The following is a 134,076-nucleotide window of genomic DNA, read 5'->3' on the forward strand; positions in this document are numbered from 1 at the left end:
TCATTTCCTGTGCCTCTGCTTCCTGCTGACATTCTTGTCTTCTGTTAGACTTGAGTGTGACTCAATTTAGGAGTAATGTATCACGAGACCCATCTGGACCTTGGATTTACTAGGGCTTCCTTGCTCTTTGGAATCCATCATTCCCATCTTTTAGATTAAGAAGCTGTCACAGAACTGGTCAATCGCAAAAGTGGGACCTGATCCTCAAACTCTATCTCCTAGGTAGTGAGGGATGATCTGTGTGCATTTCTGTGCCTTTCTCTTCACCCACATTCACTCTGAAGGTGATTCTCAGGTGGCCATTCTATTGCATTGCTTTTTCAGTTTTGCCACCCAAGGGTGAGCCTGTGAGTCAGGGGTTAGAAATAAGAAAATGGAAGCCCAAAGAGGAAACCTGGGAACAGATTTGAGTAGCTAATTCTGGCGCATCTAGTAAGATTTAAAAATTAAATACCATTTAACTACTCGAAGACATTTAAATAACAGGGTCCTGCAAAGTTAGTTACCTTCATTATGGGCTCCACTGAGTTTGGCTGTATTTTCACATTGTAAGAGTTTCACAAAGTTTTCATTTTAGTAGTGTAAATTTTTTCAGTTGTGATAGGAATATAACTTTGCAGTTATTTAGTTAGGTACATGGAAGTAAAACCCAGTTCCTCCTCTCTTATGATTTTAAGTGGAGTAAAGGCAATGGGAACTAACATTTCATGGCTGTTCTGGCCAGGTTCTGAGTTGGACTGATAGCACCTATGAGGTGTAGCTATTATCATTTCCATTTTATATGTGGGAAAACCAAAGTCCAGAGAAGTTCAGGAACTTGATCCAGGTCATGTAGAGGTGAGATGCTGTACCAGATGTGAATGCACATCTGTCTGACCACAAAGCTATACAACTGTGAAGCCAAATCTTAGCCCCACGCAAAAAGTCTCTGTCCATTCTGTCACCTGTCCAAACTGTCATCTGTTTCAAATTAATTTCTACTTGTACTTTTCATTTGTCTGCATTCAGTCTCCCTTCTCTTAGCCCTGACCCCAGGGCTGGTCAGAGTAACAGCCATATCTCAGGATACACATTCTGCCTTTATCCTTTCTATCATCTTCCCTGTTTCTTTCTGAGAACCTGCATTTTTTCACAGGCTTTTATGAGGTGTTAGCCTAAAAGAAAATCTTCATTTGGCCCTCTCTTTTGCTAAGATATTTGTTGGTTTTGTCTAGAGAATTAGGCATTATGATTTCTGTAGCTCTAAGAGAGATACCTTTGCCTGACTGTATGCAGGATGCTGGCTTCATTTTACTTTCATCTTCTAATTACCATCTTTCTTCTGTTCATTCATGGCTGTTCACAGCATCTCTTAGACGCGAGTAGAGGAGAGAGATTCTTGGTTGAACAGAAAACCAGAACTACTATGAGCTCACATCTCTGAAGTTTAAATTGTCTTCCCAAAATGTTAGTTTGAGAGCAAATTCAGTCAGTGTGCTTGATCAGTAAATCCATATTAAATGCTCACTGTGTCATTGTACATCGTATTGCATTAGGCGTGGCAAGGGACACCCAGGGGCAGTGCGGACCTTGCCTTCAAGGGGTAGTTTGTAAACTAGAGACATATGAAGTATTGCTGCTATCCTTACTAATGGCTACAGACATGATACAAGTTTAGAAGAAGTAGTATTTGGGCTGGTGTGTTTGTGGACAGAGAGGAAGTGCATCTGATCGACAGCAGACGAGAGGAGAAAGGAGCAGGTAGACTTTGAGCTAAGCTCGGTTATCTTACATGGGCCCTATCACTAATCCTTACTCAGTGAGGTGGAGGGTTGGACCCATGGTAGACATGAGGACATGAAGGTGTGGGAAAGCCAGTGGACTTGCTCAAGGTTACATGGGCAACACGTGGTGGAAAATCCATTTTTATCTGACTCCAAAGTGGGAGTGAGGCCTGGACAGAGCCAGGCTGATGAGATGGGCTTGTGTATGTGTGTGGGGTGTGGGCTGAGGGCACCCCAACACCAAGCCACTTCCCCTGACTTCTTACCACACAGACTGCGGAAGACTTTCGGGTTGTAAGATACCTTCAGGATTCTTGGGTCCCACCCAGACCTTATGAATTAGAATCTTTGATGAATCTGCATTTCAAAAGCCCTCCAAGGGAGTCTTATGCATGCTGCAGGGTAAGAAGCACTGCTCTGTGAAGCTGCTCTATCACTGCCCTGGCAAGAGGCCATTGGAAGGGCTCTTTGGTCTAGAAAGCTGGAGTCCATCCTGACACAGCTTCCTTAGTCAGACTTGCCTTTAGATGATGATGATCCTGCATCTGTTTCCATGGCAGTGACCTGAGTGGTTAAGCTAATGAGAGTGTACTTAAGACCTGGTATCTGGAGTCATGCAGACCCAGGGTCACATGTGAACTCGGCTATACTTGGGCAAGTGACCTAATCTTCTCTAGGTCTGTTTCTTCATCTATAAAATGGGGTCAGTGATAATAAACACCTTGTAGAGCAGTGGCAAGAATTCAGCGTGTTACATGTCAGGTGTTAGAATATTGCCTTCTACATAGAAGGAGCCCAAACGCCTTCCCCTCCCCCTCCTTCTCCTGCTACTATTACTACTCCTCCCCATCTTCCACCACTTCTTCCCCTTCCTCGTCATCGTGATGATGATGATGATATTATCACCCACATCCTGTCTCTGGGTCTTAACACAGCGGTGCTCACTTCCCACCGCTGTCCACACCTCTTGCTCAGTTCCTACGGTGATGATGCCGGGTCATCCTGTGACCTCTAGGCTCCCCCCATGTGACACGGATCCACTTGCATGGGGAATTGGGCCTGTACCATCGTCTGCTTATCTCACTTATTGTTCTTTAGCGCTGCTGCCTGTGAGTGGTGTTCTTTGAGCGTCGTAACTGGGAAGCAGTTGGTAGTTTTGCACACCTGGCTGCCGTGGTTTGTGAAGCTCCTACGTCGTGCCAGCATTTTACATCGTCGCTGAGCCTCAGCACAGCCTCAGGATGTAGAGTCTGTGATACACATTCTACAGCTGTGTAAACTGACGCGCAGAGGTTTACCTGCTGGGAAGAACCATAGGAGATTGCTATTTTTGTAGATCGAAATAGTATAATGGCCATTTCGAATGGTTTAACCTAATACTTTCATCATACCGCATAAATGTTTTTCACACACTAAAAAAATGGTCCTGGGAGTTCCCTGGCGGTCCAGCGCTTAGGACTTGGCGCTTTCACTGCCGAGGGCCCGGGTTCAATTCCTGATGGGGAACTAAGCTCCTACCAGCCATGCGGCTCGGCCAAAAAGGATATTTTCTTATTTCTTCTAACCAGAATATTACCTGAAAGGACACATTAAAAAAATTGTGGTCATGCACTTTTCCAAGCATTTCACAATGTAACTCAGTCCTCACAACAGCCTTATGAGGTGGGTGCTGTTATCGGCACCCTCATTTTACAGATGCGGAGCTGAGGCACAGAGACATTAAGGAGCTTGTCCAAGGCCACACGCCAAGAGGTGGCAGAGACACAACATGGGCACAGGCAGTCTGGGCCCGGAGCCTGGGCTCTAAGCCTCCTGAATCTTGGGGTAAGGGGCTTTTTCTCAAGTAAGCAGCATTTTTGCTGCTGTGGACTTTGGACAAGTGGGGGCAGGAAGGGCACGGGCCTCTGTGAGCGCCTCCGTGAACCTGTGTTAGGTGCTCTGTGTACCCTCTCTAACTTTAGCAGGAGACTTGTGATGTTTTCCTCACCTCCCATTTTACAGGTGAGGAAAACCAGCTGGATTTCAAGCCTCCTGGTGTCTGACTGCAGAGCTCTTTCTGTCCTTATGCTGGGTGCTGCTTCCCTCTCCTTTCACTCCTCCTGTGGCGGAATTACCGCTGTGACCGTTGTCAGGAATCCGGTTTCTCAACCTCCTGCTCTTTGCTCTGTTGAGACCCAGCCCTGGCCACTGCACTGCTCTTAACTCTCAGACTGGGATTCGGGTCGCCAATGGGGTCTTCTTTAAATGATTGGATCATCATGGTAGGGCACAAAAGTGCCTTGTTGGGATTTTATACGGATTTGGGTTCATTTACACGGGTGAAAATGAATAGAATCAGACGGGGCCCTTGGACGTGCCCTTCTAATCCCCATTAACATTGGATAAAGCCTGCAAATTCCCAGAGAGATTTCTCACGTGGAGACAATGGTAAGAAGCAGCAGTGCGTCTTCTCCAGCCTGTGGCCACGCTCGAATGTCTTACTAACAAAGCAGGCGGTCTGGACAAGAGCTTTTTCTCCTGCTCAGGTAGCAGTGTTATGGCAACTTGCTAGCAAGACTATCTTTTGAAAAATGCTGAGAGATATTATTTATTTTTAATTAACATTTTAATTTTGAGGTATTTATAGATTCACATGCAGTTGTAAGAAATAATACAGAGCTCTCATGTGCCTTCTACTCAGTTTCTCCCAAGGGTAACATCTTGAAACTCTATAGTACGATATCACAACACTGATACAGTCAAGATACAGAATTGTTCCATCGCCAAAACCATCCCTCATGCTGCTTTTTCGGAGACATGGCTGCTTCCCTTTCACTCCTGCCATCCCCTATCCCTGTCCCCTGGCAATCACTGCTCTGTCCTCTAGTTCTATAATTTTGTTGATTCAAGGATGTTATATAAAGAGAATTATATAGAATGTGATCTCCTGAGATTGTCCCTCCCCACACCCCACCCCAGCATAATTCCCTAGAGATTCATCTAAGTTCTTTTGAGTATTAATAATTCATTTCTTTTAAATTGGTGCAATCACTATGGAAAACAGTATGGAGGGTCCTCAGAAAAGCTAAAAATAGAGCTGCCGTGTGAGCCAGCAATCCCACTTCTGGGCATATACCTGGACAAAGCTACAATTCAAAAAGATACATGTGCCTCTATGTTCACAGCAGCACTATTCACATTAGCCAAAACACGGGAACAACCTAAATGCCCGTCAGCAGATGACTGGATAAAGAAGATGTGGTACTTATATACAATGGAATACTACTCGGCCATAAAAAAGCATGAAATAATGCCATTTGCATCAACATGCATGGATGGACCTAGAGATTATCATACTAAGTGAAGTAAGTCAGAAAGAGAAAGACAAATACCATGTGATATTACTTATATGTGGAATCTAAAATATGACACAAATGAATCTATGAAACAGACTCACAGACATAGAGAACAGACTTGTGATTGCCAAGGGGAAGGGGGGTGGGGGAGGGATGGACTGGGAGTTTGGGATTAGTTGATGCAAATTATTATATATAGAATGGATAAACAACAAGGTGTCCTACTATATAACACAGGGAACTATATTCAATATCCTGTGATAAACCATAAGGGAAAAGAATATGAAAAAGAATGTATATATATGTATAACTAAATCACTTTGCTGTACAGCAGAAATTAACATTGTAAATTAACCATTCTTGAATAAAATAAATTAAAAAAAATAACTTATTCCTTTTTATTGTTGAGCTGTATTCCAAGCTGTGGCTGGGCCACAGTGTAACCATTAACCTGTTGAAGAATATCAAAATTGTTTCTGGTTTTTGACTATTATGAATAAAGCTGGTGTTGACATTTGTGTACAGGGTTTTGTGTAAACATAAGTTTTAATTCCTATAGTATAAATATCCAGGAGTGCAATGGCTGGGTCTTATGGTAGTTGAATGTCTAATTTTATAAGAACCTGCAAAACAGTTTTCCAGAGTATCTGTACCATTTTACACTCCTACCAGCAATTCATGAAGATCCAGTTTCTCTGCATTCTTGACAACATTTGGTATTGTCACTATTTTCTCTTTTAGACATTCTGATGGATGTATAGTGATATCTCATGGTGGGTTTAATTTGTATTTTCCTATTGGGCTAATGAAGCTGAACATCTTTTCATGACTTATGTGCTTTCTGTTTATCCTCTTTGGCAAAATGCCTCTTTTATGTCTCTTGCCCATTTTCTAATTGGATTTTTTTTTAACTGTTGAGTTTAAGAGTTAAAAAAGTATTACAGGTGCTAGTCTTTTGTTGGATATGTGGTTCGCAAATATCTTCTTCCATTCTGTAGTTTGTCTTTTCTTTTCTTAACAGGGTCTTTTGCAGAGCAAAACTTTTAAATTTTGGTGAAATCCAGTGTGTCAACTTATCAATTTTTAAGGATTGTGCTTTTGGTGTCAAATCTAAAAACGTTTTGCCTAGCCCTAGATCATGAAGATTTTTGACTCTTCTTGGTTGTTTTTTTTTTTTTTCCTAGAAGTTTTATAGTTTTGTTTTACATGTAAGTCTGTGATCCATTTTGAGTTGATTTTTGTATAAGGTGCAAAGGTTTAGGTTAAGATTCATTTCTTTGCCTACGGGTATCCAATTGTTCCAGCACGGTTTGTTGAAAAAGCTCTTTCTCCTCCATCGAGTTGCATTTGCACTGATTTCTTCTAAGATTTTAAGAACTGATATATTTGCCTTTTTCTTATCAAGGCAAATATGCTGGGCCACATAAGCACCTACGGTTTGTACAATAAATTTGAGTTGCTCGTGTAGCTAATTATAGTCAGGCCATCCACAAGGACATTTCAGCTGAGGGACCCTGGGGGTCAGGACTTGATGGCAGCTGTCGGGGAGTGAGAGTCAGGGCCCGGGGACTCTGGATGGGAGGCTGAGCTTCTCCCGCTTCCTCTTCCAGGCAGGGGTGGTGACACCGGGTGTTCTGGATCGGCCTGGGGCACGCTGACCTGCTGGTGGACTTGACCTTGTGGAAGGCATGGGCATGACCGGGTTAGGTTCCCACTTTGTCTCACCCGTCATCTGCAGCCCTGCCTGATCCCTGGTGATCTCAGCTGTCAGCTCCTGTGAGGTTTCCCCAACCCCGACCCCCAGTGCAGCCTCCAGCAGCTGGCGGTTTCAAAACTTGTATCTAGAACACGCAGGACTCCAGTGCCATCTTGGGAGTGTGGGTTTGCACTGAAAAATTTGTGATTATTTTTAAATGTTTTCTATTACACACAGGTGTTCACTAGAGAAAAAACTAGATAGCACAGTTCAGCAAAACTTATCTGTAATCCCCATACCCTGAGATAATCCCTGTGAACACAAAATTATTAATTTTGAAAGGAAGATTTTTTTTTTTTTCTAATTTCTTTCACCAGCTGGACCATCAAGACACAAAGCTGGTTTGGAAAAAAAAGAAAAGAAAAAAAGAAATTGTTCTCTCATTGGCTGCATCTGGAGAGAGGTTTTGGCACTGCGGAGCGTGCCGCAGATGAGGCCTGTGTGTGTGAGGGCACAGGTCAGCACTGGCAAATGCAACTTCACCCAAAGGTGGGGTACCAAGGCCGGTGGGACCAGTGCTGCCAGAATGATCTTTTGTTTCCGCTGCTCAGCTGTCCAGGATCATGGCTGCGGACATCAAAGACATGTCTAAACACTGTTATCTGGCCCTATCCTTTGCCCTGACTGTGGAAGGGGTCTCCCCACAGGGAGCCCTGGAGAGCAGAGCCCCTGCCTTCCGTCCCACTATTAATTCCACGTAAGAGCGGATCAGTAGTATTTGCATTAGCCATGTACCTCCGTCTCTCTGTTTTGTTCTGAGAAAAAATTTGTTGACTTACCTAATTAAAAGCTTAAAAAGCATTTTCTTTACATTTCTTTACGTTATGTGTGTTAATTGCAGAAAAGTTATAAAACACAGAAAAATACAAAACCCCAAACTATAATTCCTCCACCTAGAAATAACCATTGTTTGCCTTTTAGGAAGTTCTTGTCTTTTTCATGTTCACATACAATAGAAATTTTACCAAAAAATGCTATCCTCCTGTACGTAGTTTCCCTGTAGGTATGCTAGGACTCGTCAACCATGTCATTGCTGCAAACATTCTACTGCACACATTTTGATATCTGCAGAGTTCTATCATATATCATTTTTACATAATTTCTTTACATTTTAGAATTGTGGCTTAAAAATATTAAGATGGTATTGTTACCTTTTCTGCTTAGCAAACAATTCTTATTGTAGCAACTAAAACATTGTGTATACAATTACCTGCTTTTGTTCACCGTAGGAACTTTGTAGAGGTATGTTCAAGTAATAGATTGTTACTTTGCTAGTTCAAATGGTTCTGGCCGCTTGGGATAAGGGAACCACTGAGACTAACTCAGTTTTGCTGAACAAATAGTGGATGCTTGACATCTTTACAGCAGGGAATGGATTCTGGTCAGACTTCTGAACACATGGGCACCTCTGTGGGGGAAAGGCTCACAAGGGGAACAGCAGATCGGTCCCCGGTGCATTTTCCTAGGCCAACTTTTGGCTAAGAAACATTAAGAGAGAAAGTGTAGAGAGTCCTGGCAAAGTAGTTTGATTTCGGTGTTAGCCTGCGATGTAAATGTAACAGATCATGAGATACCATTTTACTCCACATTTTCATCTATGATGTGACTTGGCCGTGATGCCGGGCTCAGGTTTTTGGTCCCATCTTAGAGTCCTTGGTCAAGCGCTGTGCCAGGCTCTTTGTCCTGACCACACTGCATGTCATCGCCTGTTCACCTGCACCTTCCCTGCATGGATTGCCCAGATTTTGAAGGCAGGAAACCAGGCTCCATCACTCGGGCACCCATGGGACCCCAGCTGAGTGCTGCAGCCTCCTGGCCAGTGAACATGTTCAACCCCTTTAATTCAGTGGTGTGCCCTAAGACTTTGCAGTTATTCACTTAGGTCCCAAGCTCTTTTGAGTATATTGCCGTGGTGGTGGTGGGAGCTGAGAGGCAAAAGGATGTGACTGAGAGGACGGCGTCTTGTTTCCACTATGGGATTCTTTCCATGATGGGATGTGAAGAATTTTAGACAGGTTTCCTGAATTACTGTAACCCAGTTCATTACTAAGGGAAGGTGTTTTAGATACTATTTTATATTATACTTTTACCAAAGGAAAAGGTAATTTTGAGATGCTTCTTGTTAGGTTTGCTTTATTTTGTTTTCAGGAATCAATTTTTTTTTTTGGCCATGCTGTGTGGCTTGTGGGATCTTAGGTCCCCGACCAGGGGTCAAACCCAGACCCTCGGCAGTGAGAGTGCAGAGTTCTAACCCTTGGACTGCCATGGAATTCCCAGGAATCATACTCTTAGGGTTCCCTTTCTATTTGTGTTTGGGCGGAACTGATATTTTTTTTTTTTTTTTTTACTCATTAGAGCCTGGATTTCCTTGTAAGTTTACAGAACCAGTACAACTTGGCGCCTCCCTCAGTTCAGCTGTTTGCTCCTTTATTAGTGAATCTGAATAAAGGCAATAATAACAAATAGGATGAAAATATTTACTGGCCACAAACATTGTATCAGGTACTTCATCTGTATCTCCATCTACTTTATGTATCGTTTCATCTGTAGCACTTCATATAGTGAAGGCTTATAGGGGGTTCTGTAGGGCTTAGAGAAGGGCTGCATGGTTTAATGCTCCAGCAAGCCCGCAGAGGTAAGTTTTATTGTCTCCAGAGTTGAGGACTAGAGGCTGAGAAAGCCCCAAGGACGGGGTCATGCAGCTTGAAGGGGTCAAGTGGGATTCAAACTGAAGTCTATGCAGCCTCAAGGCTGTGTTGGTGCCACTGGTTTGTCCAGTTTCTGGGGCGGGGGACGCGCAGGCTTCATAGACAGAGCTGGAAAAGGAGGGGCAGTGGCGCTGACTGATACGAGAGCTTTCCAGAGGGTTAAGGGACCACCTTGTGGTGGTAGGGGCCTCATCTCAGCCCCCAGCTTGGATAGAGGTTTCACACATGCCCGAGGTCAGAGATGACCTCCCAGCGCAGACACCCCTGTAGTTCTAAGGCTGTTGGACGATGTCATTTACTGTTTTATTGATTTCCTCAGAAATTCTCGTGAGGTACTTCCGTGGGGAAAAAATAATTAAAAAAAAAAAAAAAGGGCTACTTCCTAACCTTAGTAATTCCTGATGTGGTAGAAACAGACTCATGAGCCAGCCAGACGTGTTAGTGCAGCAGCAGCTGCTACTTACTATCTTAAAATTCTCTTTAGATCTTGATATACTTTAGTGGAATGACAATATTTCTTTCCAACTTTTAATTTTGATACAGTATTCTTTTTGCAGTGATGTAACAAAAACATTTCCAGATCTCTGTATTACATATAATGAGTTTAGAGAAAGGCACACATTCACCAAGATCACGATCAATAATAGACACGGCACCAGAATATTGATTCTGTCCTTGAGGAAATCCAATAATAACAAATCGATGAATTATAACACATGATGAAAGTGGTTGAACTCACCTGTCAACAGACATTGGGAGGAAAGCAGTAGTAACGTATGCTACTAATAACTATTAAATTGGGGGAGATGATGATGTTTAGTGTTGGCAGACACTCAGGGGTGGTGCAAGGGGGCAGAGAGACAGAGCAATTTGCTTGTAGTTCTGTGATGAAGAAGTGACAGGCTGGCATCAAAGCTGCCACGTTTGCTTATTGCTACAACAATTATTTATTGAACGCCCGCCGTGTGTCAGGCACCGGGGACAGACTGGTGAGCCAGCCCCTCCCCGCCCATGGCTCCTGTGTGTATGGCTGTTCAGCTGAGTTGGGGGAGACAGACTTTATCACACGATCCCTGAATGAATGAGGAGGGATGCACTCAGATAGGAAGAAAGTTCCAGAGAGCAGAGAGCAAAGAAACGTGACCTAGATTGGAACTTGATCGGAAGAGGACTTGGCAATAACTGCAGGACCAGGGGGTGTGGTGGTGGGTCTGGAGGAGGTTCGTCCTGACCCAGGAAGCAGTGGGAGCGTTGCAGGGCGCAGCCCCGGGCCCGTGCCTGCGATGGAGGCAGTGGGTGGATGTCTGGAGGGCAGAGGTGTGCAGCCTGGGGGGCGGGTGGGGACCTGCCCGGAAAACCTTTGGGCGTTTGTTAAGGATGAGAGCGCTTAACCGCGGAGCGATGGGAAGCTGCTGCCGGGGCTTCAGGCGCTGGGGCGGGCCTGGGGAGCCGTGGCCAGGTCAGTGGGCTGTCCCCCGACTCAGTGTCCTTTGCAAGCTGCCTCTGGAAACTTGATGTTCTCCACGAAGCTTTCTTGGAGGCCTTTGAATGTGACAGCAGATGGAGCTGGAGGGGCTGGGGGGGCGTCTAGCCTTCAGTTTTCTGAGCTGGCCTCCAGGTGGTCTTCCAGGGGACCTCCAGTGGAGATTTAGCCACGGGGACTGGGACTCAGCGGTGAGCTTTTTCAGACAGTAGCCATGATTGGTATTTCCACCGTGTCTTTCCTCTATTGCAAGCCCTGTAACATCGCGAGAATTTGAGACACTGAGGACCGTTGACGGGGTGATGCCCTCTTGCTTGTCCACACCCTCCCCGTGTGAAAGTCCAGCAGAGTCCCGGGCTTCCAAGAAACTTCCCCTATGTTTGCAGATATTCACTGATCTCTCTTTTCTACTCTGTTTGAAGCTTATTGTCCACCCGATGATTTGGGGGAAAGGTAGCATTAAGTGTAACCGCATCAACACAAGTGAGCCCTAGGTCTTTGATGGCAGGGGAGGAAGGATTTACTCTGCACTTCCCAGCTCAGCACACCTGGGACCCAAAGCACCTGGCAAGCGTCTGTTGTGTTATACACACAGCTGGAGAGAAGCCAGCACCTGCTTCTTCCTTTGCTTTCCTCAACTCCAGGTCTCCTGGCTTCAGCTTCTGTGATGAGTCAGAGGACCAAATCAGAGGGTCTGACATTCATAGATGCTGCAACTAGATTCAGATTTTCTCATTTTCCATCCAGTTCGACAAGAGAGGGAGCCTCTTTCCTCCCTGTCTTCTTCCTTCCCTCTGTTGTGTGTGTGTGTGTGTATGCGTGTGTGTGTGTGTGATGGGTAGGGGGAGGTGGGGGGACATCTGTAGAGTCTCTGAAAGAGGGCAGTCTGGCTCCCCCTCCCATGAGCAGAGGCGAATGGAACAGGGGTTCACATCCTTCACTTCCTGAATCCTGTTCCCAGGTGAGTTTCAGGGCCTTGATCTCTGGGCACAGACATCTCAAGATGGATGGATAATTAGAAGATATACATCTGTGCCCTCACCTTTGGGGTCACTTGGTAGATTAAATTCATTTAATCCTGAAAAGGTCAAGTAGGAGAGGCGTATTTGCCCACACATAAGGGCCCTCCTTTCTCCACAAGCCTGGGATGGCTGTGGTGTGTTTAAAAAGAAATTTAGAAATGTCCTTGTATATATGAACATGTGCCATGTACATCATATACATGGAAGAAGCTATTTTCTGAAAGTATAACATGAACATGTGTGCTGTGGATGTTCTTATATGTTTGTTTCCCTAAAGTGGCAGGGATGGGAAGCAGGCCTTAGGCAAGATTTAGTCACTGACTTCCTTGGGCTTCCCAGGGAAGCTCTTTGGATGGGATTTCCTCACCTGGAAAACTAGGAGATGGGACGAGGTAATGTCGGTCCCGTTCAGCGATACCATCCCCCGTGGCCTGGGAGCGTTGTTTCTAACCATGATGCATTCTTCCCTCAGTCTTTGCTTGAGTGAAGATGCTGGGATTTCCTATCCTTTGGAAGGGAGCCGGCTGTGTAAGCAGGTGGTGAACAAGCGGCTGAGCCAGGGAGGGAACTGCTGGGCTGTGTGCAGATGGCTTCCCTGGGGACTGAGCCTGTGTTAATGGCCTAAGGGGAACCAGCCACACTTTCTCATCAGTAAGGCCAATGATAACGGCCCCTCCAGCCCATGAATCTAAGCTTCTCTTCCCACGATTGATGGCAGGCCTTTTTGCACATCCTCCCCAGATCTGTGGTGTTTTGTTAATTAGGTTATGAGAAACCTACTGTGGCCAATGGAGGACGTTAGGGCGTTGTGTGGTGTATTTATTATTTTTCCAGTAGACCAGATGCCTTTGCAATTAGTTAGGAATTGGTGGTGGCTTTCCCCAAAGTAAACAGATAGAAATAATCGTATAGTTCTCCCTCTCTTTCCTTTATTCATTTATTAAAAGTTCGTTATGCTTAGATGCTGTGACGTGTGCTGGGAGGAAAGAAAGAATGTGGCCTGGGGCTTGCAGCTTGGCTGGTAGGAGAAGGGGGCAAAGTACCATAAAGGGTAATGTGCAGATGCGGGGGTAAGAAGGAGCCCCTTTGGGTGAAAATGTCTCAAAGAGCTTCGTGGAGAAAGGTCACCTGAGTTAATGCTTTAAAGAGATGTACTCTTGGGTTATGTGAAGGGGAAAGGACATTCCTGGTGGAGGTCCAATTTTTTAAAAAAAATTACGTGTTAACTGAATATCTTCAGTTTAGTTTACAGCCAGTGTTAACAGTGCTGAAGTCCTCTGGGGTCTCATTTTCCATACAAAGGAGGCGGTTGGACTTGGAGATGATGAAGGTGTCATCTCAGAGCAGGTGGCTGTCCTGAGACAGAGCAGGTAGAACGAGGAGGGGAAGACTAGCCCTGCTGCTGCCGCTGCCACTCCCAGCTCCTGGTGTTTGGTTCCTGATGTGAGCCAGCCATGGCTCTGAGCACCTCCCGATCGCTGTTGCTATTCCTAACAAAAAACTTGAGACAGGCCTTTATCAGCCCTATTTTCCAGGAGAGGTAAGGGAAACCTGGAGAGGTTAAGTCACTGGCTCGAGGACACAGAGTATGTGCAGCAGGTCTGAATCCAGGGCTCCTGACTCTGCATCCTTTGCATGGGTGTGGACTGTTCCAATATTCCAGACACACGGCCGTGCGTTGTGGTGGAATGTGCTGGGGATGTAACACTTTGGTTTTCAGAGCTTTAAGGATCAGAGAGTCACCCCCAGTGGACAGTAGTCTTTTTACTTTCATTTATTTTTGTTAATTATTTATTATTTTTGGCTGCGTTGGGTCTTCACTGCTGTGCGTGAGCTTTCTCTAGTTGCGGCGAGCAGGGGCTGCTCTTCGTTGCGGTGAGCGGGCTTCTCATCGCGGTGGCTTCTCTTGTGGCAGAGCACGGGCTCTAGGCGTGCGGGCTTCAGTATTTGCAGCACTTGGGCTCGGTAGTTGTGACTCACAGGCTTAGTTGCTCCGCGGCACGTGGGATCTTCCCGGACCAGGGATCAAACCCGTGTCGCCTGCATTGGCAGGGGGATTCTTAACCACTGCGCCACCAGGGAAGTCCCTATTTTTTATTTTTGAAGTATAATTGATTAACAATGTTTGTACAGCAAAGTGGTCCGGTTATATATATATATATATACACACACACATATGTATATATATACACACACACACACACACACACGTATATATCTATTCTTTTTCACATTCTTTTCCATTATAGATTATTACAATGTATTGAATACAGTTCCCTGTGCTATACAGTAGATTCTTGTCACTTATCTATTTTACATATAGTAGTGTGTATCTGTTAATCCCAAACTCCCAATTTATCCCCCCCAGCCATTGTCTTAAATGCAAAGTATTTTTGTCACTTTATATGTCTTGTGTGAATTAGATATACTGATTTTGATACAAAATTACACAATAATTAATAATTCACTGAATCAAGAAATTTAAAATATACGATACCAGTTTTGCTGAGTAGGTGATATAACAAGCATCGACATTTCCTCTTGATGAGTCCATAGTAACAACAAAACCATAGTAACAGCAGCAAAAGTGACTGTCTGCTCTGTTCTAGGTGCTTGATCGGTGCCTTACATTTGATATTAAGAAACAATGATAGTGAGTATACATACCGTGTTTTACTATTTTAAAGAAGTTGCCCAGAACTTGCTGTTCTGTGAAATGGGCATCATGATTTCTGATCCAGGAGTCCCCGGGCATGGAGCTCCCAGCTCTACAGGCAGGGGCCCTGCTTTTCCAAGTCCCTCCCCGCTCTGAGGGCTGGGTCGAGCCCCACATCAGCAGTGGTCCACACCGAGCCTGTCCTTTGGCTGCCTCCACTTGAGGCCGGGATCCTGAGACCCCGGAACTGTTGACTTGTTGCCGCGGTCGTCATGCTGGCCTTGGAGTGGGCAGGAAAAAGGCTATTTTCTCCTTTCTGAAATTCTTCTAAGTGGGGATTCTGGCCCTTTAATTCTTTTCATTAAGTCATCTAAACCAGGACTGTATTGCTTTCCAATAACGTATTGAAGAAATTATCCCAGGAGGGCACTGTAGTCTGGAAAACACAAAACCATGTATGAGAGATATTTTCAGAGACTCCTGGACGGCTTCTAGGCCATTTCTCCAGTGGTGAAGGTTTGCCTTCTTCTCCAGCAAGTGGAGGGGGGAGGAGAGAGAGGGAGAGAGAGGGATAAAGAGAGAGAATGACCACAAGCAGGCTCCCCCAGGCTGCCTCACTGTCCCCATTGTCCCAAGTCCCAGGCCTGCTCTCCTAGTCCACCTTCCACCCCTAGATCTTCCTTCTCCAGAGATTCTTGGCGGTCGGAATTTCTCTTTCCTTTGGGAGGGAAAACCCCACTCCCTACAACCAGGGTTGTTGGCCTTGCCCCCAGCTGCCCCTCCCCACTCCCTGCATGGGAATGTTTCCCAGAGTCTTTGTTTTCCAGCAAACAACAGCACCCCACGGGCTCTTCAGCAGAAGAGGCTTTCTGAGCTGGTCTCCCCTCTGTCCTTCACCTTGCCTGGGGAAGACTTGTTTTCCCATCCTCCCTAACATCTTTGATGGCCACTCCCACTTTTGTGCGCCTGAACAAGAACACACAATCCTTCCAGGAACAAACAGTCATTTTCCAGGACAGTGTAGACTGAACCCGTATTTAGAATGGAAGAAAACAAAACAAAATAACAAAACATCCTTTCAAAGCCAACATAAACTATAGAGATTTGGCTTCAACGTGTTGAAGACCATTTCTTTTCTAGATCTACACCATTTTACACCATCATTTGCCAGGTCAATCTTTCTGCTAACTGTTGCCCTCCCAAAATGTCCTTTGAGGCTGTCTTCTGTACCCAGAGACTCTCTGCCTGAAAGGCAAATCCAAACTTTTTCCCTTTCCCTTTGATTTGCCAGAAATGACCATTTCCCTTAAGTCCAAAGTTTCAGGGCCAAATCTGCTTTTTCTCCTTTTCCACCTTTTATTATGGAATTTTTTTTTTTTTAAATGTTGAGCCTTCTTTTAATTTATTTATTTTTATTTTTGACTGTGTTGGGTCTTCATTTCTGTGCGAGGGCTTTCTCTAGTTGCGGCGAGCGGGGGCCACTCTTCATCGTGGTGCGTGGGCCTCTCACTGTCGTGGCCTCTCCCGTTGCAGAGCACAGGCTCCGGACGCGCAGGCTCAGCAGCCATGGCTCACGGGCCCAGCTGCTCCGCAGCATGTGAGATCTTCCCAGACCAGGGCTCGAACCCGTGTCCCCTGCATCAGCAGGCGGATTCTCAACCACTGCGCCACCAGGGAAGCCCTGGAAAATTTTAAACATACACAAAAGAAACAAGAATATTATAATGAACCCCTACATACAGTCTGGCCTCCGTATCCTCAGATTCCACATTCCTAGGATTCAACCAAGCGTGGACTGAAAATATTTGGGAAAAAAAATTCCAGAAAGCTCCAAAATGCAAAGCTAGATTTTGCTGCTCCGGCAACTATTTCCATAGTACTTACATTGTATTAGGACTATAAGTAATCCAGAGATGACTTAAAGTATTTGGGAGGATGTGCGTAGGTTACATGCACATATTATGCCATTTTATATGAGGGACCTGAGCATCTGTGGATTTTGGTATCTGACAGGGGTCCTGGAACCAATCCCCTCTGCATACCAAGGGACAATTGTATGCATTTCCCACCTTAAAAAATTAGCAACACATGGACAATTTTGCTTTGTCAATCCTACTAACAGTTTTCTTTTCCCTGCTGGATTATTTTTACGCAAATCCCAGATAAACTGTTTCACCCCAAAATATTTTTGTGTGTTATCTCGAAAGGTATTCTCTTTTCAAGAAACCGTTATCCCACTGAAATAAAAAATTAACAGTAGTTCCCTATTATCCCGAATATCTGGTTAGTACTCAGTTTCCCCTGATGTTTCATTGACCTGCTTTTGCAGTTGATTTGTTTGTTGGAATCAGGATCCAGATGAGGTCCATGTGTTGCGTTTTATTGATAAGTCTCTTAGGACTCTTGATTGATAACAGTTTTTCCTTTTTCCTTGCCATTTATTTGTTGAAACCAGCAGGTCACTGACCTTTTGCATTTCCCTTCTTTCTGGATTTTGCTGATTGCATCACTGGGCTGCTGTCTAGTATGTGACTTTGTCCCTGTATAATCAGTAACTTGGTGGTTTGATATAGATGCTTGATCAGATTCAGGTTCAGTGTTTGGCCAGAGGTGTCCGAGTGATGGTGTGTACCTTACGTCGCGTCTCACTGGGAGGCACATCGCGTCTGAGTGTCCCCCTTTCTGACGTTAGGATTGGCCAGTGGGTTCAGGGATTGCCAGCCTGATCTACCCATTTATAAATTCCCCATCAGCCTTTCAGCGTTGGATTTAGCCACAAGTGACAGTCACTGCCAGTTCATGAGGGACTGCAAAATGATGATACGCTAATTTGGAATTCCTTCTTCATTTATTTGCTGGAATTCTTTTATAAAGGACTCTTCATCGTCAGCTACCTGGCTACCCTGAAATACAGATCACGCAGGAAAGGCAGCAGAAGTGCTTAGCTCTTCAACTACCGGTTTTCTGGACAATGAGTTGGTTCCCTAGCGTCCTCCAAAGCCGACCAATGAGTATTTTTTTACTATTGTTATGAAGGTATTGGCTTTTTAGCATTTTCAGTGGGGTCAGTTCTGAGAAGTAATTATTCTTTCTGGTGCTCAAATTGCCTTCCGCTGGCCAATGGCCCAGGTATGGGGCTCACCTCCCCACAGCAGTCTCTCTGAGAGCAAAGCTTCTCCCTGGTGGATGGCCTTGGGAGCGAGATTTCAATGAAGGGGCAGCAGCAGATCACCCTCTCTTCCCATCAAACACTTTTCCAGGGGTCAAAGCTTTTTTAACGTTACCCCATCATCCCCATCTGAGCTGAGGCTCATGGAAGTGAAGTTCTCCCCAAGATGACCTAGCCAGTAAAGGTGGAACTGGGACTCCAACCCAGAAAATCAAGGAGGGAATGAGAACAGGTGGGGGGATGGTGTTCCAGGTGCAGGGGAAAGATAGGGAAAGACAGGAGGGTGAATTCAGGGCAAGGCCAGCTAAAAGAGGGGCACATTGAGTGTGGAGTGGAAATGGCAAGAGCAGCTAGATCTCGGGAGAACCTGGATGCCTTTCTGAGGAGGGATCAGACAAAATCTCTAGGCGACTTGGGTGGGGGAGGGGCGGCTGGGGGTTCACACAGGTGAGCGTCTCCTCAGTCTTACCTGTGCTCCTAATACTCTCCCCTGTGGTGCTTCCTCCCCCGTATCCATTGTCTCCTCTGCTTCCTGAGCTTCTTGGGAACAGGACCCATTCCTAGTTAAACAGTGAGCCCACACCTGTCCTGAAGCAGACTCTCCTCGTAGATGCCCCAAGTCGCTTAGATAAGTATTCTCAGCTCCAAGCTGGGGTAATAACCATAGTCGCTTCTCTTAGGATTGTTGTGATCAAATGAGATAATACACCTCAGGTAGTGGCCCAGCACTGGTCCGTAGTGAGGACCTCCATGGACGTGGCCTCTGTTACCGTCAGTGAGGCTTTCCTCCCTGCCCGTCACTTTGGCCCCTGTGTTCCTAGAAGAACAATCTTGCTTCAGCCTCCCTCGCTCTCTGTCGCCAGGGAATTTCTAGCCTGCAGCTGGTGGAATTTCCATGGCACAAGGCGATGGAGTTGTACGTGAAAACAGGGTCAGAAGTGTAAAGGCTTTTTTTTTTTTCTAAATTGAGGTGAACTTTATATGACATAAGGTGGACCCTTTTTCAAGTGAAGGGTTTACTGGCATTCAGTACCTTCATTTGAAAAAGGGCTCTTTGCCTCTGCCATCTCTAGCAACAGCGTCTTTAAATTCTTTTATTTTCATTTTTAGAAGTTTTGGGAGGGACACAAATGCTACATTTCTATGGATCAGAATGAAACTTTGGTATTTTTTTTGGCTGCGCTGGGTCTTAGCTGGGGCACGCGGGATCTTTTAGTTGCGGCACATATGCGGGATCCAATTCCCCGACCAGGGATCGAACCCGGGCACCCCCTGCCTTGGGAGCGCGGAGTCTTAGCAACTAGATTACCAGGGAAGTCCCCAACCTTTCGTATTTTTGATATTTTTTCTACCCACTGTTTTTTCCACCTCGGGTGGCTGACCGACCTTTGCTTTGCGACCTCCATTTTGAATAACATTCTGTCCACGTTACAAGGCTTTTAGGCCACGCCCCACCCCAGCCGAGGCACTCCGTCGACTCCTGGCGCCTGTGGAAGAGCTCATTTCTTAGAACCATCCTTCAGATAAGTAGAACTCGAAAAAAGAAACTATCATTTTTTATGGGGCTGAAGTGGAATTTTTTTAAAAAAATGAAAGAAGCAACTCTCCCTATAAATACAAATTGATTCACTCAACAAATATTTATTGAGTGCTTACTATGGGCTAAGCCCTGGGCATTTAGTGATGCATTAAACAGATGTGACTCCTGCCAGGATTTTCTTGGCGACACCAGGGCACGGGGAGATTTGCTGGGTTCCTAAGGCTTTAGAACAAAATTAGTCTTGAGCTTCTAGGCCCCAGGATTGTATTGGGTTGGCCAAAAAGTTCGTTCAGGTTTTTCTGCAAGATGCTGGCAGTCCACTAGCTTGTCCTCTGTTGTGTATATATTCACTACGTTGCTGTCATTTTTTAGATTCCACATAGAAGTGATATCATATGGGGGTCTGTCTTTCTGTCAGACTTATTTCTCTTAGCATAATCCTTCTTTTTTCTTGGGGGGTGGTGTTGAGAATTCCATTGTGTGCTGGGGGGAGGGGGGAGGAGGGGGGAGGTGAGGTGGGGGGAAGGGAGGCGTCGCATCTTCTTTATCCAGGGCATGTTTATTTGTGTTCCTGGAGGGAGATATTTATCTTTCTTTTTCCTCTCCATGGAGATCACGGTGGGGGCATACGTAAGTAGGCATATGGAAAAAACGATTCTTTGTTCTTTCCCAAAATAAATACTGGGGAAAGTAGAGGAAAAACCGGAATGATCTTTTTGGCCAACCCAATAGAGCCCCTAGTTTTGACGGGAGGCACAGGGAGGTGAGAGTCAATAACCTGGGTCGGGTTGTTTGTCCCATCAGCTGTCATAGGAGCAATGTATCTACCCCTGAACCTCTTTCCTTATGTGATCAGTGACCCGACGTTGGATCTGAAGGGTCCTCTCGAGAACAGAATGAAAGAAATGCTTCTTCCGAACAACTCCGCAGACATTTTGCACAGTTTAGCTAGTTTTATGCTTTACTCGAGCGAATATGATTTAAGTTTTATACACAAAGATAATCGGGTCAAAATGACCCTCCTTCAGTTGCTGGGGCAGCTTGGGTAAAGGAACCCAGGGACTGTGGGAAGACGGCTGTGGGTCCTTTCATCACCCCATCTGCCTGGGAACGGACTTTTTGATAAAGTCAGGGCTTCTCTGTTCTTGAGCGGAAAGGAAAAGTTTAAAAATAATAGGCTTAATTGGACCTGATTGTTTTCCTGTTTGTTTTTCATAAATGAGACTGTGTAGGTAGGCAGGGTATGGTTCCAGAAAGCTCTGCAGATTCATCAAATCTTTTTAAAAAAATAGGCTCGTGTCATTTTTCTTTGATTTCTTATATCCTAAAGTTTTGCTAAGTTATATGGTTGCAATTTACAGCTTCATATATAGGATTAAAATTTTTTATTGGAGTATATTTGATTTACAGTGTAGTGTTAGTTTCAGGTATATTTTTTTCTGTTTAATTTCCCAAGGAAGGCTATTTTTTCCCCCATCCTTGGGTTCGATTAGGGACCCACAGCTTGTCTCCCTGACAGAGTGCTGGGTCTCTTTAACTTGGTCCCAGTGTGAGAAGAGTAAGGGCCTCTATGTCACCTTTGAGGGATTTCGGTCCCAGAATTGAAGGATGGCCTTCTCAGGGAAGGAAGTTTTAGGTAGCTTGGCCATTGGGACTAAATTTTCCAGGAGCAACATTCAGGATCTCTGCCACAAATTGGACTCTCTGAGTCCCTAGCACAGACCTGGGTTCCTAGGGAACCTCTTAGTCACCCTTAAAGGCCCACTTCCTTCAGGTCTGGTCCACTTGCCTGGTCCCCTTGGCTGATAGAATTTTCTCCCTTTTCTGAACTTCTGTAGCCCTGGGTTGGAGTTTTGTTCAGATTCACCAGAAACCTAAATTAATAGGAACATCCTATTTCCCAAGAATTCCAGTTCATTGAGGGTTCTTGGTTTTGCTTTACAAAAATAGGAACAGTGGCTTCTCTGTAGTACTTCACACTTATTTAGCTTTTATGAAATAAAGCAGTGTATCTGAAGTAACTTCCCAGGCCTGGCTCTTCTTGGTACTGAGTGTGACGTGTTGGCGGGCATTCTGGCTTGGTATGTCCTGCTGCACTCACGTGGGCTACAGCAGGACTGGTGGCAGCGGCACATTTGTGGTTTCATTCAGCCGGTATTTTCTGATTAGTAGCCTGTGTCAGGTACTGAACTGTGCTCGGGGGCTGAAGAGCCGAATGGGTTCTGGTCTCCGCGCTTAGGAGCTCGTAGACTAGAGCGGGGAAGACACGTCTCCTTCTAACCCTGACAGAACAGGAGTGAGAATAACTCTGGAAGGTCCAGTTGGATCAGTGGGGATGGGTGGAGGAAGGAATATTTCTGATCGGGGGCCTGAGCCAGATGGTGTAGAGTTGGATCTATACGACCAAAGACGATGGGAAATGAATGGTGTCTCCAGATCCCAGGACACAGATGATAAGCAGTGGACACTGAGAGCCACATGTGCCTGTGCTGCCTGCCGGGCCAGGCTTGTCTACTACAGGTCTCATGTAATCCTTTCATCAGTCCTGCTGTGTAGCTGTTACCATGTTAACCTATTTTGTATTAGGGAAGCCTGAGAATTAGAGAAAAGAAGTTCTTTTCCCAAGTTATCTACTGCTTTGTTGAGCTTATAATTCACCAGCTGGAGACTCTGACTCCAAATCTTACACCCGTCCCGTGGGTGTCCACCTCTTTGCTCACATACCACAGCCGTATTTCTATTATCAGATGTCAGCGTTGTGTCTTCAGATGTATGTGCTGTTTAACTGCTTTTTCCAGGAGGGGGTTGGCCCACAGAAATACTTGTCAAGGAAAAGGGAAGGGGTATTGATTGATTGCACGGAGCTCGTTAGAGGGGAAGAACCGGAATGAACTCTTTGGAGATTTCAGTTTTGCCAAAGGAAGCCACTGAAGTTTTGGGAAATCAGGGGCCGAATACAGTGACCAAGAGACACTAGCGTATCTTTCAAGACTCAGTCTGTACAACCGATCACTATGCTGAGACCATTGCTCCTTCCCTTTGTGATAGCACTTAACATGTATTGATTTAGTAATATGGCATTTTGCCCTATTGGGTTGTGAGTTCCTTTGAAGTTGAGAGGTGCCATCCATCTCTATGAGTCCAGTGCCTAGCACTGTGCTTGGCACAGAGTAGGTACTTAAGAGCTGCTTGTTGAATCTATCCATCTACCCACTCAACCATCCATCCGACCATCCATCCATTTGTTCATCATCCATACATCTACCAATCCATCCATCCGTCCATCCATCCATCCATCCATCCATCCATCTACCATCCATCGATCCATTCATCCCATCCATCCAGCCAGCCACCTATCTACCCACCCACTCACCTGTTCATCCATCTGCCTCTCCATTATCCATCCATCCATTCAACCATTTATCCACCCATCCATCCACTCACCCATCCACCCATCCATCCATCCACTCACCCACCCATCCATCCATCCACTCACCCATCCACCCATCCATCCATCCACTCACACATCCACCCATCCATCCATCCACTCACCCATCCACCCATCCATCCATCCACTCACCCATCCACCCATCCATCCATCCACTCACCCATCCACCCATCCATCCATCCACTCACCCATCCACCCATCCATCCATCCATCCATCCACTCACCCATCCACCCATCCATCCATCCACTCACCCATCCACCCATCCATCCATCCACCCATCCATCCATCCACTCACCCGTCCACCCATCCATCCATCCACTCACCCGTCCACCCATCCATCCATCCACTCACACATCCATCCATCCATCATCTATCCACCCATCCATCCATCCACTCATCCACTTATTTATCCATCCGTTCACTGACCTATCCACACATCCATCCATCTGCCCATCCACCCATCCACCCATGTACCCATCTACCTACCCACACAGCCATCCATTCAACTGCCCATCCATCCATCCATCCATCCATCCATCCATCCATCCATCCACTTATTTATCCTTCCATTCACTGACCCATACACCAATCCACTCGCTCACTCAGTCCTCCATTAGGTGTTCTCTGAAGAGTACAATGTGCCTGATATTATGGCCAGTGCTGAGGTAACAAGAGATTGAGTCGGATACAGATCATGCTCTCAAAGAGCTCAAGAGTCTAAGGATAATGAGAAGAAAATGTGGCAAGTAGGGAAAAAAATGACTGAATGAAGACCATATCATCTCCAAGCCTGGGACTTTCCAAGAAGATACTAGGTTGCTTCTTTATCTTAAGTGACATAGATATGAACGAGGCAACCTCTCCCTCTCTATCGCTCTTCCTTTGTATCTCAGCCCCTGTGAGGTTTTCTCCGGCACCATCTGGGCCCTTGCTCTGCTGGAAGCCCTTTGAGACATGAGGCTCTCCATAGGAGCTCCGTGCAGAGGGCAGGGCAGGGCAGGGGCCACTGATCCGGAGGCTTCAAGGTGGCCGTATCGCCGTCCCCTCCTGTGTCTCCCCAAGAGGAATGCTGCCTAGAAGGACAGAGCAGATGTTCTCTGGACAGAGTGATCATTCATCAGCCCCTCCTCTGGGGACAGGGGGTGACAGCACATTTATCTGAGAGCAGAGGCGAAATCCTCTGACATTATTCTTGATTCATCCATCCTACTAGCGTTTTGTGAAACAGTTCAGACTCCTGGGGGGCGGAGGGCACTTGCTCACCTTCTGCAGCCTTTGTGATCGAGAGGCCACGTGGAGATGCTTAGTTAACCTCGCAGGACCAGGCATCGGGTACGCTTTGGAACACAGCCCCAGAGAAGCCTAGACACAGCTCAGTGGTCTATTATTTTCAAACTATCCTGGCAAATCCGTCACCTGGGCATTTTAGGTGGAAACGCGGGGTGACCTATCTTGCAGGACTTGGTGGGTTTCCTGACAACAGCACGACCAGTGCTGGCTGTTTTCAGACTTGGGTGTCCCACTCCCTGCTGGTGCCCCCGGCTGCGTGCTGTCCACAACGAACTCCGCATGGCCTCCCTGTCCCGGCTCCTCCTGAATGCGCTGACTCCGTCCCCAGAACCTGGGCGTCTTTCCTTGCCTCCACCACTGGTGGGTACGGCGTGCTGTAGATTTCCCTGTAATCCTCTGTGCGTGCCTTTTGGGGAGGGACCTGCTCTCTGTCTCCCTGTGACTGCTCTGGGGCAGGTCCTCGGTCTCTCTTCTCTGGTCAGGTCTCCGTGGTGGGTCACGTTCCCACCACTGCACCCCCAGTGCATCCAGAACACGAGTCCAGTCTCATCACTCGTGGCCTTCAAGCCCTGCTGTGCTCTTCCGTCGGGACTCAGGGGCTGATGCCAACTTCCTCTCCTTACCCAGCTTCCAGCTGCAGTGGATGCAGCATCAGGCAGACGGAGACCAGAGTCTCACCTTCATTTCTGCCGGGGCTGTTGGCCTGTCTGTTTAAGGTGTGAGCCGAAGGCCTGGCTGATTCTCCCTGCCCGCCCCGCCCCTGGCCAGAGCTTGGAGTGGGTGGCTCCGCGTAAGGGAGGGCCTCACATTGGGGGCATCCAGGAAGCTGTATCTCGGCAGCAGACCACGTGCCTGCTCTTTCCAGTTCTGCTCACCCTCTGCATCTCTTGGTTCAAACGTACAAGAGAGAGATTTGGCCTATTTGAGTCATTCCATGCAAGTTCCTTCTCCCCACTCTGCAGGGGAGGTGGAGTCTCTTATTTGAAATGGGAATCCTACAGCAAAGGCAGGACAGGAGACCCCCTTCTTTTGGGGGCTTGGTCAATAGAATCTGAAAAGTCCTCCTGGTGAAGATAAGGTTTAAGCCATTGCTATGGACTGAATTTCTGTGTTCCCCGAAATTTGTATGTTGAAACCTAACCACGATGTGATGGTATTGTGGTGGGAACTTTGGGGGGAAATTGGGGCGTGAGGGTGGAGCTTTTTTTTTTTTAACATCTTTATTGAAGTATAATTGCTTTACAGCGGTGTGTTAGTTTCTGCTTTATAACAAAGTGAATCAGTTATACATATACATATGTTCCCATATCTCTTCCCTCTTGTGTCTCCCTCCCTCCCACCCTCCCTATCCCACCCGAGGGTGGAGCTTTCATGAAGGGGATTAGTGCCCTTATAAAGGAGACCCCAGAGAGCTCCCTTGTCCCTTCTGCTGTATGAGGACACAGTGAGAAGACGGAAGTCTGCAACCTAGACGAGCGCTCTCACCAGAGTCCAACCCTGCTGGCACCCTGACCTTGGACTCCCAGCCTCCAGGGCTGACAGCAGTAAATTGATAGTTTATAAACCACCCGATCTGTGGCTTTTTGTTACAGGAGCCTGAGTGGACTAACACGGTCACTGTACCAGCTTCCCTGGGCTGCCGTAACAGGGTACCACGGACCGAGTGGCTTAAAACACAAAAATGCGGTATCTCTGGAAGTCCAGTTTCAGGGTGGTGCCTGAGTTCCCTCTGGAGCACTAGGGAAGGATCTGTTCCAGGCCCCACTTCTAGCTTCTGGTAATTCCTCGGCTTGTGACGGCATAACTCCAGTCTTAACACGGTATTCTCCGTGTGTGCATGTCTGTGTCCAAATTTCCCCTTTTATAAGGACACCAGTCAGATTACACTAGGGGCTCCTCTCCTCCAGAATGACCTCATCTTGACGAATTACATCTGCAATAACCCTATTTCCTAATAAGGTCACATTCTGAGGCGCTGAGGGTTATGGATTTTAGAAGACACGTTCATCTCATGACAGTTACCTTCTTGACCTGAAAGGTGCTTAGGACTTTAATAGGCAGTGACATGGAAGAAGGGCCTTCCTGGGGTGGGGCGTGGACATCAGGGGCAAAAGCACAGAGGTGGGAGGGGTGCTGCTTCTCTTTCTCCCAAGGCAGTCAACCACCTTGTACTTGATCTGCGGTTCACTTCATCCTGCTGAGAAGCTTGTCTCTGGGATAAACTTGGGCATCGTAATTACATATATTACTTCAGATTTATGGGTCTTCGCCCTGCCTCCTCAGCTGGACCTAAGGACCTCCCCAGATTGCCTGCGGGCGGTGTAAACAGGGTTGGAAACATGGTAATTGAGTGACCCACCCGTTCACCGATAGGAGATGCTCGGCTTCAACTTGGATTGTGCGTTGGCTCCACATTCTGAATTGACCGTCTCTGGTGATCAAACCAAGAGGATATAATCAAATGCCGATGCTGTTGGGAGCAGAATATTTTAGGAGTGATGCCGGCATAGTTGAGATAATTTGCCTAAATGGAGAGGGAGCCGGTCAGTGGAGCTGTTCACTCGTTGTGGGCTGTGGACAGACATGGTGGGCCGCACCCTGCCCCTCGCCCTCAGAGAGGATACATGTGGCTCTGGGCACGGCCCTGTGTGCCTACTGTGTTCTCTTCCCAGCCTCCTGGGCTCCTGTGGCCATGGCTTCCCACTTTTCTCCCAGGACCCCAGGTCTGTGACACCGGTCACTTTGCCCTGTTTTTCCTGCTCTTGTCAGCCTGGTGAGCACACACTCACCTTTCACCCCTTTCACTGGCGCGTCCTCATGGCAGTTTTCCCTGTAAACTGGGCTTGATGTGGGACTCAGGCAGTCCACCCCTCGGGGGTCCCTGGAACATTTCTGAGTTTTAGCTCCTCACCTGTAGAATAATCCTCATTGTAGCACTTTCCTCAGGTGGCCCCTCTACCTGTCCCAGCAGGGCTCCCTCTGTCCTCCTGGGGGCCCCAGGCTACTGTCACAGGCATCACCAAGGCAACATGTGTTTTGGAACAGCATGGAGCCCTTTACTAAGACATTATACGGAATTATAGCATATTCGCTTGTCCATTTTTTAAAGTCTGTTCTTCAAGAAATTATCAGATTAGGGCTTCCCTGGTGGCGCAGTGGTTGAGAGTCCGCCTGCCAATGCAGGGGACGCGGGTTCATGCCCCGGTCCGGGAAGATCCCACATGCCGCGGAGCGGCTGGGCCCGTGAGCCATGGCCGCTGAGCCTGCACGTCTGGAGTCTGTGCTCCGCAACGGGAGAGGCCACAACAGTGAGAGGCCCGTGTACCGCAAAAAAAAAGAAAAAAAAAAGAAAAAAAAAAATTATCAGATTAACAAAAATCTATGCATATACGATGTTTTTCTTTTCTGGCTTATGACTGACGTCGTTCAGTAGGTGAGTGACTTTTCCAACACGTCCCTCTTGTGCTTGCAAACACTTTTCCACTTGCTTCTCCTTTTGGAAGTCCCCAAAACGTCATGGCTCCCTGAAAACTCTTAAAAAATACCTATAAGAGAGCATTTTATTGGAAACTTTCAGGCATTTGGAAAATATGCTATTGTAAATGAACGGTCCGGACATGTCCATTTTGTGAATTTTTTTTAAACCGACGGTGGAGCAGGTGTGCCAGAGTATGGAGTCAGTTACACCCTTGGTTCTACTGTCATTTCCTGTGTGTTCCTGTTGTGGCCAGGCTCAGCTTCTCTATCTGTGAAAAAGGGTGACAATGATTATAAAAAAAAGCCACCTTCCCAACTCAGTTATTGAAGACTAAATTAAAGTGCTTGGTGGGGACTTCGCTGGTGGTGCAGTGGTTAAGATTCCAAGCTCCCAATGCAGGGGGCCCAGGTTTGATCCCTGGTCAGGGAACTAGAGCCCACATGCATGCCGCAACTAAGGAGCCCATGTGCCGCAACTAAGAAGCCCGCCTGCCGCAACTAAGACCCGGCACAACCAAATAAATAAATAAATATTTAATAAATAAATAAATAAAGTCAGAATGATAAAATAGCACCATTAAAAAAAAAAAACAAAGCGAAAGTTCTTGGTAGTTTATTATCACCCAGTATAAGTTGGCTTCCTGCCTTTATAGTCATTGTTCAAAGGGATCTTCCCACATACTCATCTTGTTTTATATGTTAGTCTCACTCTAGTGCAGGCCTAGATCCTCTTGTTTTAATGTGCTAATGTAATTCTTGTTTCTGTTACATTTAACAACTGGTAGCAAAACACTGAGGAGTAATTAAAAGCTGCTGGGAACTTCTAGGGGACCCAGAGAGTTTTCCTAGGAGTAAATGTTTTTCTTTTCCTTGCCTGTGGGCATTTTACTAGAGAAAGTGATTTAGTGCTTTTTCTTCAAGAGCAAAGGAAAAAAAGGAACCAGTCACTCTAACAAAATGGTAGGTGCATATTTAATCACTGGCAATGGCCCTCTTTTATCTCCTGCAAACAGGGGTAGAGGACCTGCCCAGGAAGCAGGGGGCCTCTTTCCAGATAGGTGTGTCATGTCAAGGTCATCAGGAACCGGAGAGTCCGGTTAGGTGGGAGTTTATGACTTTACAGTCATTGAGAGTTGAAAATGAACACTTAAAAATAAATTCAGGGTAGGAGAAAGTCACGCTCATTTAAAGGTAAATTTGGATCGTCCGGGTAAGCGATGATGCTTTCCTTTCTTTTCAGTAGGATGAAGTCTCTGTTCTTTCTGGGGCCTCATTTGTGCCTCAGACATTGAGTTGAGAGTTTCAGAAGTCCAGGGTTAGGGCCTCGGACAGGATGAGGTTTGTCCACGCTGCGGTTGGGAAGTGGCAGGGGTGTTGATTAATGCACGTCATCTATCCAGTCCGCCCTCTGGCCGGTGTCCTTTATTTCACCAAGGCTAAAACCTACGGAAACAACTCACCTTAGAGGTGATCTGAAGCTCTGCCTGGCTCGGTACCCAGACGTCTGGGTGGAGAACAGTGGCAGAATCTCACCCAGCTCCTCAGGCTGGTGTCCAGTACCCAAAAGTTAAACTGGACCAGAGGAAAGGTGGAGAGACCACAGGCTTGGGAGCATGATCGATCTGCATTCAGATGCCACCTCTGCCTCTTACTGGTGTGTGTCCTGGGGCAAGACATCCGTCTCTCTGGCCCTCATGTTTCCTCTCCTGTTGGTCTCATAGGACTGCATGAGGATGAAGTGAAGTGATGTGTCAAATGCCCAGCAGAAGGATCCTCTGGGGGCAGTTCGTGTGCCCGCCTTATCAGGTGGATAATCGATACTTAAAGTGGCCACCTCTGCAGGCTTGTAAACTAGCACTGTGATAGTTTTGCATTTGCCTTGCAGTACCATATCCTGTCTGAACATCCTCTTCTCCCCAGAAGGTCAGCATGACCTCATTGTCTGGGACAGATTTGGCCTTGCTCTGCTTTGGTCTTATCACTACTTTTCATGCTGTGCTTTCCAAAACACATCACACATCTTCTTGTCAGTGGTTGAACAGACGCTGGACTGATTGCAGCCTGTGGCAGACAGTTCTGTCCATCCCTTTCCTTATTCCTGACTAATGGAACCCTGATTTTGTTCAGGATAGCAAAGTGCCTGGCTAAAAACCCAGTTTCTCAGGCTCCATTGCAGTGTAGGTGGCCCTAAGGCCAAGTTCCAGCCAGTGTTTTATAAGCAGAAATCTGTTGGGTGGGACTTCTGGGAAAACAGTTGTTTTCCTGGTGAAGAAGCCCTGCTCCTTTTATCTTTTGCTTTTCTCCCTTCTTCCAGTCTGGACTGTGAACTTCAGTGGCTGCCTTCCAAGGCAGAAGGATCTCTGGTATTGAATGTCATTGTCAGAAGGCCACCCCGGGCTCTGGACTAGCTCCCTGCGGGCTTCTAGTTACATGGGAAGAGTGAGCTCCTCTTGGGTTGGGCCACTGTGGTTGGGTTTCTGTAACAGGCAATGAAGTATCGTGATGGGTATGTGAGGTGCTTCCCTGAGTTCACACTGACATGACTCTGTCCATGTAAATGTGTTTCATGTGACCTTTTTTAAAGTTGTCCTGGTCACATTCTCTCACTGTGACTCTTTCCTTCTGGAATGACATACCCTGTAGGTTTACTCGGGCTTCTTTCATTAGCCATTTGGCAAAGACACAGAAGGCTGTGTTCATACAGAAACCCTGTCTCTAGTGCTGAGAGGAAGCACGAGCTGTGGTACAGCCACCTCTCCTCAGGCCAGGACTGCCCAGCCAGACACAGACCAGCCCCTTAGGATGTGGCATGAGATGGAGGCCTGGCACCAAGTCACATAGAGGGTCAGACACTTGCCAGGGTTTTATCAAAGACTCACTTTTATCAGTGCTGACTTAGTTTGTTCTAGTGAAAAGAAGATCCATGGAGGGCTTGAGTTCATGTGGATTAATTACTAATGTAACTCTAGTTTTATGAATGGTTTTAAGCACTGTCCTTCACTCTTCCTCATCTTTGCCACCTTTCTTTCTTTCTTTACATCCTATGGCGTTTTATGACACCACATGACTCTTTTTTTTTTTTAATTTATTTATTTATTTTTGGCTGCATTGGGTCTTTGTTGCTGTGCGTTGGCTTTTCTCTAGTTGCGGCGAGAGGGGGCTACTCTTCATTGTGGTGGGCGGGCTTCTCATTGCGGTGGCTTCTCTTGTTGCGGAGCACGGGCTCTAGGAGCACGGGCTTCAGTAGTTGCGGCACGCGGGCTCAGTAGTTGTGGCGCACGGGCTCTAGAGCGCAGGCTCAGTAGTTGTGGCGCACTGGCTTAGTTGCTCCGCGGCATGTGGGATCTTCCCGGACCAGGGCTCAAACCCGCGTCCCCCGCATTAGCAGGCGGATTCTTAACCACTGCGCCACCAGGGAAGCCCCCGACACCACATGACTCTAAGCTTTCTTCCTTTATGTCACAAGTTCCTTTAATAGAATAAGAGAGAGAACATAATGTAGTAGAAAGATCATGAGGTTTGGATATCAGGAAACCTGCATTAAAATCTGAGCTTTACTTACTAGCTATGCGATCTTGGTTAATGTCTACAAGCCTTAGTTTTCTCATTAGTAAGGTAAGAATTTTAGTGGAGATTAAATAAGATACTGTACGTCCAATACTAATGGCAGTCTTATTCTCCGCAGCTGCCCACTCCTTCCTCCTTATCTTATTCTTGGGAGGCAATAACTTTCAAGCCTTTTAACTGATTCTTTTAGTAATTCTCTTGCCATTTCTAAAGAACATACTTTGCTACTTCTCGATTCTTGAATTTTAAATAATATCTATTAACTTCCCAATGTGGAAGAGAAGGTTTTGCCCTCTTGCATATATGCCTCATTCTTCCCATACAGATACACACATCTTGCCCTCTATTCCTATGTAGTTATTTATAGTGTTTGGTGGCTCAATTCAATGTATGCAGGAATATGGCCATGTAAACAGTTTGACGACTGAGCCAGGTATGTACTACTATTAGTTTTATGTTTTTCCTACATAGCTTTTGTTTTCCCTAAAATTAGCCATTACTTATTTTTTGGAATGCATTTATGACTGTTTATCTGGTGATCAGTGTAAAATGGGGAAGTGATAAATAGTAGTAGGCATATTATGAGAAAAGAAGAGACGTGCCACTTTTTCAGGCGAAAGGTCTCCCCTCCCCCATTAAAGTCTTAAGTCAATTTCTACGGCGGGACCTCATATAAATGATACTGTGACACAGTGGACTTAATTTGATAGCAAATGCCAAAGCCAGTTCCATATGGCCGTTTTCCACGATGGTGTTGAGAAAAAGCCAAAGTTACAATGTCACAGTGCAACTCTGGGAAGATGACTCCATGAGGGACCGAGTTAATCGGGTTGAAAATGTCTTGTGGTGAAACTTGATCCAAGAGTAAACTTGGGCACCTGGTGGGTTGGATGGACGGCGTGTCTCCTGACCTATCTTTTCTGCTGGTCAGCCTCTCTAAATAGCAAGACTGCACTCATTCATTCAGTTAGACAGCCAGACATGGACTGGGCTCTGGAGAGTCTGTAATCAACAAAACGGATGTGGTCTTTGCTCTCATGGAGTTCATGGTCTTGTGGGAAGACAGATACTGCAACATGCATTGTTGGTGTCACGAGTGTTGTGAAAGAAAAAGGCAGGATGTGTCACCTAATCCCAATTCCATCAGTAGTTGAACAGAGTCTGCCAGCTTGATCGTTCTGCTGATAAGGTTTCCCCAAATCCCTTAGTTTCCCGTTTCCTTTAACTTTTTTGAAGGCTTATCTCTTTTCTGCGTTGACAGGCAAACAGCTATTGAGTAGAGTAAACCCACAAGATTTCAGAATCAGTTCTTCTTTCTCAGGTTATAAAGTCAACCTTGATCCAATCCAAAATTTGCTCAGGGAAACAGTGCAGCAGAGATGGGGTTGGACACGCCTGTTCTGGCTGTGCACACTGGGAAAGGGCCCTGAATTCATTGAGTGTGCTGCTGTGTCTGAGGACTGGATCACAAAAATCCAGGGGTCACTACTCTGGTAGAACAGAAGAATGATGACTTTTCAAGGTTGCAGACCTGTCACTTTACATCAAAGTTAATGAGTGGCAGAAATCTCTTTCAAATCCATCCATAAAAGGCAAGAATTTATAAAATGCAAGCACCCTAGTTGAAAGTAGCGGAATTATTTGTTTGGATTAAATGTTCTATTCCTTGCTTTTAAAATGATATATGTTTCTTATTATAAGGCAGAAGATTGGACTGGGTGATGGTTTTAAGTACCCTCCAACTGTAAAACCTGTGATCATAGAATATTTTATATAGTTCTTTACCAAGCAATGCTCTGTCTGCAAGCATTAAGTGCTACTAAGTCTGTATTTTTGGGAGAAATCCTTAACACCAATACTCATATGAAATTATATGCGTTTGTCAAATTTCACCTTTTTCTTTGCTAGCTATAGATATTTATTCTAAAAGAATGACCAGATAGCTTCTTTTAGATCGGAAGTAATTAGATTCAGTAATTCGATTGGATGAAGAATTAGCCCTTGGCAATTTTTTTCAACTGGCTTGGACAATTCTCAACATTACTCAAATGTGACTTTGGTCACTAGAAGTACAGAATTGTCTTGCAGTATAGTTATTACCTTCAAAAATACTCAGAAGACTCTTAATATCTTTATTTTCTCCTACTTTATATGTTTGTTTTGCAGTGACTTTGAAAATTCCCATTTGCCAAGATTCAGAGGATCTTTTTCATTTGAAAATAAAGGGAAGAAACTCTAAAAAATAATGAAATGGCCAAATCTGTATTAAACCTGTGAAGATGGAAGAGTTCCCTTCCCCCACCAGGGAAAACATCCACTGTTCACATTTCAGTGTATTTCCTTCCAGTCTTTTTTCTATGCGTTTTAAAACCTGCAACTGTAGTAGGTACTAAGGATGTAATAGACTTTCTCTGCTTTCTATCATTTTTTTCATGCTTTTTGTCATTTAAATGTGTCATATTAAGTATGGAAGGAACTCTCTTGCTAATGAGTCAACATCAGCCAGAATGAAGTGGGAGAGGTTCATTGACTTCTGGAGAGTTTAGCAACCATCAGCTATTTAGGGTCATTAATTCTCTTGTTTCTTACTGCCTATAGGAGCACCTCATCAATAAATACTCTCATGGTGGTTATTTTGTGCTAGGAGCTTGGGAAACAGATGGGCAGGATAGGTTTCCAGGAGCTCCACCATGAAAATTATTCTTGTGTCTAGGAAAATTAAAGATGGAGCATTAATGGCTTCCTCGACGGGGGCTTGCTCCTGAAAGGCAGAGCTGATCGTGTCCTGACTCCGAGCAAAAGCCACAAAGGAGCTATCTTTTCCTAAGTCTTTAGTTTTTGTTTTAAGGTTCACCACAGACTTTAGCAGTGAAAAAAAAAAAAGTGCAGTAACTGGGTCAGAATGACCTAGAACCAACCAAAATACTTCTAATTACTGTGGCAGACAATGATGAATCATACCTAAGCTCGCTTGCCGCCTTTGCAGTCATATGTGCTCATCATCAGACTCATTGTTTCGTCGCCAGTGGAACATTTGCTCCAGCCTGTTTGGGTCTGTAGGAGGAGAGAAGTTTGCGCATCTTCCCAGCGTAGGATCTGCTCGGCTGCACTCGTACGGCAGGGAGGGGTCTTCAGTTATCAGGGTTTAAGCTCCCTCAGAGCAGGGCTATGGCTTAGTCATTTTCATCATGGTGATACCAATAAAAGCTACCATTTTTGAGCACCGATTGTGTGCTAGACAGTGTAAAACGTGCCTTTTGGTCCTTGTGTCATTTAAGCCTTCCAACAATCTTATGATATAGGTATTATTATCCTCATTTCACTGAGAAAATAGGCTCTGGAAAATTAAGTCACTCAAATACCCAGTGTATGTAAGGTAGGCACCCGGCAAATGTTGAGTGAGTGAATGAATGATTACTCCAAGCTAATGGAGGGGAAAGGCAGAGTACGAGCCACAAACTTGAGATTGTGTACCACCCAGTTATTCACTTTTGCAAGTTTTAAGCTCCAAATTTGAGTAGCAGTGGGGGAGGCGAGAGGATTTCAATGTAGGCAAATAAGATAAGACATGGATGAGGGAATAAGTTTGTGATCAGCAAGAAGATCAGCTTGGCCAGGACAAAAAAAAAAAAAAGGGAAAGAGAAGGAAAAACACTGAAGTGTCAGCCACCGTGCTAAATACTTTACTACATTATCTTATTTGAAACTCACAAAACCCCTTTGAAGTAAGCCTTGTTAATCTCCATTTATGGGGGAGGACAGGAGCTTAGAGAGTTTAGGAGCTGCCTGAGGTCACACAGCAACAGGCAGGTGAGGGGCCGGGGTGGGAACCCAGGCACCAGCTCCATAGCTGCTTCCCCATAAACAAAAACCAGGAATGGAGATTTCATTAATTATGCTTGAATTTTATTTTGTATTTGATGGAGAGAAAAAACCCATATGATATACAAATTTCTTTTATACTGACAAAACCCAGCAACTGGCTCTACCCCAGGAAGAGATTCCAGTTCAGTCAGTGCAGGGAAAAGGCCAAGCAGCTGATGAAAGTTTTGGGGTTGCCAGAAAGAATGAGCTTGGCGTGACTGGTGTGCAATTCAGTGGTGGTGACCAAATTTTCCAAACCAGAATCGGCATGCCATGCTCTTTGTTTTCCCCCCAACTCCGCCACACCCCACATATCAGAGGAACTCCTGAAAATTTAGTTGGAATGCAGAAATACAGTCATATGGTCAGTTCTGAAATAATGAGACATATGTTTCTAAAAATCACTGAATCATGAAAAGTCGCACAATAAAAACCACAGGATTTGGTGGAAAGATGGGATTATAGGCACAGGACTCAAAAAAATTTCATCAATGACATATTGAAAAAAAAAGGTAAACGCCTAATAGAAAAGGGAAGCACAGTTTTACGTATAAGAAATGGTTAAGAAATACACAAATGGTGCAATAAATATGGAACTTTATCTAGAAGTGCAAGATAAATGGAGTTTTGTGTGGAAATGGGCATTGGAAGGGTTGCAGCTGTGAGTTATTGTGAAGTAGAGGAAGGAGGGAGATGTGGAATCATATGGAAAGTTCTAACACCAGCTGTGGGTGGGCGTGGCTTGTAATACATGCAGAGATTGGAGGCGGCTGGTAGGTGTTCGAGGTGTGTGGTTCTGTGTATTCCTAAGCAGCTCACTTCAGCCGGGCACCTTTTTTCTGCATTCACCTTAGTGTTTCTTGCAGAGGAAATCACACCTAAGGGCACACAAAATTCACAAAATATTAATCCGTTGGTATTTGTGGTTTAAAAACAAGTGTCATAGCAGAACTGACAGTGTATAGGACAACATAGCAGAATATACAGACTCTTACATATCAAAATGTGTGTGGCTTCCATACCTGTAGCTTTTCCACTCAGCTCTCCAGTTAGGGTCCCTACTAGAGACTAAATGTATGTGTCCCTCCCAAATTCATATGTTGAAACCTGTCCTCCAATGTGATGGTATTGGGAGGTGGGGCCTCTGGGAGGTGATTAGGTCATGAGGGTGGAGCCCTCAGGAATGGGATAAGTGCCCTTTTATTTATTTGTTTTTATTTTTGGCTGCATTGGGTCTTCCTTGCTGCGCGGGCTTTCTCCAGTTGTGGCGAGCGGGCGCTACTCTTTGTTGCAGCGTGCGGGCTTCTCATTGCGGTGGCTTCTCTTGTTGCGGAGCATGGGCTCTAGGTGCGTGGGCTTCAGTAGTTGCAGCACATGGGCTCAGTAGTTGCGGCACGTGGGCCCTAGAGCACGCGGCCTTCAGTAGTTGTAGCATGTGGGCTCAGTAGTTGTGGCGCATGGGCTTAGTTGCTCCATGGCATGTGGGATCTTCCCAGAGCAGGGATTGAACCCGTGTACCCTGCATTGGCAGGTGGATTCTTAACCACTGTGCCACCAGGGAAGTCTGGATTAGTGCCCTTTTAAAAGAGACCCCAGAGAGCTCTCTTGTCCCTTCTGCCACAGGGAGAAGGTGGTCCATCCATGGACCAAGAAATGGGCTCTCACCAGATACCAGATCTGCTGGCACCTTGGTCTTGGACTTCCCAGCCTCCAGAACTGGAGAAATAAATGTTTGCTGTCTGAGCCATCCAGTCTGTGGTATTTTTGTTACAGCAGCCTGAGTGGACTAAGGCTGTCCGTCAGCTCTGAAGCAGAGGATGGACTGGGTCATCTCTAAGAACTCTTCCTCTGTGATGTTTGGGTCGCTCAGTGAATGGACTGGGTGACACAGTGTGGCCCCCCAGTCTCTCAGAGGATAATAATTAGAGTTTTTTAAAAAATTCTTTATGTATCCTTGTTTTTTTCTCAGGTTGCTTTAGTATCTTTCCTTCTCCTGGATGTTCTTGTCATGCTTCAGTCCTTCTTCAGATGCCAGGTGACCCTTGGATTTTCATGTGGGTTTAAGAAAGAGCAAGTCGGCTGGGAGTTTTGCGTCCATGGGTGGAGCTTGTGGACTGGCAGGTGTTGCTTTTTGGGTGCTCAGGACAGCATCAGCTTGTGTTTTGGAGCCCTCTACATGCCAGGCTGTGTCTATGTTAGTGGCCCTAGTTCTCCTCTGTTGATTCAATTTAATGATTTCATGTGTTTTGCCAGTGGTGCACACTTGAGTCCTGGAACTCTACATGTGGCCGTCGGGTGGGAGGTGGAGGGGTCAAGTGCTCTGTACAGAGTATTTCAAAGAAGTCCCCTGTTTGCAACTAACACATGCCAGAGGCCCGAGTCTGGGTTTCTGTAGGGCCAACCGGCTTCCTCTAGCTACTTGCCTTGTATTAGCCACAAGTCCTCTCTTTAGTCTGGTTTTGGGAGTTTCGTTAAACCTGAACAAAGACAGAAGTGCTCAGGTCTGTTTAGGGAGGTCAGATCCATCACACAACAGAAGAGGTGTTTGAACTAGGTTTTGAAGGATGAATAGAAGTTCATATCATGAATGAGGGGTAAGGGCTTTCCAGGCAGAGAGAACACACAGCACGCGCAAAGCACTGGAGGCATGAGCAGTCAGCCTCGGGCAGTACCAACCCCTCACAGTTTGTACCAGTAAAGCAGATCTAAAGTGATCTGAAAAACTCTCAGGGAAACATTTTGTAAAAGACAAGGCCTGGGCTTCCCTGGTGGCGCAGTGGTTGAGAGTCCGCCTGCCGATGCAGGGGACACGGGTTCGTGCCCCAGTCCGGGAAGATCCCACATGCCGCAGAGCGGCTGGGCCCGTGAGCCATGGCCGCTGAGCCTGTGCGTCCGGAGCCTGTGCTCCGCAATGGGAGAGGCCACAACAGTGAGAGGCCTGCGTACCGCAAAAAAAAAAAAAAAAAAAAAAGCCAAGGCCTATTTGTTTGTTAATGGTAGTTATCACAGTCTCCAGGACACTTTGTTGGACAGGTAGAGACTTTTTGCTTTTTGAAGGTCATCACTTCAGGCCTTTGTGGTCACACAGAAAAACCCAACACAGTTGGCTGCTGGTACAGTGAATCTGTCCATGCTTGCCACACGTAAGGTGGAAGGGACTTGGCCGGGGGGTGGTGGGGGAGAACAGCATTTGGTATGGAACAGAAGAGAGCGAGATAGATATATATGGCAAGGAGATATATTGTCATTGAGCATAGATTTGCAGATGTAAATTCAGTAGGAAGACTCATACCACAAACACCATCAGAGCTGCCACCGGGGCGAGCTCTGTCTCCCGTGCAGGCACCCCAATGTTATTTTCACATCCGAAGCCCATTTTGACAGCAATGGGAAAGCACGGTCCGTTCAAAGGTTTTGTAATACAGGCCTGGTGAAGGCAGTTCCTTCTTTGCTAATTTTCTCCTCGTGATCATGATAATTTATGTCAATTTTGAATTAGCAAACTATGGAAAAGATTAAAGGAGCATTAAAAAATCTTGAATTCTTTAACTTAGAGGCAACCACTGTAGACATTTTTTTTAATCTCTTTTAAGCATTTTATTTATTTCTTTACAGGCTGAAAGCTTAGCAATGATAATAGTTGTTACTATTATCATGGCCTATATAGTAAATATTATATATGTACCATTCACTGTTCTAAGTACCTCTGCATATTCATTCATGGAATCCACACAACAACACTAAGAAACAGGTACTTTTATCCCTTTTATCAGATCGGGGAAACTGAGGCACATAAAGGTTAGGTAAGTTGCTCAGGGTCAGATGTCCAGTAAGTCAGGATTCAAACCCAAGCCTGGGCCAGACCCAAGATATATCTCTCTTGACAGATCTCTATATAATGAGATATCATATATCAATACATTGTATTACATGTATGTGTATACATGTATTCCTCTCTTTATATTTCTATAACAATTTAAAATCTTTTTCTTGCTGCATGCTGTACCCTAAGGATATCCATATCGTTTAAAAACTTCATGCACAGGGCTTCCCTGGTGGCGCAGTGGTTGAGAGTCTGCCTGCCAATGCAGGGGACATGGGTTTGAGCCCTGGTCCGGGAAGATCCCACATGCCGCGGAGCAACTAGGCCCGTGAGCCACAATTACTGAGCCTGCGCATCTGGAGCCTGTGCTCCGCAACAAGAGAGGCCGCGATAGTGAGAGGCCCGCGCATCGCGATGAAGAGTGGCCCCTGCTTGCCACAGCTAGAGAAAGCCCTCGCACAGAAATGATGACCCAACACAGCCATAAATAAATAAATAAATAATAATTAAAAAAAAAAGTTCCAGTTTCAACCGTCAGCTACTCTTACAAATTCCCACAATCAGAAAAAACAAAAAAAAACAAAAAAACAAACTTCATGCACAAACTTCATGCACAAAGCCACATGCATGTGGATAGCAGATATTATATTTTGGATAAAAAGTTCCAATTTCAACCGTCAGTTACTCTTACAAATTCCCACAATCAGAAAAAACAAAAAAACAAACTTCATGCACAAAGCCACATGCATGTGGATAATGCATGTGCATTAAACCCCCCTTTCCTATTGGACATTTCTGTGGTGTCCAGTTTCCCACCATTACAGACAGTGCTCTGAGCGGTGGACAGTGATAGGCACTCCATGCAGGGTCACCCCCTCTCCAGTCCCCAAGCGTCCTCAGACCTGAGCTGCCACCGCCCCGCCATGAGTGAAGCCACGCCAGGCTTTGCTTCGACTCCTGCAGCCTCTTTCAAGCAGAGCCACCAGGGGGCGCGGCCCTGCCCGTCTGTGAAGGCCTGGGGGCAGGTGGGGTTTCCCCTTGCCTTGCTAGGGAGATGGGGCTCAGCCTGGGGAGGAGTAGGTCCGAGACATGGGGCTCTTCCTTCCACCGCATGGTGGTATTGAGGACGGGGACTCGAAACAGCTGAGAACTCTCTTTGCTGACTGGGGCACCAACAAGAATAATCCAGTCCTTTGGGCTTTGGCACAAAAGGCAGATGACATGGATCTCCCTGGGTCCTACCCATGTCCTCTTGGTGGGCAAGTAAAAGACCGTGGAAAGAAGATAAAAATCAAAGTTAAAGGGATTTAGCGCAAATGAAGGGGGCTACCATGATTTCTTGTCTTCCCTTTTTCAGTTAGGATTTGAGCACGATTCCCAGATTTCCAAATGTTAGTTGCAACAGGAATGTGTAGGAAGGTCCCGACAAGAGCTGGTGTTTTCATGATTTCCAGCATGGTAGAAATGACTTAAATACAATTAAGTTTAAGAACTAGCCGCTGTGACTCTCAGGGGACTTCTCCTGGCCGGGTTGTGTTCCTTGCTATTCACAGAGGCGGTTGTTTGGAGGGCCACGTGCTTCTCGGGGTCAGTGCCACACCCGCGGTCCTCCCGTGGCCAAGCGGGCTGCCCGATTCCCACGGCAAAGCCCGTGCTCTTCCCTGACCCTTTGTTCTCTGCGCAGGAGGACACGGTTCCAGGCCAAGTACAAAACTTTCATGTTTGAAAAGACACGGTTTAACTGCTGGTGGTTAGACTGACAGATTGGTATGTACCTGCGTGGTGAGCACTTTGACCCAGTAAAACGCTTCAGTGCTAAGAAGATGGAAAACCATGGCATTTGCCATCTGACCCAGCAGGAGCCTGGGGCAGAGGGAGCTCAACTTGGAAAGTCTGCTGCTGGCTTTTTTTTTTTTTTCCCTCCTGGTTGTTGTCGTAGCCTCGGGAGCAGATACTGCCTTTGAAACCTTTCCCCTGGCTGGCTTGACTGCCTCTGCCTCCCAGGGCAGGGGCCAGGGAGCCAGGGTGTCAGGCTGACCGAGCGCTTGGCACTGTTCTTGGGGGCATTAAGGGCTCCCTGCACGATCAGAGGCACAGCCCGGGAGGCAGGGGCTCAGCAAGCGCTCGCCCTTCGCTGGGCTCAGCCTGTTTCTGGCTGGTTGGTTTCTGGTTGCCCGAAATGACCAGCTTCTTGTAAGGTACGGTGTGTTCGATGTTGGGAGCGGAGCACCGCTTTGGGGGGTTGGAGAGGTTGGCGTTGGCGTTCTGGCTGATGATAGAGGTGGCACTGGCCCGTGTCAAGCGGAATAATGGCAAAGCATTTGCCTTTTCAATAAGCTGAGTGAATCCACTTAATGAACTCATTTCCTGATTTTGCTGTTGAAAATGGTATCTAAAGGGGTTAGAACTAATTAGTTTTGCACAAGGCGGACACCAAGCAGAAGCGAGTCTAGTTGTAAATGATGTGCTAAGGAAATACTCTCTGGATCCTGCCTGGTGGGCTCTGGAGAGGTTTTTCCATAGTTTCTTCTTCCCTGAAAATCTTCCCTGGCTTTATTCAGAAGCTGCTTCTCTCCCATTCAGTTCTCCCTGCAACTGGGGGTGGGGACATCGTGCTTGCTTTGTTGTTCCATTCCAGAGAGCTTAAGGGTGGTCCCAGAGGAAGGCGTCATCTGACCTTGTGTGGACAGATGTCTGGGTGGCATACGGTGCTCTGGCGGCTGAGACAGGACAGTCCCGGTTAGAGAGACAAGCAGATTAGGTAGAAGTCAAGCCCTTAGCCCGGCTTTTCAGCTTTTCGTCATTAAACAGCACCTGTGGAGTTTATGAGTTCCTCCAGGGAAAATCTCAGAAATCTACATTAGAATGCTGTTTCCTGCCGGGAGGACCTCAAAGAGTTTGTAGGAGACCATCCTGCCGTCTGAATACGTTTATGGTCACATCATATATTCTTCCTCGTCTCCCAAAGCATCACAGCCATTCCTCATACGCGAGGGCCCACCGTGCCGCGGGAGGTACAGGAGGAGATTGGAAATGCAGTCTTGACAGGGCTTTTGCTTTTGTTCTGTTTTCTGAAACTTTGGTCTCATAAGAAATAAATCACCATACTTGTGTGTCGGCGGAAGGATTCTTAACTTTTGCTGTAGGGATGTGGGAGAAGGAAGGAACGGGGTTAGTGGCAGCTCAGATCGGAGCTGGAATTTGGGGCATTGGTGGTTACCTTCCGGGAGGCCCTGAGGTCAGCAGGGATTCCGGGGGAGGGCTGTCTCCGGAGAGGGTCAGGTGGGAGGGTCTGAGGACCACAGGTGTGTTTTGGATGTGATTCAGAATGGAGGCAGATGGCAAAGGGAGGGGAAGAGAGACCTGGCGGGGGCTGTGCATGGGTCTTCTCTTTCATGGACTTGAACTCCGGCTTTGACTCCAGGGCATGGACTCTTTCTTCTCTGTTCTCGGTCACCTCTCCAGGCGAGGCTGAGAGGAGACAGAGGACAAAGACAAGTGGGTACCAGCCCCATTTTGCACGTAGCTCAGCGGATGCTTGTGAGGGAACAGATGGCAAGCCAGGGGATGGCTGGAGGGTCCTGAGCACCCGGCGCGTGGGGTACCTCAGACCTCCCACGGCCCCTGTCCTGCATTGCGATGATGACACCACCGACTTCCTCCGCTTTCCAAAGCCCAGTCTCCCCTCTTCCTCAGCCTCCACATGAGCCAGTCTTTGTGTCCTCCTTAAGTCCCAGTGTACTGCAATATTCTCCTATACTCCTTAGGAAGCCTAGGGAATCTCTCTCACAGTCTGATCCAGCCATCTTAAAGTCCTTGCCTGACTCTACAGGGTTAAATCTGAATGTGTGTTCACAGGGCTTAGTCTAGACTGGCCCTCATCACCCTCCTATACCTGCCCCCCCCCGCCCCCTACCATGCTGCAGCATCTGGAAGGACCTGTGTTCCCCAATCACATGTGGGTGTCACCCCCGGGTCAAGCCTGGGTGTGTTGCCCACCTCCTGCCCGAATGCCCTTTCTTATATTCAGCTGGCAAACCTGTGCTTATCCCCCAGATTCAGCTCTTCTGGGAGTTACCCTGAGATTGACTTGAGATAGAACCTTCCATGCCCATCTCTGTTTCCTTTGGAGCTGCCCTCTTGCCTAAATCCCTGCTAAGGCAACGGTCACACTGCCTTGTTTACCTGCACTTCCTCCCTACCTGTGAGTTTCTCCAGGTCAGGGACTCTGTGTCTTTCACTTTCACCCTTAGCTCCAAGTAGGAATGAAATATTACTGCCGTGTCTCCAAATTAGACTATTTAAGCATTTAACTTTAGGGCAAAACCATGAATCTAAGAGGAAGGTTCACTGTTTCTCATGAAGCAGAGAACAGGCTCGGAGTTGTCGATTTGTGGCTTAGGACAGACCTAGCTGTATGAACTTGGTTCTGAGACCTTGAAGGCCTCCAGCTGTGTCTTCTCTTTGAGCCTGGGGTGGCCCGGGTGGAGGGCGAGCGGGGTCTCTGGCCGCCTGGGGTAATGAGCCAAGTCAACGGCTGATCCTTTGCCAGATCTGCTCCGAAGAAACTGTTCTGGGCTCCATGGGGATGAGTGAGCTTGGCGGCTTCATCCAGCAGTTCAAGCCCCCGAGGAGGGGGGAAAATGCAGACACACCCTGTGTGGCTTTAGGGGGAGAAACCCGGAGCCCAGTGAGGTGTGTGCAGAGCGCTGGGGGTGGAGGAGAGGAAGCCATGAACGTTGGCGTCCGTGTGAGCCCAGGGAAGAACAGGCACAAACAGGGCCCGCGGGGTAGCAGAGTGTTCATGAGGAAAGAACAGAAGTGCACATCTTGAACTTCGATGCTCACGGGAAGGGCTCCCCTCTGACCCTGCTTGGGATGGAAAACAGGTGAGTTCAGGTAATACCTGGGGCAGGGAGGCATTAGCTAATACACTTTCTGGAACTGGAACAGCGATGGCATCCTGGGGTCCGAAATGAAAACCTCAGGTGCGTCTACGTGGTACACCTGGGACTTCTGAGTCTCCATGATGCTTTCACACAGGACCACGCTCCATTTCTTTGCCGTCCTCACTATAACCTTGAACAGGTGGTCTCCCTCTCCCTTTCCGTCTCCCTCTGCCTCCTTTTAGGAGTTATTATCCGGGACCTGCAGTATTTATGGGAAATAAAGAAGTGACTAGAATAGTTTCTGTTGTCAAGCGGCTTCAAGTCTTGAGAGAAAGGGGGATAAGCCGTGTGGAAATGCCATCTACTTGCATAGGCACATTGCAATTGGTGTACCCCTAAAGGAAGCCAGTTTAATTATTGCTATCGGAGTACAGTGAGTCAAGTTAAGTCAAGATCTCTGGTTAGCATCTAGAAATTAGAATTAGGATCCGTTAATTCCAATTTAAGAGAGAAAACTAGAGTTTATTAACATCTACTATGTGCCAACAACTCTATATATGTTAGTTCACTTAGCCCTCATTACAACTCTGGGAGGTGGTTCGTATTATACTCATTTTACAAGTGAAGAAATGGAGGTTCAGAGAGGTTAGGTAACTTGCCCAAGGCCACACAGCTCAAAAGAACCATAGTCATAAATGAAGCCCCTGGTGGCCTTATTCCAAAGTACATGCTTTTTACTACCCAGCAGGCAGATTATGAACGCTTTTGCATTTGAAAAATTGTTTGAAGTTGGTGAAGTCCAACTTCCCTGAGGGGTTTATTATCTTATAACTCAAAGGGACCTGCAGGGTCCTCTCTGAGAGTCCTGCTGGTTTTGATCTAAGTCGACACCATGGCTGAGAAACGAAGAGCTTGCCCCCAGCACATCGCTGGCCTCAGTCTCCACACACAGAGGGACCCAGCCAACGATGTGCGCCTCTGGACGTCTGGAGGAAACGGGATGTGGGTGAGGATCCCTCTACGGGTTAGCAGAGATCCCTCTGGGGGAGGGGAGAGCCGGCTCTGTTGGGTGAGCAGCAGGGGGAGGTGGTAGCTTTATTTTTATGAGCAGAATGGCCAGTGCGCAGCAGCCAGGGATACACAGAGCTGGGCGGCATCCTTCGGAAGCGAGTTCCAGCCATTCCAGGAACCAATAACTAACTGTTGTTGACAGATGCGAGCTCTGGGCTTAAGCAGAGGTGCCTGCGTACCTGACCGATAAAAGGCAAAGCTGAAAGGTGCTCAGAAAGGAACAGGAAAATCTTTGTGGACCCAGAGTTTAGCTGGACACAGAGCTCTTCAGGGTTCCCAGTGTCAGTGAGCTTTTTAAGTGAAATGGATTTTCTGTCTCTTGGGCAAAACTTTTGATATTCTTTTTTTTTTTTTTTTTTTTTGCCACACTGCGTGGCTTGTGGGATCTTAGCTCCCCGACCAGGGATGGAACCTGTGTCCCCTGCAGTGGAAGCACGGAGTCCTAACCACTGGACCGCCAGGGTATTCCCCAAAACTTTTGATAGTCTATTCTTTAAAAAAAAGAAAGAAAAAGGAAAAAGGTCACTTCAAGGAGAGGCCGGAACGAGAATGTTTTTCTTTGAGAGGGCTGGAGTCTGGTTTAATCCCTGCTTTAATCTCCAGGAAAGGGCCAGTCGGGCTGTCGGGGAGGCGGACACTGTCCAGGCCCCGGCGGGCCGGCCCGCTGATTATTTGTGTGTTCTGCCTGTCTCGTGAAGCAGCAGTGAGCCTGCTCGCCTTCCTCCCTCGGGGAGACCTGTCTTCACGTAGCATTTTTAGAACGCTTGTGGTTTTCTTTGTCTGGCTAGACATGTACCTTTTCTTATTTGCCGTACGCGGGCCTCTCACTGTTGTGGCCTCTCCCGTTGCGGAGCACAGGCTCCGGACGCGCAGACTCAGCGGCCATGGCCCATGGGCCCAGCCACTCCGCAGCATGTGGGATCTTCCCGTACCAGGGCACGAACCCGTGTCCCCTGCATCGGCAGGCGGACTCTCAACCACTGCGCCACCAGGGAAGCCCTAGAAATGTGCCTTTTTAAATGGGGCTTTTCATTTGCTGATGCTGTGTTTTCTTGTCATGGAAGCCCCCCTCTTGGTAAAGTACCACTAAGGAAGAACCTAAGGTAGTCCTCTTCTAACCAAGAGTTTTGGCATGGCCGGACAAGTGAACACCGTTAAAAAAACAAAAACAAAAAACAAGAACTTTAAAAAATGCTCCCTTTTCTGAAGTCACCGACGTCATTGAAAGCAAAGATTCCCTTGCTTTGGGCCATTATTCGACATTCTAAAATTGTCCCAAATGTGAGACCTTGCACAAGTCACTTAATCTCATCCTGCCTCAGTTTCCTAATATATAAAATGAGAACCATGCTATGTGCATTTTAGGGCCATGGTGAAAATGAAATAAATGATAAATGTAAACTAAGAACGGTGTCTGCACAAAGTGGCCCTCGTAAGTGATGACTATTATTTTGATTATTACGTAAAACGTTCTTGGGGTTTCTGTTGCTAAAGGAAATAATAACGATGTGAAGACAATCGATGCTTTTAAACCCCAGACCCAGTCTCTTCACCTGCAAAATGAAGACAATAGTACTTTTGTCACAGAACTGCTGGCACAAAGGAGATACTAAACAAATACTGGTTTCCTTATTCTTTCATTCAAACTCGGTCGCCCCTCATATATATGTATATATCTGTCTATTGATTCATAAATTGCATACATGGACCGCTGTATATTATTTACATTATAAAACAGACACTGAAAAATAATATAATGATTAGGTAAAATAGGTATGAACAGAGGTTTTTATATTTTTTTTTTGTTCACTTTGGATGTAACGCTGTACTATGTAGGTAAGTACTATAATAGGGACTTTATAAGGTCGGTCATGTGGTTCAGTGAGTATAGGTAGAACCTTCTCCTATGAACAATCGCAGGGTTTTATGGGCTCCCAGAGTACCAGCGAGAACACTTAGCCTGGGAGGATGTCCAATTTTGGGTGTGTGTGCATGCTTTGTGTCTTGAGGCCGACTCTCCAGTGCTATCCTCTAGAAGTTTTGAGGAATACCATAGCATTCTGTAAAACTGGGAAATGTCTTGACGCGACTGGAGAAAAACACTAGAAGGTAATGGTAATACAAGTTTATAACCTTTAAACCGAGGATGTCTGAGATGTTTCAATTCTACTAGTTTACACTTCTTAAATACTACTTTTCATGGAAGAGATTCTTGGAGATGGGCTTTTAATTCCAGACCAGGCACTAGCTGTGTGTCATTAGACAGGTCTCCCAACCTCCCTGAGCCTTAGTTTCTTCATCTGTAAAATAAGGATACAAGTAGGGAGAGAAATAATGACCAGAAAGGATTGTTGCTAGGATTAAATTCAGTGATGCTTGTGGAGATGCTTACTTAGCAGGGTGGCCTGCCTTTGCTGTAGGTCTGTAGTTCACCAGGATCTTCAGTTGCTCTCCTACTGAGGTGCTGTGTGATGTCCATTATCCATTATAAAAATGGATATGCATAAAGCCTGCATTTCATTAATTTTAAAAAATGTAACCTTCAGCTTTTAATAAACGTAAAAATGCATACAGTCTAAAAAGTTAAATGTTATAAGCTTTAAAATGAAAAACAGTGATCTCCTTCTCACCTATTTCCACTCCAATGCCTGCTACGTAGAGGCAACCATCTCTTAATTCTTTCTTTTTCTTTAATTTTCTGGAATTTACCTCTTTATTTACAAGTAATAACTGATGTTGCACTTTCTTGATTATTCCGAGACCATCTTTTCATTCTTACCGTGGAATGAGAATTGAGGGTTCTCACACCTCTTTCCTCCTCCCCACCAAACGTGTGTGTATCCATCTTTTTCCTTTCCCCATCTTCCAAAATAGTTATAGGCACACCTTGGAGATATTTCAGGTTCAGTTCCAGGCCACTGCAATAAAGTGAATCACATGAATTTTTGGTTTCTTAGTGCATATAAAAGTTATGTTTATACTGTAGTCTATTAAGTGTGCAATAGCATTATGTTTAAAAAATGTATGTATCCCAATTAAAAAGTACTTTATTGCTAAAAAATGAGAACCATCATCTGAGCCTTCAGTGAGTCAAAATCTTTTTGCTGGCGGAGGGTTGGAAATATTGTGAGAATTACCAAAATGTGACACAGAGACAGGAAGTGAGCAAATGCTGTTTTTATTTTTATTTCTTTATTGAAGTATAGTTAATGTACAGTGTTGTTTCAAGTGTACAGCAAAGTGATTCAGTTATACATATTTATATATATATATCTATTCTTTTCAGATTCTTTTCCATCATAGGTTATTATGAGATATTGACTAGAGTTCCCTGTGCTCTGCAGTAGGTCCTTGTTATTTGTCTCTTTTATATACAGTAGTGTGTGTATGTTAATCCCAAGCTCCTAATTTATCTCCACCAGGCCTCCTGCCTCTGGGTCTTCCCTCCAATTTTGTTCCAAACATCCCTGTCCAGCTGACCTGCTTAAAATATCACCTTTAGCAACATAAATCCCTAGTTCTGAAGCTTCAGGTGCCTCCTAAAACAATGTCTAATTTTTACGCTCAGTTTTCGTTTTTTTCCTATCATGGTGCCACCTTTACTACTCATCAAATGCACTTATTTTCTTTTTCTACAGCATGTGTATATTCGTGGAGCTTTCTTGCCTGTGTACCCTCCTGTTTCTTTCCCAAATGCTAGTCCCAATTTTTGGCCCAAAATATCCTACTCTTCCTTTTTGGCCCACTTTGGGTACCAGCCCCTTTGGACCCCCTGAGTTCTCACTGATTCTCCCCAAGACCCCTGCCCCCACCTTACATTGTAGGAATTATGGACTATAGCACTTTTTTGTCCCTTGTCACTTATGATTTGAAGTTATCTTTTCACACCTGTTCAGATTTAGCTAGAAATGAATGGTCGTGCACTGACTACCAGGTGTTCTGCTAGGCACTTTCACACTCTGTGTCTTCTGCTCTCTGTGATGACCAGTGAGTCCTTCAAAGAGCCCATTTTACAGATGAGAATACCGAGGCCCGGTGAGCCACACATGCTCTCTCCGTCTACTATACCAGGCTCCTGTGCATTAAGGTGAAGGCCGTGGTTTGACCGTCGTCGCTGTGGGGATGGGCACTGCTTCAGATTCTGTGGTTGAAAAGTGTCACACACCAGCATTGGGAGGGCCTGGGCCAGGCCTTGGAAGGCAGGCAGCAGAGTGTGACATGTCAGGGTGGGAAAGGAATCCCCGCAGTTTGCAGACTTGAGTAACTGCAGCAGGAGATGAGCAAAGGGGCCGAACCCAGGGAGCGAGTGGTAGAACCCAGTCCCGGGAGGTCACAGGTGTCGCCCTGGATCCACGAGGCTTTGGGGAGGAGTTTGGCTTTGGTGTTTTGACGCTGAGCGAGGCTGTCCTCTCTCTGGCTCTTTAGTTCCCCATGTGACAGTTGTGGGATCCTAGCACGCCAGCGGGCCTCCATCCCAGCCTGCTCTGTCTGCCCTCTGAGCCCTGACTCCTCACTGGCAGGTGGTCCTGTCAGTGAGCTGGAGCATTGCCAGGTGTAGGTAGGAATTTTCCACACCATTTGATTGTGGTCCAGTAGGACTAACAAAGAGGGCCAGAGCATTGTCGTACGAATCTCAGTTTCCTTCCCCATCTCCAGTTACCAGCATTTACTTAGGATTTCAAATGCCTCATTAGATCGGGAGTGGGGACATTGTCTCTCTCACTTTTTGCTTCTAGACATTAAAGCTTTGATGTTTGCTTAGGGTTGTAAAATACAATTTCCATTTTTTTTTTTTTTTTTGCGGTACGCGGGCCTCTCACCGCTGTGGCCTCTCCCGTTGCGGAGCACAGGCTCCGGACGTGCAGGCTCAGCGGCCATGGCTCACGGGCCCAGCCGCTCCGCGGCATGTGGGATCTTCCTGGACCAGGGCTCGAACCTGTGTCCCCTGCATCGGCGGGCAGACTCTCAACCACTGCGCCACCAGGGAAGCCCACAATTTCCATTTTTTTGAGTGTGAGCGCTCTTCTGTCTATGCCCTTGTCCCTTTTGTGTTTCTCCTTCCCTCCTACCCTCCTTCCCTCCCCTTCCCCTCTCCTTCCCCCAACCCCCAATTCTATTTTCTTCCAAGAGTTCCTTCAGGTTACTTATCATCTCTGAGACTTGGATTTGCCATCTTTATGATGGGCTTCGTAATATCCCTCACATGGCTGCCAAGTGTATTGAGCAGGGGGCCTGGCACACGGGAGCCGGACAATATTAGTTTCCTTTCGTCCTCTTTCCTGCTCTGTCCACACCAGGCATTGCTCTGCCTTAACCGCTGGAGTCCTCTGGGCTCAGGGCGCCAATCCGCTGCCAGGTGAGCGGCCCAGGACCTTGGGAAGGGAGGTCTGGATGCCCCGAGCATTTCTTTCAACCGTTGAGCATCATGCTGCAGGGGCTCCAGGTAAAATGGGCCAGAAGTAGAGCTGCTTTCTGTGCGCGTTAAGCTCTTCAGACAAAGATCTATAGAAACAGGAGGCATTCGTGATGTTATTAATTGGCGGCAGCTTTCCATGGACCACCCTGAATGGAAACAGACACAGGCGTCCCCACATGTGGCCCGTAATCCCTCATTTACGTACTGAAGGAGGCTGCGGGTCAAGAGAAAAGGCAGAGGGCCTGGGAGCCTCTTCTGACTCAGGCTATTAGGTGGCTCCAGCCGCTCCCCTCTCTCTTTCAGGAGCGCTTTCTTTTTGTTCGTGCTAATTCCTGAAGCAATCCTCCCACCAGCTCATTTCCCCAGGCTGTAAGCAGGGGCTGACCGAGGGGAGGCCCTGTGCTCAGGAATTATTGCCCCAAGCAGGAAGTGTTTAATGGTTTCCATTTACTTTTAGTTGGAAGAAGGAAGCCTGAACCTTTCTTACAACAGAGGCAGAAAATCAACCTGACGACACCCCCATTTTACCCTCAGGAGGGAAACCAGAGCTCCTCAGGGCACCAACGGTCCCATCTTGAAATTGCTTAGCCACCTACGGAACAAGAACAAGGGGAATTTCTTATATACGTCTTCAGTCAGAGTGATGTGTAAGGAGGTGCCTGGGATGTGAAGCTAGTCTCACAACTTGTGTGACCGAGTGTGTGTCACCGTAACGAAGCAGGAAGCCAGTGTCCTGTGGTCATGTTGGGGATGGCATCTGTGCTTTTTTTTTTTTTTTTGGCTGCACCGTGCAACTTGCGGGATCTTAGTTCCCCGACCGGGGATTGAACCTGGGCCCTCTGCAGTGGAAGCGTGGAGTCCTAACCTCTGGACCACCAGGGAATTCCCCACCTTGTGCTATTTTGAAGTCAAATGCCACTTTGGACATTAACAGTAGAGGAGGCATGAAATATATAAGGATGTAGAAAAGTTGAATAGTCTACTTTCATACCTTGAGGAGAGTTTAATCTTTTCTCATATGACAGCATATTTGTAAAAATCCATCTGGCACCTGTCAAAAAGAAACCCCTAACAAATTTTAAAAGTAGAGTTTTTAAAGGCCACAGTCGTGATTATCCAATAAAAATTAGAAATAAATAATATAAGGCTAACCTCCCAAATTCAGACTATTTAGAAATTAAACCTACATTCCTGGATAATTATAGGATCAAAAAGGGACTCAAAAGGGAGATCATAAACTGTCTAAAGGGGAACACTTTACACTAAACCTAGGGGCCACAGCACAAGAGGCACCCAGAGGAAAATGTATAGCCCTAAATATCTTCCTTATCAAAGCAGTAAGATGGAAAATAAAGATGATGATGAAGGAGTCATTTTTAGACGTTTGGTAAAAGTACAGCAAATTAAACCAAAAGGAAAGAGAAAAAGGGAGATCTAAACCAAAAACGAAATGAAATAGAAACTAAACAGAAAACGTTAGGAAGGAATATACATTGAAATGCCCGTTCTTAGGAAGCACTAAATATAGGGGTTTAACCGTATGTCTGATCCCAGAGAAATGTCTTAGCAAATACCTGAACCTTCACTCAATGGAATGCGATGCAGCCATTAAACTGCTTCTAACAGCATTTGTAAGAGGTTTGGATGAAATGTTTATGTCAGATGAAAAGAGCAGAATCAAAAATTGTATCATAAAGGGATTATTACCATGTGGATACAGTCTCCCAGCTCCCTCCTGTGCCCCAGAGAATTAAGTCTGGAAAGAATACATCAAAGTATCAGAGAGAATGGAGTATTGACGCGTGCTTAACACAGAGGAATGGTAAAGACGTTGCGCTAACGGAAGGAAGGACCACATACTGTATGATTCTGTTAATATGTCTAATAGACATAACGTAAATTAGTGGCTGCCTATGGCTGGAGGATTGGGGACTTAGGGGTGACGGCCAAAGGGTATGAGATTTCTTTCGGGGGTGATGATGGTGTTCTAAAATCAATTGTGTGATGGTTGTGCCACATGGGAATATACTGAAAACCATTGAGTTGTACCTTTTTTTTAAAAAATTGAGGCATCGTTGATTTACCATGTATTAGTTTCTGGTGTACAGCAAAGTGATTCAGTTATACATATATATCTTCTTTTCTGTATTCTTTTCCATTATAGGTTATTACAAGATATAGAATATAGTTCCCTGTGCTATACAGTAGGACCTTGCTGTTTATCTCTTTTACATATAGCGGATGAGTGGGGTGTTATGTGAATCAGATCTTAAGCTGCTACCAAAAAAAAAAAAAAAATCACAGTGTTTATCTTGGGGGATGGACATAGTGATTTTCCTCCTGCTTTTCCACCCTCTTGTGTAATTTCCAGATTTCCAGATGTAATTCTGCATCACTTGTCTAGTGGAAACATAATAAACTAAAAACATTTTAGAGAAAGTGTTCATAATTGGCCTTTTAGCAGAGGAGGCAATGAGGGGAAATGTGCTTGCTAGCCTTCCTCCTGAGAAGGTGAGGGGAGGCCGAGTCCCGTAATCCTGAAACTGGGGACTGGTTGTCATGGGTCGCTGCATTGTCAGCCGCCGTCACACACATAAAGTGGCACAGGGCTATTCTTCTTCAAGTCAGGGAAAAGAAAGCGTCATTTGTCTGGGGTCTCTCAAAAGCAGGATCACCACTCAGGGAAAAGCTGGGGGTCTGTGAAACCTGCAGATGACTAAGAGCCAGTTTCTAGTAAGATCTCCTAAGAGGTGTCAGACTCTGCTCTCTGAGTGCTAAATTAGAGAAAGCTGTTACTTATATAACTTCCTGTAATTGCCCGGCAGTAGCCGTAGCTGAGAGCCGTCTGCTCCTCCTTTTGGCTAAGCCGGGGATACGTGGCCCTCTCCCCTCCTTGCAGCGGGGATCCTTTCTACCTTTGGGCTTCATGCTCGGGGTCAGGCTTTTTAACTGAAACTGAAATGCCATTTTAAACAGAAGACTGCTTCGTCTCTCTTGGAGATGGGAAACTCTTACGCTGGACAGCTGAAGACGACGCGGTTTGAGGAGGTCCTGCACAACTCCATCGAGGCCTCTCTGCGCTCCAACAGCCTGGTACCCAGGCCCGTCTTCTCCCAGTTGTACCTGGAAGCGGAGCAGCAGCTTTCCGCCCTAGAAGGTAGGAGATGCGTTCCTGCCTTTCTTTTACCGTGTGCGAGAATGTTAGCAGTGGGACTGGAAACTCTTTCCTCTTCTGAGGAAACTGTAGAAACCGTTAGGTCTGGAAGAACAGAATTATTAGAAAAGAGAAAGGTGCACGTGCATCCCATCCTTACTTGGCTAAAACTAAGATAAGTTTCAGCCATAAAGTTGCAAGGAATAAAATGGTTCATTGGACTAGTAGGAGAAAGAAAGCCATGCCAGCCTGTTCTGATTTGGTTGTTACTTACACTCTTATTAAAAGGTTTGATGGCTCACTTGGATAAGTAAGACATTTTAACATGCTTTTGACCCTCAGTTATATATTTTTTCTCTTTGTGATTCCTGGCCATATCTTTTTTTTTTTTTTTTTTTTTGTGGTACGCGGGCCTCTCACTGTTGTGGCCTCTCCCGTTGCGGAGCACAGGCTCCGGACGCGCAGGCTCAGCGGCCACGGCTCACGGGCCCAGCCGCTCCGCGGCATGTGGGATCTTCCCGGACCCGTGTCCCCTGCATCGGCAGGCGGACTCTCAACCACTGTGCCACCAGGGAAGCCCGTGGCCATATCTTTGCAAGGGAGCGTAGTTTTTCTTTGTGATAGCAGTTACAAGAGCCCTCTAGAAACTGTTAAAAACCAAGAACAAACCCTTATAGATTTAACGTGTGCCAGGAATAAATTATCTTCAGGCATGGGGTTAAGTTTAGGGTTTACTTAATTATCCAGAGAATAAACTGGTTGTATTTTTCAATCTTTCGTTTGTTTGTTTTGTAGTCGTGTATTTTCACATCAGAAGTAACCCACAGCAATCCAAAGTGTGAGAGTTATTGCTAAAGGAAGTTCTTTTTGTCACTTTGTCTTTCACGTGAAGTTACCTGCACGCTTCTCTTAGCTTCTGAAGTGAAAGAGGGCTCTGGTTTAAAACAAAAGTTAACAAATTGACGAAGCATGCAGTATGCCGGGTCCTGTCTTGGGGTGATCACGACATGTGTGTGTGTGTGTGTGTGTGTGTGTGTGCAGGGTGAGGATGGTGGGCTGGGGACGGTTGCACATAAGGGAAAATGAGGCTCAGAGGTCCTCGTGTGATGTCTGAAAGTCCCTTTTTCTAGCAGGGAGGCATTTCTCGTGTCACTATTTAAAACGTCCTTACAAAATGAACCTTGCAAATAGCCATCGCTAAGGACCTAAAGGAACTGGATCTGGGTCTGGGAGAAAGTAGGTTGTGATCAAAAGCACAAATTAGGAAGCCCGAGAATTCTCTGGTATTCAAGTCGACAGTACCAAGGTTTTCCGGCACAGGAAGCATTACTGTGACCTTGGGGGCATTTGAGAAATTACTGGGGGATCTCTTGTAGATTGTGTGTTTTCAGCTAGCTGAAAGACTTCTGTGAAATATATATTAAATGCTCGTCCTTAACTTCTTGTAGTATTGAAAGGCTTTGCTGCTAATGATAAGTAAGCAATCTAATGATAAATAAGGCACCTTAAAATCAACAAAGTGCTTCTACCTCCACCAGTGATTAAACCCCATGATTTGGGAAGAGGGAAGGTGGATTTGACGTTTTGAAGGATGTTGGCAGGCGGGGAGAAAGTCTTGGGGTTTCCCGGTCAGCTTTTCCTGGGGTTGAAGCTCTCCATAGACAACCTTTGCTGGCTTCTAAACGGGAGGCCGCATCCCGAACATTGACTCCTTGGGATGCCCTCATCTGCCCTCATCATGTGTTGCTTTCCAGGGACAGCTTAGAGGCTTGCGCGGCCCGGGCCCCCCATGTTGAGTGCCTCAGGCTCCCTGCCAGCTGTCAGCCGGCTTGGTCAGCCCCTCATGTTGGTATGAAAACCAGAGCAGGCCCTCTCTATGATTTTCCCATCTGTCTGGCAAACAGCGTAGAGGAATCCTCCGAGATTTTGTTTCTCTAGTACTGGGAGGATGGAGGAGGGGGTTGGTGAAAAGGGGGAGACTCTTGTCGATTTGCTAAATGTCGCCATCAACCAAGCACTGGGCTTGAGCCCCTGGTTTCTGCATCATAGAATGTGGTGCAGAGGGCTTGTTTTGTCAGTCTGTCTCTCCGTCAGGTCTCTTATCTTAACTGCTGTCCTTCCTCAGACAGCAACATTAAGGATGCTTTTAATGACCAGGGTGCTGGTACCCCAAAACACCCCTTGATCTGTTAACATTTTCTGTATTTGTCAGGGCGATTCAGAGGGCCCTTGTTACTTTGTTCTGCGAATTAGGGGTATTACCCCCTCCTTGTAGGGGAGAAATCTTTTACGTATTATTTGTTTTTTAAAGGAAGGCCAACCAAACAAAACAAATACAACCCCAGTATTTGGAGATAAGTATTTATTTATTAAACAAGATGCAGGTACATTCCTGTAATCCTACCCACTCAGAATGTCATACGGTTTCTTCTCATGGAAAGAAAACAAAATTTACTCTGATCAGTAAAACACATGCCCTCGTCCTCTATGGGGTGCAGTGCAGCCGTGGAACCCCTGGATTCCTGTGGTTGAGTTTTAAGGTCCTGAGCTCCCAATCCAGTTGGTTTTGTCTAAGGCCATTTTAAAGCTCTCATCCTGCCAGGAGACCTTGGTAAACAGTCTGGTTTAGTCTGGCCCCAGTTAGGAAGTCTCCTTGGGCTTGTTGCTGGCTGAAGGATCCCATCAAAGACCCTGGAATGTCTGATGTAGACCTTTGACCTTTAATCCTGCTTTCTTAGCAGCGACGGGATTTTGAGCCCTTTCTTTGACTTTCAGAGGCTTAAGACCCTCTGCTTTCATTCTCTCGGACAGTCTGGATTCCTGTTCTTTCTGGTTGAGCAGAGTAACGTGCAGACATTCCTGTGTGTGCCCTCAGAGCGCCGAAGTCCCCGGCTTTCTCTCCCCTTTTCACTCTAATTGTTGGTGCTTTGCTGTACCGCCACCCCCTCCCCCGAGCCCCTGGAGCTGAGTCTCTGGCTTACAGACTAGTCTTGATTTTGCAGACAGCCTTCTAAGCCACCTACTCCATAGACGGCCAGAGGATGGTTTGGGCCCCTGTGAGGACCCGGGCTGCATGGCTGGCACCTGGGGTCTGGGCGTGACTCGACCTCCTGCTAAAACCATCCCTGCCTGCATTTAATGGCAGGAAGGGAGCGTCTGAAGGAGGCTCTGGATTTTTCCCCTCCAACGCCCTTTTGTGTTTTTCCTGGGTAAGCTTTTTACAGTCTCCCCGCCACCTCTGTGTCCTCTCGTCCTGGAGGGATGGAGACACTAGGAATTCTTGCTCACTTCCTGCTGTGACCTTCCCAAGGTCATGGGCCTGGGCCGGCCTAAGATGTTAGTTTCTTCTGCCTCTTGTCCTTCCGGCACCTTTAAAATGGTGACCACCCTGAGGTTATGCTCCCAGCACCCTGTACTGATTAAATCACACCTGGAATGTTCTGTGCAACTCTGAGAGCCACATATCCCCACATAGACTGTCACAGCTCAAAGTGACCTTCTGTGACCCCCGCATTTTAAAGATGCAAGATCTGACGCACAGAGAGGTTAAGTAACTTTTCTGTGGCCACACAGACAATGGCAGACCCAAGGACTAAAACTCGAGTTCCCAGATTTCTAGTCGATCTTTTTCTGCTGCGCACAATTTCATCATTAACCTAAAGCCACGTAACCCACTGGATGGATGGAGAGTGTGAGAGCCAGCTAAGATGAGAGTAGGATTGGCAGCAAAGGGGTCAGCACTAGAGGAGGATACGGAGAAACCAAAAAGGAAGAAGCAGCTGTCTCCCGGCCTAGGGTATCTAAGGATGCTTGTAACGACCCTATTCCACGAGGAAATCTGGATCCTATTTCTTAAATGACATTTAAAGATAGAAGGATTTTTTTACCCAAAGAAGTTAGAAGGAGTTTGTAAATTCATTGATGTGAAACCCTCTTTCTCTAGCAGGCTGGGTAAATAAGGTATAACTGTGTGTGCTCAGACCAGTTGGGAAGTAGTTTCCTGCACGAGGCATTCTGCTAGGTGCCTGGGTTACAGAATACAGGCTGGGCCCACACTCTCCAGGAACTGAGAGCCTGTGGGGAAGACCAGCTCTTTCATTGCTGTGATGAAGCTCACACACAGGGGGAGTGGGATTTTCCTGGCCAATTCCTGGCTCTCCTGGCCGTTTCCACACTTGCCATTACTCCTAAAATACGATTTCACTTAAAAAAAGTTTCTTAAAGTCACTTGGTCTGTCCTGGGATGGCTTCTTTTGGTGAGTGTGGTAAATTCGGGTGTTTGCATTTCTGGTTTGTATACATCCAGTCTTCCCTTGGGGATAAATAAATGTAAAGGTTGTTCACACCGGACTTCGGGTTCTAAAGCAAGCGATGCAGTTAGTGGCAAGAACGGCAGCTTGGGTGTCGGGTGTAACTGGGAACATAACGGCTGTGTTGCGTAACGGTTTGTTGAATCACTGGGTCTCTCTGAACCTCAGTTTCCTTAGCTGTAAAATGGTCCTTACGTTACACCGTGGTTCCTCCCACACAGATGTTTTTGGAGAGCCTGCTCTGTGCAGGCTGCATGCTCAGTCCTTGTCAACAGCTGTGTCCGCGCTGAGCCCTGCTGCTCGTGCACACGTGTGTGGCTCTGGGGGCTGGGAGGTGACGTGGACCTGCGTTTGAAGTCACAAGGCCAGGCTTGGAGCCAGCGTCTGTGACCTTGGGAAGGACTTCCGGCCTGAGTGGGTCTTGGCCTTCACCGCGAGTAAAGGAGGGTGATAATACCCTCCTTAAATCGTGTGTCTGTGAGGCCTGGTTAATTACTAGCTGCCGAGACCCGCTGTGGACATACTCATTGCTCTCCTTTCCCACGTCTAGGTGGAAGCCGAGTGGAAAATGAGGAAGAGGAAGAGGAAGGGGAAGGGGGGCTGGAACAGAACTGTCCCCCAAACCCCTACCAGATGCACCCCCCGCCCGAAGGAAGTTGCACCACGGACGGTGAGATGCCCGCCAGGCTGCGTGCTGAGGGGCCCCGAGGTGTGACCGTGCCCGCGTCGCCAGCAGGCCGTGGCCCGGCGGGCCCTCGCGTCCCGGCGGCACTGGCTACGCCACGTGGGGCCCTGTCACTCTTCGGACAGCCCCACCGTTACAAACGCATTCCGATCCAAAAGTTAAGTTTTCTCCATCGGCCGTTTAAAAACCAGAATATCCCAGCTGAGGTCAGCGTCCACCGTGTATTTATATCAGCACTGATGAGTAGGCGTCATCTTTCACATCTGTGGCTGCTTTACCGTTGAAAAAGCAGATCTATCAATACGTTAGCTCAGGAACTCTGCACCGTCAGTGAGGTTATCCTCATTTTGCTGTTGAGGAGCGAGGCTTGGAGATGCCGGGCGCGGTGGCACCTTTGTTCAGGGATGGGAGCCTGTGCTCTGCGCTTGAGGGTCTTAGAGTGCACTTCTGGTCTGCTGCTCCCCCGCCTGGCAAAGTCACTGAGCGGTTGGAAGTTCACCTGACCTGTCACCATACCAGTCAAGGGGTGTCACTACTTAGTTGGTCAGTTAATTGAGTAAAATAAATATTGAGGCCCTGCTCTGAAAATATGGACATAAAAGGTCCAAGAGCTCCCAGTGTAGCAAAGCTATGTGAGCAGACCCTCTGCATGCAGTGTAGAAAGTGCTGGGAGGTTGGGGTGGTCTGGGCCAGCAGGGGTCCGTGGGAGCACGGGAGTTGCTTCTGGTGCCGGTAGAGCGTTTGGGGAAAGGCCTCCTGGAGGAGCTGGCCCTTCCTATGGGTTTTGGAGTGTCAGGAGGAGTTAGCCAGGAGACCGAGAGGGCTGGGGGAGAGGGATATTCCCAACAGGAACAGCAGGTGCAAAGGCTTAGAGGAGGGGGAACACGGCCCATCTGGGGAACTGCTACTAGTTTATGTAGGTAGGGGCCTGAGGGGTGGCCAGGCAGGACTTGGATGAGTGATGAGACCGGCTGTGGAGGCCCCATGCACCCTGCCTGGGGGCCTGGACTTGACCTTGTGCGCGATGGCCGGCAGGGGAGGGAGTCAGCCCTCCCTGGGGCTGCTCTTCCAGGAAAAGGGCAACAGATACAGTAGCTCTTTGTGATATAGGACTTCTAGTGTCCAAGAGCTAAAAGGCCGCCTAATTAAATAAGAGAATGGCAAACTCTCCAGTGGTCACCACCATGATTTTCAAAGAATTTCCAGGTGGGCACAGTGAACATGGACTGCCCACGACCTTTTTTCCTCCAGCTCTTCAGAAGGAAGCGGCTGCTGTGCAGAATGGGAGGGGCCTGGGTCATGGAGGTAAAGACCTGCTGGGCCCTTGACCTCACCTGTGGGAACTGGTTTGACGTCCCCAAGACAACGCAGGGGGGCCGCCCCAAGCTCCAACCTGACCCCCCTCCCAGCAGCTTTGAGCAGATGACTTGACCTCTCAAATGACAAGTTTCCAGGGCTTCTCCCACCTGGTGCTGTACACAGTGGGTGCCTCTTACTGCTTCGCCCAGGGGCAGATGCGAGAACTCGGAACTAGTGCCTTGTAAATGGTAAAGCAGGTACACCAGAGGAGAGGCTTCTTAAAGTACCGTAGAGTTTTGCAGGGAAGGCCTTGGGGTCATCAGGGTTCACATTAACTCTCATCGTCCCTGTCGATAACTAAAGATGGAAAAGCCACAGGGCATCCGGCTCCGTGTGCCTTCAGGGAGGGAGATTCCCAGAAAGGGCCCCTCCAAATAAATCTCAGCTGTGTCCCTCTTCTCCATTTTTTTCCTAAATATTTTTGGACACTTAAGTTTTAAATAGGAAATATATTTTAAAGCTCTGAAATATGAAAGGTTCATGTGTATAGAGTGAAAGTCTCCCTCTGCTGATGAGGCCCCTGTGAGGCCACCAGCGTCACCCGGTCCTCAGCCCGTATTCCTGCCACGTGCCCCTGCCTCGTACACATAAAATATAGGGTGGAGGAGACATCAACTTACTCACAGTCCCGTATGGATTTATCTTGTCTACGTTTTAATTTACCGTCACTGGTCTACCCTTCTTTCCTGCTAAGCTTCATTTTACATGAATGTGTGTTATACGGTGACACCGATAGTCAGAAAAGCAGCATGTGGTTAAGTGTCATGAGGAATGAATTAATTTAATGTTTTACATTTTTTATTCTTCCTAATCACTTTATTGTTGTGAATGGTTGTAATTGACAAGTGAAAAGCATGTAAGGGTAATGTACTTAAGAGTGTTCTCAGAATTAATTTGCAAGTCAGCCGGGTCCAGCGGCACGGTGGTCGCTGCCGAGACCAAACTGTCGTCACCCCTTTGCCTGCGTGGATCCTGGCTCCGTGGGAGCCACTCGCTGGGCAGCGTGTGAGCCTGTCCGTCCCTCCTAGGGTTCTGCCAGGCAGGGAAGGACCTGCGTCTCGTCTCCATCTCCAGCGAGCCCATCGATGTCCCCGCGGGCTTCCTCCTGGTGGGCGCCAAGTCCCCCAGCCTGCCGGACCACCTCCTGGTGTGTGCCGTTGACAAGAGGTTCTTGCCGGATGACGATGGACACAACGCCCTTCTTGGTAAGTTGCTCCTCTGCTCTTCTCTGCGGCTCCGGCCGCCTGGCGGGTGGGCACAAGGAGAGCTGTTGGTCCCCTTGGGGGACAGGCCACCTTTGAGCCTCTTCATCAGCATGTCACACAACCCCGTTTATTCATCACTCTGGGCTGTTTCTTTGTGGAATGGAATGCAAAGGAGGGTTATTTTTAAAACCTGACTACCTTCCTGTAGAAAACCCATCAGCACTAATTCTTGTACACGTATTCGTCAGACCTTTCCAAAGTGCCTACTGTGTCAGAATTGCGATCCAAACCCTGTCCTAGATGCTCTCGGAAGCCAGCAGACACGAGGCAGGGCGAGAAGAAGGCCGAGCGCGTGGCCCTGCCTCCTGGACGGTCATGTCCTGAGGGACGGCCGGGCACCCTCTGCCGTTCTCTCCTTCGCTCTACCCTTCACCAGCCTGTCATTCTTATCCTGGCTTAACAGGTGTGCTTGGACCTGTTAATGCACTTGCCCAAGGGCGCACGAGTAAAGGCACAGAGTCAGGATTCAAACTCAGGTCTTCCTGGTTCCAGATGGTACCCTCTAACTACCACGCCCCACGGCCCTGTACCTGGTCGAGGTCAGCCTAGGGAAGCCGTGGCTTTGATCTTTGGAACCACCGCTGGCCCAGAGGGTCCCAGCTGCAGTGCAGAGTCGAGACCAAGCCTTATGAAGCCCGGCTCCCCTTTGCTCGGACTTCTGTTGAGCTCTTTCTGTGTGCCTGGCCCTGTGCTCAGCTCACTCCCCCATTAGTGGAGCAAAATCAGGGGAGACGTGAGGTTTGGACCGAGAGCCCAGCAAGCTGGCTTCCCCTGCTCCCCAGTTCCTTCTGCGCTTCCCACGTGTACAAACATTTAAACCTCACTTTTGTGCTTGATACGGCCCCCCAAAGCTGGGTAGGTAAACGCACCGCAGTGGATATTTATTGAGGAGATATTATGTCTGAAGCTCTGTGCAAAGGACCAAAGGGTGGAGGTGGGGAGGGGAGAGTGAGGATCGACCCAGAGGAGAAACAGAAGTGGTTCCTGCCACGAGGGCCGCAGGGACACAGTGGTGTGTAAACTCTGAAACACGGCAGACGAACGCTCACTGGAGGGATGGACATGGCTCTGGGGCGAGGACCAGGGGGAGAAAAAGTTGTGGCCAGTACTCCCTTAAGGCAGGTCCATGGGCTTATCGTAACTGGTTTTTGTTTTTTTAAAATTTTTATTGGAGTATAGTTGATTTACAATGTTGTATTAGTTTCAGGTGTACAGCAGAGTGAATCAGTTATATACATATATCCACTCTTTTTTTGTGTGTTTTAGATTCTTAAGGTGGGGGAGGGATAAATTGGGAGATTGGGACTGACATATACACACTACCACATATAAAATAGAAAACTAATAAAGACCTGCTGTATAGCACAGGGAACTCTACTCAGTACTCTGAAATGGCCTGTGTCGTAACTGGTTTGTTTCTTTTTTAAATTGGAGTATAATCGCTTTACAATGTTGCGTTAGTTCCTGCTGTACAATGAAGTGAATCAGCTCTATGTATATGTATATCCCCTCCCTCTGGGACCTCCCTCCCCCCGGCCCATCCCACCCAGCTAGGTCATCACAGAGCACCGAGCTGAACTCCCTGTGCCCTACAGCAGCTTCCCACTAGCTATATATCCTACCATGTGTAAAACAGATATCGTAACTAGTTTTTGAAAGCAAGAATAATCCAGAAAATTCACTCTACCAAGGAAGCTCACAGAGTCATTGCGTCTTAGATTAATTTGCTTATCGAGGCCGCTTAGGACAAAATGAGTGGGGAAGATGGCCTGGTGACTTGGTTCGTGTTTGATCTGGCCACGGCTGGGGGTTTGCCTGAATGAATTCCTCCCCTTTGTGACTGTAAAGGAATTGCGAGGGTAGTAAATCAAGGAGGCTCTGGGTCTCGAAATGTGGAGACAAGAATCTTTCAGTTCATTCACCACCAGCCCAGGAACAACTTCAGCCCCTCAGGCGGGGAGCTTAGAGGAAGTGGGGTCTTTGTTAATTGCTTGCCAAGAAGCCATCGGAGGTGGGTGACAAGGGCCGGCTGGTAATAACCGATGCTTTCTTCTTTGAAAACAACTTTATGCTCTCAGCTTGCACACTTAGCACTGTTTAGGTTTCCTGCAATTAACCCTGATGGCTGCACAGGACAAGGTGGCCCTGCAGCCCTCTGGGGGCCGGGGCTCAGCGCTTTTTAGTGACCCATAAAGTGGAGGCTGTGGAATATCTTGGGGGAAGCCACAGCTTGAGGTGCCTCTCCCCACCCCGTAATTTATAATGAAGGGAGCGTTGTTTTAGTGAGTTTGAATCAACTGAGGGATTTGGTCTGAGAAAGTGAAAAAATGAAAACCTAGATGGGTGTTTCAGTTTTTTGATAGTAATTCATCGAAATTGGCTGATAGCTAAGACATAGGAGAAGAAGACATCTAGCTAGATTGTTCATTTCTGCGATGGGAGTAAACAAGCTCTTTGTGCATCTAGAATGCAAATAATTAAGCATTTATGGAATGTATAACCCCAAACTGAAGGTGAACTTTAAATTCAACCCAGGGCCCCAAAGCCAAGTGGGCCCTGGTCCTTCCTGGGAGCTCAGGGCCTGTGGGAAGACACGGGCCAACCAGGACTCAGCTCGGAGATCGCACCCACGGCCACAGAAATCTCTGTGCAGCAGGTCCCAGCCTAGGTCTTAAGGTGCTAGAGGATCCCGAAGGACGTGCCAAGTCCCAGGGATGAGAGAGTATCTCAGAGTATGTGGTGATGGAGTTGGGTCATGATAAATGGGTGGATTGCCAGTTGGAGAAAGACAGCAGCAGCAGCAGCAACAAAGGAACCTGACAGCGGCTACTTTCCTGAGCGCTTCTCATGTGCGAAAACTGTTCTAGTTAAAATGAGGCAGGTGAGTGAGGTGTTACTACCTAGCATTTAGATATGAAGAAACAGAGGCACAGACAATAGAACGAGGTATGCCTGTCCTTACTATCCTGGTAGGGCCAGGGTTTCCACTTTTATTTCTGAACCGCAAGGAGGAGCCCCTTCTCGTCTGTGGCTCCCCTCCCTGCTTCTGGAATGGAGCCGTGGTCCCACAGTCCACAGTTCTCATAGGACAAAAGGCCTGTAAGCTATTTAGCTATTTCTGGAAAGGGATGGCGGTGCTGGCCTTGGTGAAGCGCTCCGAGCGTCCTTGGTTTTGCAGTTCTGCTTCTTGTTCATCATCTTTTGAACCCTCAGGTCAGAATCCCTGCCGGGGAGCGTGGAAGTTTTCTCGGGGCCTCATTCTTAGATGACAGTTGAGCTGTTTATCTCAAGGTGCCCAGGTTGGAGACCAAAGAATAAATAAAAACATTAGATTATAAAGTTAGAAAACATTAGAAACATTAGAACGTTAGAAAACAAAAGCCTGTCAAAATGTACGCGGAGATGCTAAGTGTGCACTTCGATAGTTATCTTGTTTCCTCTCTCCTGTTCCTTCCAGATATTTGCTGCCTCTCCTGTGTCAGGCACTAGTTTGTATACACACACTTACACACACAGACACGGCCCACGCCTCCCCACAGACATACTGTGCTCCCGGTCCTTTGGAAGCATGGGGATATTTATGGGGGAAAATACACAAATTTCAGTAACTCTGACACTAAGGAAGAAGGTATGAGAACGGTCAGCAATATAAAGTCCAGTTGGGAATTCGGCATAGTAGTGGGAGGAAAGGGGGATAAAGCAGGAGATGAGGCTGGAGGGCATTGGGGGCAGCCTTGAAGGCCATGCTTCTGGGTCTGCACTCCATTCTCATGCTGGAATCCACACATCACTCTCTAGATCTACACACTGGACAACTACTTAGCCTCTCTGGTTCTCATTTCCCAAAAGAAGATTTTGCTGTCCTGACGGACTGGTGGTCGTGTCAGTTAAGCTGAGTGCCCTGTTTGGGTGACAGTGAATGGCAGGAAGGCCGTTGGTTTTCTCTGCATGGTAGTTTCCTCCCTGTCCCTTTAACAACACGTAAACATAGAGCATGGTGCCGGCATTTCTTCGGTACCTTATCTGTTTCTCTGGTACACAGGGGGCAGGAGTTTGGAAGGATAAACTAACCTGTGCCTGCCTTTTATTCCAAGAGATTTGTCTTTATTTCTAGGGCCTTTTAAGGAATATTAAATTTGCTTCAAATCAGTCAGAGAACCCAGAAGGTTTCTGTAATCTAGATGTCTTCTTTCTCTGTGGAGAGATGTTTTGAACCTTCACAAACTGATGTTATTTTGGACAGTAGCCAGAGGCCTCAGAATTATCCCCTTTAAAGGCAGAGCTTATGCACAGAACCCCATGGTCCTCCTGGCCTGAGTTGAAATGCCCTTTGTAAACTTGTCAGCCAGAGCATCCGATAAAATAAGTTAGTCTCAGCTTCAGGGTCTCTCCCGCCGAAGAACCTTGCTCCTTAGAAACCAGACGTACCAGTGGGCGAGGCAAGGTCACAGGGAAGGCCTTTGTGAGATAGTGAAGTTAAACCAGAAGGGTCACCAGATAGAAAACCTAAATCATCACATTTCTCTGGTATTAACCAACAGTTCTGTTGAGACCAGTTTGAATAGACTTTACAGTATGTAAAGGTCTTTCAAGCACGTTCTCTGGATTTTAATAGTTCATGGGAGGTGGTTTTGTCATTGCCTCTTTAAAGCCAGCCTTCCCAGAGCCTCAGAGCTGAACTCTGTCATCTCCCAGAAAGGCCCCCTCTGGCCTCAGGCAGCAGGACGCTGACATAGACCACCACGTTTTAGCCGAGTGTCTCCACTCCGTGGCTGCTGGGGCCGTAGATTTCACTCACCACCACCCTGGCCTTGCATGGTGGAGCTCTTGATTTCTCCTCTGCAACTCGTGGGATCAACTCACTTGATTCCTGGAGGGAACTCTGGACTCTGAAGAGGACTCCCAATGCATCCAGTCTCAGGGGTCTGATTGCTTTGAGATTCTGTGACTGGCCAGCCCTGAAGGAGATACGGACGCAGCAAATCATTGCAGGTGCCCGGTCAGCGTAGACAGTTGAATGGGACAGTTCTTGTCCTGTGCCGTAGGACGCAGAGGCTTTAATTGTGCCCCTAAGCGAGTTCAGTCTTCCAGGCTTGCCTGGGCTCACCTCTACGATGAGTCCACGTGGTCCTCCTGTTGGCATCAAGGTCATCTTGACCCCTGTCAGCAGGAGCTGACAGGGACCTTTGCCCCGTGGACTTCCCTACTGGTGTGGTATAGGATGAGAATGCCTAGTGGCCGATGTGTCACTTGGAGGGACTTTGGTGTAAGATGGGGATGGTCATGGTTTTTTCCTCCCCAGGTTTCTCTGGGAATTGCGTTGGCTGTGGGAAGAAAGGCTTCTGTTACTTCACAGAGTTCTCCAGCCACATGAACCTGAAGGTGACCACCCAGCCCAAGAAGCAGAAACACTTGAAATATTACCTGATCCGCAACGCACAAGGGGCTCTGACCAAAGGGCCTCTCATTTGCTGGAAAGGCTCAGGTGAGCAGGGGGTGGGGTGTGAGAAGGGGACGCCTCCAAGCGAGCCAGGGGCCTGTCGGCACGACTCTGGGCCGAGACTCCTCTGCAGTAGACGCGGTTTCGGGCAACACGTCAGCCCTGTGAAATGTTTTTTGTTTTGAATTTTATTTTTTTATACAGCACGTTCTTATTAGTTATTTTATACATATTAGTGTATATATGTCAATCCCAGTCTCCCAATTTATCCCATCCCCCCTCCGCCTGCTTTCCCCCCTTGGTGTCCATACGTTTGTTCTCTACATCTGTGTCTCTGTTTCTGCCCTGCAAAACGGTTCATCTGTACCATTTTTCTAGATTCCGCATATGCGTTAATATACGATATTTGTTTTTCTCTTTCTGACTTACTTCACTCTGTGTGACAGTCTCTAGGTCTATCCACGTCTCTACAAATGCCCCAATTTCATTCCTTTTTATGGCTGACTAATATTCCATCGTATATATGTGCCACATCTTCTTTATCCATTCGTCTGTCGACGGGCATCTAGGTTGTTTCCATGACCTGGCTATTGCAAATAGTGCTGCAATGAGCGTTGGGGTGCAAGTGTCTTTTTGAATGATGGTTTTCTCTGGGTAGATGCCCAGTAGTGGGATTGCTGGGTCATATGGTAGTTCTACTTTTAGTTGTTTAAGGACCCTCCATACTGTTCTCAACAGGGCACTGCACGATTCAGCAGCATCCCTGGCCCCCACCCACGAGATGCCAGTGGCTCTCTGCACTCATGACGATCAATGGTGTCTCCAGACATTGCCAAATATCCCCTGGGGGACAAAACCACCCCCGGCTGAGAACCTTGCCCCAGATACTTGCCACAAGGAGGCACAGCACAGTGTTGGCCCCGTGTCAGCTTTACTATACTATAAACTAGATGCTACAGTCCTGGGAAATTACAGCGCGACTTTGCACTACGGGCGTCTAGTTTATAGCATCGGCCTAATTGTATGGGAGCTTTCAAAGCTGACACAGGGCCAACACTGTGCTGTGCCTTCTTGTGGCAAGTATCTGGGGCAAGGTTCTCAGCCGGGGGTGGTTCTGTCCCCCAGGGGATATTTGGCAATGTCTGGAGACACTGTTGATCATCATGAGTGCAGAGAGCCACTGGCATCTCGTGGGTGGGGGTCAGGGATGCTGCTGAATCGTGCAGTGCCTGGGGCAGCACCCCTCCAAAGAATTGTGCAACCCAGAGTCAATGGCGCCGAAGTTGAGAAACCCTGACTTAGAGAAAACTCAGCTCAAATAGGCCCCCTTCCTGCTCCACAGCCTGTTAACTGTGAAGAGAAAGACCAGCTTCCTGGTGCTGGTCCTTGCAGAAGTGAGTGGGCTCCCGCTTTAGGAAAGGGCCACACTCCGCCCTTCTCTCTCTCTCCGTATTTTCATGGCTGCAGTCAGACTATAGGGGCAGAGGGGCTGGATTTCCCAGGCCCAGGTACTCTCTGAGATCCCCCCCCCATCCCCTCACAAACAGCTGGGGAGGGACGTGTCCTAGGAGCGGTCTCCGCGAGGTGCCCGGGAGAGCCAGACTGTTGTCCCTCACCTGTCTGCGTAGGTTCACTCTGGAATCTCCCAGCCAGCTTCTGCAAGTAGAGCAGAGGGCTTCAGGAGGGGCTGGCTCTGGACGTTCTTCCCCTGTCCCCTCCCATCACTCCTCTCCCCGCCCCTCTCCTGTTCTTGCATGGCTCAGTAAATATTTCTTGAGCTCCTACTGCATACGTGCCTGTCATTTTCTACGTCCTGGGGAGGCAGTGGTTCTTCCCCTTGTGGGACCAGATAAGAGCCTTTGATCACTTGCTGTGACCAAGTACTCCTGGGGGTTAATCTTCCGGACAGAGAGTGATTTAGGGCTGGAGGATGGTATTAGCTGTTCCATTACCTTTGAGTAAAGCTCTGTTCTTCCCTTGGACTTGAAGGGCGGTGATGGAAGGTTTCGTTTGTATCATGAGTTCCTGTCTGTTTCCCAAATGGTCACTCTTGTTCCTGCTCCTGGCAGAAGAGCTGTCCCTCAGATGGATCCCCTGCCTTTGGCACCGAGCCTGGGGCATGTCACATCCCCTCCTTCCCCGGACGAAGAGACTAGTATGGGCTTGGCACCGCTGTGGTCATCTCTGTAGCTGGCTCTCCTACAGGACAGATTGCGGTCTAGGAAGTCATCTCACACTGCTGGGGAGGAGCAGTGGGCTGGTTTTCACGTGTGCATCTTCCCCACAGAGCTCAGAAGCCGGCAGGCATCCGCCAGTGCGTGTTCCAGCTCTCTGTTCCCACCGCTGGAGAGCTCTGGGCTGCCAGCTCCCTTCCTCAGCGAGCCTGGTCCTGGGACGACCCCGAGCATCCCGCTGGGAGCACCGCAGGCAGGTGAGATGATGGAGCAGCGCCGGACGTGCCGGGAGTGGGCTTTAGTTTCCCCAATGTTCTGACTTGGAAATTGAGGCACAAAGATGCTCGCATAGGATCTCACGGGCAGTAGGATTTGATACAGGCATTTCTGGTTCATGAACTTGGCATTTGCCATGACAAACAGACCTGATAAGCACGACAGCTGTTATCAAGGAGAGAGCAGCCTCCTTCCCAAGGCCTCTGGTGGGTTGGTGGTCGTTATTCCTCCTGCCCAGGGGCTCTGCCGAGGGGAACCGGGCCCTTGCCCCGTGTGACTCGTAATCCACAGCGAAGAGGCTGCACCTGGGCTGGGAACACACTGTCCTCCAGAGGCACGGTGTCCCCCGTTCCACGTGGTGTCTGCTGTTGTCCTCACTGCGCCCGGGGCCGCCTGGGGCCTGTCACACCTTGGCAGCTGGAGGGATCACTGCTTTTGTCGTCAGAACACCTTGGTGTTAGTTCCAGCGCTGCTGCCTCCTAGCCAGGTGACTTGGGGCCACTCATTTTAACTCTTTGAATCTCCGTTTCCTCATCCGTACAGATGGAGAAAACCTTTTCTGTCTAATCTGCAGGGTGATCGTAAGAATTGAGTACGATGATAGTAATAGCAAATACTTTGTGCTTATGACCTTCTGTTAACTCGCGTCGTCCTCACAGTGGCTCTGTGATTACCTCCATTGTCTAGATGAGAACAATGGGAGGTGACGTAAGTTAAGGAAGGTTGCACAGCAAGTGCGCAGCAGAGCTGGGGCTCAGACACGGGTCGTCTGGCTTCGGAACCCACCCTTAGCCCCTCACCATGCCGCCTCAACACAGGAGATGTTTTGGGCTGCTCCTGAGTCTGGAGTGCCTTCCAGCTCATTCTGGCTGATGTGGGTGACTTACAGGACCACAGCCCCCGATAGCCCCCAGAATTCTCCTTGGGCCCGGGGAGCCCCAGGCCCTGTGGGCAGCCTGGATCTGGGCGATGGCAAACCTGCCTGCTTTCCTGAGCATGTCTGACATGCCCCTGAACTCAGGAGGGTGAGCGAGAAGGTGGAAGGAGGGTGGAGCAGATGCAGCGGTGCTCCCGGAATCCAGGGGCCCCGTTGGCCCTTCTCTCACCAGGCGTGCTCAGTAAAGCACGCGCAGGAGTGTGTGTGCCTGTGTGTGCACATACGCATGTGTGCCTGTCCGTGTGCGTCTGTGCTTTCTCCGGGGGGGGGGCAGAATCACTCTGGCAAGAGCTCTGACTCCCGACGGGCCGCATCAGTGAAAGGCTAATTTGTAAAATGGAGGAAGAGTCATCTCCTGCCTGCTGGGCTCACAGGGTGCCCCGCTCTCTCCCCTCTTTCTCTCTGCTGTCAGGACCAGCCCACGATCATGCGTCGCTAACCGCAGCCGTGGGTCCAGCTGTTTTCAACGGCAAAGACTCCCCGAAGCACCAGCTGCTGGTGAAGCACAGCCTGTCCGCCGCGCCGCGCCCCTCGGCCTTAGGTAGCCTTGCCTGTCCTGTTCGGGGGCCTTACTCTGCTCTGGGTCAAGACGGTGGCGGGGCGGGAGGATGGGGGAGCCCCTGTGCCGAGGCCCCCGAGCCTCCTGGTATTGGGGGGCTTGGAAGGAGAGTCAGGCCAGGTCAGCAGGTGCCTCCTGAGTCCGTGGGGCTGTGCTCAGGCCCTGGCACCGGGGGGGGCCCTGGCTTCGGTCCCCGACTTGGGTGGTGGGTGTGTCTGCCCAGCACAGTGGGAGCCCCGTATGGGCGGGTGACCTGTCGCATTGTGAGCCGCCCACCGTGAGGGCTGGAGAGTTCTGGGGAAATGGACCACGTGGTGTCATGGGAAGATAGGGGCTCCAGAATCAGATGAACAAGAATTCAAAACCCAGCTCTGTCAGGGGATCAAGTCTCCTGGCTAAACATTCCCTCATCAGGAGATGAGAATTCTGCTCTGAGGGCAGTTGCAGGTTAGATGAGGCGCTGTATGGAAATTCAGGGCACAACTGGCAGCTCACTAAGGGGCGCCATTATTGCCACCTGCATCAACACCATCACTGAGCTGGTCTTTTCAGGGAGGGCTTCCTGGCGGAGGTGACAGCTGAGTTGCAGCTGACAGTTGGGGAAGCATTAATTAGAGATCGTATGGGAGGAAGTGAGGAAGAGGGATGAGGCGGTGAGGGTCCAAGTGAGAAAAGCGAGTGAAGGGGTGAAGCGGGCCTCCTGCTGGAGCAGAGGCTGTGGGTTGAGGAAGGGTCGGAGCGGTCCGGGGACCCCACGTTCAGTGCTCTCCCTCCGTGCTTACCTGGAGCCATTTAATAGGCCAGTCTTACGTCTCTCCTCCCTCCTGCGTGCACACAGCTGAGTGGAACATTAGGACCCGAGAGCTTCACTGGAAGAGGGCCCAGAAACCGTCTAGTCCAACCTGTCTTACAGAGAAGGAAAGTGTGGCCCAGAGAGACACCAGCCTGCGTGCCAGGCCTCCCTGCTTCCGCGACACGGCTGGCGGAGGACTCCCCTGGTGCGGGAATTGTCTCCCTCTTAGTTGAAGGAACGATATCTTTTCTGACTTGGATCTGAGCTTTCGCAGTCCTGACCAGAGTGTCCATTCTGGAGTCAAATCCCTGTAACTTCCCCAGTGTGAGGAACCCCAGGCAGGCACCCGCTTTTCCTCCCAAGACTGTTTCTTCTCGGCTAGGTGCTAAATTTAGGGCGACCAGTGGCTGAGGACTGAGCCTCTGGGGACGGTGACGGGAGACTGTGCTGCTGGTACCTCCCCTCCCTGCACTGAGGCCTGGGTGCGTCCACCCCGGACAGCAGGGACAGAGGACATCCTTCGGCCTGGGCCCTATGAGGTTGGCTCTCTGGACCCAACCGGAGGCTCCTTCTGTGGTGAATGAATGTGTTTCCTTGGAGGGGCATGAGAAATAGAGCCCCAGTTCCCTAGCGTGATGCTGGAAACTTCCGGAATCTGGCCCCAACCAACCTTTTGAACTCTCTCATTCCCCACTCTTTCTACTTAAGAACTCGTACCCTGGGTGCATTGGGTACAGCTCAGTGCCCTCCCCATCCTGTCTCTATGCCCTGGTCACACATCCGTGCCCTTGAAGGGCTCTCGCCACCCACCTTCTATACGTGCCCTTCAGAGCTTAGCTCAGGTGTCACCTCCTCCCTGTAGGAGGGCTCCCCCCTTGTGACACTCAGGTGTCAGGCTTTGTTCCGCGGCCATTTGTGTCTGTCGGGCCTATGCAGTTCCTGGGAGCAGGGCCGTCATCGTGTCTTCTGGGAGCCCAGATACTCCGCAGAGCCTGGCCCAGAGGGCGTGACGGATGCTGGCGGCGTGTGGTTGCACCGTTAAGGGCACAGCTGGAGCATCAGAGGTCCTGTGCCTCACGCCTGCTCTGAGGAGAGCTGGAATCAGTTTTAAGAAACTGCTTCTGAAGCTACAAGGAGTGTTTAACCAGGGCTTGGGGGCTGTCGCTCAGTGGTTCGCAGTGGAAGTGCTGCCCCTGCGGGACGGGGCGGGGGTAGGGTGGGGGAGGGAGTTAGGAAATGTGCAGGATCCTTTTTTTGGTTGTCCCAGCTCAGGGTCCGGATGTGCAGTGCCTGCAGGAAGTGGGCTATATGATGAAGACTTGTCTCCCCCAAAGTGCCAAATAGGGTCCCCCTCCCCACTACCAGGACACATGGCCAGAAATAGATGGTCCACAGGGGCAGCTCCTGGTGACATCATTTTGGCAGAAATCATGAGCTTAGAGTCCACATAGAGACAGTTAATGTTAGCATCCCAAAGGGAGAAAATACCTGTAGCTCTTCCATCCTTAGTACCGAGACCCAATCCCATTGCCCTCCCTGCTCTGGTAGTTTGACGTGGTTTTTAGAGGAGCCGGCATCTCAGTCTTTGTGGGAGCTCTTCTACTGGCTCTTGAGGACAGATATTCGGGGAGGTGAAGATATGGTTCTAAATGGAACAAACATAGCAGAAGCTGCCTCAGAGGTTGCGGGGATCAGAGGAGACCACCTGCTGGAAAGCTCTTTGCAAACAAAGAACTTCACGTTTTTAACATTTTATTCACTTCATTTCATTCATTTTCAATCGGTCTAAAGAAGAGGTGAAAATAACTTTAGATTACTTTTAAAAGACCCTAAAGCAATGATTCTCAAACTGCAGTGCGCCTCAGCGTAACCAGGGTGCTTATGAACGAAGTGCTTTCTTTCCCTCCCAGAGGTCTGCTTCTGTAGGCTGAGGGGTGTCCGGGAGCAGACACTTTGAACAAGCTGCCACTGGTTCTGTCCAGCTTTGTCTCAGGCCAGACTTGGAGAAACATTGCTCTAAACCGGCGGTTCTCAACCCTGGTGCGGTTTAGAATCACCAGGAGCTCGTGGGGCGTCAGAAGGCATCTGGGGTTCTGGTTTCCTTGGGATGGGGTTGTATCTGGGAATAGAGAGTTTTAAAATTTAAACTTTAATGTGTCATGGTTGAACGCGGAGCTCTAAATGTAGGGGAACTTTTGTGTTGGATGGGTCCCAAAAAATATGGTAACCAATTCTTGATACTTTGAATAATCCCAGAACAGAGCATGAGTCATTCTCATGCTGTTCCCTGCCGTGGGCCGGGATGACTCATTAACAGCAGTGGGTACCAGCTTCTGTTCCCCATCATTTTGTTAGTCTGAAATTAGCTTATCCGAGGCCGGGGGTGGGGAGAGGTGCACAGGTGGATCGGTACTGCCCCCAAGTGGTGAAACTGTGGCGGTAAGTTGAATGCAGTTGCAGCTTGTACAGAAACACGTACTCATTTACTGGAATGTGTAGACGATGATGGTGATGTGGGTCTTGGTGGCTACCATTTATTGGACCCAGACTCTATGCTTTACGTATATTCTCTTTAGTCCTGATCAAACCACCTTTCAGACTAGGTTTTATTATCCCACTGTAAAGATGAAGGAGGTAATGCTCGGAGAGCTAACACTTAGACACAGGCACAGCTTTGGAATAAAACATTTACCAAGGTCGATGGGATATTTCCTTAGGCCTAGATACTTCACTAGATGCTAAAACCCATTGTGAAACTGTGATTTAAAAAAATTACAAATAAGTGTGCTCCAATTCAGGGGAATGTTGTATTGAAGCTCATCCCTAGTGACACCCTAATCCACACTCTGAATGTGGCCCAGGTATCTTATCAAACTCCGGGCCTCCCAAAAAACGCCACAAAGGATGGTCTCCAGAATCTCCATCAGCTGCGGATGGTGGCTACCCCCAGGGTGGTGGGAACAGAGCTAAGTATGGTAAGTGACGAAATCCTTGCCCCAAGTCCAAGGCTTGGGTACTAGCGGTAGTGGTGCTGCCGGTGGTGTGTGTGTGTGCTTACATGTGCTTTTGTGTGTATTGGTGAGAAAGTTCTAGGGAGGCAGACTTGGGTATAACAAAAGATTCTCTTTCTCTTGCTTAACAAAGCCCAGGACCCATGTACAGTATTGACCTCTCTGATCCTAGAGGAATTTTTTAAAAGGCTTGCCTGTCACTTGGCAGGGATATTGAGAGGAGGAGACTAGGTTGTTTGGTGGGGAAGGGGGACCCAGTGACCTTTAAGATGCTTTTGACCACAGGAATCTGTGATTCCCGGACTTGGGTGCTCCCATAAGCAGGGAACTGGTCAAGTTGTAGCACATGTGTTGGCCAGCCTGACGGCAGGTCTGCCGGGGGTGGATGCTTTGTCTGACGTGTCTTCCTAACGCTCTCGGCGTGTCCCTAGAGAGCACAGGCGTGACCTGCATGCCCCAGGTTGGCTTGGTGGGACCGGCTTCAGTCACCTTTCCCGTTGTGGCCTCCGGAGAACCAGTGTCCGTTCCCGACAACTTGCTGAAAATATGCAAGGCCAAGCCAGTGATCTTTAAAGGCAAGTACAGCAGTGTGACGAGTGGTGGAAGTCGGGGAACCCAGGGAACGCACGAGAAACAGGCAACATGACACGTCCTCCCAGTCTGACTCCACACCAAGGGGTCCTCCTGGGAAAACTCTAAAATCCTTTCCGGGGCAATGAGAGAACCAAGCAGACTGGTCCCTGGGGTAGCCCCTGATCAGGCGCCAGTTTCAGAGCTTGTCACTGTTTTCTACGATGAGCCCAAGTGTGACGATCCTGTCCCATGACGACCATTTGCTTGTTCATTTGTTCCTTCAATCAGTCCCTCTCTCAGCCTCACTCGGCTCCTGCCATGGTACCAGGCCCAGGGCTGAGCACCGCGGGTGAGGGATGGGTCATCAGCCCCTTGCCGATTTGTCAGGCCCCCGGTCTGGCGGGTTGTCCTGTGACCACTAGTATTTTGGGGCCATGAAATCTGACTTTGGGCAAAGATAGCCATGGTCACCAGGCAGAAGCATGAAATAAGACCAGATTTAACCTCTATTTTGTGGGCTTATGTACGTGGTTGGAGGTCAATTTGTGGCTCAACTAAGGAAATTCCTTCCTAATGAAGCGGGAGCCCTTGAAGCGTGAGGATTCGGCAGGGCTTGTTTGATGATGGTGCTGGCCAGTACCGTGGGCTGGCACGGAGTCACACACACACACACACACACACACACACACACTCACACACACACACTCACACATTCAGGTCCTTCTTAAATAAGGGCAGACTGTGGGTTTTTTTCATTTTATTTTTTTATTTTTATTTTTTCTGTTATTATTAGATGGCATCAACTTAAAAAAAATTTTTATAGGAGTATAGTTGATTTACAATGTTGTGTTAGTTTTAGGTGTACAGCAAAGTGAATCAGTTGTACATATACATATATCCACTCTTTTAAATTCTTTTCTCATATAGGTCATTACAGAGTATTGAGTAGAGTGAACACTATTTGGTATCATGTTTGTAGGAGTAGAGGAGAGAGGGTGGTAGGAAAGTGGGGAGGTATCTTACTCTTAATTACAAAATAGGAGAGGGTACTCCTTTCTTCATCCTAAAAAAAAAAATGAACAGGATATTCAGGAAGAAGGGTGCAGGTCTGGGTTTTGAACTGGGCGTGAGGCTAGTTGCAGCGAGCGGGACCTACTCCTCATTGCGGTGCGCAGGCTTCTCATTGTGGTGGCTTCTCTTGTTGTAGAGCATGGGCTCTAGGCATGCGGGCTTCAGTAGCTGTGGCACGCGGGCTTTAGTAGTTGTGTCTCGTGGGCTCTAGAGCTCAGGCTCAGTAGTTGTGGCGCACGGGCTTAGTTGCTCTGCGGCATGTGGGATCTTCCCGGCCCAGGGCTTGAACCCGTGTCCCCTGCGTTGGCAGGTGGATTCTTAACCACTGCACCACCAGAGAAGCCCCTCAGATTCTTTTTATCTGGGCCCCGTTGTAGCTTCTCTGTGCCTCTTTCATGACAAATTTCACATCCTTCTTTTAATAGTAATTCTTTACATTGCCTCTTATAAACCATAATGTTTGTGAACAATGCTACCCAAATTGTGGTCCCTGGACCAGCAAAGCCAGCGTCACCTGGGACCTCAGTAGAGGTGTGAATTCCCATGCCCATCCCAGAATCCGAATCAGAAGCTCTGTGGTGGGGCCCAGCAACCTGTGTTTTAGGAAGCCTTTCAGGGGACCCTCATGCACCCTCAGGTCTGGGAATCAATTTCCTGGAGGACATGAACTGTGTCCCAGTCCCCAGATCTTCCCCCAGAGCCGAGTGTGAGGCCCGTACATAGCACACGGCAGGCGTCCACTAAGTGTGTGTTTGGTGAATAAGTGGAGACCTTCTGAGTACAAGATGCCACACCCACGCTGAACCACGTTTGATCATCTCAGCAGCCACACGAGGGCTCGATTTTCTCCACCCCATTCTACAAAGGTGGAGACTGAGGCTTAGGGAAGTTAAGCTTCTCGCGGAGGGTCACATAATTAAGAAATGGTGCAGAGGCGATTCGGAACTGGCCTGGGCTGACCCGCCTCTGAGAGTTGCCATCAGAATTAATCTTGTACCGTTCACTAAAGCATTTGTTAAGTTCTGTCAGTATTCGGAGTCTCTGGTCTGTACAGTGATTTATTTTCCTAACTCAGCTTGTCGGAGAGTTCTGGGAGACTGGGAGGCAGAATCCAAAACGGGGAGCTGGGGAGACTTGGGCTGGCGCAGGCCTGGCAAAGATCTGGTAGGCGTTGCCCGCGTGAAATTTTTGGAGTCAGAGCCGAAGGAGCAGCTCAGGCGATGGCTGTTCAGCTTTGCCAGTTCCCTCTGGGCCTGAGCTTGCTTGGCTCTAAAATAGGGGGTTGGACTAAATGAACAAGCAAATGCTACAGCCCCTGTCTGTTCTCAGAGCAGGTGCACACATCAGCAAGGGCTGGGAGTTCAAGACTTCCTTGGAAAGGAGCACTTGCGTTACCCCAGGTGCAACCGGCCTACCTGTTTTCACTCCCTGGCATTCAGAGACCGCCCACACGTGGGGACCACGCCTTGTGCCCGAGGCCAGGGGCCAAGCGGGTGCTGTTTCTCCTCCCCCAGGGCACGGGCACTTCCCTTACCTCTGTGGGAACCTGAACGATGTCGTCGTGAGCCCTCTCCTGTACACGTGCTACCAGAACTCCCAGTCCATCTCCAGAGCGTATGGGCAGTACGGGGCCTCCACGATACAGCCCATCTCAGAGGAGATGCAGCTGCTGCTGACCGTCTACTATCTCGTCCAGCTGGGTGAGTCTCCCTCCCGTTTCGTGGGAACCACTGGTGGAATAATCGCTAAAGACGGGAACCGCACAAGCCTTGATCACCGACCCTCTCTTTGAACCCTGGTGAAGACCGCCTCTGCTATCAGGTTACTGCAGTGCTCTCCACCCCGAGGGGCTGGGAAGGCCTTCAAGTAGGTCAAAATCTACAGTGAGAATTCAAACATGATTTCCCTGCCCTTCTAGGCGCAGAGATACAGCAGGAAGAAAACAATGGCTTTGCCCTCAAGGAGATTGTATCCTAGTGGGAGAGAGAAACAGTAAACACGTGGAAAATAAGCAGAGGGAGGTGGGGTATGTGATTGTGGGGTTGTTTCAAGTTGTCAGAAAAGGCCTCTGTGAGGAGATGGCGTTTGGGTCGAGACCCGAGTGATGAGAAGGATCCAGCCTTATGAAGCTCTGAGGGAGGCAGAGGCGGGAGGATGGGTGGGCGGCAGGCGGGGCTGGAGCATGGAGCCCCAGGTCAGTGGGAGCCAGGGCAGCTGCAGAGTGAGAGCATGACAGTGAGGGTGCTGTCAGAGAGAGGGTAGGGCCTCAGGCTAAGGTCAAGAGTTCGTATTTTAGACACATTGAGAAACAATTTGTATTTGTCGCCTCAGGCTGCCATAACAAAATACTACAGACTGCATGCTTAAACCTCACAAATTTATCTTCTCACGTTTCTGGAGGCTGGAAATCCAAGATGAGGGTGGCAGCAAGGTTGGGTTCTGGTGAGGCCTCTCTTCCTGGCTTGCAGACGGCTGCCTTCTCACTGTATCCTCCTCTGTGCATGTGTGTGGGGACAGAGGGTGAGCTCTGGTGTCGCTTCCTCTTCTTAGAGTGCCACCAGTCCTACTGGCTTAGGGCCCCATCCTTCTGACCTCACTTAGCTACTTCTTTAAAGGCCCTATCGCTAAATAAGTCGTATTGGGGGTTAATACGTCAACATACGAATTTGAGGGGGACACAATTCAGTCCATAGCACCACTGCAATGTTTTGGGCAGGGGACAGATATGATCTGACTTTCATTTCAAGAAGACCACATGGGCTGCCATGTGTGGCCAGATGGTGCAGTCGTCCCAGTGAAGGCAGGTGGTGGCTTGGACCACTAACAGCCACAGGGGAGAGATTGGGAAGGTCAGGATGGTGGGCTGTCTGTCTGAGGGACGTGAGGGAAAGACGGTGCTTGCATTTTGGCCTGAGCAACCAGGTGAGCCATGGCGCTGGAGGATGAGCGAAAGTCCCGTCTCGGCAATTTCAAGTTTAAGCCACTGATGGGGCAGCCAGGTGGGCTGAGTCAAGGATTTGGGTGTGCAGGTCTTGAGCCCCAGGGAGACGTTGCAGCTATAGGTACACATTTAGGAAACACCGGCTCAGTGACGATCTATATTAAAGCTGTGAGGCTGGATGAGAGACTGGGAGGGGTGGTGGATGGACGAAAGTGCCAGGGTTTGAGCCCTGGGACACTCAATATTCAGGGACCTGGAGGAGATGGAGATGCAGCAGGTAGGGAGGAACCCTCAAGGGTGCTGCTTAGGACTGTCTGGAATCTGGGAAAATGTGCATGTGTTTCTCTTTCTCACTCTTACAATCCACATCCAATCCGTCAGTAAGCCCGGCTTCATCCTGAATCCAACCTCGCCCACCTTCTCCATCAGCACCTCCCTTGCCCAGGGTACCACTCTTACTCAAGCTAAGACAGCTCAAGCCTGCACAGCTGGTGCCGGGTGGAGCTGGATGGGGACACGTCTTCTACATCGAAGCGTGGTGCTCTTTCCTCCAGCTCACCCAAATTTGAAATGTTGGCGCATCAAGCAGAAAATACCCATAGGGAAGAAAGCATCGAAGGCACTCAACCTCACTGGTCATCAAAGAGATGCAGAGTTAACACATTAAACAAGTGATGCTTCTCTCAACGAAACTGATGGCAACAACCCAAACGATGCTATCCAGTGGAGCTAAGGGTGCAGCAGAACCAGGGTTATCGTGTGTCGTTAGTGTCATCGTGCGTTGAGACATTTAAACCATCTGGAGACAGTCTGATGATATGTATTAGTGGGCTCTGTAAGCCCAATTTAGAGCATTTAGGCTAAGGAATGTCCTATACGTAAAGCTGTGTATTGCAGAAGTGTTTATAAATGTGCTTATTTGGAAGCAGTACAGGGGTCAACAGTAGATCAGCATTGCTCAGTCCGTGGTGGTGCCTCCCCGTTAGCAGTGCCCGTTAGCACTGCTGTTTATGAAGGCCGTAAACGTCACGCAAGCATGATTGTGGCGTGATGGTGAGGGAAGCAGACACGCCTCGAAGTCATAGGCCCGCAGTCATTATAACGATGTAAAACCTGCACGTGGAAAAAAAAAAGATGGAGAGGGGCTTCCCTGGAGGCGCAGTGGTTGAGAGTCCGCCTGCCGATGCAGGGGACACGGGTTCGTGCCCCGGTCCGGGAAGATCCCACATGCCGCGGAGCGGCTGGGCCCGCGAGCCATGGCCGCTGAGCCTGCGCGTCCGGAGCCTGTGCTCCACAACGGGAGAGGCCACAACAGTGAGAGGCCCGCGTACCGCAAAAAAAAAGAAAAAAAAAATGGAGAAACACACAAAAATAGTAGTGGTTCTGTTAGGATGGTGAGATGAGGGCTGCTTTTATCAGCTCCCTCTATTTCCCAGCTGTCTCGCATACCATTTAACGTTAATCATTTAGGTTGCGTTATTTGAGAGTTCGTTTACACGCATTTCCCCAGCACGGCCCGGTTATATTGGCGTGAAGTTGCCGCGTGGGGCAGGTGCTGAAGCCCCTTCTGCCCGCCTTGTCATTGCCAGCGGCGGACCAGGTGCCCCTGATGGAGGACTTGGAGCAGATCTTCCTGCGCTCCTGGCGGGAGTCGCACCTGACGGAGATCCGGCAGTACCAGCAGGCGCCACCGCAGCCCGTCCCGCCGGCGCCTGGGGCCGTGGCGCCCGTCACCTCTGCGCAGCTGCCCTGGCTGGCCGGCCTGGCCGCCAGCTCCTGCAACGACAGCGTGCACATCATCGAGTGCACCTACTCCCTGGCCGAGGGCCTCTCTGAGATGTTCCGCCTGCTCATCGAGGGCAAGCTGGCCAAGACCAACTACGTGGTGATCATCTGCGCCTGCCGGAGTGCCGCCATCGACTCCTGCATCGCCGTCACTGGTGAGGCCGGGCCCCGCCGCTGGGCTGCCGGGAGAGCAGTCTGGTGGTGCCCAGAAGCCCTCCTTTGCCGTCGCCCCCTTTTGCCTCTCGTGGCCCCGGGTTTGCAGCTGTGCTGGTTAGTAACAGCCGTTAGCGCACAGTAGCCCCTGGTGTGCCCTGAATAGTGCGCTTTGGGAAAAATTCCATTCCTCCTGGCGTCGAAGGTGAGCCGTTTCCGTTTCTCTAGAGAGACGGGGGGCAGGTTTGGATCTGGTTAGATGCAGGGAAAACCTGGGTCCCCCGTGCACCTGCTGGTCTGTGGTTTAATGACTCTGGCCCTCAGCTTCTTCAACTACCTAATGGAGATGAAAAAAAAAAAAGGCCTTCTTGTGTTTGTGTGGGTTAATGAGCCAGTTAGCTAATTAATTATAAAAACATGTATTGAAGCCCTACTATGTGCAGTCACTGTTCTGGGGGCTGGGGACACAGGAGTGATGTTCCTGCTTTCCTGGAGCGTGTGTTCTGGTGGGGAGACAGACACCAAACGGCGCAGAATGTCCCGGGGGGAGGGGGGAGGGATGGAGGATTGCAGTAACTGCAGCGTCCCAGTCATCTCTTGGCATTCCTTCGTCTTAAACACCTGTGTTTTTAATAAATTCTTTACATTGATTTCAGTAATATCTTTAGTAATAAACCTCGAGCCCCTGCTGTGTCAGGCACTGGGCTGAATATTTTATAAACATTGTCTTGTTTTATCCTCACAACAGTCCTGTGAAGTAGATGGTACTTTTAGCCACGAATTCCAGATGAGGAAGCTGGGTCAGCCTAGGTTACACAGCTAGTTAAGTGGGGAGAGAGTCAGGTTCCAAAGCCCATACTCGGGGATTTCCCTCTTATTGTCCCAGCTACTAAACTGGGCTGGGGGTGTGTACCCTTTATTCATTTCACCAACAGGAAGCCCTGCTCTTAGCCAGGAGTGGTGCTGGGCTTGCGGGATGGACGGAGAAAGAGATTCAGGCACAGACCCTGCCATCGAGGAGCTCACGTGCTAATTCTAAGCAGAGGGCCCAGTCCAAATTGTTGTTTGTTTTCCAGGAAAATACCAAGCCCGGATTCTTTCTGAGAGCCTTCTCACCCCTGCCGAGTACCAGAAAGAAGTCAATTCTGAGCTGGTTACGGGGAAAGTGGACTCTCTGGGAGCCTTTTTTAGCACCCTCTGTCCAGGTAGGCTTGTAGTGAGACAGGTGCAGATTCATAAATTGATGAGAAAGACACAAAGGGCAAGGTCGTCTCGGGATGGAGCCCATCCCCCGTGACCTGCTGAGGCTGGCCCGGATTTACATGCGTGGGCAGCCCTTCCATCTGTGGGGTCTCTGGCTGGCTGTTTCCTGCTCTGGCTGTGGGTTCTCTAGGGGGCGGCTTTGTGGTTTCTGTCCTTTGGGGGCACACAAGGGCCTTGTGCCTGGTTCTCCGTACCTCTCCGGCTCTGTCCATCACCCTCCTGCCTCCCCCTCTGTGTTGCTTAAAGCTTCTCACTGGAGAAGTGTATTCTCTGTGCCTCATTCTGTGTCTCCTATGCCTTGAGTGCCCGTCTCCCTTCTTTTCCTGGCCACTCACCCTACAAGACTCACCCCATTTCCTCCCAGAAACTCGTGCTGGCCCCTCCTTCTCCAAGATGTGCTCAGACCCCTACCTCCTGACCTTTGGCACCTTGCTCTTCTTTCTTTCTGTCCTGGCACCTTCTGGGTCATAATGTAATTTTCTTTAGCACATACATCTGCCTTCCTGGGCTGTGGGCTCCTTGACAGGATGGGACACCCTATCTCTGGTGCCCCAGGCCCAGGACAGTGCCTGATACACAGCGGGTGTTCCATAGATGCATGCCGAGTTTCACTGAGACGGACGGAAAACCCATTTCTGTTATTCTCTCTGTTTTGGGCAGAGGGCGACATTGATATTTTGCTGGACAAATTTCATCAGGAAAATCAAGGCCAGATTTCTTCCTCCCTTACTGCCTCCTCCGTCACCAAATCAGCATCCCTAGATGTCGGCGGGACACGGGTATGCACAAGTGAGTGATGCCGGGGCGCTGGTGGCCAAGCTCTGGGCTGGTGAGGCAGCTTCCAGGGCCCCCAGGGGCTGCAAGGAAGCAGAGTCAGAGGCACCTCCAGCGGGCAGGGCATCTCCTTAGAATCGAGCAGACCTAATATCTAATTTTAGTTTTAGTCTTTGACGATAACAGTCTCATTTTACCCGGAAATGTACCTCTGTACAGTTTTCCTGAGATAGCACATTTCTCTGTTGATTTCCAGTTTATCGATGCACTGTTGAAATACTTTATGCATTCTAAGTTCCTGAAGGGCTGTGATGGTCTCCTCTTCCAGAGAACCTGTAACCTCTTCCAAAATCTAATCTCAGCGTCAGCTTCCCTGGGATGCCGTCCTTGTCCCCTCCAGGTGGAGTAGGTCACAGCCTCTGTGCCCCTTCGAGTGCTGTTCATCCTTTTATTTTTCAATTAGGAAAAGGGTGCGAAATGACCATCACGGTGGGTAGCCCGGAGCAGGCGCTCAGTGAATATTGGTGTTTTCCCCATTCCCTCATCCCTTTGTGTGCTAGACGGGGGCCCCCTGCTGATTCCCTAGCAGAGGTCCAAGGCTGTAGCCATCCGCTGGCGTGCACCTCACCTTGACGGGGTCTCTGGTTCCAGGTTACCAGCTGGAGCCCCACCACATCCGGCCCTTCCAGCTCGCCGTGGCCCAGAAGCTCCTCTCCCACGTGTGTTCAATCGCAGATTCCAGCACCCAGAATCTGGACTTAGGATCCTTTGAGAAGGTGGACTTTCTGATTTGTATTCCACCCTCAGAAGTGACCTACCAGCAGACCCTGTTCCACGTCTGGCATTCAGGTACGGGCCTTTCAGGGGCAAGTGTGAAGTCTGTGTGGAGAAGCTTTGATCTGTTTGCATTCAGGTTTGGATTCTAACACCATCTTTACTTCTAAAGTAGAGGGTGCTGTATCAACACCCCGGTTTCATAGCTCATGAAACTGCTGCCCGGAGGAAGCGACTTGTCCACTATTTTATAATCTGTTAAAGGTAGAACATGACTTCAGTGTTCCCTCTGTCTCACTCAAGTCAGTGAAGTATGTCCTGATATCTGGCGTCAACTTAATGTATTTTCCCTGTGCTTTCAAGGGGATTAAACATGAACCACACAGAGAGTCAACGTCTTCACTCAGAGGGTTCACTCTGAGTGCTCTAACCTACGGCCTGGTGGCGTTCAGGCTGGAGATGATTTGGGTGGGTGAGAGGGGACCTTTCCCTTTCTTTCAGTCACCCACGCTGGGATCAGCTGCTTCACGAAGGCAGCTTTGCTGTGCCCCTGGGTGGGCTGTGTACATAGCACACTGGGGAGCAGACCCACCTCCAGGCCCTGCTCCTGCAGGCAGTGACACGACAGTCGTTTGCACGGGAATCGGCCTCCCTGACTCACACGTTCCGCCTGCATCCCTGTAGCCTCCAGTCCCAGCGAGGAACCTGCCATATGGGAGATGCGCCTCAAGCGTCTGCTGCTGAGTGAGAAGCTCATGACCGTGTTTGGAGTCACTGATGTATTTTCATGACCGTGTTTGGCGTTACTGATGTATCTTCACTGTGTTGCAGGGGTTTTGCTGGAGCTCGGCTTGCAGAAGGAGCACATGACCAAGCAGAGGGTCGAGCAGTACGTTCTGAAGCTGGATGCCGAGGCGCAGACCAAGTTCAAGTCCTTTCTGCAAAACTCCTTTCAGAACCCACACACGCTCTTCGTCCTCATCCATGACCACGCCCACTGGGATCTCGTGAGGTTAGACTGGCTTTGGCACATGGCAGGGCTGGCATTTCCCTTCTTTGAATGAATATGTACGGATAATACCGTGGGTATAAGTGTTAAAAAGATGAATGGTGTTGGGGGCTTGGCATTTGTAGGCAGAGGCTGTGGGTGTATTTCAGACCTTAGGGCCGGAACTTACCTGAGAGATCATCTAGTGCAGCCTCTGAAAGGTACCATTATGGCAACGAGAGAAGGGAAGCACCTCGCTCAATGTCGCAGGCTGGGGTAGGGGAGGGAGGGTATCAGTGGCAGAGCGACGGGTGCCGGGAAGGGATCCTGACGGGAGTAGCTCTGCCCAGGCCCCTTCCTGATGGAGCCCCACTGGCTCTGCACACCATGGGCCACAGCTGGGGCCCTTCCCAGGGGAGGTTTTACTTTCTCACTTCAAATGAACATAAATCGAGGTGAATTTCACATGGTGCCAAGCCTGGAGTCTGGCAGGATTCCTGGGTGTTCACCAGGATTGGTCATGTCCATGAGACTGGCCTTGGGGTTGTGTGTTTAGACACTGCCGCTGACATGGACGAGGGGGGCAAGAAGATTGTGGGTCGGGTATCGGAGGAAGGCTTTGATTTAGCGCAGGGCCTGAAGCTCAGGGCTGGCCGGAGCCTTAAAGTTCGCCCAGTTAAAGGGTTTACATTCTCGCGTCCATGCACGGGCGCGGGGGAATTTGAACATTCTGAAGTATATAATAAGCTAAATTGTACACATTCATTTGGTGGGTAGGTTTCTCAGAGTGGCTACCTGCCACCCGAAAGGTGAAGCACTGATGTTTTCCTGTCCCCCTAGATTTACAGACAAGAATGCTGAGACCACTGACCCACTGAGAAAGGCTGAGATGCACTTGTCTCCTCGGCCCCGTGTCTGAAATGCTTTCCATTCCTGACCCTATACTTTAAAATTTAGTACAGAAGTTACCATGTTATGTCCTCTTTGGGTCATTTCAAGATCAGTAGGAGGGCTTCCCTGGTGGCGCAGTGGTTGAGAGTCCGCCTGCCGATGCAGGGGACACGGGTTCGAGCCCTGGTCCGGGAGGATCCCACGTGCCGCGGAGCACCTAGGCCCGTGCGCCACGGCTACCGAGCCTGTGCTCTGGAGCCCGCGAGCCACAACTGCTGAGCCTGTGCTCCTGGAGCCCATGCCCTGCAACAAGAGAAACCACCGCAGTCAGAAGCCCGCGCACCGCAGCGAAGAGGAGCCCCCGCTCCCCGCAACTAGAGAAAGCCCGCGCGCAGCAACGAAGACCCAATGCAGCCAAAAATAAATAAATAAAATAAATAAATTTATTTTTTTAAAAAAAGAAAGATCAGTAGGACTGTTGGAGAAAAGGATTTAAGGAGGCAGGTGTACAATCAGATGGGGCCGAGGGAGAAAAGGCGAGACTCATTGACAACTCCTGGGTGAGCGTTCCTGTGCTAGAGAAGCGGGTGGATTGTGTATCTTGCAAGCAATCCTCTACAGACACTGTTCCCCCAGCCAAGCTTTTAATAAGTCGTGAGTGTTCAGGGGAGTCCCTGATGGGTACCTGAAGTGCAGTCATATTTAACTTTCATTTTGCTGGTCGTGGGCAGAGCCCTAAGCTTCGATTGCTGCCGGCGTTGGGAGGCTCACAGTCAATTGATCCAACTGCCTGATTGTCGTCGGATGACAGGACAGTGCTTGCCATTGCACTTATCATTTCTTCTCCCTCTTCTGCTCTCTCAGTAGCACTGTTCATGACCTCTACTCCCAGAGTGACCCGTCCGTGGGGTTGGTGGACAGATTGCTCAACTGCAAGGAGGTGAAGGAGGCCCCCAACATCGTGGTGCTCCATGTGACCTCCTTCCCGTACGCACTGCAGACGCAGCACACCCTCATCAGTCCTTACAACGAGATACACTGGCCGGCCTCCTACAGTAATGTGAGTGTCCCAGGCCGCTGGGCCCACTGTAGCAATGACCTTGCGCTGGGAGAGATCCTGTTCACTAAAGACTTGACTGACTAGCCCAGTTGAGGCTCCGTGGGTTCCAGCTCCTTGGCTTTGATTCTACCCAGGGTTAGATTTAAACCCTTCTTGGTCTTTAGAAACCTTCCTGTGTGCATTTGTCAGCTCCCTGTCTTAGAGCATGTAATGCAACACAGTCGGTTTACTGTTTCTCTGGCGACTGAAGCTCTCTGAGCAGCGTTCTGAACACCTGCTCTCCTGGTGTTGGACGTACAGCCCTCTAGAGCTGTGGGGATTTGGACTCCACATGGGGTGACTCTAAGTTTGTCTAGAAGCCCTGGAAGTGTTCCTATCTTTCCTACCCCTGCATCCTTCAGCAGCGAGGTTCAAAATCTCCTTCCTCAAACTGAACGCACGTCCACAAACCCTGGTGAGCTTTATTTCAGCTTATCACCTGCCATTTTCTCATCAAAATAGAAGACAGCAGTCATTCTGGTAATTTGAGAAATCTGGTGGTTGGATCCCACCTAATTACACAAGCAATAAGTAGACATCAAGTTGCGGACTTTTTCGGAGTGTCTCGGAATCATCCAGGGAACTTCTAAAGGTGCTAATGCTTGGGTTCCTTCCTGCCGATTCAGAATCAGAGGTAGCAACGGCATTTGTTTTTATGTAGCGCTTACCGTGAGCTAGGCAGGCACTGTTCTAAGTGCTTTATCATATGAACTCAGATAAGACACAGGTGCTAGGATGATTTCTGATTTACAAATGGGGAAAATGAGGCAGAGGGGAGGGGTTAAGCCACTTCCCTAAAGCCATGCAGCTAGAAGGTTCTGGAGCCGGGATATGACCCAGTCCAGCGAAATCCACGGCCCTCATGTTTAACCACTGTGCTACTTGAGGATGAAGTTCATGCCTTTGTAATTTTAGCATCCTCCCACAACTTTGCCGTGCTCTGAAGTTTGATAAGCTCTGATGCTAGTTGGGGAGGAATTTTATATCAGTGTGGGTAAAATTGGTTGGATAAATGCATTTCTTTCTGCTGATTTAATAGCAGCTGAATGCAAAACAGTTGATTTGTCTATTCCTAAAACCAGCTAAAATTGTTGGAAAGAAGCAATTTTAAGAAAGGAAGTTGTGTGTTTAAAAAAAAAAAAGAGTCTGATTTTCTTCTTGGCGAAGGCACTGGGATCAGCTGAATGGAAAAGTCTTGACTGACGGGGAGGCGCCGGCCCTTACGCGTGGAGTGCTCTGTGCTCTGGGGCGCAGAGGAAAGACAGTTGTAAAACGTCACCCAGGGGATTGCAGAGTCAGCACAGTTCAGATCAAGATGCCTGTCCAGCTCATCTGTGCGCCCAGCATGTGACCCCTTCAGTCCCCACAAAGGCAGTGTTTGCGTGACCGATGCACTTGTGTTTTAGGGAGTGGACTTGTATCCTGAGAATAAGAAGTACTTTGGGCTGTCCGAGTTCATCGAGTCCACCCTCTCAGGACACAGCCTCCCCTTGCTGAGATACGACAGCTCCTTTGAGGCCATGGTCACCGCATTGGGAAAAAGGTACCCGTCTCTCTTGAAGTTACTAAAAATGCTCCGTAGTCAAGTACAGGTGAGGGATGTGCAGCCAGGGAATTCCAGGGAGGGGCCACCGCTCTCCCTTCCTGGGTGACTCAGTCCCTCCGTTAAAGGGATCCTGGTTTATTTCTCGTCTTGCATTTTGGGCCGGTGATGTTGTTCCAGAAAATTTGAGAGAGGAGAATGGGCAGAAATATGCTAGAATGTGGGATTGCATGTCTGAGACTCAAGGGAGGGCAAGAAAATGGGAGGTGAGATAGCAAAAGGCGTCAAGGAAGAGAGCGTGGCGGTCAGTTGGCTTTGTCTTTATTTCCTTTGCACATCATCTACTGTGTGCTTATTTCTTGCCAGTCACTGTTCTTACTTTCATTACGTTATTTAGTCCTCCCGACCTCTCTGAGCCAGTTGCTATTATTATTTCCATTTTGCAAGTAGACTGAGACTCAGGGAGACCCCATGGCTTTCTCAGGCCACACGTCTAGCGAGTGACAGAACTGGGTGTGAACCCAGAGTCAGTGCTACCTTTTCAGCCCTGTCACAGCAGACCCCTGAGGTGGATATCAGCACTGCCGTCTTACAGATGAGGGAACTGAGGCTCAGGGGGGTTAAGTGCCGACATCCACACGGTTTATACGTGGAAAAGCCAGGCCAAGTTTTACAGACTGTCTAATACAAAACAAAGTGAATGGCTCTGCCGCCAGTTGTGGGTGTTGAACTGAGCTCTGCCGTCTCCCCTCATGGTACCTCATTTGTCTCGCTTGCTGACAAAGGGGTTGAATTAGACATGTGCTTCCCAAGCTGTGCTCCAGGCTATACTGCTGGATCCTAATAGTTGTTATGTCACGAGGGGCTCCATGGTCATGTGTGTTTGATAAACCTTACATTTAACAAAGGATTCTTCTCGCAATGAGAGTTCTCAAAGCCTTCAATGTGCCGTGTGTGCTATAAATCTCCAAGAGACGGCTAGAGCGTGCGGCATCTCCGTGGTCTCATGGGATTCGTGTTCCCCAGGGCACCCTTCGGGGAGCTCAATCCCTTTCAGCTCTGATGCTGATGGGTTTAATCAGGCCACTTCTCCAACTCGTGGGTCGTCAGCTGAGCTCTCATAACCTTGCTGAGGGAAGACACCCGCCAAGATTTTACACTAAGGCTGTGAGAACTGACCTTTGTCCTGCCTCTGCTTCTCTGCCTGGCTCCCCAGCTTCTCCTCGTGCAGGAAGCATGTGCTGAGTGCTTAGTGATCTGCAGACGCTGGGCCAGTATTTTCCATTTTATTGCCTAATATAATCCTCACAGTGGCGCAGTGAGATAGGAGACACTGTTATTCCCCCACTTGACAGAGAAAGAAACAAAGACTTGGGTTAGGTCACTTGCCCAAAGTCATGTGGGGGGTTTGTAGTGAAGCCAGACCAAATCCTGGTCATTTAAGTCCAAAACAGTAGACCTACTAAACTGTACGGAGCGAGCTCGCACACTGGTAGAAGGCCAGAGTGATCGTGGCACCATACCTCCTGGCTCTACTCTTCATTACTTTTAACTTTAGGCAAATCATTGAACCTGCCTGAACAGTCTATTTTCAAGCGATATTGTGCTGCTTCCTGTATAAGATTCTTACAATAGTATGTTTCCATCTCTCTCCTCCTAGGCTTTGTGCTTTTGTTATCATACATTTCACTTATATATGTTATAAACTCCCCAATTAATCACATTTGCTTTAGGCAATCGGTCATCTTTTAAAGATATTTAAATAAGAATATTTTTTAAGACCTCCTTTTTTATTTATGCACATAGTTAATACTTCCAGTGCTCTTCATTCCTTTGGGTAGATCCAGATTTTTATCTGGCATCATTTTCCTTCTGTCCAGAGGACTTTCTTTAACATTTCTTGGAGGGAAGGTCTGCTGGTGATGAATTCTTTCAGCTTTTATGTGTCTTTAAAAGTCTTTATTTTGCCTCATGTTTGAAAGATATTTTCCCTGGGTATAAAATTTAGGTTGACTTCTTTCTTTCAAAGTATTAAAGATGTTGCTCTACTATCTTCTGACATGCATTGTTTCAAACCAGAAGTCTGCTGTCATCATCACCTTTGTTTCTCTCTGTGTAATGACCTCTCTTCCCCACCACTCCCTCCCAACCCCGGCTACTTCAAAATGTTTTAAATTTATCACTGATTTTAAGCAATTTGATTAAGATAGGCCTTGGTGTGCTTTTCTTCATGTTTCTTGAGTTAATTGAATTTTCATCAAATACGAAAAAATTTTAGTTATTATTTCCTCAAAAATTTTTTCTACATCTCTCCTTTCCCCTTTTAGAGTGATCCAATTGTACATATATTAGCCTACTTGAAGTTGTTCCATAGCTCTCCGATGCTACAGTCATTATTTTCTGTTTCCCCCTGTTTCATTTTAGATCCTTTCTATTGTTATGTTTTCAAGTTTACTAGTATTTTTTTTCTGCTCTCAGTCACATCCAGTTTATTTTTATTTTTCACAAAAGCAAAATAGTCATATAACAAGGTTCCTAAGAGAAGAAGAAAGGCAATTTCAGGTAGCACATACATGAAGGTACACACTGACAAATTGATAATAAATTGTTACTTGTGTTTATTAATAAGGACTGTTCCTTGCAAGTGACTGAAACCCAACTTGAACTACTTTAGGAAAGGGAGAGGAATGCACTGACTCATGAAATAAAAGGAGAGGTTGAATAAATAAACCACAGAACCAGATGCAGCTGGTTTCAGGAACAACTTAAGTTAGGTATTAAACACTGCCAAGACTGTGTTGTCTTGTCTTTGGTATTTTTCTGTGTTAGCTTTACTGTATCTCATCACACACTGGTTTCTTCCATGTGCTGACAACATCATCCCTAGCTGCTGCTGAACTTCATATTCTCCAGCTTCTAAAAGGGGACTGATTCTTATAAATAGTTTGAAAAACCCCAAGAAAAGACTGAAGACCCATCCTGGGTCAGGTAGCCATTCCTGAACTGATCCATTGTAGCTGGCAGGGCCGGGCCAAATACCAAGATGGTAGCTCCCATGAGAATTCAGGATCCAGTTTTTTTTCTGTTTCAGACATTTTAGTTTTCATCTCTAGAATCTGAGACTTTTTTATATTTCCATTTAAAATGCTCAGTTTTTCCTGTATCTTCTTAAACATATGGAATGTAGTTACAACAATTGTTTTAATGCTCTTCTCTACTAATACTGTCATCTGTGTTGTTTCTGGGTCAGTTTCTATTGGTTGATTTCCCCCTTCCTTATTATGGGCTGTATTTTTCTGCTGCTTTACATATCTGGTAATTTTTGAGAGGATGCCAGACATTGTGAATTTTACCTCGTCGGGTGCTGGATATATTTGTATTCCTATAAATCTTCTTAAGCTTTGTTCTGAGATACAGTTAAGTTCCTTGGAAACAGTTTAATTCTTTCAGGTCTTGCTTTTAAACTTTGTTAGGCAGGACCAGAGCAGTTTTTAGTCTAGGGCTCATTTTGTTCACTACTGAAGTGAAACCCTCTAAGTCCTCTACAATATTTCATGAATTTTGATGTTTTCCACACTGGCCTTGGGAACGGGAACTATTCCAAGCCCTATGTGAGTTTGAAGTCTTGTTCCCTCTCATCCTTTTGGATGGTCCTCTTCTTGGCTTTGGGTAGTTTTCTCACATATATGCACTGATCGCTACTTATCTGAGGACTTGAGTGGGACCCTCTGCGGCTCTCCTGAGTTCTCTTATCTGTGCAGTTCTCTCCTCTTTGGTAATTTCCCCCATGAACTCTGGCTGCCTTGGTTTCCCTGGACTCCAGATCTTTCCTCAACTCAGGGAGACACTGGGGCTTGCCTGGGCTCCTCCTTCCTGAGCAATCCTGGGAACTCTTTCCGGGTGGAAACCGGAGACTCACCTAATTTCTTTCCCATCTCGAAGGATCACTGTCTTCCGTTGCTCGTTGTCTTGAAACACTGTTGTTTCATATATTCATCCAGATTTTTAGTTACTTCTGATGGAAAAATAAATCTGGTCCCTGTTACTCTGTCTTGGCCTGAAGCAGAAGTCTCTGCTTGTCCTTTGAGCAGAGTGGAAAGCGGATGTTGGACGTGGGGAGAAGAGTGTGCTGCTCCCTAAGGGACACCTTGCTCTTCTTCCCTTGCTCAAGGTGACGAGGGGCCACCACAGCTGGGGCAGTGCTGTAGAGTGGAGACAATGCATTTTGCACTCTGCTCTCTTTCTTCCTGGGCACTACTTGGCCAGTGCACCAGGGGCAGGGTAAAGCAGTGCTTGGGCCACTGGTCCCCTTTGTGTCAGAACCTGCAGACCCTTAATGCCTTCCCAAGACGGCACTGGTATTGGCAAGTCTGCCAGGCCAACTCTTCAGTTCATAGACGCCATAAAGTAGTTGAGTGCTAAGGAGAAAGAATGAACAAAAGTATAACGATGGGCAGAAGATATCAGAGATGCTGTTGGAAGGTGAGCTGGCTGCCCTGATAGAACTCACAGGGTGACACGGGCCGTGGGGATGTTCCTGTCTTTGTAGGTCAAGAAACTACTTTATCTTTGCTCCAAAAAGCCACTGAGTCAGGGGACTCATTCCATCTAAATAAACCGCCAAGAGCATTGCCTATAAACGGAACATCAGTTTGTCTATTCCTACTGGAAACACAGCGCGACATCCAGTGACTTGGGTTTTTCTGGTGGTGTTCTGGGGTCTCTCTCTGGCACAAGGGTCAGAGCTGCTTGGCAGTGCACGAAGTTGTGGGACGGATCTCCCCCTTCGTGTGACCACAGCTTCTGAAACAAAAACTGGGATTCTTGGTTTGACCGGCTGTGTTTGGATTTGTAATTCATCTGTCAAATTAAAATCACATTAGTTACATTTCTAATAACTCACTGTACATGCAATGAATGATATGCCTTTAGGATGGTCCCCCCAAATCTGGGGTAAGTGGTAGCTGCACTTACGTACTGATTACTGATGGTTCTTCTATTGCCAGTGGGAACCTGGGGCAAATTACCTAACTCATGGAAACATAAATTAAGCTGATGATGGGCATTTATTGTACTCATTCATCTAGTCATTGAACAGATCTTTATTGAGCAGCTAGTATGAGCCAGTAGCAACAGCAAAACTTTGCTTCTGTTTCTCAGCTGGAAATGATAAAGCAGTTTTTGACTTGACTTCTAAGGAAGACTTCAATTTCGGGTTGTAAACCACCAGCTTCAAAAGGCAACACCACTTGTTTGTGATCCAGGAGTTGCCTGTGCCCGAGGTGGCAGGTGTCTGGGTTACTTGTTTGCCCCGGGAAGGCCTTTCTGTCTCGAAGCTCTCCCAGCATCCTTGGGGGTTGCAGCCCTGGGTCACGACGTGGTCTCTCTGTTCCTTGCAGGTTCCCCCGCCTGCACAGCGCGGTGATCAGGACCTTTGTTCTCGTGCAGCATTACACGGCCGCGATGATGGCTGTGAGCGGCCTCTCTCAGATGAAGAACTACACATCGGTGGAGACGCTGGAGATCACGCAGAACCTCATCAACTCCCCGAAGCAGTGCCCCTGCGGCCACGGGCTCATGGTCCTGCTGCGGGTGCCCTGCTCCCCACTGGCGGCCGTGGCCTACGAACGGCTGGCCCACGTGCGGGCGCGGCTGGCCCTGGAGGAGCACTTTGAGATCATCCTGGGCAACCCCAGCTCTGGCATCACCATCGGGAAGCACTTCTTGAAGCAGCTCAAGGTGGGACAGGAGTGGGGATAGACTCCTGGGAGGGCAGTGGGGCGGGACCACCAGGGGGAGGGGAGGAGAGGGAGTGGGGTGGCAACAAACTCCTTAAGGTCCCATCCCGGTCCATAGGTCCATCGTGGCCTCTGCATACCGGGCCACCCCTCCAGCTGCCTCTCTTGCCACATCCCTACCTGCAGCTTTCAGTCCAGCCGCACCACATTACTTGTAAAAGCTGCACCCCCCAAAAACACACGGTCTTGCTCTTTCAAACTTCTGGGTTGTAGCTTGATTTTATTTCTTTCTGGGGCTTCATTTCTTCTTCTTCTTGTTTATTTAGCTGATGCCTATCAATCTGCAGAATTCAACTCAGTGTCTTTTTTAAAAAAATTCTTATTTATTTATTTATTTTTGGCTGCGTTGGGTCTTTGTTGCTGCGCGCGGGCTTTCTCTAGTTGTGGCGAGCAGGGGCTATTCTTCGTTGCGGTGCGCGGGCTTCTCGTGGTGGCTTCTCTTGTTGCGGAGCATGGGCTCTAGGCACGCAGGCTTCAGTAGTTGTGGCTCATGGGTTCAGTAGTTGTGGCTCATGGGCTCTAGAGCGCAGGCTCAGTAGTTGTGGCACAGGGGCTTAGTTGCTCCGCAGCATGTGGGATCTTCCCGGACCAGGGCTCAAACCCGTGTCCCCTGCCTTGGCAGGCAGATTCTTAACCACTGCACCCCCAGGGAAGTCCCCAGAGTCTTTTCTTCTTTCAGGAAGCTGCCCTTCCCCCTACTTGTCCCCCTGCGCCCCCCAAACTGGGGCAGGTTCTGCTTTCCCTGCCTGTCATCTTGCTCCTCCCCCAGCAGAGAAGGGCAAGGACAGCCCCACACATCTCAGACCCCCAGACTAGCACAGTGCCTGGACCATAATCGCCTTTCACTAAACGTACAGGTGACGGAGGATGCAAAAGGGTTAGGGTGAGAATACTGAGAGAATAACTGGGAAGGCACTGTGAAGGCACAGCCCCACAGCGGAGAGAACATAGTACCGAATGTTAGGCAGTTGGGGATATACTGTCTCGCACCGAATGTCAGGCACTTGGGTATATACTGTCTCGCAAAGAATCAGTCAGGGGCTTCCCTGGTGGCACAGTGGTTGAGAGTCCGCCTGCCGATGCAGGGGACACGGGTTCGTGCCCCGGTCCGGGAAGATCCCACATGCCGTGGAGCAGCTGGGCCCGTGAGCCATGGCCGCTGAGCCTGTGCGTCCGGAGCTGGTGCTGCACAACGGGAGAGGCCACAACAGTGAGAGGCCCGCGTACCGCAAAAAGAAAAAAAGAATCAGTCAGTCTGTTGGCAGATATCTCTTGAACGGCTGATGAGTGCTAGGCAGTGTTCTGTGTGGCTGGGCGTCCTGTGGTGAAGCCAGTGGTATGCTTATTTGCAGTTTAAATTTGATAAAAATCCAGCGAGGCATTGCAAGGGCTTTAAATCAGCAGAAGGACATCAAGTTTCCCTTGGAGCTGGGCTGGTTGGAAAGTAAGAAGTCTTACAGCTTTCTTTTCTTTTTTTTTTTTTTTTTTTGCGGTACGCGGGCCTCTCACTGTTGTGGCCTCTCCCGTTGCGGAGCACAGGCTCCGGACGCGCAGGCTCAGCGGCCATGGCTCACGGGCCCAGCCGCTCCGCGGCATGTGGGATCTTCCCGGACTGGGGCACGAACCCGTGTCCCCTGCATCGGCAGGCGGACCCTCAACCAGTGCGCCACCAGGGAAGCCCACAGCTTTCTTTTTAATTACCTGCAGATGTGGCAGAAAATTGAGGATGCGGAGTGGAGGCCTCAGACGTACCTGGAGTTGGAGGGCCTGCCGTGCATCCTGATCTTTAGTGGGATGGACCCACACGGGGAGTCCTTACCGAGGTGAGTGGGGAGGGACTGTGTACCTGGGGGTCTCTGAGGAGCCAGTTGCCCGGGCTCGCCGCTGGGGGCTTTGCCAGGTCAGGCTTCCCCTGCCTGACTCTTGGGAATGCATTCACATCAGAGCCATCATAGATGTGTATCTTTATGGTGACCGTTTTCCAGCAAATGTCAGTGAAATGCGTCTGAGGCCTGGGCAGCTTTTCCTAATTCTCGGACAGGCGCCCCCCCCGGGCTCGTGCTGGTGGATGTGGGGACTCTTGCCGGGCTCCATGGGTGGAGGCCCTGTAGCTGATGAGGAAGCTGAGGTTTACAGAGATTAAGCCAGTGCGCTGCATGGCGGACACCGGGGCCTCCCGGCTTCTTGCCGTTCGGCCACACGACACTTACGTGAGGGCCACCTCGCGCCGCGTACTCACGGGCCGGGTAAAAGTGTCCGCATAGGGTTCACCCTCAGTTGTTGCCGTGTCACGGATCAAGTCTTCTATTCCTCCACTCCGTAAGGGCTAAGACAATGCCTTAGTCTGTCTTAACGTTGAGCAAGCATTTACTTTTTGTATCAGGCACTGGGCTAGACCTTTAATCTAGCATTTGCACCTTACGACCATAGTATTACTACCCTGTTTTATAGATGAGCAAGTGAAAGGTCACTTGCTTTAATAAAAGCCTAAGTGCAACCCCCATCTGCCTCTCTCCAAGCCCTTTGCCGTTTCCCCCGCGCAGCTCCGAGCCCTGCCCCAGCCTTCCCTCTGTGCCCCCTCCTCCACGTGTGTCGTGACTCATTGGCATGTCTTCCCAGGCAGACTCTCGTTTCCAGTATGGCGACCCCTTGATGACCATCCTCTCCCTTGCATGGGGCATAGTCTTGGGCACATTTTAAATGTTGATGGAATCATCAAATATCCACTTATTACATATATTTCTCCCAGCAGGTGCACGTAGATGGTTATTAATATTCACGGCCGTCTTTCATTTGAAAACAATCTGAGCCTCCAAGACGTTATCCAGCTTGTTGAGGGTCTGTCGCCAGGAAGTGGCAGGGCTGGGGTTCAAGCCTCCTTTTGGTCTGACCTGAAAGTCAGTGTTCTTTTGATTCCAAGCAGCACGGGGCTAAATCCACGGCAGGGGCCCCCAGAGACTTGCAGTCAAACAGACTGTGTTGCTCAGGGGTCCCAGTGATGCTGTTTACTTCTCCGTTTGCATGAGTCCTAGGGGCCTAGCGAGGAAGGCAGCGTGCTGGTCCCCAGCGCGAGCAGTACCTCCTCTGTAGAAGGCAGTCGATAGAGCCCTTCTTCCATTTCCTCCCAGGTCTCTGCGGTACTGTGACCTGCGGCTCATAAACTCCTCCTGCCTGGTGAGGACGGCACTGGAGCAGGAACTGGGCCTGGCTGCTTACTTTGTGAGCAGCGAGGCTCCCCTGGAGAAGCAGGCCCGGAGTGAGGCCTTGGAGAGCGACGCCGAAAAGCTGAGCAGCACAGACAACGAGGATGAGGAACTGGTGACGGAAGGTGCGGAGGCCGGGCTGGACGCCTGTCCCGCGCGCGGCGTGGCCCTGGGCCCACCTGCTGGTCAGCAGCTCCCGATGAGAGCCATCTACACACGTCTTCGGGGGAAATCCCTCAAGGATTTCAGATTTGGCTTTCTCCCCCCTCATTTTTGGTCATGTGAGAAAATGGAAATCCCAACAGGTTCTTTGTAGCTCTAGAATTCTTAAAGAGTAGGAAGAAAAATGGACATTTCCTAGGCTTTAAGTTCATGCCTTGTTTGAATTACTGGTGGAATTACTGCCTGGTTTAAGGTTCACTCGCTTGTTTCCTCTATGCGAACTAACAGGATCTGTCCCTTATTGAGATTTATGAAAACAGGCTAGTTTCGTTTGCAGACATCAAATTTCAATGCCATGTATTTTTTAATTTATTTTTTATTGCGGCACGCGGGCCTCTCACTGCCGTGGCCCCTCCCGTCGCGGAGCACAGGCTCCGGACGCGCAGGCTCAGTGGCCACGGCTCACGGGCCCAGCCGCTCCGCGGCACGCGGGATCCTCCCGGACCGGGACGCGAACCCGCGTCCCCTGCGTCAGCAGGCGGACTCTCAACCGCTGCGCCACCGGGGAAGCCCGCGCCACGTGTTTTAATAGGACACGTAAATCGGAGCAATGCAAGGCACTTGGCTGTGGCCAGCAGGATAGCGAGAGAAAGTAAAACGCTGCCGCTACAAGTATGCAAGGCATTGGTGCAGCAGAGAGAGATGGAAGGAGAGCTGGAAGATGAGGGCTCTCTTACCCCTCCATCTCTGGCTGTGTGGCTTTGGACAGGTCATGTCACCTCTCCAAGCCTCGGATGACTCATCTGTAAAGCGGGGTGGAAGGACCCGCCTGGTGCTGTGGGAACCTTTCACGGACGTGAATGGGACCCTGACATGAAACTGCCCGTGGAGTGAATCCACACTCCTGGAATCTCCCGACCTGCCTCCTTCCTTTCCCCATTCGTTCCTCTTGGCTTCCGGCCCCTACGCCGCACCCCGGGCTCTTGGCCACACTCATCCCATGAATGTGCTCTGCTCTGTCACCTGTGGGCCACACAGGCGTTCTTCCATCCACTCGAGTCCCCTCTGCTCCGTGCTTCACCTGGAGATCCCTGCTGGCCCTTCAGAACTGGGATCAGGGTCACCTTTCCCAGGATATTTCCCTGCTCCTACTTCTCCCTGCTGGGTGGGCACCTGGCCCCTGGGCTCCTCCCTCTTTGCTCTCCTTACTCTGTCCTGTAGCTGTGACCCCTGGGCAGGAGCCTCACTGACCCACCAGTGCCTCACTGGCCTGCTCTGTCTTCTCAGTACTCCCTCAGAGGAGGCCTGGGAACGTGGATGGATGGAGGGATGGATGGATGGAGGGATGGAAGGATGGATGGAGGGATGGATGGATGGAGGGATAGAAGGAGGGATGGATGGAGGGATGGAAGGAGGGGTGGAGGGAGGGGTGGAAGGAGGGATGGATGGAGGGATGGAGGGATGGATGGAAGGAGGGAGGGATGGAGGGATGGATGGAAGGAGGGAGGGATGGATGGAGGGATGGATAGAAGGAGGGATGGATGGAGGGATGGATGGAAGGAGGGATGGATGGAGGGATGGAAGGAGGGAGGGATGGATGGAGGGAGGGATGGGTGGTTGGGTGGGTGGGTGGACAGATGAGAGATGATATGTGTGAACGCACTTTGTAAACTGTGAAGTGCTGGGGGAACGTACAGGACCATGATTACGAGCCCTCTTCAGTGTGTGTGTTTTGAAACAGGCTCCACATCAGAGAAGAGGAGCCCCGTGAAGAGAGAACGATCCCACTCCCATGACTCTGCGTCTTCATCCCTCTCCTCTAAGGCATCCAGTAAGTCTCCAAGGGGTAAAGATCCCACAATTGGACCGTTTTTGTTTTTTGAGATTTCAAAGAATGAAAAGAGATCCTTTATTTTCAACTAGAACTGGAAAGAGAAGGGATCTACGAAGAACTGGCCTTTCTAGAGAGTACGCATCTTTCTGGACTTGGATGGGGAGTGGGGGGTCCTTCCCGGGAGGAGGTCGTGGCCTCTGCCCCTGCAGGGCCTGTGCCGGGTGGTGTCAGAGGGCCCTCCCTCTGTGCTCTGCAGGCAGCTGTTGGAATCAGGGGAGAGGAGCTGGGTGAGTGTTCTTGTCGAGTCTGAGGGTGGAGAGAAGTGAACACAGAAGACTTCACTGGGGGAGAAACAACAAAATTTAGCCAGTGTCACTGACCCCTGGACCTGGACCACACTTTGGTGGAGGGGGCGGGGAATGTGGATGAAGTGCTCCAGGTCTCTGCTCTGAGGGATGCCTCGGCCTCAGGAGCAGTCAGGACGGGCACACGTGAGACAGTGTGGCATGTCTTCCCACCACAAGCATTTACGGAGAACCTACTCTCTACCTGGCTCAGGGCATTGAGAGACCAATTAGATACGGACCTGCTCTCAAGGAAACCATTGTTCCTTTGGACCAGGTTATGTTGCAGTAGGGGCTGCTGTATTTTTTCTGCACACGTATTCACACCTGTGAGGTGTTACGGTTATGCATATGAGGAACGAATTAATTTTGTCTCAGGTGAGGCAGATTTAGTGGTAGGGTGTGATCCCTGCAGGTTTCAGAGAGCAGCTGGCCTTTAGGCCTTGCAGGAGAAGGCTTTCCAGGGCAAGAGAAGGTATTCCAGGTGGAGGAGACTTCACAGGTAGAGGAGGCTTGGGGCCTGAAGGTGTGTGTGGTGCTTGGGTGCAGTGAGTGGTCCCAGGGTTACAGCTCAGGGTCAGGGCGTGGCTGCAAAGGTCAGAGCACATCAGGGGGGTTGACTTGGGGCCTTCTTTGGTTTCCTTTCTCCTTCCCCCTCCCCACCTGCCCACGGATAATAGTGGGCCAGTGGTGGGGCTCTCCCTCACCGGTGTGCACAGAGGGAGTCAGATGAGGCCTCCTTAACATGAGCCTGGTCTCTGTGATAGAAGAAAGGCCTGATTTAGAGGCTGGAGTCAGTCAGAAAAGCCAAATGCTGCAGCTTGTCATCCTCCTGCCCCAAGCAATAGAGGGAGCCCAGGGCACCAGGGGGGCATCTGTGCCGTTAGAATGGAGAGGTGTGGTGCTTTGTTCTTCCCTGATCCTGGGCTGACAGCTTTCTAGAAGGTTCTGGGACACGCAGGTCTGTGCAGTGTCTTCAGGTGGAGTAGGATGCCCAGGCTGCCAGCCAGCCTCCTCTTCTGGTGAGGTGGCTTTCTAAAATTCCTCAAATTCCTCAGAGGGTCCTGGGATCTTAGGGGTCTCTGATGAGATGCTTCCTGTGGCCTTCAGTGTAACTCCCACGTTTCAGGAGGTCCAGGGAGAGGAGACTTGGCCACAGGAGTCAAGAGCCGGGGGCGGGGTCACATGAGTCAGCCTGGGAGGGGCTGGGTCCCTCTTTTATAGACTGACAGTCCCCCTGGATTCAACCGAGGCAGAATGACTGAGGTCAGGGCGGGTGGATGGAGAGAAACATCAGTGTGGGTCTCTGTCCTCCGGGTCCTCCCAGTCTGGGCTTCACAACCTAGGACATGGGTGAAGACATTTGGGTCCCCGTGGTCTACTTTTGGAACCTCCTGCCCCTTTCGTGTGCTTTGTGTCCACCTGTCCCTCCCCCGGGCCAGATGCCCAGGTCCTCACAGCCTCCCCGACCCTGGTCCTTAGCTCCTCCGCTGCCTCTGAGCTGATCACCTCAGGTGGCTTCCCCAGGGAAGAGGCATTTTAGCAGGAGTCAGGCCTTTAGCCGAGGGGGACAGGCCGGTGCTGCATTTCCTCTGTCCACGAGCAGCCTGTAAGCAGCCTGCCAGGCTGCGGGGTTGAGCCAGAGCCTTGCTGGGGAGCTGGGATCCGGTGGGGAGGTTAGCTGAGCCGTGTGGTGGGCAGCGCAGGCTGAGCCGTGTGGTGGGCAGCGCAGGCTGAGCCAGGTGTCGTGGGGCGGGGTCTGGGGAGGGTGGCCTGGGAAGCAGCTCCCCTCGTCTCCAGGAAGACAGCAGAGCTAAGATGGAGATGTGGTTCCCGTGGAGCCTGAGGTCCTCGGGGTTGCTCAGAGCTGGCACGCCTGCCCCGGGCAGATGTGGCTGGATTGATATGAAAGACAGACAGCGCTGCCTCTCCGTGTCCAGGGACCCACACTCTTCTTGCCTTTCAACATGGTCCACGTGGGGAAAAGGGCAAAAGAAGCCCCGTATTTGGGTAGCTGCTGTGCATACTGCATTTTCCGTCTTGAGTTCTTCTAGAAGCTAAGTGGTTGTAGCGTTAGAGTCAGGCCTTTTCAGTCCTGTGAGTTCTGCTGCTTTGAACCAGAAGCACCGCTACGCTGTGCAGAGGGGAGTTCAGAGCTCAGGACCTACCTGCACAGAAGCAGGAGTGTAGGCTGGGCCCTGAAGGTGAGGGTTCTGGAACAGATCGGGCGGGGGGTGCCGAGGAGAGGCCTTTGTGACGTGTATGGGGCCAGGGAGCGGTGCTGGCTGTCTCCCCGCAGTGCCTCTTGGCTTTGTCAGAAGGACAGAGGAGTCTGTATTTAACCAGAGGTGGGATGGCATTGACGGAAATTCCCAGTCGTCGCAGGTAAGGGGAGTTGGTGCTGCAGAAGCAGGAGCGGCGGGTGCGGGGCCCTGACTGACGGGACCCTCTCTCCGCAGGCTCAGCGCGGTGCGGCGAGTCCCCAGCTCAGGCTCAGCCGGCGGGGCCCTCGCGGGGGGACCGGGCCCGATCGCCTCAGCCCTGCGGCCCCGCGGAGGAGGGCAGGGCCCTGGGAGAGAGACAGTGGCCCCGGGCAGGGCGGGGGCCGCTGTCGGTCATCAGCAGGTGCAGCCCCGGGCTGGCCCCCCAGCCGGAGCCCAGCCTCAAGACCGGCCAGTGGAGCATCCAGGTGTCAGTTCCCTCATCGTCCTCCTCGGGCTCGTCCGCGATGCCCGCCGCTGGCCCGCTCGTCCTGCAGGCCGCGCAGTGCTCCATGACCAAGGCCTGCCGGCGGCCGCCGGTGGTCTTCCTGCCCAAGCTGGTGTACGACATGGTCACGTCCACCGACGGCAGCGGCCTGCCCAAGGCCGCCTCGCTCCTGCCCTCGCACTCGGTCATGTGGGCCAGCTCGTTCCGGCCCCTGCTCAGCAAGACCATGACGTCCACAGAGCAGTCACTGTACTACCGGCAGTGGACGGTGCCCCGGCCCAGCCACATGGACTACGGCAGCCGCGCCGAGGGCCGCGTGGACGGCTTCCACCCGCGCCGGCTGCTGCTCAGCGGGCCCCCCCAGGTGGGTGCCGCCCCGTGCGCCCGGGCTCCGCGGGGCTTGTGTTCGCGCCCAGAGGCAGGTTTGGGGCTTATTCACACCTGCCTTCCCGCGGTGGAATCTCAGATGGCCCTCAGTGGGCAGGTGGGCGGCTGGGTGGCCTCCATCCTCTGGCCCCGGTTCCTCCTGTGCGTGATGTGTGGGTGGAGTTCTCTGCAGGTGCTTGTTGCTCCTTCAGACAACGATCCTGCATTTCCCACACTCTTGCATTCGGTCCTCACGGTCAGTCTGCGGTTCCCTCCCACTCTGACAATGGAAGCCAACCCCTGTTTCTGCCCTGCAAGATTTTGGTGAAACCGAACAGGGAGATGAGAAACCTGTCACCATCTCCCAGCTCTCTGTGTTTTTCTGACAACAAAAGACCGTTTCACCTGTCAACATGGCAGGAACCCGGGCGTGTGAATGTCAGGTGTCGTGAGCGTGTAAGGAGAATGCACGAGGTTGGTTTGGGGTCTTGGGAGGGGGCTCGGCCAGACAGGGCAGGGATGCAGGGTGGGCCCTACAGTGAACTGCCTGGGGCTGGATTCGGACTAGAACATCACCTGAGCCCCGGGCCGGTTCCAGCCTTCTCTGTGCCTCACTGTTCTCATCTGAGAGTGAGGAAGATAATAGCCTTGTGATAAACTCTATCACAAAAACAGGAGTGTTAAACAAGAGAATAATTGTAGGGTGCCTGGAACATGGCCTGACCCCTGGAAAGCACTGCTATTGTCACCATCATCATCACTGTCCCAATTCAAGACGTGTTTCCTTTTCACACCAAATGTTCATTCCCCTGCCAGGTACCTACCCCACGAAACCCAAACCCACAAAAATATGTATAAGAATGCTCATTTTTGTATTGTTTACAGTAGTTAAAAAACAGGCTGGAAACAACTTAAGTTGCATTGGTCAGGTTCGGTTGAAAACATTTGGGCACAACCATATCATGCAATTCAGCCACAGAAAGTTTGAACTATTCAATAGCTCTTTATATACTGACGTTGACATTTCTCTAAGATATTTACATTTTAAAGATCAAGTTGCAGAATAATATATACGTGGTGTCATATCAATTATGAAAAAAATCAGTGTGTGTATGTGTCTGCGTGTGTGAAAATATCTAAAAACTCCCTGACAGGAGAGCTTGGAGGCAGCAGGGGACTGGAATTTGTGACCATTCTACTTTATTATTGATCTGTATTTCTTGAACTTTTAAATGAGTATATAGTACTTTTCATAATTTAAAAAAATAGGAAAAAATAAAATGTTTTTCAAAAAGGATTCCTGGTTTCTCCATACCCCTCACATTACTGAATGTTATCAATCTTTAAAAGCTTTTGCCTTTTTGATAGGGGAGAAATAGTATATTTCTAGTATAATAGTAAGGGTGAATATATTTTAATATATTTATTGGTCATTGGTACTTCTTTTACAGTGACTTTCTGGTTTTGTTTCTCTATTTTTCCTTTAGTCCATTTGACTTTTATTCTTTTGCTTTGTTCTTTAGATTATAAATTTTAATCGTTTGTCAATTATGTATTGCATATATTTTCTCCAAAGCTCCCCCCAGTTGTGTTTCATATTTTTTTTTTTTTTTTTTTTTTTTTGCGGTACGCGGGCCTCTCACTGCTGTGGCGTCTCCCGTTGCGGAGCACAGGCTCCGGATGCGCAGGCTCAGTGGCCATGGCTCATGGGCCCATTTGCTCCGTGGCACTGTGGGATCCTCCCGGACCGGGGCACGAACCCGTGTCCCCTGCATCGGCAGGCGGACTCTCAACCACTGCGCCACCAGGGAAGCCCCATATTTTCTTTTTAAACGGGTCAGTTATTTCCGGGACTTCCCTAGCAGTCCAGTGGTTAGGACTCCACGCTTCCACTGCCGGGGGTGTGAGTTCCATCCCTGGTCGGGGAGCTAAGATCCCACATGCCGTGCGGCAGTGCCAAAAAAATAAAAATAAAAAGTTAGTTATTTCCATTCATCAGCATTTGTCGAATACTTGCTGTGAACCGGGCGTTGAGCTAAGAACTTGGAGAGCACATTCTTAGCGCACCAGGTTGGAGGGAGGCGAGGATAGCCCACAGGTACCCATGTAACCAGTTGTGACCTCAGTGAGCTAAGACCAATAGTATACCGGCCTGGTGCTGGGCTTGAGGGGGCAGGGGATTTTCTAAAACAAGAAGAAAGAGAAGGAAGAAGAGAAAAATCATTTTATTTCTTTTCCTGGCCTTAGGAGGAGAGAAATGTGATGACAGCCTTTTATGTCCCGCACAGTGAATTTTGTTGTCTTCCTACAGCCATATCAGTTGATATAAGATAGCAATTTGCACTTACGCAAGACTCTTAAGACATTATTGAAATGTCAGTTCATTCTTTTTTGAAGCAACCTTTGTTCAGCTCCTGATGGAGTCCTACTTCTAACGGCTTAAACCATGTGGCCAGTTAAAATCTGGAAAGACATTTGCAATGATTTATAAGCAGGTGGGTCTCCCGCCCACCGGAGTTCATCTGTCTGCCTGCCATGCTTCTTCAGGCCACATTTTCCCTCAAATATCTTTGCATCCCCCCAGCCCTCCTTTTAATTAGGTGAGATGGTTAAAAGAGGTGGCGGCGTGGAGGCACAGTCAGGTGCTCAGTCAGCGCCCGCACGTAGGCAGGGCGTACTGAGGCTGCCTCCTGTTCTGCTGTCTCTACAGATCGGGAAGACAGGCGCCTACCTGCAGTTCCTCAGCATTTTGTCCAGAATGCTCATTCGGCTGACGGAAGTGGATGTTTACGATGAAGAAGAGATCAATATCAGTGAGTTATCTGCTGATGACACTCGGGCTTGGAATCATCTTTAGTCGGTTTCTCAAGTGACTTCCCCTGTATCTTTTACTTTGAAGATGGAATTCTCAGATTAATGATCTGACTCCTCCCAAGGGCCTTGTAGGGCTGCTTTTATCTTGCCCTTGTAGCCATTTTGCTCAGTCCTAGAATAGTGCCTGGGAGGCCTTGGTGGGAGATAAAATTACGATACTAAAAATACCCGCTGTTTACTGCGCACCTTCCAAACGTCAACCACTGTGCTAGATGGTTTACGTAAATCACCACATTTCGTTTCCTATGCCACACCAAGAGATGAATACTGTTATTCGGTTCCGGAATAACATGTTCAGGAGTCCAGCTGGGAGGTGGCAGAGCTCGAACCAAACTAGATTTCGCTGCTGCCTCTAGAAAGCGGGGTTGTCCATCAGGGGAGGGTTTCCCTCTCAGGCTGCTGAGCACATAGGTCAGCATCTTGGGGCAAAATGGAAATATATGCTATGCAGGGAACAGCCTTTTCTTCTCATTCACAGAACAGAATTTACCCTGATTAAGGTAAGATTCTTTGAACAGCTGGTTCATGCTTATTGTAGAACATCTCCTCCATTTCCTCTTCCAGCGCCCCTCCAGTGGCTCAGAAACTTGGTCTGGTAAAGGAATCCATTGCTTTGGGAATGAAGATTTGTGTAAGGAGTCGTGTGTTGTAGAGAAGGGGCCCCAGTAAGCTTGTAACAGCACTTGTATTATGTGCGTTTAAGCTGTACGGCTGGCTGATTTGATACACGTATACACTGTGAAGTAATCACCGCAATCACGCTAATGAACATATTCGTCACGTCACATAGTCACCGTGTTCAGCAGCGTTATTCACAATAGCCAAGGTATAGAAACAACCGTATGTTGTCCATTAATGGACAGATGTCCACCAGCAGTTGCGTGGATAACGATGGGGTATGTACTGGTGATGTGTTCAGCCTTGACAAGGAAGGAAATCCTGTCATTTGGATACACAGAACTGTTTTAGATGCTCTTGCTGTGTTTGAGTTTTGACTTGGAGAAAACTGAGCACCAAGGAAGCCCATCCAGTCCTTGGTCTTTCCTTTGAAGGAGAAGGGAAAGAGGCTTTTCATCGAAACTCTGAGCTTTCCACCGTTTCCCCACAGTTGGAAACCATTTTTCAAATGAAAGTCAACAGGTCTGCTGAGTTTCTGTCTCCTCATTTTGTTGGATATACCAGTGATAAAGATAGGGTTTGAATCCAGTTTGTTAAACTTCAAAGCCTTACTTTCTTAAATACTCTCTTATTGCCTTGGGTTTCTCTTTGGCAAAACGTGTGTAATTCCTGTTTTACAGGATGTTGTGAAGATGAACGGATGTTACGCACATGAAGCACTGAGCACCTATTAAATACAGAATAAACGTTCCTCTCCCTCTTCTTTCCTTAGTTTTTCTGTTTCTTATGGACATGTACTCTGCCCGTATATATATAGTAGGATACACTGATATATAGATATATATCAGTATCGTTTATACTATATATATGTCATATCAAATATGTAAAATCAATATGATGTAAAATGATATTGATCAATGGATGTAAAATCAATATGTTACATAAGTGTGAGTTGGACCAGCTAGATTTTTTTACCTTTTAGCCAACAAGCATTTAGTGAGCCCTGTAGACTACACCAATTATAATGTAGGGTGACACACTGCAAATGTGCAAATGTGGGTCGGGCCATGAGTAGTGGTGGCATTCAGAAGGAGAAACCAGTGTACCTGAGCATTCAGAAGACGCCTTCTAGAAGTGAAATGATAGGAGTTGGGCCTTACTGGCTGGCTAGCATTTAGACGTAAGAGCAAGAGAGAGAACTACATTAAGTTCTGCCGGTGGTGTGGACCAGTGTGGTATATCTGGGGGACGGTGCTGGGGAGAAGCCCAGAGCCCAGGGGTAGGTATACTGCCAGGAGTGGAAGTTAGTGTAAGTTAGAAGAGCAACTCCATCCCATAGGAAACACAGCATAAGGCTGTTTGTCTGGATAGAGATAGATCTGAATGCAGCTTCTTGCTGAATTAGAACAATCCTGAATATGGGACGGGTGCCAGAGTATTTGAGATCCAGTGGAGTTCCCCAGGTAACCTGTAGACTCAGTATCAGTTCCACTCCTACCATCATCCTTGTGCACATTTGACATAAAGCCTCTCACTTCCTGTTTTGTCATCTATCTGTGTTTCTACTGATGCTGTAGACCTCAGAGAAGAATCAGATTGGCATGACCTCCAGCTCAGTGACCCCTGGCCGGACCTGGAGCTGTTCAAGAAGTTGCCTTTTGACTACATTATTCACGACCCGAAGTATGAGGATGCCAGTCTGATCTGTTCACACCATCAGAGCATAAAGAGCGAAGGTCAGATTTTTAAATCTCTTGCTGCCACCTTCTTCCAGAGTACATGGGAATAGCCTCTCAAAGGGATGAGCTGAATTTTGTTAGTGATGAACTCATCTGGTGGTGGTGGGTGAACCGACGGTGCCTGGTGGAGAACGGAGGTCGCCACCTCACCTGACAGGAAGGGCTCTTCACAGACCTCACGAGGGAAGGCTCGGTTGGTGCTGAATAACAGTGAGGACCCTCTTGGTTTATCATGATCGGAGTATTCTGAAGGTTCTGGTTAATAGAGGAAAAAGACATGTATGTTTCTCTATGAACTTGGATTGTAACAAAATGCACCTATTTCCCTTTCTGCCCTTGGTCTCTCATTTTCTCGCTCCTTCTTCAGAGACTGCTAACTTCCACAGTATTATGACCCTGCTGGGTTTCAGGGTCACTGGCAGCAAACATTGGACATGAGTGGCCAGTGTGATTACAAGCACTGACTAGGGAAGTTTGGTGAATGCTGCGTGAGAGGAAAATACTCACCGGTCTCTTTGTCAAACCAATCATTTTATCTTCGTTGCTCTCAGAGCAGATCACTTTTTTTTCTTTTTTTTAAGATTTAATTAATTAATTTATTTATTTATTTTATTGGCTGCGTTGGGTCTTCTGTTGCTGTGCGCTGGCTTTCTCTAGTTGCAGCGAGCGGGGGCTACTCTTCGTTGTGGTGTGAGGGCTTTTCATTGCAGCGGCTTCTCTTGTTGTGGAGCACAGGCTCTAGGCACGCAGGCTTCAGTAGTTGTGGCACACGGGCTTCAGTAGTTGTGGCACATGGGCTTAGTTGCTCCGTGGCTTGTGGGATCCTCCTGGACCAGGGCTCGAACTCATGTGCCCTGCCTTGGCAGGCGGATTCTTAACCACTGCGCCACCAGGGAAGCCCAAGCAGATCACTTTTACTGAAGGTTCCTTCACATAGTAGACCTTCTCGAATGGAGGCTGACTGTTAAAATCTTAATTTTGCTATGTCATTTGAAAACCTGGAGGTGATTCATGTGCCTTACAGTACTTGCATATTATGTAGCGAATCCTTGAATATGTTTAGGAACCATGCATAGGTGCGTGCGTAAGACGCCATGTGAACGTAGCCTTCAGTTTATCCCACTGAGACTCTTCCTTTCTGACCAGCTGAGTCACCTTGGGGCAGACAGCCGAGAGGTGATCGCACAGAGTCCTGTTACCGTGGTTCCCTGTGGGTAGGCAGGGGAGAGAACGTGGGCTGGGCCTCGTGCTGCTCTTTCATGCTGGGGATTTCGTGCAGACAGAGGGACGCGCCGGAAGCCGGAGGACGTCTACGTGCGGCGCCAGACGGCGCGGATGAGGCTCTCCAAGTATGCGGCCTACAACACGTACCACCACTGCGAGCAGTGCCACCAGTACATGGGCTTCCACCCCCGCTACCAGGTAGGACGGAGCCCCCGCTCCAGCGGCAGTTCCCGTTTTACACTTAGTATTTCTTTTCATCTCAGACCCAGACGGGGAAAGAGGAGGAGGGGGCGGCAGGAGCTGTTGGGAGCCAGTCAGACACCTGTGCGGCCAAGTTGTTTTTTTACATTCCTCCCCCCATAAATTATTATGTACTTCGTGCACCGTATGTACATTCACGTATACGAGCACATACGCATCATATCGTACACGATACGTAATGTGTATAATCGTGCATTACTTACCCCATGCTTATACGCATTTACATTAAATCATTGGTATTACATAGTACATATATTTATTAATTGGAAAGAGCTCATTAAGTCCAATCAATTCCAGTCAACATGCACATCCTAACGATTTATTTACAGTTCAGCCACCACCATATTATCACTGTCACACGCATGAAATAAAATACCCATCATCACAGCCCTTATTCTCGCTGTTATCCTATCAGTAGGAGGCCTTCCACTGCTGTCAGGATTTACACGTGAATGAATAATCATCCGAAAAACAACAAAAAGTAACATTGTTTTACCTACACTGATAGCTGTTACAGCGTGAGTTAATTTATACTTCTCTATACGACTTACATACTCATATATACATGAGTGGATGCCCCAGAAAGGCCCAAAGGTGGCGAGAGCGCTGGCTTGCTCCGTCCGTCCCCTCTACAGAGGGAAACAGCAGACAGTAGCTTTAATTTTCCCGAATCTGCTCGGCCTTGAGCTCAGCTTCCACTGAAGTAGCACCTGTCTTCTTTTAGCACAGATTTTTTTTAAACGATGTAATTTTACTGTAGACGAAATTAGAAAATACATATGAGCAGTTTTTCAGAGGATTAAAATAATCAGAAATCCTATTTGCTGCAGAATAATTCTCCTAACATTTTTTCCCTCGGAGATGAAGCTTTTCTTTCAAGGCAGAGAAACGTATAAGTGAAAACATTGTCTTGATTTTGAGATTTAAAGATCTGGAGAGACTCAAAGGATTCAGTCCCTGGTCACTTCAGGGTCTGCAGTGAAGGAATGAATGAAGCATGGGGGGAAGGAAGAGGGCGGGTTTGAGCTCTGGCCGGCGGGCCGGGTCTGTGTGCAGGCGCACGGGTCTGGGGGGCCGCGCTGGCAGGGGACGTGAAACCAGGCCTGCGAGGAGCACTGAGGGGCACACGCTGGCCCCCTGCTGGCATTTCCCTGCCTCTACTTGTCCTGTTCTTCCTTCATCGCTCAAGGCTCCCTGAGAGGAAGTCTTAGGAGACTCCTCAGTTACGGCCCTCTGTGTTCCCTCCCCAGGTCAGAATCTGTTTCTCCCTCATCTCTGCTCTCAAAGTAGAGCCACAGTAGGACTTCACAGCCGGTGTGTCCCGGCCCGCGTCGGCCCTCCCCCGGCCCCCGTGGTTCCCGGGAGGGCACAGTGCAGGCTAGCTGCACGTCTGCAGGAGAGGCTGTCAGATGGAGGGTGAGGGTCAGGGAAGACCCCTCTGTGGACGCCTGAGCTGAGAACTGGAGGGGGCATGAGCATGGCCTGGGCAAAGCTGGGCTGGGAGGTCGCACCAGAGAGCAGTGCGGGCACGGTGACTGGGTGAGGGAGGGCTCCTTGGACAAAGTGACTAGAGGTGAGGCTAGACTGGGGATCGGAGTGAGCCCAAGACCCGTGGGTGTCAGTTTCCACGTCCACCAAGTGGGGGTGAGGACATAGGGTTGTTAATTGCTTCGTAGATGGTTAACTTTAATGCCAAGGGGACGGGAGGGGGCCTGGACATGGTGCGTGAGATGGAAGCGCACAAGTCCGCAGTTACTGTCTTATTAATATGCTGTTACACATGTTACCTATGGTGGGAAAATAACCTTTGTTACAATTAAAAATGTGCTCTGGCACGTGAATGCTTTAGTTGGTAACCCAGCGCACCTCTGGGTCGGGTCCAGCGTCGGGAAGGGCTGGGCGGCCGACGTGGCGTTGCTGGGTGAAGCACGGTCAGCACCGGGACGGGAGCGGCCGCTGGCCCAGTGGGTGTGGCCTCAGGTGTGGGCGTCCACACTGTGTCCTGGCGTCAGCCTGGGGCAGAGGCGGCAGCGACCTCTCTGTAGTCATGGCCACGGCGGGCCTGGGTTCTTCCGGGAAGTCAGGCCGGACTCTGATGACAAGCTCTGTCCTTTCCCCCTCGCACCTCAGCTCTATGAGTCCACCCTGCACGCCTTTGCCTTCTCTTACTCCATGCTAGGAGAAGAGATCCAGCTCCACTTCATCATCCCCAAGTCCAAGGAGCACCACTTCGTCTTCAGCCAACCCGGAGGCCAGCTGGAGAGCATGCGGCTGCCCCTCGTCACAGACAAGGTACTGGCTTCGAGTCCCCGGGGGGCAAATCAAAGTGGCTGCAAGGGACCACCGAGCTGGAGACCCAGAGACTGTGGTTCTTGATGAGTCCGGCACATGGGGTGGGTGTGGCGGGGAGAGACGAACATGGTGACTCACCTTGGAGGAGACTGGGGAGCACAAGGGCTTTGTGGCCACTCAGTCAAATTTGAGTCAAGTTTGGCATCATACTGTCACTTGATGCCTCTGAGCCTCAGTTTCCTTATCTGTAAGCTTTGGGCAGTAATAACTCTTGCAAAAGCTTGTGGTGAGAATTGTATGGAATAAACAACGTCAGGCACCAGCACGGTACCTGGAAGATAACAAGGGCCAGTAGATGTTCGTCCCTTCCACTATCTTTTCTTTCATGCTATCTCTTATGGAACATTTTTTTTTTTTTTTTTTTTTTTTTTTTCAGTACGCAGGCCTCTCACTGTTGTGGCCTCTCCTGTTGCGGAGCACAGGCTCCGGACACGCAGGCTCAGCGGCCATGGCTCACGGGCCCAGCCACTCCGCGGCCTGTGGGATCCTCCCGGACCGGGGCACGAACTCGTGTCCCCTGCATCGGCAGGCGGACTCTCAACCACTGCGCCACCAGGGAAGCCCTCTTATGGAACATGTGAAACAGGCTAAGATGGCAGAATAGTATCATGATTCCCCTGGGGCTGCTTACCCAACCTCAACAGTTATGCACTCAAGGCCACTCTTGCTTCATCAAGCCGTCTCTCTTCATCTGCCTTCCTGTGTTACTTGGAAGCGAATCTCAGACATTGCATCATTTCATTTGTAAATATTTCAACGTATATCCTCTAAAGGAGAAATTTTCTCTCTTCCAAGGAGATTGTTCCCAATGATCCATCGTCTCTCTGGCCGCCATTTTTAGGGGCGGTTGGTTTGACAGTTGCAGCCTGACAACCTCAGAGTCAACCGGCTGCCCCTTCCCCAACCCCAGCCCCAGCCCCACGGACCTTGTGTACAGCTCTGCTGTTCCTTCTCCAGAGGGCCAGGCATGCCCAGAGCTGAACCCAGCCTTGCAGACCCAGCAGGCTATTATCAAGAATGGAAACATTTGTAAAGGCAGTGAGGCCTTTACTGTAAGGTGCTTGAGACTTTATCAGTTACTGCACTAGCTTTTCCAGGCAGTTCCCATCAGAACTGGTTATGAGGGACTTCCCTGGTGGTGCAGTGGTTAAGAATCCTGCCAATGCAGGGGACACGGGTTCGAGCCCTGGTCTAGGAAGATCCCGCATGCCGCGGAGCAACTAAGCCCGTGCGCCACAACTACTGAGCCTGCGCTCTAGAGCCCACGAGCCACAACTACTGAAGCCCGTGCACCTAGAGCCCGTGCTCCGCAACAAGAGAAGCCACCGCAATGAGAAGCACGCACACCGCAACGAAGAGTAGCCCCCGCTCGCAGCAACTAGAGGAAGCCGGTGTGCAGCAACAAAGACCCAATGCAGCCAAAAATAAATAAATAACTTTATTAAAAAGAAAGAACTGGTTATGAGCACCAGCTGTATGCACAGCTTTGTAGCAAGTACTTTGAGGAATCGAGAAGGAACAGAAGACGTAGCTTGGCCAGCGGAACCTATTGTTGAGAAAAGAGTGAAAGAAAACACAGTTATTTATATAAAAGATTCATAGCCTGCGTGTATGAGTATGGCTATGATAGAGGGATTTAAGTCATACAGGAATAACGTGTACTCAGAGCGCGATATTAGGTGCTAATAGGAGAGGTTAATGAATTTGGGTAATCGATATACGCCTGTTAGTTTTGCTCACCTAACAAACCATTTCCGAACAAGCATGTACTTAGCTTCCGATTCTGTGGGCCAGCAGTTTGGACTCAGTTCTGCTGGGTGGTTATCCTGGGGTGGCTTGTGTCCGAGGTTAGTTACCAGGTTGGCGGGGGGCCGGCTGGGCTAGGGACGCCCATGTCTGTTCCCTGCGGCCTCTCCTTCTCCAGCAGGCTAGCCCGGGCTTCTTCCTGGGAGGGTTCCGAGAGAAGGCAGAATGTGTCAGGCCTCTGGAGGCCAGGCTTGGAACTGGCGCGCTGTCATTTTAACTGCATTTTATCCATAAAAGCAAGTCCCAAGGCTGAGCCAGATGCAGGGAGTGTGGAAGTAGATGCCATCTCTTGGTGGAAGAGGCTGCAACGTCACATTTTAAAGGGAGGGGAATCGTTGTGGCCGTGCTGACAAACACTTGCTTCTTCATGCCCGTACTCTCCAGAGTCATGAATACATAAAGAGTCCGACGTTCACTCCCACGACGGGCCGTCACGAGCACGGGCTCTTTAACCTGTACCACGCGATGGACGGTGCCAGCCATTTGCATGTGCTGGTTGTCAAGGAGTATGAAATGGCGATTTATAAGAAATACTGGCCCAACCACATCATGCTGGTGCTCCCGAGTATCTTCAACAGCGCCGGAGTCGGTAGGCCTTTGTAAACGTGCCCTACTCTGTAAAATTTCTGTGCATGGAGACTTGAGAGAATGTTCTAGATGTCGACGCACAGTGTGAGAGTTGTGAGTTAAGTTTTATTTGGGGCAAAGTGAGGACTAGAGCTTGGAAGGCGGCCTCTCAGCTCCAAGGACCTGCTCCAATGAGATGAGGGGGGAGGTCAGTGTATATGGGATTTTGGTGGAGGGAGATGCGTGCAGTCAAGCACACATGTTGGCAGAGGGATGCTACTGTCACTGGGAGCAGATATCTCTGTTGATGATTTTAGTGCTTTTCTAGATAGGAGACAATGCAAGAAATTGGGCTCATAAAATCGCCTCCTGAAAAATCTCTAACTCTCTGAAGGCCTGTTCTGCCAGTTTTGCCCAGAGCGCAGACTGCCTCCTTCCTGATCGCCACCCTGACCTCCTTTCAGGGTGTGCTGAAGGTCAGCGACCACCGTGGCTACTGACCGCATCCTTGTACAGGCAGCTGGCGAGAGACAGTTTATGTCCGCGTAGAGAGGAAAGACCTTTCTCATTAAGCTTTTTGGCTTTTAAAGCTAGTTTGATTTGACTCTTCTTTTTTCTTCGATGTTTGGTTATTGATTTATTCACGTTCTCAGCTGTTAGAAAAGCAAGGATAAATCGACGTGTGTGCAAATTGGAGAGGAGTGTTTTCTGCCCTAGAATTCTACCAAGTCAACAGCCTATGGTGGGTGGGTGAGGGCTGCAGATCAGGACCCCCAGGAGCTGGCGGGGCTGGGGCCTCGATGGGCTTTCATCAAGTTCTCTTCTCACTGGGGCTTTGTCCTGGGTGGTCATCGGCATAGGACTGGCCTGAGTCGGGGTCGTTTGCCCATTTCAGGTGCCGCCCATTTCCTGATCAAGGAGCTGTCTTACCACAACCTGGAGCTGGAGCGGAACCGGCAGGAGGAACTGGGGATCAAGCCGCAGGACATCTGGCCCTTCATCGTGATTTCTGATGACTCCTGCGTGATGTGGAACGTGCTGGACGTCGACTGTGGTGGGGAGAGAAGCAGGTGAGAACCCACACACTCACCCCACCAGTAAGACAAGTGCACGTGCTCTCTTCTCAGTGGGGGATTCTCGTCCGCCCTTCGAGGACCCCAGAGCGCGCCTCATGCTAGAAGGTGTGGTGTGCAGTGGACAGAGCCCGGCGTGTGGTGGGCTCACGTTCCAGGCTTTACTTTGAGTTCTTAATTTAAAAAATATTACTGAGGTGTAATACATACAGAAAATAATGCAGTATATATTCAACATCAAATATATACGAAAAGGAAAGTATAATACATATCCAGGTATTTTCACAAACAGAACACACACGCTTGACAAACTCCCTGATGAAGAAACACTTCACTGGCACCCCAGAACCTTCCAGTCCCTCCTCCCTCCCGCCAGCCTCCTCCTAACGTGAAGCTGTATTTTTATTTGCTGTGTGACATTAGGGAAATGACTGTTTTTTGGGTTCTAGATTCCTCATCTTTCAAAGGGGCACTTAAACTTGTGCTAGAAGTTTGTTACAAGGATTAATTAAACCATGAATTGTGTGCCCGGTCGCGGGCAATGGAGCCGCGCAATGTAGGAAGGGCTCAGTAGATACAGCTGCAGCTGAGCATCGTGGGTGAAATATTTCTGTGTGGTTTTACCACGAGTGTTTCAACTTAGCCTTTATTTGGGGCTTGATTTTTTTGTTTGTTTTTTGAGAAACAACTTGATTTTTTGGCTTGTTTTTGTGAGAGGCAACTTTTGAGGTTGGTTCACCTCTTCTGTGTTAGTGAGTCCTAATGTAACCATCATCAGTAACACCACTGCTCTTCTAGAAAAAACTGTTTTCTGTCTGATAGAGCTGCACGTCATGAGGACAGCAGTCACCGTGCCTTCAGTGTTCTCACTGTCATGCTTCCCAGGGCAAGAGCTCGGCCAGGGCAGCAATGAGGAAGAGAACCAAGCTTTTCCCTCTGCCTTTCTGAATTTCATTCTGCAGCAGACGTTCAAGTCCTGGCACGTCAGAGCTGGCTGGGGCCTTAGAGAGTTTAGTTGAAGCCCCTCAGTTGGGGAAAAGGAAGCTGAGATGCAGAGAAGTTGAGCCGTGTCCCTGGGTCTCACAGACAGAGCTCTCGTCACCCCAGCTCCCAGCCCTGGGGTTACTCCCTTCATCACCCCTCCCTGGTCGTCGGGTGGCCCCCACTGTCTTCACGGACTTCAGTTACCGGCAGGGTGGGGTGGGAGGTGTTTACACGCTGCCTCCTTCCCTCCCCCCACCTCGCTTGGAATTGACACTGGAAACGCAAGGCGGCTTGGCAGACGCAGAGACTGTGGGCTGCGGACACAGACAACAGTGTTCGATCCAAGCTCTGTCACGTGACACTGGGCAAGTTATCCAGAGCTTCTTTTTCCTCATCTGTAAAATGGGGATGCTATGCCTATGTCATAGGATTGCTGCGAGGATCAATGACAGTGAATTTGAAGTGCTGAGCACGGTGCCTGGCGGTTGTGATGGGTTCCTTCTGCACCACCCCGCCCGGCAGATTCAGGGGAGGGCAGCATCCCGGCCAGCCTGGTCCAGAGGGCCTTGCTGTTGTCTGCATGCCAACCGAGGGATGTCCATCTCCTTCCTTCGAACAGGGAATTTTCCTGGTCGGAAAGGAATGTTTCCTTGAAGCACATCATGCAGCACATCGAGGCTTCCCCCAACATCACTCACTACGCCCTGATCGGCATGCGCAAGTGGTCCAGCAAGACCGGGAGCCGCGAGGTGCGCGAGCCCTTCTCCCGCTGCCACGTGCACGACTTCATCATCCTGAACGTGGACTTGACCCAGAACGTGCAGTACAACCAGAATCGGTGAGCTCCTGCGCCGCCTTGGCTGTCAGCTCCGCCCATGGTCCCAGGGCCCTCGGTGAGGGGCAGCCTTACTCCTGGCAGGGGCTGCTCTGTCCTTGTCCTTCAGGGCCAACGAAACCAGAGCCTTTTCACCCATAGCATTGGCCTGGTCCCTTGCTTTCAGCCCTCATGGGTTCTTCTGGTATTTTTGTTGTATAATTTTAGGGCAGAGTTGCCTAAGACCATTCAGCTTCCTTCCTCAATTCACGTGGTACCTTATTTAGTGACTTAAATGCTACTGGTTGTTGTTTCTCTTGCTTTTTTGCTCCTTCTCTGAACACGGCACTTTTTAGGAGCGTTAGCACTGAAGGAAACTGTAATTTCCCTGTGTCACTCTCTACAGATCTATGCAGAAATGCTCACGTCACGAGAAGAATCTAATCACTAACGTTTTTTGAGCCCTCGATGTGCCAGGCCGTGGGCACACCCCCGAGAGGGCCCAGGCAGGAGTGTCAATTCTGGAGCCAGACCGACCTGCCAGGAATTTGGGTTCTGCCACTGTCAGCTTTGCAATTTCGGCAGATGACTTGCCGTCTCTGAGTCTTGTTTTCTCCAGCTGTAAAAAGTGGCTAATATTTTTACTTTGGGAGGTCGGTTGTTTTCTTTTCAGCAAATAGATGAAGTGGTGTTTGTCGAGTCCCCCTCACGGTGCCGGGTATGTCGTGCCTGGTCCACAGGGGGCAGTGCTTCTGTAGTGTAAGCCTGGGGTGCACCCTGCTTTCCTGGTGCAGGCGCATCACAGCTCGTCCTGTTTTCCTTCTCGGTTTGCCTTCTGTGCCTCCCAGAGGAAGGTCTTTGGCGCAGGAACGAGCCTGCTCTGCCTTCCCAGCCCCCAGTACAGGGGTGCACACTGCACGTGTCTGGTAGGGGCGTGACTGGGGGTGTGTGAGCTGCCTCCAGTCCAACCCGCCCCCTCCTCTGGCTCTGAGCAGGTTCATGTGTGACGATGTGGACTTCAACCTGCGGGTGCACAGCGCCGGCCTCCTGCTCTGCCGGTTCAACCGCTTCAGTGTGATGAAGAAGCAGATTGCGGTGGGCGGGCACAGGTCCTTCCACATCACGTCCAAGGTGGGTGTGGCCGTGTGCCTAGAGGGGGCTGCTGTCCCTGGTGGGAAAGCTGGCAGGGAGGCCACCCGGGCGCCTTTGAGTCAGTGGGGTGGGCTTGACTGCTGGGAAGTATTAGTAAAGGTTTCCGGTTGGGAGCGCTGGGAAGGGAAAGACTCCATCAGGTTTCCCTTCTGATCTCCGACTCTAACTGGTTTCCTGTGTGTCCCCCGCAGCGCACACGCACCACCAGCCCTCCTGTGCGCCCTTGCCTGCCCGCACTCTCTCTCCCCATTGGTTTCCTGAGCTCATCTCTGTCACTGTCTTTGCTGTTCACTTGTCCGGCTTTTCCGCTGGACAGAGCCCCTTTGGGGAGGGGGCAGGTGTGGTGCCGTGCTCTTCTCGGAGCCCCTAGGACAGTGCCTGCCAAACACTGTCTGAATGGCACTGACGGGCTAGCCTGATGGCTGAGCCGGCCTCCAGATAGGCAGAGACGTGATCTGCTTGTGTCGGTCCTGGCCGGGCAGACCTGGGCATTTCAGATGCGAAGTCACGGTGAGCCTTCGGAGATCTGTGTCTTCCAGGAACCCATACAGAGCCGGCACACTCCTGTCTTGAAGGTCCCTCTGATCCATGGGGCAGAGTGTCAGAGATGAGCTGGAGAAGTAGGCAGGACCTTATCCTCTGTGGGAAGGTTCTAGACTTTTCTGTAGGAGTAACGAGAACCCATTGAAGGGTGTCCAGCAGAGGGTTTGATTAGCATGATTTACATCCACAGTCTCTCTGGCTGTAGCATGGGAAGTCTGTTGGTGACGGGACGCGAGATGGTGGGCCCAGATGGCCGGGCCATGGAGAGCAGGGGCCATGTGGCTCGACAGGAGGCAGATAGGGTCTGGGGGTCAAGGGGAGATTGGCCGTTCCCAGAGGTTTGCATCCCTGGATTTGGGGGAATGTTCCCAAGGTCCATGGATTCCCTTATTTTTTTCTAGACCAGGCAGCCAATTTTCGGCGTGGAATGGTCAGTGTCTACGATTCTGATCGATCACGTGATCAGTTTTCACACGTCCCACTTCGGTTAAACCTAATTTTTCTTAATGGAGAACTTCACGGTGGAAGTTATGTGTTCTCACATCGCTGCTCCATGACACAGCCTTCCACGACGGCGCCACCCACCCTGGGTCCCTGCTCAGGGTGGCTGGGAGTGGCTGACACCCGCCCTTCCCCGCGCAGGTGTCTGACAGCCCCATGGCCATCGTGCCGGCCCAGTACATCTGCGCCCCCGACAGCAAGCACATGTTCCTCGCAGCCCCTGCGCAGCTCCTGCTGGAGAAGTTCCTGCAGCACCACAGCCACCGCTTCTTCCCGCTGTCCCTGAAGAATCATGGCCACCCCGTGCTGTCCGTCGACTGCTACCTTAACCTGGGGTCTCAGGTAACTGTCAGAGGGGGCGCTGTCGAGTCCATAAATCCGGGAAATTCCTAAACACGTGCACCAGAACCCAGCACTTGGAATGAGAACCGCTCCACTACTTCCGCTCCGGTATGACCCCACTTTACAGCTAATAAGATAAAGGCTGAGAGGACTGAAGTGGTTTGGCCCCGATATAAGAAGTTAAGAATAGAAACCCACTTCTGATGCTAAACATTTCTGATTCTCAAATGAATTAATGAATTGATAAATCTGGATAAGTCTTGGAGTTGAGTTTTAGGATATAGATTTGGAAATAACATTAAATACTGTCTCTGTTCCTCCAGGTCTGAGCTTGACCTGGCGGTTAGCATTTGCTAGATGCAAAGCGCTAACACAGTGTCGTGGGGTATTTCACGGAGAATGACGTTTTCTCTTGGATTCCTTTCTTTTTAGATCTCTGTGTGTTATGTGAGCTCCAGGCCCCACTCTTTGAACATCACCTGCTCCGACTTCCTGTTTAGTGGACTCCTGCTCTACCTCTGTGACTCTTTTGTGGGAGCTGCCTTCCTGAAAAAGTTTCATTTTCTGAAAGGTAACTTCCCGTACTCTTACCACGGACCTTGCCTTGAGTGGCTGTCGCCACCTGGCGCCTCTGCGGAGGTGACCTCTGGTCCTAGTCCTTGGCAACGGGTAGACTGAGGCTCAGGGCGCATGACTTCCCCGACCATCCAGGGAAGCGCAAAGAAGGCTGGGATGGGATCCCAGGGCAGCTCTTTCCCCCTCTACCTGTTTGCGTAGAGACAAGACACAGCGCCTTTCTTTTCGGTGATTAGCAGATATTTTCAACTTCTCTGTTGCTTTCCAATCCAGGCTCCTAGCCTAAGCTCGCAGATCCCCTCAGACGTTTTTCCTTCTTGGTGGGTGAGTTCTTCTTCCTTGTCTTGGGGTGCCACGTGCGTCTTTACTTCTCTTCTAATCTTTCTCCCTCTGTAGGTGTTTTCGTGCTAGAGTGGTTGAGAGTGAGAGACACTCATTCTGTATGACGTAAACACATTCTTCTCAATCCAGCTGGGACCCCCTAATCGAGCTTCACTTTTCCTTGGCTGGCCTTGACTCTGACCTTCCTCTCTACCAGGTGTTTAGCGAGCACCGACATTGCATAAGCTTTGGGGAAATAGTCAGAGGTTTCCACAACCTCTTGGGGAACATTTCGTCTCATAGGAGGATAGGATGTGTAGGGAGGGAGGGAGGTAGAACGAACACGCGTGATTGCTGCTGAACGCTAGGCGTCGAGAGGCGGGAGAATCCTCGTTGCCCAGCAGAGGAAGAGTCAGGAGGTGCACGGGGCCTGGGCGGGTGGCCGGCTGGGATGGCTGGAGAGGGAGGGTTGGGCTGGAAGGACCGGGGGAGGGCGCTGCCCAGCAGGGTCTGGAGCCGAGGATGTTGGTTTGTGGTCCTGTGAGTCTGTCTCCTTCTCCCCCTCTGCTCGCTTCTTTGCCAGTGTTTCTTGGTTCCGTGTTGTCTCATCTGCCAGACCTGCCCAATCACAGTCTCACTGTCTTGCTAAGATTAAGACGCATCCCCAAGGAACCAAGAGCTCGCGCGGACATCCGGTCCTTCCCTTCCAGGCAGCGGCGTACTTTGTTCTGCGAATAGCAGCCAGGCGGTACCTGTCCTTTGGAGAAACTCCCCTGTTTTCTTCACATGCCTCTGCTGTCGTCCACACAGGTGCCACCTTGTGTGTGATCTGTCAGGACCGCAACTCACTCCGCCAGACGGTCGTCCGCCTGGAGCTGGAAGATGAGTGGCAGTTTCGGCTGCGAGATGAATTCCAGACCGCCAATGCCAAGGAGGACCGACCCCTCTTCTTTCTGACCGGACGACACATCTGAGGGAGACACACCTGAGGGTGGGGCCTTCAGAACCTCAGGCTGCTGAGGCTAAAGGAAGAATAGGAACCACGGAGTGTCTGGACTGGGGCAGGACCCAGAGGTGTCTGTTGGCCACCCCCTCACGGTAGGTGCCAGGGAACCGAGGCCCAGAGGTGGACCGAGACTTACTGAGACCCACGGGGATGAGTGAACGGTGAGCAGGAACTCAAACCAGAGGCCCCTAAGTTCCGGGGCAGACCCCATCGCCCTGGCCTGTGCTGAAGTCCATCATATGAAGAACAAAGTTTTGCCTGCTGTCACATCGTCCATATGCTTCCACGGACAGACTTGACTTTTCTCTTAGCTCTGAAGGATCCCCCCTGGCTTATCTTGTACAGGCGCCAGCGTTTCAGATGATGGATATGATGTTGGCTATGTCGGTTTCTCTATAACCTGCTACAGAGCAATATTCCAAAAGAACCTTTTAACTGTAAAGGCTGGAGACAAGAAAGAATGAAGTAGGTTCACTTAATAAGAATTATGTAAGTTTACTCTTTTAGAAGCTAGCCCAAAGGCATCAACTTTAATAAAGTAAAACAAATAGTTTCACTTCAGAGCAAATACGATTCTATTAAAATAGTATAGGGTAAATACCCTACCTCTTAGAAAGGGCAAAAGTGAAAAGAAACTTTTTTAAAAACTACAGGGGTTTCAGGAAGGAAGTTAGGGTTACAGAGATTGACCTTGAGAAATAGAATTTGCCTTACAAAGGAAAGAGGACCAAATGGCTTACTTGAAACAAACAATGAGAACAACTAACGCGATGTGGAAAACAGTTGATAAGAACTAGACTTGTGACTCTAATTTATTGAAGCTCAGTTTTTAGCTCCTTGAATCGCTTGTCTTCTCTTACGAATGTTTGGTCCCTGACAGGAGAGGAAGGGGGACAGACAAGGCAGCAGCCATGTTCTGTGATGCGCCCACACTCTGGCTTGTGCTGGGATGTTTTTTAAACCAGCGTGTTAGAGGGCCCCCTAGAGGCTGGGCCTTGGGCCAGGTGCTTTCACAGTTACGATCTTGCTTAACCCTTCCAGCAGCCCATGTGCGTGGAATTATTCTTCCCATTTCAAAGATGAGACAGTTGAGATGTAGAGAGCACATCTCACCAAGATCACACAGCCGGAGAGAAGCAGAAGCAGTCTCTGGGGTCCGTCTCCCCACCACGCTGCTTGTGGAGTGGCCCGTAACCAAAGGAAGAGTTTAAAGGTCGTCAGAAATGAATCAGCAGAATGCACTCTCATCCATCCATCTTAGACGTTTAAAGCACTCTAATGGATAGCAATCCGAGAAGAAATTCTTTCCAAAGATGATGCCAAAGAGTTAATGTCAATCTTTTCTTCCTTAAGAAAAAAAGTCCATGAGTATAAAAGATTTAGATCAGTGTTTCTAAAATGATCACTTTGTATATGTCATTATTCCTATCTTGGAATAAAAACTTACCTTCTTTAGTTCTACTTGTCTTTTGTAAATGGTGGCTTTTGGTGGCTTCTGGGCTGCTTTCTTCATTTGATTGGTTAATTTAAACTTGGGGAAAAAACCCAAACGAGTATTCGTATTTGCTCCAGCCTTATTATAAATAGAATTTGTGATGCGTGTATTGTTGCTTTGCTGGGAACGGGTTGCATTGTTTTGGGAGGAAGTAGTGTGGCCAGTGGTCCTGGGGGGCTAATACCTGCTTAAAATCTCAATGAATGACAGAAGGACAGTTTTTGGAAAGGAAAGAAGAACAAATCCATAAAAATAAGGGTATATTAAGATGTGGAGGAACCCCTGAAAGAGAAAAGACAGGCAGAAATGGAAGAAACAATGGCCCAAAGCGTGCAAAGAAGCCTGCCACACAGGAGGATGGTTTCCTCCTGTGCCCTGAGCTTCCGAGTGACTAAAGAAGCAGGCGGGGGCCTGGGCGTTTGGCAGGGTCGTTCCCAGGGGAAGCCGCTCGGAGCAGCCATGCTCTGGTGCCTCGCAGGCCTCCCTGCCGCGCTCTGCACCCCGCAACCAACCTGGGCTGAGCAGCTGATTGCGTTGAGGCTCAGGCCCGGAGTGTGGAGCCCCAAGCAGGGGGGCGGGTCCCCAGGCCTTCGTGCAGACAAGCTGTCGGCACCCCGTCGCCACCGCAGTGTCCTGTGCCCACAGTCACTTGCGGCAGTAGATAGCAAACAGGAGCTGCCTAGTACGGAAATAAACGCACAGCTAAAACTCATAACAAAATACAGGAAATGTTATAGAGGGAGAGGTGATAAGCTCCATGAAGAGTCAATACAGCAGACGGGATCCCATCAACCAAGTGTAGTTAAATTCAGGGAAAAAGAATATACCGCATCCAGAACAAAAAAAGATCAGGTACAGATCTCGGAAATTCAGACCTCTGTAGGCGGATGAAATAGACCAGCTCAAGAGTGAAAGAGACATGGGCTTCCCTGGTGGCGCAGTGGTTGAGAGTCCGCCTGCCGATGCAGGGGACACGGGTTCGTGCGCCGGTCCGGGAAGATCCCACATGCCGCGGAGCGGCTGGGCCCGTGAGCCATGGCCGCTGAGCCTGCGCGTCCGGAGCCTGTGCTCCTCAACGGGAGAGGCCACAGCAGTGAGAGGCCCGCGTACAGCAAAAAAAAAAAAAAAAAAAGAGTGAAAGAGACATCTGGAAGGTGCAGTTGAGAAAGTCTCTAAGAAGGCAGTACAAAGGGATGTTCCTGATCTCTGCTGACCCTTAACTTCTCCCTTTGCTTACTGCGTGTCAGCTGCCTGGCCCTCCTGGACCACCTTGGCCACTGCCAGGCCAGCACCCGCCTCTGCCCGGAGTGCTTCTCCCTCCCCTCACATCCGCTTGGGTCCCTCCCTCGTTTGCACTGAGTCCTTACTACTCAAAGGCCACCTCCTCAATGAGGTCATCCCTGATTGAGAGTACCTACTAACAGAACGGTTTGTTTAGCCGTCTTTTGTTTTTTGGGTCTTTCCCCACAAGAGCAGGAATTTTATGAGGCAGTTCCACTGCTCTGTTCCCAGAGCCTTGATTATGCCCAGCGAATTGTAGGGACCGCGAGATGCCCATTGAATGAATGAATGAATCTCTTCTATCTTAGCTGATCCCAACGTGGGAGCTGGGGGTGGGAGTGGTCGGTGATATGGGAACTGATAAAATGAGTGAAATTGAGCAAAAATTCTTGGTTTAATGGGGCAGAAGTGATTAACATGTTAATGGAAAAGGAATATTTAAATATAAGTGTTAAAAACTTTTAGAGACGCTGCTAGAAGGAAAAAACAGGGTGTCCAATATCTAAAACATTAAAGAGAAAGGTAGCACTGACAAAATCAGTGTATGAGGTAAGAGCAGGCTGGGAGGGGATAAACAGCAAGAAAGCTTGGTAAATAGAATGCACATCCAAACCTATCAATAAGCAAAATAACTATAAATGAATTAAAGTCACCTAGCAACAGATTGAGGCTCTCAGATTGGGTCAAGACGAGATATTTTAAGTTAAAATTCAGAGTTCTACCCAGAGGGATGAGACTGTCCCGACACGTTGTAGATATGCCAACATCGCTATGAAATATAAAGAATTGTGAGAAATACGAGAAGATGGGTAAAGGGTGTAATCATAAATGGAGTCTAGCATGTCTCTTGCAGAAGCAGACAAAGAAGACCCACAGAAATGCGAGTTGGTTGACACAGTAATATGTTTGGTCTAAAGTAATTAACCTTCAAGAGGAGAGAATTCGTGTGTAATAAGAATTCCAGAAGATGTACTGGAACTAGATAGCGGTGAGGCTCGCATAACGTAGTGAACGTGCTAAATGTCACTAGTGGCCAATTTTACGTGTATTTTGCCGCCATAAAATAAAAACTCTCCCAGAACCTTGGGAAATACGGAATCCTGTACTTCTGAAACGCCAGATATAAGTCACCCCAAAACCAGATAAGAAGAATAAGTACACACCAAAAAACTGATTCTTTTTTTCCTGAAAACTTTCAGCAATTTACGACCCTTGCAGTAAAGGAGGAGAAATCGTGCTACAAAAGCAACATTTATATGGATGTCAGAGTTCTTGACACAGGATGTGGCGGTGCAGAGGGCACGGAATCTGACATCGGGAGACTTGGGTGCATGCCTTGGCTCCTTTGCCAAGTCACCCAGCTCCCTGGAGACTGTGTTAGCTATGAAATCAGCAACAGTGAGTAGCAAACTTTCTTGAGCATCTACTATGGTTAGTCATTTTACTAGATGGCTAATTGTCCATTATTTCATTTAGTCATCACAGTCACACTTGAAGTAGATATCATTGGTATCATTTTACGGAGTAAGAAACTAGGGCTCAGAGAGGCTGAGTGACGTGTCTGAGGTCACACACCTCTCAAGTGCCAGAACAAATGTAGATTCATGCCTGCAGGTGTGAGGATAGTTTCACTAACATCACAGCTGCGTGCTATCTTGAGTTATTTACTTCCGCAAATGCTGTATATTAGAAGGCACTATGGCTCCTAAGACTCTGTGTGCAATAAGAAATACTGATCCAGACTTTTCTCACTGGGTTGCCTGTTGCACGTGGTGCTGGATTCAGGCATGTTCCAAATGCAGCACATTATGTGCCGTCTAGAGTCTAGGCAATCCCAGCATTAAGGTTTAGAAACCACTTTCAATAAAGAAGTTTGCATGAAACCTCCCACGTCTGGCTTCAGCTTCTGCAGACAGCTCTTGAAGGGAAAGCCATGCACCAAGGGCAAGTCCAGTGTCCACGGCTGCTGTTTCTTTTTCAGTCTACTTGCTTAGGCAGACTTCCTGCTCAGAAGGAATTAGCATTTTAATTAGCAAAACAGTTGGGAAGGCCAGTGCAGAGTTTTCAAGCCCTTCAGGTCTAGAGAAGAAACAGAAATTCTAAGACTGCATTTGTCATTCACTGAATAGACTGTCCCAGTTTCCTTTTGCCTTTCTTCTAAAACTCGGGCGAGCACCAATTTTTCTCTCTTAGGATCTTTTGCTCTATGAAAGGGTGTTTCCTAGGGGTGGCAATCCACCCTACCAAGAAGGGTGGGCTTTGGGTGGTGTTGTGAGTTGAATTTTGTCCCCCAATGAGATATATTGAAGTTGTAACCCCCAGTCGTTGAGAACGTGAGTTTAATTGGAAATAGGATTGTTGTGATGTAATTAGTTGAGATGAGGTCATGTTGGAGTAAAGTGGGGCCCTAATCCAGTGTGACTGGTGTCTTTATAAGAAGACAAAGAGAAACAGAGGGAGAATGCCATGGGGCTGTGGAGACAGAGACTGGAGTGATCAATCTACAAACTAAAGAATTCCAGGGATTGCTGGGAACCAACAGAAGCTGGGAGACAAGGAAGGATTCTTCACTACAGCCTTAGGAGGGCATAGCCGGCTGACACCTTGATTTTGAGCTTGTAGCTTCCAGAACTGTGAGAGGATAAATTTCTGTTGTTTTAAGCCCACTACCTTGTGGCACTTTGTTACATGCAAGCCCTAGGGAATCAACACAGGTGGGCGATGCATACTTCATCTTTCAAAGTTTGGCAAAGTTTGGCGAAGGATTCCTAGGATCCTGGTATGAGGTAGTTGTGGCTATAAGACTAAGACTTAGGAAAGGAACACTTTTGGGGTCTCTTGATCTTGGCCAAGCAGGCAAGCAAGTAAACCAAACAACCACACAAATAGATATAGCTTATTTTTTTAAAACACAGAATTGTAGGACTTCCCTGGTTGGGGACGCAGTGGTTAAGAATCCGCCTGCCAAGGCAGGGGACACAGGTTCAATCCCTCGTCCGGGGAGATCCCACATGCCGCGGAGCAACTAAGCCCAACTACTGAGCCTGCACTCTAGAGCCCGCGAGCCACAACTACTGAGCCTGCATGCTGCAACTACTGAAGCCCACGTGCCTAGAGCCCACGCTCCACAACAAGAGAACCCCGCGCACCGCAACGAAGAGTAGCCTCCCTCACCGCAACTAGAGTAAGCCCGCGTGCGGCAACGAAGACCCAATGCAGCCAAAAATAAATAAGTAAAATAAATAAATTTTAAAAAATACAGAATTGTAAAGATCGGCTGCATTCAGGAGCCAAGGGCTTCCCTTCATATTAATAACGGCTGCTATCCATTGAGCTCTTTAAGTGCTACATACACACTTTTCCAAGCAGTTTTTCATATGTATGATGTCATTTAATACTTAACATCCAGAGGGTAGTGGTTATCATATCTGTTTCACGGATGTGGACAGGAGGCCCGAGCAGGTGAAGGAATTTGCTGGTAAGTGGCAGAGGCAGGATCCATCTTCAGGCCTGTCTGAGCCTGGACTGCAGGGGCTTGAGTCAATGCCCAGTGCTTCTACCTGGGGCCCCAGCAAGGGGAATTTGATTTCTATTTGAAATTTGTTATTTAGGTATTATACAAACAACATTATGCCAACCAATTAGGAAAAAAAAAAAAAAGGTTTCACAGTCCTTTTTCTACCAGACATTTACTAAACTCAGATACTGGGATGAAGGTGGCAGAAATCGCCCTTATTCTTAGGTCACTCATGCCTCCATGGAAAACTCACCATCTTCTAAGTGCCTCATTCTAGACCTTTTCTCTGAATCGGAATGACTTGTGCATACTATAATTTTGCATTCTGTTTCCCTGTTTAGTTAATAGTAAGACCACAGTACGTTTATACTGCTAAGTAAGTCTTATTATTTGTTTATGGTGGCCTAACACGTAGGATTTGTTTGAATAAATGAGCATGAATCGTTCGATTCCTTAAGGCGGAGCCTTTAGCTTCTTACCATCTTTTGTCATCAGACTCTTGGGAAGCGGTGTGATGCAAGTAATGGAACAAGACTTGTCTTCACCTCTCGTTGCTTCCATTTCCCCACATGTTAAATGACAGAAGTAATAACAGTGTTTCCAGGCAGGATGTAAGGGGCAGGCATCATGAGTGATTAACCTGCTTGGTCCAGAGCCCGCTGGTAAATGCCCCATGAAGAGCCTGGCAACACACCTGTGTGCCCACAGAGAGGCTTTTCTTCCTTGGCAAACTGCCTTAAAGGAAAGTTCCAGCGGGTGAAACATAGGCTCTAAGTTTTTGAACATTTCTCTAGCTTCCAAATTTCTTGTCTATTTCCTTTCTAGGAGGGCACTCTGATTTTTCCCTCCCTCCACTGTCTGAGCACATCAGTCACACCTGGCTTCTGGTGGCAGTATGGGCTCTTGTCACTGACATTTTGAAATGAACGTATTCACCGCAAAATGCTGCATCACTATTGTTTCGATCGTTGTTTCTTTAGGAACTGTTGAGGCTGAACGTATTTCCTCTGGTGTGTTTCTTGGCCTTTGAGGTCCTGGTGTTTTCCTTAATGATTTGCGTGACATCTTTGGATAACATGTAAAGTAACTCCTTACGTATCGTTCATGTTTTCTTAAATTGCCTTCTCAATATGTTTTTCTTTAAATTTTGGTCCTGCTGTTCTTTGCTATTCACAGGGCCTCCTGTAAGGGTTTACCCAGTTACCAGGTTTTACCCGGTTTGAGGTCTAGAGTGATGACAATGACAATAGTGACGACTAGTATTTATTGGGCATTTACTGTATGCCAGGCACTGTGATAGGAACTTTTCATTCTTTCTCATTACAAATTGATTATTAGGTACTATATATGCATAGTCTCGTATCTGAAACCCTTGGGATCAGGTGTATCGATATTTTGCAATTCAGAGTATTTGACTTTTTGAAAAGTAGCGTGGTTCATATCCCACTTACCACAGCAACCCTAACAGGGTGTTATGGGCTCAATGTTGGCATCCCTCAAAATTCATATGTTGAAGGCATAACCCCCACTGTGGCTGTATCTGGACATGGGGCTCTAAGAAAGTAATTCAGGTTAATTACTGATGAAGTAAGGTCATCATAACGACGTCATAAGGATGGGGCCCTGATCCAGCAGGATTGATGTCCTTGTAAGAGAGACGCCCGAGGGCTCTCTCTCTCCCCTGACACATGCGCAAAGGTCATGTGGACACACGGCGAGATGGCCGCTGCCCACTAGCCAGGAGAAGCCTCAGAATGAAATATAAACTTGTCGGCACCTTGCTTTTTGCAGCCTCCAAAGCTGGCGAAAATAAACGTCTGTTGCTGAAGCCCCCAGTCTGTGTTGTGTGGTGGCGGCAGCCCGAGCTGACACGCGGGAACTTGGAGCATTCGCGTTTCTGCGGCAAAGTGTACATATACTTCTAGGAAGAAGGATAACTAAGGGCTGTACGTGGCTTCAAATCCAAGTCAGTTTTTGCTGATCTACATTATTTTTAAAAACTGGATTTAAGGACTTCTGCTCCGTCCGTTTTCTAGATGGAAAACAGGCTCAAGGAAATTCCTTTGCCCAGGGTGGGCTCGTCCAAGCGATGAGGCCAGGCCCCAAACCGGGTCTGCCCAGACCGGGGCCCGAGCCCTGGGCCGGCCGGCCCCCGCTGGCTCCATTGCGTCTGTGCCCCTAACGGAGCTGCACCGGAGTTTGTGTCCTGCGCTGCTTCTTACTCTTTCCTACTTCACGGTGCTCTGTGAGCTTTCGCTAGAATGAAGGGGGGTGCCCTCCCCCGCCTTCACTAAGGAGCTCCAGAGATGCACCCTTAAGATCAGCCCACAGGGATCCTCAGCCAGTGCGGTGGAGCCCAGGCACACGGGGCAGAGAGGGGGTGCCCACCCTCCACGCGTCGGTCTGGAATCCGTCCTGTTCCATCCCCCGGGCGATCTCATGCCCGACCCTCGGAGCCACCTGACAAGAGGTTCCCAAGACCAGCCCCGTGCGGCTCCTTCTTTCCAGGTGGCCCTTCCTCTCCCTGACAAGGAGGGCGGTGGGCTCTGTGTGGGCTGTCTCTGAAGTGTGTTGTCATTGCCTCTGGCCTTTTCTCAAGGGCTTAGGGGCTGGGGGCCGGAACGGTCACCTCCCACTCATGCAGTGGCCACTGCACAGCACCCCAGGCCGTGTGCCCTTCCTCCTGGCCGCCTTTCCTGTCTTCCTTTGCCTGTTCTAGCTTCTCACCTCCAACAGGGTACGCGTCCAGGCGCGTGTGCGTGTCGTGTGTGGCGTGATGTGTGCGTGAATGTGTGTGCATGTGATGTGTGTGTGATGTGTCTGTCTGACTGTTTGCCCGTGATGTGTGGGCACAGGTGCTGGTTCCAGGACTGGGGACCAGGGTGAGTGATGGACGGAGTTCAGGGAAACATCAACACAGTTAATCAGAGAGAAACTTTTTTCTTTTTAAATTTTATTTATTTATTTATTTTTGGTGTGTTGGGTCTTTGTTGCTACGCGCGGGCTTTCTCTAGTTGTGGCGAGCGGGGGCTACTCTTGGTCGCTGTGCGCGGGCTTCTCATTGCGGTGGCTTCTCTTGTTGTGGAGCACGGGCTCTAGGCGCGTGGGCTTCAGTAGTTGTGGCGCACGGGCTTAGCTGCTCCGTGGCATGTGGGATCTTCCTGGACCAGGGCTCAACCCGTGTCCCCTGCATTGGCAGGCGGATTCTTAACCACTGCACCACCAGGGAAGCCCCAGAAACCTTTTCTTGGTCCGTCTGCTCTGCGCTTCACTTTTCTCTTCCTGCCCCTTTGCAGATCTGTGGCTTCAATGGCGACAGACAGGAAAGCCACCCTTTCTCTCTGGGCTCAGGCCTCACAAGCCTTCAGGAGCAAGGCTGGCCACGTCAAGCAGGACTTGGCCCTGTGCAGGCAGGAGGGGGGCTGAGGCCTGCGGGGAAATGGAGGGAGCCTGCTCTGACAAAAAGAATGGAAATGCAACCTTTCCGAACACTGCTGGCCAGAGCACGTCTGTGGGGCTGTTCTCCAGAGCAGGCAGCCCTGCCGTCATCCCACAGCTGCACCGGCCACCTCACGTCAGGCAGACACGCAGGTCCGAGGCCAGAGAGGGCAGCTGGCGACTCCAGGCTCTCTGGAGCCCACAGAACGCTCCTGCTGGGGTGGACGGCTGCTCCCTTACTTGGAGCGACTGGACGATTTTACTACAGCTCGTGTGATCTAACAAGGCAGTCAGCTCTGGGCACTGTTGGTTTGTCATTTGCAGAAATTCAGGAGAGCAGAGAAACAGCAATAACAATAATAATAGTAATAACAATAGCAATGCAAATAATGCCAGCGAAAGTATATTCTTTATTATGCACCAGGCGCTGTGCTAAGCGTTTAATCTTCAGACCACAGGAAAGATGGGTATTATTCATCTCCATCGTACAGACGAGGAGACTGAGGCTAAGAGGGGTAAGTGACTCGCCTGCAGGTACACAGCTGGTGAGTGGCAGAGCTGGGGGTCCCTGTAGGTCCGCCTGACTGCATGGCTTGAGTTATTAGTGATGAAATTGCTCATCTGACTGCTGGATGGCTGTGCAGTCAGTGTTACTCTTCTCATTCTTCGATTTCATCCAGGCCGGGATTCCTGGGGGAGCCCCAGGGCCAGATGCTGTATCCACTAGGACGGGGCTCCGGGGCCCCTGGGGGGAATGGCTCCGTGGGGTGGTGCTCTCGACACAGGGAGCTGAGGGCTTCTAGGAAGAGTTTTCTGAAGGAGGAGGACACAGCATTGTACAGCACAGGGGTCACCGCCGAGCTGACGTAGAAAAGCGTGTTTGTCACCATGTAGAAGTAGTGATAGAAATCGTAGAGCTTGCTGGAGAAGAAACCCGGAAGGCAGGTTAGAGGGCCTGCCACCTGCCCGTGGCATCCTCCCCTTGCTGCTGGGAGTGTCTCCCCTTCTACACGGCTGGGTGAGGAAGGCCTGCTTCCTGCTGTCGGGAAGCTCAGTGTGAATTCAAGAGACGTTCCGTCACACCAGCTGCCTTTGGCTGACCTGCCCCACCCAGCCTTTGAGTCCCTGTGCCTGGTTGCCCGGCCCGGTCACCTGCACAGTGAAGGGCACACCTGCCGGTGGACGGGGGCCACTGGCCAGCCCGCTGAGACATGGGGAGCCTCGTGGTGCTGGGCGTGGCCAAGGAGATGTGGCTTCGCTAAGAGGAGAAAGTTCTGAGAAGCTGCGCCCCTTGTCGCTGTGGGAAGGGCTGTGTGTGTGCATGTGTGTGCGCGTGGGGGTCGGAGGGGGGCGCTAGCAGCTCTCCAGAAGGAGCCATCTGTTGACACAGCTATCTCCTTGGAGGCCACGTGGGATCTCTCTCCTCTCAGATGTTTGACTTTCCCCTATGATCGAGGCATAGTGATTTCCAAAAGGAAGATAAGGGATTCTCTGCTTTGCTTTTCTCCAGTTGTGTCACAAAAAGGGTGTGCATGGTCTGGTCTCTAAGGGGCCTCTGTTAACTCATGGAATCACAGCTCTGAGGCTTCTTCCCTCTCTCCTTGTAAGAACATGGCCTTTTCCCCACTCCCTGCCTGTAGGCTGCTCTCTGTCCTGAAGTCAGGATGCCCTGACTACCACTCATATGGCCTGACCAGTTCAGAGAGGCTTCTGGATAATGCTCTGTTCCCCACCCTGAGCTGGGAGCTTTTGGGATAACAGACTGGGTAGGACCAGATAGAATGGAGGCCAGAGTTCTGGGGAACCCAGCAACTGGGGGTCCCTCTGGAGAGCAGAGGCAGCCCTGGCCCCGCCCGGCGGCCCCTCCCTGTGTGCTGGGGCTCCTCCCCTCACTCACTCGGTCCACCCGTTGTCAGGGACGTAGCAGTACATGAGCCTGCGGGCGTGGTACGGCATCCAGCAGACGACATACACAGCCACGATGGCTCCTGCAGGACCGGGGAGAGACAGACAGACAGGAAACACGTAACAGTTACACCATCTCTGGGGAAGAAGCTGCCCAAGGTGACAAGAGCATTTCCCTTGAACTTGCTCCTGGAGTCTAGGGGTTGGAAGGGGACTTTGAGGTTATCTGACACACCCTTACCTGGATCTGTTCCCAAACCTGGTGTTACCCTGTCCTCTGAGTGAATGTCCACTTTAATCCTGACCTGTCCACTGACATGCTTCTAGAAACTGCTACAATATCTATAAGCTCCTGGTCACTAGAAAATACTCCCAACTCAGGGCTAGATAGTCCCACTTTGTCTGACTGCAGAGACAACAGAACTCAAAAGTCCTTCTGCCTTGTAAGGCCTCTCCCTCTTCTGTCCCTTTTTCTGATTGATTGATGGTACCACCATCCGTGTGGCACTCACATCGTAAGCCACAGAGTCTTCTTTTTCCATTACCCCCGAGATCCAATCTATTACAAAGCACCTCCTTCTCCATTCCTTCCTCACTTCCACTGTGCCCACCCTAGGGGCCCATATCTTCCCTCCACCAGATTATGACAGCAGTCTCGTAAGTGGCTCCATTGTCCCTAACCTTCTATCTCTTCCCTTCCTTTCTTCTACTCCTGCCCTGGGTGGCAAACCCATTTTCCAATCCACTGTGGCCCCTGCACCAGCAGCGTCCACCTCAGCTGGGAGCTTGTGAGAAATATAAAATCTCAGGCACATCCCAGGCCGGCTGAATCGGAATCTCTGGGTTGGGGGCCCGTGGTCTGCGTCTTACAACTGTCCACATCATTCTTGTGCACACAGAAGTTTGAGAAGCAAACTTCTCAGACTTGGAGAGCCTGTCCTCTAAGACTGCCGAGCACATATATCTCAAGAGCAGCTCTGGACACCAGCTCTTGCCATGACGGCCCGTTGTCTATGGAAGGAAATCCAGGCCTTTCATGTGCTGCCTTTGTTACTTGTCACATCACATTGCACTTGGCTCCTGTATTTTGGTCCTGCCCACAAGACCGTGGCACTGATGACAGAGGAGACCCTCTCCCTTACTCCATCCTCCCAGACCGTCGTGAGTTCCTGGAT

General features: G+C 49.2%; 2 protein-coding genes across 6 annotated transcripts in view; one reads left to right on the plus strand and one right to left on the minus strand.

Annotated features, from left to right (window-relative positions):
- Positions 1-53,278: 53,278 nt before the first annotated feature.
- On the plus strand, positions 53,279-121,233 carry GREB1 (growth regulating estrogen receptor binding 1; the record flags this gene model as incomplete). Of its 5 annotated transcripts, none has more annotated exons than XM_082851484.1 (32): positions 53,279-53,435; positions 58,293-58,412; positions 60,815-60,991; positions 66,354-66,536; positions 68,779-68,922; positions 70,291-70,419; positions 74,092-74,205; positions 74,673-74,828; positions 77,400-77,585; positions 80,416-80,766; positions 81,841-81,969; positions 82,688-82,816; positions 83,453-83,650; positions 84,407-84,587; positions 86,319-86,514; positions 87,960-88,096; positions 93,496-93,835; positions 95,602-95,717; positions 97,023-97,222; positions 99,001-99,105; positions 101,897-102,510; positions 105,223-105,325; positions 107,582-107,740; positions 109,023-109,165; positions 111,359-111,520; positions 113,771-113,975; positions 114,849-115,023; positions 116,630-116,848; positions 117,820-117,955; positions 119,162-119,362; positions 119,795-119,933; positions 121,070-121,233. In XM_082851484.1, the coding sequence occupies 32 exons, from the start codon at positions 53,279-53,281 to the stop codon at positions 121,231-121,233; spliced, it is 5,868 nt and encodes a 1,955-aa protein (XP_082707610.1). The 5 variants fall into 5 exon arrangements, with proteins under 5 accessions (XP_082707610.1, XP_082707612.1, XP_082707611.1 ...); XM_082851486.1 differs by having other exon boundaries at positions 99,001-99,090; XM_082851485.1 differs by having other exon boundaries at positions 97,023-97,212; positions 98,982-99,090.
- Positions 121,234-131,597: 10,364 nt separating this feature from the next.
- The window catches only part of NTSR2 (neurotensin receptor 2), a gene marked incomplete at both ends in the record, with an annotated part of 8,488 nt that continues 6,009 nt past the window's right edge, over positions 131,598-134,076 (minus strand). The window contains 3 exon segments of the mRNA XM_082851423.1: positions 131,598-131,741; positions 131,743-131,917; positions 132,894-132,984. Of these exon segments, the coding sequence (XP_082707549.1) occupies positions 131,598-131,741; positions 131,743-131,917; positions 132,894-132,984 (410 nt within the window).

Source organism: Leucopleurus acutus (assembly GCF_964270905.1).
Source record: "Leucopleurus acutus genome assembly, chromosome: 12".
Taxonomy (NCBI): Eukaryota; Metazoa; Chordata; class Mammalia; order Artiodactyla; family Delphinidae; genus Leucopleurus; species Leucopleurus acutus.